The 133313-nt window shown below is 42.1% G+C and overlaps 5 protein-coding genes across 5 annotated transcripts; all 5 read left to right on the top strand.

Annotated features, from left to right (window-relative positions):
- Positions 1-8041: 8041 nt before the first annotated feature.
- Positions 8042-35762, top strand: MOSMO (modulator of smoothened; the record flags this gene model as incomplete). The annotated part of the gene is made up of 3 exons (XM_084270915.1): positions 8042-8362; positions 28480-28692; positions 35578-35762. The coding sequence occupies exons 1-3, from the start codon at positions 8257-8259 to the stop codon at positions 35760-35762; spliced, it is 504 nt and encodes a 167-aa protein (XP_084127041.1). The 5' UTR covers positions 8042-8256.
- A 4669-nt stretch (positions 35763-40431) lies between these two features.
- Positions 40432-62545, top strand: VWA3A (von Willebrand factor A domain containing 3A; the record flags this gene model as incomplete). The annotated part of the gene is made up of 31 exons (XM_084270868.1): positions 40432-40496; positions 40715-40835; positions 41464-41585; positions 41666-41740; positions 43014-43068; positions 43663-43761; positions 44758-44864; positions 45153-45278; positions 46155-46263; positions 47406-47471; positions 47941-48066; positions 48590-48728; positions 48819-48922; positions 49126-49206; positions 49710-49804; positions 50643-50762; positions 51624-51698; positions 52411-52555; positions 53381-53579; positions 53999-54069; positions 55065-55223; positions 56028-56118; positions 57030-57140; positions 57355-57452; positions 57599-57751; positions 58402-58510; positions 59220-59364; positions 59812-59956; positions 60743-60894; positions 61831-61957; positions 62444-62545. 31 exons carry the CDS (start codon positions 40432-40434, stop codon positions 62543-62545), a joined length of 3492 nt encoding a protein of 1163 aa, XP_084126994.1.
- An 8892-nt stretch (positions 62546-71437) lies between these two features.
- On the top strand, positions 71438-85375 carry LOC311197211 (putative short-chain dehydrogenase/reductase family 42E member 2; the record flags this gene model as incomplete). The annotated part of the gene is made up of 13 exons (XM_084270941.1): positions 71438-71529; positions 73645-73880; positions 75949-76044; positions 76713-76773; positions 78144-78262; positions 79014-79089; positions 79781-79863; positions 80389-80526; positions 81284-81349; positions 81951-82014; positions 82426-82499; positions 82926-83099; positions 85190-85375. The coding sequence occupies exons 2-13, from the start codon at positions 73650-73652 to the stop codon at positions 85373-85375; spliced, it is 1368 nt and encodes a 455-aa protein (XP_084127067.1). The 5' UTR covers positions 71438-71529; positions 73645-73649.
- Positions 85376-86965: 1590 nt separating this feature from the next.
- SDR42E2 (short chain dehydrogenase/reductase family 42E, member 2) lies at positions 86966-98206 on the top strand (the record flags this gene model as incomplete). Its single annotated transcript, XM_084270859.1, has 11 exons — positions 86966-87307; positions 87841-87936; positions 88715-88772; positions 89196-89314; positions 90254-90329; positions 91736-91818; positions 94325-94462; positions 95798-95863; positions 96539-96602; positions 97252-97325; positions 97958-98206. 11 exons carry the CDS (start codon positions 86966-86968, stop codon positions 98204-98206), a joined length of 1365 nt encoding a protein of 454 aa, XP_084126985.1.
- A 5064-nt stretch (positions 98207-103270) lies between these two features.
- On the top strand, positions 103271-132774 carry EEF2K (eukaryotic elongation factor 2 kinase). Its single transcript, XM_084271147.1, has 18 exons — positions 103271-103349; positions 109794-110118; positions 113679-113779; positions 115254-115314; positions 116173-116210; positions 118585-118756; positions 119680-119829; positions 121239-121371; positions 121996-122123; positions 122714-122915; positions 123247-123314; positions 124051-124128; positions 124920-124982; positions 126176-126310; positions 127473-127661; positions 128026-128150; positions 128955-129133; positions 129773-132774. The coding sequence occupies exons 2-18, from the start codon at positions 109873-109875 to the stop codon at positions 129880-129882; spliced, it is 2178 nt and encodes a 725-aa protein (XP_084127273.1). The 5' UTR covers positions 103271-103349; positions 109794-109872; the 3' UTR covers positions 129883-132774.
- Positions 132775-133313: the final 539 nt, after the last annotated feature.

The following is a 133313-nucleotide window of genomic DNA, read 5'->3' as shown; positions in this document are numbered from 1 at the left end:
TTTCCCATAGCTGTTTAATTAGCTCACCACAGAATCTTAAGTTTTTGCAACAAGTATTTGCAAAAGACAAGTTCACTAGTCCTGAAGCTCCTCTAATACCAAACAAATACTGCTGTCCATCATCCTTCCCACTCTGATTCCTTTGGACTCTAACAGCTAAGTTGTAATTCGATCAACAGAAAAGCAAGTGATCCTTTTTCTCCTCCAGAATAGCAAATAACTTGATTTATTTAAACATAATCTTGAAAGGTTTAATCTCTTGGAAAGCTATTACACTATTTCTTGCAAGACTAGTGTGAAATTCTAGTTAGGAGCAATACTTATTTCTTACTCTGCTGTCACCACAGGAAGCTTTACTTCAGGAATTAACTCAGCTGCTCTTTGCCAGTGTTGAGGTACTTCAACACAATGTCTGTAAACTCTGATTTGCAGAGTAGTTCCTATGGGAATATTGTGCAGGAGTTGCCCAAGCTCTCTCAGAGTCCATCCAAAAATGTTAGCATGTCCAATTTTTACTAGAACATCACCTGCCCAGAAGGAAAGTTGACAGCAATCAGTTTAACAGACCTTTTCAATTTTTAAAGTAAAATGCCTGCCCGTAGCCACTTCCTAGTTTCGTGTAAAAGCACGTGTTAGCAGCTCTGCAGCTAGATTAATTTTTTCTTTCTTTTTTAATGGAAGGTTTCTTTAGCTCTGTTAAGCAGGAACCTTTGCACAACACTAAGGAAAACTGCAGTTCACTTACTTTGGGATTTTTCTGAGCAAACATGCTGAACTTTGGCTGTTTCTGTGGGTGTTTAAGGTGAGATGAAGGTACAATGGTGTATGCTCTGATCAGGATCACTACTTGGGACTAGACAGACTCCAGGAAGGTTGAGCTGGGGTTACATAGCTGCACTCCTACAGCTCTGCTGGCACCTTGCCACTGCTTCCTGTGCCTTTTCACAGCTGGAATACTCCATTTGTGAGTTTCTGCTTCCCACAGCAGGTGTCACCTTGCTGTTCATGTGTCAGTATGGAGCCAAGCATACATCCTCCACAGTGGTTAAGTTTACCTCTGTGGATGCCAGAGATTCTGTGTAACAGCCATGTCACCTTGTATTTTCCTGGGTCCCTGAAGGATCTCAGGGCAGCTGGTGCCTGTCCCTCTGCTCTGAGAACAGCTATGGGGTGGGCACAGTGCAAAGCACATCAAACCAGGCTGGGGGAAAAGCAGGAGACACCTACAAGGGCTGGTACAGAATCTACCTGGAGAATTCCACCAGAGACTGGTAGTGATCTTTTGTTTGTTATAAGGGGTAAGGCTGCAAGTAACGTTTTTGCTGCCTGCTGCCAGTGGAAAGCAGTGAGCTACAGTTCTGCAAAAAGCAGTGCTGCATCCAAGAACGAGAGCACAGAGGGCCCAGCACCTGGATATACCTTGGGGTATAACAAGATGGGCTTCCAGGGGTTGGGGGGAGTTGCAGTTCCTGGGTAAGCCTGTAATTTTGGAGACTGCAAGAGGCAAACAATCCATCTGCAGCAGACTACAGCTCTATCAGTAGCCTGGCAGAAACAGTTGCAGAGGAGCAGTATCAGTAAACATTATATACTGAACTGCAACAGAACAGCACAGGGGATTTAAACAAGCAGTACAGTTGTCTGTTGCCATATTAGGCAGAGCAAGGAGCATCTCTCCATCTGCTCTATTTTCTTCTTAACCCTTTTGGGTTAAAGATGCCTATAGCAAAAAAATTTACATGTTTTTACCTCGACTACTGACTACCATTTTTTCATTTTCCCACTAAGTACTCCTCCTTCTCCATCACACCCTCTCTCCACTCCAGTTTATGACAAGATACTTGTTTTACTGGGGCGCAAACAAGAAGTTCTGGAACAAGTGTCAGGATAGCAGATGATGATGATGATTATTATTAAATAATAATAAATAATAAAAAGAATAATAATGTGCCAACAGTTTTATGTAAGTTCTCAGCCTCAAATGGAAAGGTAAATTGCCCAAACTGCATGTTTCAAAATGCATAGACATACATGTACCTATGCTTTAAAATATCTGCAAGACACTCTGGGCTTTTAATAGATTATTTTAGAATTCTGTCTTTTCTGCCCACACTGTGCTCTTAACAGTGTTGTGACCTTTACTGAAAATGATTTGGAGCTTGCAAACAGAACCACATAGCTTCAGGGATTAATATTCTGCACTTATTTTACATTATAAACGTAAAAGAAAACCCTAAAACATAAACCAACAACCAAATCAGTATCATAAACATGCTCTGGTAGACCAGAGTGGGGTTTTTTTAGGGAATAGTTGAATGCTATCAGCTCCTAAGATAATAATTATAGCAATAATAACAGTAGTAGTAGTGATAATAACAATAACACCACCCATGTACTTAGTTCAAATCCATTTCCATATTATGCTCAGGATTTTCCCCCCAATTTTTATATTTGAATCAACAGTGTAAAGCCTTATCTAAAAGGAGGTTAAGAACTCCAGTCAATTGTTTTTACTTCTTTAAACAAGTAGATCTTTCTTCCTAGTCCTTGGAATTCTAATTCTCTCTGAAAGGTGTGAAAAGAAAGGTACCAAAACTATAAAAGCAATGCTAGGAAAATTGTTCTACTTTAAAGATATCCATTCTCACTACACAGCCAGTAAATTTCTCAATTACTTCATTACACTCAAGCCTTAGCTTCACAGATTTCTACGTTAGAGACAATTTTATATTTGGTGATAACACAGCACACTATCATCTCCAAACCACAGCTCATGAGTCTACTGTAATTGGATGGGGTACCCATGTGAAGCAGCCAAATTTAAAGAGCTTTCAATTACAAGCTTAATACAGGTGTCTGATGTTCCACAAGAAACCTAAGTAACTACTAATAGTCTGTTAGTACTGATAGGGCACTTTCCAGGTTTAAAGCTTTTAGTGAAGGAACACCTGTGTGAATTGTTAGAACAGAGATTAGTCCATTGGCACTTTGTAACTATGCTGTATAATAAAGAGAAATTAAAAGCAAACATTAAGGCAAATTAATTTCAAGCCTTTGGGAAGTTTTGTGTGACTTGTGGAGTGAAACTCCTTGAGCAACGATGCACTGAACAAAGAGTGGTATTGTTCAAGTTTAGTTGCTACATGAAGGTAATAGTCAAACTATTTTTGGACATGACTTCTGATGAATAGGAAATCTGTTTTTGCTGGAGAACAATATATAGACTTAAATCTTGATCTGATTATGAAACAGTCACCCATATCAGCTATTTTAAGATCACAGGTATTTCATTACAGTTGGAACGCTGGCACTGAGCTTTACAGAGTTTGTGCTAGTTTCTCTTCTCTCTGTAATTTTAAATTGAGTTTTTTTGATCTGTGTAAGTATAAAGAAATCAGAGACAGGCTCAAAGCATAAATGCAGAACAAGAATATTTTCAATGCTTTAAATTTGACTATCACTGTTGTTCCTTTCTACCTGGTTTTAGCTTTCCATCGTTAGCTGCAGAGCTTTTCTCAACAAGGCTCATTATCTGGAGATATGGCCCATTCTGTATGACTATGAGTCCCAATCCTTCTTCACTCATCCTAATATTTGCCTTTAATACTTCAAGCAGTGTGTACTGAGAGACATTTTCCAGCGCTGGAAACTGCCCTGCAAAAAGCAAGAGGAAAATTTTACTGGTTGAAAGTGTGATATCATTCTTCAATAAAATGTTTAAAGAGACATTTGAGCAGGTGTTGTACCCATTATTAATTGTCCAAACAGTTAAGTCCCTCATCCTTAATTGCTTCTTTAGATTGTCAGTGCCTGCTGAGTTGCTGCCAAAAAGCTGTAATAGCAGTACTTATAAAAAGTTAGTGTACTCCATAAACTAGCTTTCTGTGAATAAATATACTGGAAGCAGACTGATTTCTTAAAAAGTCACACATTTTACCAACAGAAAAAGAAATACTGCTGTTACTTAAGTATTCCTTACAAATGGCAATGTATTCCAGGAAGGCAGACAACATGGTACAGGGTGACAGAACAGAGGAGCTGTTAAGGATTTCAAGAAAAGATTGAACTCCTATAAAAAATGGATCTTTTGAATCAATATTTATAGCAGAGGTTAATTTCCAGATTTCCAGCAGATTGGTTCCACACCCTACTGCTGACATGAGAGAAGGGACTGTACTTGCCATATTTAGCACCTACAGAAATAAAACACTCCTGAGCATCCACTATCCACTAAAACACATCATACAAGTAATACAATATAAATGACATTATCTCAGTAGTGTCTCCACCAAGAAATACAATAGGGTAATAAACTAAATCCTCCATTTCTCAAGCCTGTGATCCTCATCAAGAGCCAGGGAAAGTTAAGACTGTTACATGAGTGCTTGAGACTCCTATAACAAACTAGATTCTGTTAAAAATTTCTTTCTGAATGCTCTGTTTTAAGATGTAATCTTTAAATGTAACTTCTGGCAGTAGAGCAGCAATAACTTTAACTGCTGGAGAAGTCCCTCTCCAACGGTCTGAAATTGCTTAATGAAAAATCCTACCACTTTACCCCTGTTCTGTAAAATAGGGAAATTTGGTCATCTTTCCAATGGCTTCAGTAAAACTTGGGCTCAGGCTCTAAATGACAGCATGGAATGTCTCTAAACGAATTAGGATTGAAAATATAGCAATATGAACATTCAATTTGTTGGTTTGGCTGCTGAACTGTAACACAGAGAAGGAAACAGCAACAGTTTTCTGGTGTTTTTTTTTTTTTTTTCCCAATGAAAAATGCAGGATTTTGTTGTTGCAGAGTTGAATACTACATCTGATTTGGACTGAACACTTAATTTTCATGGGCATGCAAGAAAAGCAATGGAAGACCCACTCTGGAACATACCTTCATCTGTTGGTAATTCTCAGAGGTCAGATATCTCACTTGCTACTGTTTCTCTGGCTCAGAAATTCATGCAAAGAGGAACAGGATGGGTGGAGGAGATCAAAACCTTTGCTATGGTGCTCTTGGTGACTTTTCAAGAAATGTGTGTTTCATTCTTTTCCAGCCAGGAGGGGGAACTGAGTCCTCTAGTTTCCTATGTGCAGAATGTGTACTTAACCCATGTAAACTGATGACAGGATGAAGTAAGGTTACTTTGCATTATTTTCTAGCCAAAATTACTCAGCAAATTTCATTAAAATTCACGAGCAGTTGTAGGTCAGAAAATGGTCAGCAGTGAAACAATCAAAAGTCACTATTAACAATTCTAGCCAACTTTAGTTAGATGTCGGAATCCTTATTTTAAGGTTCTTATTGCATGAAGTTATGTTGCTGGACATGAGAGATTTAAAACCATGAAAGCTGTGACTAATCCAAAGCCTGAAAAATATTTAAAAGGAGTGCCAAGAGTCACACTTTTGGATGAGAAAAATACCTGGTATCAGTCTTTATAGTCTCCAAGGAAGGGGAATTTTCTCCTTGTTCTGTGCTATGGAAAGCGCGGACACTCCATAAAAGTTTCATTACAGTTCCCCTAACACTCATGATTTTCTCAAAACATTAAATTCTGCATTTTCTGCAGGCAGCAGTATAGGAATTCATCCAGTCCTCTTCTGCTGAAGAAACTACATTTCCTCTTGTCATCTGCCTCTGATTCTGTCCTATATACTGAACCTCAAGCATAGGAATGCCTCTTGATATATAGGAAATTTGTGGTTCTAGGGGCTCTGTGAAGAAGATAAACTGTCTGGCAGCACAAGGACTTAGAAAGTTTGAGATACTGACATACAGGACTGGAGGAGTAGTGCTGGGGAGGAGGAAGAAATGACTGAGATAGATGGAAACTCACTCTTAGTTTCATGCCCAGCTGCCAGTGAAGACTGTGTACGTTCCGTCGAGTCCAGAGGAAGAGCTTTTTCTATGGAGGCCAAACCAATGGGCAGGGATGTCCTAGCTGACCTCTTGGAAGTGTGCTGCTGCTCCATGATGGCCTGTGGAGAAAGAGTTTATCAGCAGGGGAAGAGGCAACCTCAGACTCCAGCAACCACTCATAATGCTGGGGCAGGTGGATCCTGAGACCCTCCTCAGCACCACACCAGAAGCATGAGCATAGGGAAGTCTGAGCACGGGGCAGATGTGCAGTATGAAGCCTGTTGTTTGAACCCAGGGAAGTAATTTGATGTAGGCTGCCTGTATATCAATACCACAGCTCTATCTGAGGCCCAAAAACTTCCTGCAGAAACTCTACCTGGCCACGGCATCCTCAGGCATGTACTCATCTCCTAATAAACGTGAGAAACATGGGATAACTGACCACACAGCCTGCAGTGTATGCAAGGACTCTGTCACTATTTCCAATTTCAAATTTGCCGGCATATCAAAAGCCAATGATAAAAGTATCTTCTCTTTGTGCAGCCCCTCCACTCCTCCTTCCTTTATTCCCTTAGCCTTGAAGCTGAGTTATTTGGAGACAAACTAATTTTGAGGCAGACTTTTACATAATGCTCCTATTAAAAGCTATTTGAATCCCACTAAAAGCCAATTTATAGGATAGCTGCAGATGATTCTTAGGAATAACTTCTTTTCAAGGCTTCTGGATTCCCATTATTAGGGCAATGTAATTTGAAAATCTTTTAAATATAAAAAGAAATTGTCCCATTTCTTCCATGCACCAATTGTTCCCTGCTTAAAGGGAACAATTTCAGCTGTTTTTCATCAAAAGTCTTTCTATTTTCTCCACCCTTAAGAGAATCTGTCAAGAACAGGCAGTTTCAACACAGATTGTGTACATCTCTTGTCCTCTAAATAGTAAGTCCCACTGATGGCTGTTGAATGCTTTAAGATTACTTTACTAATATCTCTGTTTTGTTTGTATAGCCTCCCATCTACATAAAAGACTCACACAGAAATAAACAGCACAATCTCCCTGGGCTCCCTGGGACATTCAGTACAGGCCAGTTGTGCTGCTCTGGAAGCAGCAGGTGGCTGTTCCCTGTCAGAAGGAAAGAAACATGTCAGCAATTAAGATATTTTTCTGGAACCTGGGGGCATGGGGGCTGCCAGGCTAATTTGGTTCAGCATCCCCATGGCATTATCGGGGGCACGGAGCTGTTGTGGCCAAGCCCAGGCTTATTTCCCACACTTGGGGCTCATTTATTGTCTACAAAGACCCATGCACACACACACACTGATGCAGCTGAACCTGTTGAAAAGCCCATCATCAAAGGCTGCTGGCGTTTGGGTGAGTTTTCTAGGCAATATTAATCAGTTTTTATCCCAAACACACTGCCCAGACAGCAATGCAGCGCTTTTGCCTCAGTCCCCAGCGTGTAACTCCTGGAGGCACCGCCGTGGATCAGCCCTCCGCCGTTGTTCAGAGGGAGCCCTGGGGTTCCAGCTGTTCCCAGAATTTCCAAGGGACACTACCCAAACGCGAGGTGCTGCCCCGCGCTGAGGGCAGATCTATGCTCGCGCCTCAGCTCTCCTCACGCAGCGCGGCCCGGGCGGCCCGTTCTGTGGCAGATGCTGCCAGAGGGCGGTGAGGGACCGGGAGAAGGGGTGGATCCCCGCCTGCCGCCGGTGAAAAACGGCTGCGGGGATACGGGTGCTCGAGGGCAGCAAAGGACCAAGCCCCGCGGCCCATCCAGGGCGCAGGTGATGAGGGACGGTTAGTAACCGGAGCCCCGCGGCACCGACCGCCCCTCACCGTGAGCCCGCCCTGAGGCGACGGCCGCCCCGCCCGGCCCCTCCGCCTGCAGCGCCCCCCGCAGGCCCCGCGGCGGCGGCATGCCCCGCCCCTTCCCCTCGGCCCCACCCACCAGCGCAGCTACGCCCCGCCCCCTCGCCCCACCCTCCGCTCCTGGCGCACCTCCGCGCACAGCCACTTGCCCGCCCCCTCGGGGCCGGCCCCGCCTTTCGCCGCGCCCGCCGGCGGCAAGCCCCGCCTCGCCGCGCGCAGCTCCCCGGAGAAAGCCCGCCAAGGCCTCAGGGCTTCCCCCGCCCCGTTGCGGCGGCGGCCCCGCCCTTCTATGGGAAGCCCCGCCCCGCCCGGGGGAGAACGCCGGGGAGAGTGGGTTTCCCTTCCGGAGTAACCGCTGCCCCCCCGCCCGCCGGGTTCGCTTCCGGCTCCGTCCGGGGGGGAGCCCGTTCCTGGCGCCGCTGCCGAGGGGAGCGCGGGGCCCATGGAGCCGTGGCTGTGAGGCGCCCCCGGCCCGGGCCCGTTGCGGGAGCCGGGCGGAGACCGGAGCCGGGAGCCGCCGGAGCCGGAGGAGATGGACAAACTGACCATCATCTCAGGATGCCTCTTCCTGGCCGCCGACATCTTCGCCATCGCCAGCCTAGCGAACCCGGACTGGATCAACACCGGCGAGTCCGCGGGTGAGGGCGGCCGGCGGCGGGGACCCGGCCGGAGGGGGCGACAGGTGGCCAGGCGGGGGGGCTCGGCTCCGCCCGCCCCCGGTGGGTGGGGGGCGGGCGGGGTGCGCGGCCCAAGGCGGCGGGGGGGTCCCCGTGAGGTGCCGCTCCTCAGGCAGGGGCCGCGGGGCCCGGCGTCGCCGCGGTGGGGCCGGCGTGAGGCGCTGGGGGGGCCGCCGGCGGGGGTGGGCGGCTAGGCTGGGTCCCCGGGTACTGCGGGGGTTCTCGGGGCTGGGTCCCCCAACCTTCCCCCTGGCACGGAGAGGAAGGACCTGTAGGAAGACCCGTAGAGGTCCCCGTAGGACATGGCGGGATCCTCTGCCCAGGAGAGCCGCGAATGTCCCGGTGCGTCCCAGCTGCGTCCCCCCCGCCCCGCGGAGCCCTGTCTCTGGGAGGTCCTGCAGAAGAAAAGCCTCCGAACCCTCTTTGCAGCCCGTGAGGCCGGAGGGCCCGGGAGGTGTCCCCACCGCTGTCTCCCAGGCTCAGTCAACCCGGGCAGGGATGTACATCAGCCTCTGCACAGGTCGTGGCAGGTTTTGAACCTTTCATACTCAGTTACTGACACCTCCTTTGTTACAGGGAAGATGTCTTTCCCCCACACACCTCAAGAATACTTCCTATTTTTATCAGCCTTCAAGCCTAGGTCCCGTATGTTTTTCATTTTAGAACGTGACATTGTTTCTTTTTAAAAAGAACAAGGACCTGTCTTTTTGCTAATGATGTAATTCTTTGTGTGAACAATTTATTTCAGCTTGTTGATAAGGACCTGTGTGTTCTGATTAGTGGAGCAGGGAGAGATAACAGGAGGAGGAAGGCTGCGCTTTGATCTCGTGTCCCAGGGAAACCCAAATCTCTGTGCCACGAAAGGAAACCGTGTTCTCTGCAAGCAGATGAAACTAACTTAGCCACCTTTTCCTCATCTTACAATTTCCCAGCAAACCCGAGGTACAGAAAGTAGAAAAGGTGTCTTGGGGCAAAGGCTCCTCTCATAAATTCTTGCAGAGGGTTTAAAAGAATGTTCTTTGCCTGTATTGAGTCTTCCATGCCTAATATTCGGTGCATGTAGGACTGCTCTGGCTCAAATGGAGCCATGTTTCCTTTATTCTGATGCAGTGGAGTATTAAAAATGCTGGCTGTTGGGGATTGATGACTGGGCATTCCCTCTGACCAGTCCTTATGGCTCCTGTGAATTGCTTCTAGTTACCTAGTCGAAAACTTGGCCTTTCCTACATGGTCCAGAGGAGAGGAACAAGTTACTTCCCAAAGTGCAGCATTCAGGAACTCCCTAGATGACTTCCCTGTACCCCTACAGCTAATGATGATGATCTTCCTGCCTATGGCTACATAAATTAGTTGGTTCTTTCCTCATGTAATTCCACCTAGCAGCGGTGCTGCAGTAATGAGCCCTTCTTCAGGGGCTTAAAGTCAAATAAAATAATCTTCACTTTAAGTATTTAAGTATGTCTTTCTTATAGCCTGCCTCATGTTAACAGATCCTATCAATGCACAAGATGTTGGATTCTCTCTGCCTGTGCAGAAATGAGATAACTGAAGAAACTGCTGATGTAAAGAAGGGTCCTTTGGGAACTAAGCACAGTCCATTGCATTCTTCATTACAGAAAAATGTTTAAGCACTTTATAGTGCAAAAGTTATTTCATGAGATATGATGCCTAGAAATTCTTAGTTGATTATTTAAAAAACATCTGCCATTGCTGTCCTGTGCCCCTTTTAGAGGTGCAAATAACAGTTTTGCTTTTAATTAGGCTGCCAAATGAGAAATCTGTATGGATTTTTCTGAAGGACTTGACTAGTCAAATAATGTTTTGACAGACCTAAGCCAGTTTTTGGCTGTGTTTGAAGCCAAACAAATTGTTGACTTGGTAAAATCATAAAGGAGAACTAGCTGCCATCCTTCCTTAATGACTCTCATAGACTTCTATTGATATGGGATTTATGTGCTTCTATTATAAGGGTTAAAAACAATGTAAGTCTGTATTTCTAGTACTTAAACCTTCTAAAGCGAGCCCAAACTGCAAGGGAAGGGAGTATGAGGATGCCCATTGAATCAAGGACTTCCTGTAGCAAACGCTGTAGTAGTGAATTAGGAGATAAATGCGTTTAGGAGTGCCCTTGGTTACTCAGAGACTGCTGAGGAGGAGTACGGCATCGGAGGATGCAGCCCTCGTAGTAAAGCCCATCCCAGCTGCTAGCGAGATGCAGGCGATCTCAGCAGACTACCATACTTGGACCACATTCAAGCCACCCAACTTCCATATGTGCCACTAAGAAGCAGGGTTTTTGTTAAGCATCCTGCCCTCAGCTGCGGAAAGAAACTATTTGGTGAAAGAAAATACTTCTTTCCTTTACCTCTGAGTTCTTAGCTTCATCCCTGGTGGGAGTTATTCTCATTTCTGCTTCTCCAAGGCAGCCTGGTACTGGGAGGAAGGGGAGGAACGCTGTTTCTCAGCTTGGCTGCTGTCCTCAGGGTTCTGAAAGGCAGCGTGGAACAGCCTGGTCTTCTCGATACTGCAGCTGTTTGAGAATTGCATAGAGCAGAGGTCTTGGCAAACCTGGGAAGGCAGCGCTGCATTGGCTCATTCAGAGCTGTTTTCAGCCATTAAGGTTGGGAACCTGGGCTTACATTTCAGGGGGAGGGGAAAGTACATCTGTTCTGATTTGAGTGCTAAACAATATGTATCTTACTCCAGAGATAATGATGATTTTCTGCTAAATTGGGTAGTGAAATAAATCGGTGGCTTTAATGCTTTTCTGAAAAATCAAGGTTATTTTATTTTATTTTTTTTTTTTAAGGAGCTTATGTGCTGGGGAGATCGATACAGGGAAAGGGCTCATTAGTCTCCTAAATTGTACTGTTAAAGATAAGTTTTACAGTCATTTGAAAAACGTTGGCTATAAAATCTCCTCTTCAGCGTTGTGATCATAAGCAGAGGATTGCAAGTAAGGTCAGTGAAGGTTTCAGATGCTTATCTGTCTTTAGAGGAACTACACCTTTGCAGATGTGGGGCCGAGACTCCATTGGGCACTTTTTCTTTATGTAGTTCTCTAAGAATTATTCCTTAACTTGGTTTTGGGTATTTCATACATCTTTAAGTCTGCAATGGATTTTTCTTTCAGAGGCTTCTCAGTGAGGTTTAGTTATTCATGGTGTGTGAGTACAGAGCACTGATAACACCAGGCTGGAAACCAGTGGCTTCTCAGAATTCTTGCACTGACATCCTTTTCTTATCAAACCGATATTCTGTGGGAGAAATAAAGACAGAGTTGGCTTTAATTTAAGCCAATGCCTAAGCTCCCACTGACTTCAGTAGTAATGAATTTTGCTCCTGTATCTCTACACTTCTTTTGCAATGAACTTTAAAAGCTGGTAGCTTTGTCTCCATATGTTCCCTTTTTTTGTGTGGGAGAGTCTTTAATGATTTTGATATTTTGTGTTCAGTAGGGGAGGAGGGGGGACAGAAGTTGCTCTAGCTTCAGCTCTCAACCCTTTTGTAGGAAAAGGGTATGAACACCATGCGCAGTTGAAATTAGACATGTTAAAGGCTGTACAGGTGGGGGGCTGACAACTTGAAATGCTTTCAGGATAGGTCAAATAATTCAAAGGGAGAATTTAACCAAATAAAACCCCCCTTCAGAAAGCTAAGCTATCAGTTTGTTTATGTGACTTAGTCATCCCTTCCTATGTAGCATGATTGTTCATTTGGTTCCAATTTACAGAACAACGTGTACCTTTTTTTATAACAGCCATTAAGTTAATATGGATGTCAGAATTTAAGGCTGCTAAGCTCTGATGGGTAACTTCTACAGCAAGTATTTATTTTGCCCTCTTCAGTTGAGCCATATATCACGTTGGGACACGCTGTGTAACGTTATGGCCAGGCAGCTCAGCGTATGCACAGCAGTGCTGACTTGGGTGATGTTGGCACTCTGCAGAGCTTCCAGTTTCATTGTGCATTTCCGACATAAGTGACCTTGATGCTTATGTTAGGAGTTATACTTTTCATTTAAACTGCCTTCTGCACCATGCTGTGCAGTAACAGTATGATAATAAATTGTGAATCTACGACATACCACTTAGTTGAAATTGTCTGTTTTGCTTAGCAATGCTGCCTTTCCATGTATATTCCAAAGTAGTATGTGTAGCACCTGCTTTCGTGTGCTCAGTAGCTTTATTTGTGAAGAATGATTCCAGATCCAGTGGTATCTGTGGTCTTATGGAGGAGCAAGTTACACCCAGCTGGCCGTTCCTCTTGTGAAATAAGTTGTCTAGTACTCAGCAGCGAATTACTGTTGGCCAGTGTTATTCCTCTGCATGTGATAGCTCTCCCTGTGGAATTTTGTAACTTTTTTGGGACCAGCTTAAATGAACAATTACAGGTCACCACACAGTGATTCCTGGCTCATGCTGAGCTTGAGCCCCCGTAGCCACTGAAGTGTTTTTCTCTACCCAGTGCACTGACTATACGTGGAATAAACCCAAACCCTACATAAAGGTACTGGGATGAACCAGTATTTCTGGATAGTATAGATAGAATAAATAAAGCATCAACCACTTAAAAGAGGTGTAAGCTTGAGTTCCAGCTAGCACTATTGTTCTAGATGTAGTTGTCTGCTTAAAAAGTAGGGATCTGTGAAAATCACTAGGTCACATTCCCACTTAAATCTGCCCTTTAGGATCTGTGCAGAGAAACTACAAATGCACAGTGCTCCTCCATGGAGGAGTCGTAGTACAGAGCAATCACTGTAGATGCTGTTTTGTTTCTTTGATGTATGGGCAGTTGGCTTGTCAAAAACTGTTTAATAGGGTTCTGGTGCTCATTTCATAAGCACCTTGCAAGGTACCAAACCGCAACGTGTTTCTCCCAGTTCTTCTCAGTAGAGAATGATGGGACGTGATAGGAAGCAGTCTTACAAAATTACTTTTTCCTAATATTCTTTGTACTGCCTCACATAGTGACTGTGACAAGAGAGGCTATTTGCCCTTTTGTGGACCTGTTTGGATTGCATGCTGAGAATACCAAAAAAGAAATGATGGGGTGAGGGTACAGAGAATGAAGAATTTCATGCCATCGTGCCCTAGAAAGAAGTGACTGCTGAAAAGCAATCTCCAAAGCTATTTGAACATCAGAGTGTTCAAATGAGGTTCTGAAATATAATTTCTATGAAAATTTGGGGAGATGCCCCTGAGTGTGTGAGCAAGGAGGGAAGGTGGCGCTCTGTGATGCGTTGCTGATCCGAGGATTAGGACCTGCTGTAAGTCGTAGGCACTGCTGACAGTACTTGCGTTTTAGAGGTGTTCCCAGTGCTTTAAAAACAACAATATGAGGCCCAAATCAGGACTTGTAAGGACTGGCAAAGAATCAAAACCCCATACAATGTGAATAAGGAGCAGTCTCTTAATCGATGTGCTGTGCCTGGGAGTGTCAGTGCCATCTTTAAAGTTAGAATTTCCATCCCTCTTCGTGACTGTAGATGTCTTTCAAGTGGATGTAGAAATCTGGCAAAGCCCAGTGTTTGAATTGTGCTTGGGTTCTGTAGCTGACCAGCCTTAAGGCACAAGAAAAATTAATAGTAAGGCATTGTTGTAATGAATTAATTTTGTGCTTGCTCAACCCCTCAACATTTAAACATATGGAACTATTTTATGTGTAGGAAGAATCTCATGAAAGAGAGCTGTGTCAGCCTGGTTATTTGAGCCTGCTGGAGCAGAGCTGAGAAAGCCCATTGGTTTTGTCTGTAGAGGAACTGATGTTTTACAACTGCTTTTTAGTAAATACAAATTAATACAAGTTCTGTTAGGTGAACATTTTGTTTTCTCTTTGGTGTGTAAAGGTACAAAATTACTAGCTTGCCTCCCACCAAACCCTGTTGAGTTCCTCATTCTCTAATTAGTGTTAAAGCATTAGGTAAGAAGTACCTGATTATAGAGCACAGATCTGGGAGCCAGTAACTTGTCCTTACCTTACAAATCTAGCCTCTGAATGACTGCCTTTGGATGTTGGACAGTTACTGTGGTAGTAACTTAATTTCTTCCCTGTTGAACAGAGGTGGCATCTTTATTACAGAAGTTTGTGTGATAGCAGCAAAGCTTTAACTTAATTTAAAAAACAAACAGAATAATCCCCTTTTGTTTCCTACCACAGTTTTACTTTAGGTAGAGAAGAAAAAAAATCACAAGTATTACATTTCTTTTCAGATAGTAGAAGTTTTTGCAAAGGTACTTGAGTTTCAGGTATACAGAGTAACTTTTTTCATTAAACTATTTACTTCACAGCAATAGGTACAGTTACTGTAGAACTGAATTGCATTCAGCATGTGCAGATAGAGATTTGTTTTCTGTCTATCCTATGTTTTACTCAAGTGTGTAGTAGTAAATCTGCTTTCTAGATAGTACGGACTGGGGAAAGGTGCTTCAGCCTTGGGGCTGCAGGAACTGTTTGCCTTAATCATCACTATTAGTGATTAGTATTTTAAATCAACTTAGAGCTGATTTTAGGCACATGCATTACATTTGTTGCCACAATATGACACTGAGATTAATACAAGAAGGATTTAAATACATGACTCTTAAGAGTAAAGATTCAATAATATGTACTGCAAAACAAAGATTTAAAACTGTCTGAAATAAAAAAAGGAATCCTGTTAATGACTGAGGATTATTAAAACCATTTGTATGCTTTAGTTTCAAGCCAGCACTTACATGTGAGCAGCATTATAAAAACTCCGTTTGTACTTTTGCCAAAGCAAAGAAGATCAGTAGGTCAAACTTTTAAGCTTGACCTACTTCTTTTATAGGCACCTCACAACAGCTCAACTTTTCCCCACTTAATTCCTTTCTAGTCCCGAAACAAAAGAGAGAGAGCTGGTTTTTCTTTGCTGTGGCACAGCTGCACTATATAGGATTTTCGTCTTATGCAGGAGTTTCCCACCTAGCTATTGAATCCTTTTCCAGCAGTGGTTGATACCCCTGTGTTTCAGAAGCAGGTAACTGGAGTGACTCATGGATGTAGAGGAGTATTGACCCTTGAAGAGGTTAAGTGCTGCTGTCTATTTTAAAATCGGATACAAAATGATGTTTGTACGATAATGGGACAGCTGCGATGTGGAGGATCTTTAGTTCTTGTACAAAGTATTTTGGGAAAATGATAAATTATCATAAACTTATAGTTTATACAATTTTACATTTAAAAATCAATCTTATTATTACTGCGTAACTGCAAGTTGTTCTTGTAATTCACAGAGCCTACAGATTTAGTCATGGACAGAGGGTTGTTTGAGGGTGATATGCAGGAAGAAAGTTCTGGGGTGATTTTGCAGCAATCCCTGTATGTGTGCTTCAGCTGCTCTGCTCAATCTCACTTTTCTTCCCCAAGCCTCTGACTGGTGGAAATACACACAGATCTGAAAAACTGGAGATATGGCCAAGAAGAGGATCTGTGCAGGGTAGGTGCCTATTTTAAGGAGAGGGGAAACAAGCTCTGAAGCATTTGACTGTCAAAGCACTTAGATTGGCTTAATTCCATAGGGATCGGTATGAAATTAGCAGTTGTAGGCTACATCCTTTCTCAGGGTGAAGTTCTTGGGTTCTTCCTATTATATTTGATTTCCTGCTTGATGTATTACCCTGTATATGTGTTTTAAATTTTGTAAATGGAGCTAATTACAAGAGTTTGGTCTCTCTTGTGGGTACCTTAGGAAGCATAGTCTGATTGGGATGGTTAGTCTGTGGGATGAGCTAATCCAGTATGAAACAGGAGCTGCAAAGGGAGGTTAAAAACTCCACGTAGTCTGTCTAGTTCTTCTCTTTGAGCAAAACATAGTCTGTTATGTCTGGGTCCTTGGGATGAACTAAAATGCTCCCTTGTGAAGGCATCAAAAGCCTCCCGGGGTTTGCTGCAGTATCAGAAGCCAGCATTTCCCATCCGCACAAGGACGAGCGATAAGCAACAGTTGGCTGCTACCCAAGAGCCCCATGGTAGCTGCAGTTCTGTGCCATAAATTACAAAGCACTTGGGGTTATTAAGGATGACGGTCTCTCAAGGTGTAGTGATTAATAACCCACTTAGATGTTTAAATATTTGTCCAGTTGAAGACAGTTCACATTAGGCCTTGAACTTGACCATGAGCAATTTCTCGTGCAGTTGTTTAGACACTGCATTAGCAGGGCTGGGCTGCCTCTGATCTTGGCATGTCCAAGAACTGGATAATCAAATGACAGTGTTCACAGGCAGTAAAGTCAAGTAGTTTACTTCTGTAATGCTCGTCACTGAGCCAACTTCCCAGTGTTGCAGCTCTTACTCCTGGGTTGCCTGTTCCCTTGCTTGCCAATCGTTGTCCAGGCGAGCTGTGTCCTTTGCCTTGTTTCCTCTGCTCTTGCTGTGGCTGCTCCCAGCTGCTGGAAGCAATGGGATCTGGTTGTGCTGTAAGGAAGGGCTATGGGATCAGACAGATTGATTGTTTGGTGTGCCTCAGCACTGCTTTGCTGGGAATACGTCAGAAAAGCTGATTTGAATCTAGATTCTTTCTACGCTTCTCAAGTTGACAGCACGTATGCTAATGTTATTAGGCTGTCTCAGTGAAACTGCTTGCTTTCTGCAATAAAACCTTTGTATAGGGCTGAAGTGAGATGGATCCTGGCTTCCCTGATAGGCAGGGCAAATGTACGAGGGGGAACGGTTTTATCTGTAACTTCATGACTATGAGCTTAATACATCAGACACACCAACCTTTAATTGTAATGCCTTTATACTGAAGTGAAGTGAAGCAAGCTGATAAGGGGTTGTCACAGACCTCAAGTTTCCTGAAGATTGACTTTTGTATAGAAGGTAACTTGTTTGACTTGAAAATTTGATTTAATGTTCACTCCTCTTTGTACAAAACAGAGATACTATAAATTGCAGCATTATGAGATACGGTTGGCTGCTGTCTGTGCTTGAGAACAGGTATTCCCACAGTCAGTGAAGTGTCACCTCCAGACCTGCCACAGTGGAGGAGAAAACGTGCTACAGCTTCTGTGCCTGTTGCTGCAAGGAGCATTGTAGGCGTTGCATGCTGAGGGGGAAGAGGAGTCACAGGGGTGAAGAAAGAGCTTCTCTCTTCCTTAGGATGAATTCTGTTCTGAAACCAATCATGCACCTAAATTCGTGTGTTAATGATGTAGCTCTCCATTGTAGAAACTCATGTGGGAAGAAGCATGTTTCACTTTGTTTTATTAAACCCACACTTAATTCAATTTAAAAACTATGCAACAAGATTGTACAGGAAACCTGAAATGATTGAATGGCCAAGAATTTCTAATGTGGTCTCATAAATTCCTTCAGTGGAATATTATTGAGTCAGTCAGCAATCACCAGAAGCACAAGACATGAAAAATGGTGAAATAAAGAGAGTAGAGGCTAAAAGTAGTAGTTGCTGTTTTACAGACAGAAATCTTGTTGCCTTATGCCCAACGCAGTCTGAAGGAAATACTCTCAGTAAGATTACATTCAGTAGGATGAAATTGATAATAAAGACAGAGCATTTCTTGCCTGTTTATGTTGAATCTAAAATTAGAGAGAATTCTGTTGCAGAATGTCAGTATAACAACTGTATGAACATATGTTAACAGATAGGTTCTTCAGAGATGCTATATAACATCTGATTGCTTTTTAAGAATAGTCCCATTTGTTCAGGAAGGACTGAGCCCTGCCATTAAGATAAAGTCATGTTTTATTTCAGTGAAGTGCAGATTTAACTGTTCAGGAGTGATCTGTCTTCTCTTATTCTAGCCAACAAAAAAAAAAAGTCTCCAGACTCTTCCAGTCTATTTTTGTAGATGCCAGTTTGTGATAAGGGAGAAAGTGTTATCGCCATACAGGCAGCACCTGTTAATTGCCTAAATAATTCAGGCTTAAATTATGCAGGCTTCTAAAACAAGGACTTGCTAGCAAAAGGGATAAGAAAATACAACTGCAGGATAAATCCTGAATATGTTCCCTGCCTCCTATTCGTTGTTCTAATGTTTTTGTTGTGATGGGAACAAGAAGAAGGTGCCTAAATTTGGTAATTATTACTGTAGAAGAACGTCATGGGGGTTTTTATTTCCTTCAATTTGCCTGAAAGGTTAAAGCTACCTTGTAGACTGTGGGGGGGGGGCTAAAGATGTTAAATCAACCAGGAAAGTATGTGCCAGCTGTCCTTGAGGACAGGTTGTATGTAGTGAAGCTGTATGTCAGTCTGTCTTTCAGCACGTGAAGTGTTAGTTGTAGAGAATAAGTTGTTGGCCCCATACCTAATCCCTTCAAAAAGTGCAGTTTAACCTGTATTGCCAGTTGTTAACAAGCATGTCGTACACAGATTTGGCAACAGTTAAATAGTGCCTTCAGGAATAAAAACTAAGGTGAGGTTTTATTCTGCTTGAAATGTAACTCTAGTTGCAATGGAATATGTCTTGGGATGTTTAAGTGCCATTCTTCAGCTGAGAAAAGGTGCCTTATGGAATAAAGCAGGTCTGGAAGACAGTGATGGTATCTCTTATATCCTCAGTTGGTAGAGTGGGGAAAACTTGTGTGTCCATGGAAAGGCTTTACGAGACCAGAAGTGTGCTTAATCTTTCCAAGTATTCCAGTTGTTGTAATAAAAGCCATTACATCTGCCTACAAACTTCACCTCTCACATCCTCCTTGCCATCAGTTGTGTGATTTAAAGAAGCTTACACCAAATTCTTACTGCATTTTATTAGCTTTTTTGAATATTTTGTTCTTTCTTTAGCAAGCTGTGTTGTGCTTTCTGGCAACCTTGGCTGAGAACCTGCACTCAGAGGTGGGCCAGGAGGAAGTTAGGCTCAGTTTCAGGAAGCCATCCAAACATGTAGAGGTGTGTTGAGGTGGAGTGCTTGCAGAGCAGATAACTAAAATTTGCAAACAGGTTTCTAACCATATAAATGCCAAAAGACATTTCAGCACTTCACTTTTCACCTTACACCACTGGGAAATTCATGAGAAAAGCCAGTCAGTGGGTGTCCGTGGACCACATCTGACGCAAGCTGGGATCAGTGCAGAGAACACTTATGGCTGACAGAGGATGATGATCCTTGTTCCTCCTGAATTTCATTTATTAAAATGCACAAGAAATCTTCAGGGCATGGCCAGAACCTGAATTTTCTCCCTACCCTTGAATGCCCTTGTCACCAGGCCAGAGAATTGCCTTTGACTGTAACCAGGAAGGTTGACAGACATTTGTCTCTATGAATAAGGAGAGAGAGAACAACAGGGTACTTTACTTGGTGTGATTTGGGGGTTTTGGTAAATCCATCATGATCTGCTTGGACATTTATTAAGTTTGAAACACAACTGACTTGTTGAAAGGTGCTTTTAGAGATGCAGGAGTGGAGAGCTCTGAAGTCCAGATGTTGCCAGCCTGTGAACAGACCACCTTCAAAGACACCTACAGCAAAGGTGATCCACTAAACTCTGATCCAGATGTTCTGTGTTCTTGATTGTGTTGTGTTCCTACCACCCAGCAAGCTGTGATGCTTCCATTACTGACCAAGCCTGGCCACCTCCAATCCCTGTAGATGATGGCACCCTCCAAGAGCCTGCTCATCGGACCTATGAAGCAAAGTGATGAGCAGACCATGTCTGAGAAGGTTGTGGTTGGGTTGTGTGGTGTGTTGGATGGAGAGCTATCATCTTACAGCTCTGTCTGAGGCCAAATATAACTCTTAAAAAGAACACAAGCTCATCAGATGTTAAATGGCAGAACAGCTGTGGGTGTCATAGCTCCTGGCTTTCAAATGAACATATGGCATAAAACTGGTGTAGCTGACTAGAAAAATCACTTGTAATATTGACACTGCCTTTGATCTTTCTTTTTTTTGGTAGCACTATTTTGGTTATGGAAAAAATGAAAACAACTATGGATTTTTTTTTTTTTGCTTTTTAAGTTAAATCATTACATATTTTTTAAAGTTCTCTCATTCTTTTCCAGGCCTTTGCGGCTCAGGAACTGTAAAAATTCTAGTCACTCACAACAGGATCCTATTGTGAGAATGCTTGTAGTGTCAGAAAATAAACACCCAGAAGGATGCAACTTATTAGAGATCCTGTTTACCAACATGTAATTAATGCTGTCTTCTAAAGTAGGAAAGAATACCTTCAGCGTGGGCAGGTTTCTTGGCTTGGATACCTGAGAACACGCAGAGCCTTTGTTATGTCCTCAGGAGGGTTGTTCCTCCTCTGTTGCCTGAGGATAGCTCTTGCAGTGTGTGGTGGTCCATCTCTTCAGAACAAAACAAACCCCACCCCAACACCCAAGAAGCAGAGTGGCATTGAAACTTGTATGGTGGAATTAAGAAATAAACTTGCTTTTCAGTGGTCCAAATGTCTGCAGTTTAAACACCGCTTATAACTCATGTATTGTAGCATTTGTCATCTGTAGTAATAAATTATTCTAATATATGTGTGAGACAGCCCATGATTATTTTTTTTCTCTCTCTTTAGGGGTAGGAGGAGGGAAGGAGAAGACTGGCTTTTGTGGAGGTGGAATTTGATTTGATTTAGGCCTGGTAAAATCCTGATTTTAAAACTGGAGATACCTTAGACACTGAATGGTGTTCAGCACCAAGGTTTTTCTGAGAATTCTTCTATGTAGAAGTTACTCCAGCAAGCTTTGGAGCTCTACAGAGTGTCAAAAGTCCTACCTAATAAAACTAAATTTTCTGGATGTTAGATTGTTAAATAGAATTCAGTGAGCAGGTTCCTCTTGGTAGTGTGAGCTGGGTTTGGAGCTAGGGATGTTATCTCCCCTGTGGTTCACAATATGAGTATTTTTAAGCAAGTCATTTAGTTTCTGAAACAAGGACCCACCCTGCATCTCCCAAGCAAGGAGGGTGCATTTCAGCATTGGCTGGAAAGGGAGAGCGTTCTGTTTTCAGAGAAGGGGATAAATGGAGTAGAAGAGAAACAGCAGCTTATGTGATGTGCTGTATCTTGCATCGTTGAACTGAATTGCTTTTAAAAGCTGTGCTTTAGGTATAGCAAGGACTTTGCAAGTAAATTCAGGTCTGTTCAAACCAATCTCTTAACATTGTGTAAGTATTCTCCAGGTGTTTGTTTTGTACCAGTAAATACCCAGTGGCCATAGGAATTGTTATTACATCTGGTCTGCTTCAACCTGAGAAACTCCAAAGCTTCTCTTCCAGGGTTACAATACCTGTTAGATGGTTTGAGAAAAAAATCAGAGCGAGTGCCACAGTCATAAGGTCTGGTATCCAAAGGACAGGAAAGATAATTCATAATCACTTTGTGTTTAACTCCTCTCTGTTCTGTGCTTCTGTGCTTAATCCTCTACTATTTTTTTAAGCCTTTCTCTGGATTGTCCTTTAACACTCATAAATCTTACTTTAGTAAGTCTGAACTTGGTTGCTTCTTAATCTACTAACTGAGCAGCATACTGGAACAGCCGCAGGAAAAGAATCAATCTGTCACACCGCATCCTGAGCGCTGTACTCGTGTGGTGACCTCCAAGTTCTTTCAGTGGTGTAAAGATGCTGAGGAGCATCTGTGCAAACTCCCCCCATCCCTCACAAAAGCAGTAATTATTTATGTAAGAGCGGTAACAGATATGGTGTTCTCATGCTTGAGTGGAAACTGGCAGGTGATCCTGTCTTATATTTTGATCTTTTATACACCCTTTATAGTTATTTAGGTATAATCCATTAATTGCATTGTCCTACAACAATGGCCTAAGCAGAAGAGTGTTTGACTTGCTTGTAGTTACCTAGCTGCAGTTAGTTACATCTATGTGCTATTTTACAGTGGCTCTGATATGCCATTACCTGAGACTCTAAACATTTTCAGTTGCTTCAGTGGGTCAGTGGCTGAAAACACAGATGAAGATTAACTGTGCTTCCTGGGATTCTGAGCAGTTGTAGGGCCAGAAAAAAATCTGTGAACTGTGCCTGTGGGCATCACTCAGTGGGACCTTATGTACAGAGACCCCCGACAATGGCACCAGGGACCATGCCTTTCAGAATCAGGGGTACCCTTCCCCAGCCCTGTTACTTCTTTTTTCTTCCCCAGATGTGAGGTGCTGGGTACATCAGCCAGGTGGAGTATCTCCTGCTGCTTTGCAGTAGAGCTGGCACGTACACTGCAAAAGCACAGCATTTCCCCTTGCCTTCTGCACTGCTTACTCTAAGCATGTCTGATGATCTTGTGAGAGAGGGTGAGGGGCCTGGTTTCTGAGGGGTTTGTACTAGAATAGGTAGAACTGAGTAAATGCACCCAGGCTATGGTGGGGAAGGCTCATCAGCATCAGTTCCCTGGATTTTGGGAAAGGTACAGGAGAGAGGGCTCCGTTTTGCAGGAATTAATGCCTGGACTACAGGACTAACAGAAATTATCCCCAAAATACAATACGTGTAAATAAACCTAAATAAGTAATTCTGTCTTCCCCTCTCTGTGTAGTAACGTTGCTTAAAGTGCCCTTTGCAGGAAAGTAAATTGCAGGTGTAAGAGTGGGAAACATCTCTCTCTGCCAAATTCCTTGGAGGACTTTTGAAACATTTTCTTCTTGGAAATAGCTCCTTCCTTGTTTGCTGTTACGGACAGTTGCCTTGGAACTATTCTGACCCTGCTCTGTTGTTTGTTCCTCTCAGGAATTCCTCGGCTATGCCTCGCTCACTTTGAAAGCTGTCTTCTGTCAGAGAAGCATGGTTGCAGGGAAGGAGCAGCAGACATGTTAAAGGCAAGGTGGCCCAAGTCAACCTGATGGTTATCCTTAACATTGGTACAGGGAATTAGTCTGCCATGACCAAATCATTGCACTTTCTTTAGACCTTTAAAGCTTCCCCTTGGATTGGGTAGCAAGTTCTAGCTGCCCACTAGAGATCTGCAGCCTGTTCCTCCTCTTGGATGGACCTAGACCTTCGTCGATTCAAGTTTATGAACTAGATAGAACATAGAAACTTTCCCAGGACAACTCCATTTCCTCCCATCCTTGTCTGTGGCCCACCAAGAGTTACAGGGAATGGCTTGACTGAGCTGCCCTTACTTTATATATGTCATTCTCTGGCATGTGACTGTTACCTAACCAGCAGCAATGAATGTTTTAGTGTGCCAGTGTAACACAGCTCTGTGTACTGTGCTCATTACTAAAACATACAACTTAGCAGTGTCTCTGCCCCATCGGCAGTGCTCTGAGATGCACGTCACCAGCACTTTGTTAGGAACCCTGTAAACCCTGCTCATCACTTAGCAAAGATGGTTTAATGAGTCCATGGTCCACTAAAGAGAAGTGTCTTTGAGCAGAAATTGCCTGGGAGTCACAACAGGGGGTTCTAGCAGAACTGCGCTGCCTCATCAGGTCAGCAAGGGAGGACAGGCTGTCTGGGAGTGGTTGGGTGTTTTAACCTCCTCACTAGGCATCTTGGCCTGTAATATTTATTTAATGTTAGTAACAAGCATTTAGCTAAGGATGTGGTTGGTATGTGGAAGGTAAAAGTGAGGAAGCTGTTGTCAAGGAATATAAAGGGTTGCATTTAAACCTAAGGAATTGCATTTTCTCTAAAATGATGGGAAAGAGTAAGGGCATCTTCTGGTGGGGACAGAGGGGGAGTACAGAGGAGGCACATGTACCCCAAGCTCTAAGAGCAAGAGCAGCTCTGTATGTTCATGTGACAGTGTAGCTGCTGAGCTCTGTGACTTTCTCACGTCTGAGCCCCCACCTCATTTGCTGTATCGTGCTTTTACTGTGCTGGTTGTTCTTTATGCTGTGGTATACTCTTCATGGCAGTGGGACCCCTCCTGTGTCCATCCAGCGTGCTTGACCCCACATCTTCTGGCAGTCCAATAACAGATGAGCAGTGAACATCTGAATAGCTGTTGTTATGCTGCTGCTTCCCAGCCGTAGTATCGCTGTGCCACTTTTAATAATTCAGCAGTGATGGAGAGGTGGGGGAGTGAAAGGGCTGCCGCAATCTTTGTTTCTCTCTGTGATTCCTCCTTGGTGGCTCTGTAGTTACCACGGAAACAGGAGAGGGATGGCACAGCACCCGTGGGACTTGTGGGTCGGCTCCGTGGCAGCCGCACATCTGCACGAAGGGGAAAGACTAGGGCTTGCCTTTCTTTGGTTTGGTCCCTTCTCCCTGCTTTTGGTTGTGTGAAGCTTGGTTGTTAAACAGGTGATGCTCCCAAGCGTTGGTGTGTTTCCAAGAGAGGCTTTTTATAGTGATTCTAGTAAAAACGTGTGGTGTCTGAAAATGAGCATTACTGGTGGTCTGGAGTACTTGGGTGAGGTAGGGTAGGAGTATGATCATGAAATCCTTCTAGAGTCCTGGTTATAGTCACACTGTCACTACTGGAAGGTTGTTTAATGTGTTTGAAACGTGCTTTAGGTAATAGATGTACTGGAAGAAACTACAGATCACTGACCTTTGCTCAGTGCAGCATTCCCTGTTTTGATCGAGGCTGAATTTCATTTTTAGTAATTAGAAATACATATCCTAATCAGCTCTCACACTGGCTGTACTGACCTGTCTAATGCTGCTCTGGGAAGCTACAGAGGGGGAGGCATATGGGGAGTGGGCACAGCCCCTGCATCCCAGGTTGGTATCATGGCTCTGGTAGGCAGATGGAGGACGGCCAGGTGTGGTTACTCTGCTGCACATGTTTTAGGGCTGTATCCAGCTTTAAGCTGCCTCATCTGCACATCTGATGTGCTCTTTGGTCTGCACCTGTGTTAGGAGCTTGGATTTTCAGCAGTTATGTTGGAATTGTTCTGAGGGAGCGACTGAATTCCTCTTTTAGGGAGGGATCAGAGTAGAACTTGGTGACTGGCTTGAGATGGACTGTCAGATGATTCTCTAAGTGTAGGCAGATGGAGACTCTTTGGTACCTCTGTCCTTCCTTTCAGTGACAGGCTAGTTAAGGTTAAATGAGATTTTCTGTAACAAGTTTGTTTGTTGGCAGCTGCCTGGCAACTGCTTGTCTGGTTGGTTTAGAATGGGACCAAGGCAATAAAATACCATGTAAACCTAGTCTTCCTTTGAAATTCAGGGCCAAAGAATATTCCTTTTCTACACCAGAGACTTCTTTTGAAATCTGCATTCACCAGGAGATTTTCCACTATGGGTTTAATTTCTTTCTATCAAGGTTATGTACACAAGTGAGGTATCTCTGTACAGTGAACTCAAGCTTGCAATAAATTCATGAGCATATAATGATGTTGTTTCTCCCAGTTACCTTTGTGGAACCTTCAGAAATGACTCAGAAACCTCTTGCCCTCCATTTACTTCCCTAGAGTCTGCAGACTCAAGGTTTAAAGTCTTGAAAATGGAGTATATCAACTTCAAATTTGTAATCCATGAGGCAGAGTTAAGAGAAAATATTAAATATGTGCTCGCAAAAGCTTAAAAGCTTAACCATAAAGTACACTATTTTTCCCCAAAAAGGTCAGATCCTGAAATTTATTTCCTGACACTTTAAAACTCTGATTTAAAAAAAAAAAAAGGAAAGAAGAGAGGGGAAAAGTAATAGAGCAGAACAACACACGTGGGCACCAGCAGTGATGTTTAGGAAACCTGCTCTGCGTTTGCAGCTATCCTTGTGTCTTCTAAAGGACATCCCTGGGACTTGCAGTTCAGCAGTTTAATGGGTTGTTCTCTTATTTATTTTCATTTTCAGTTTTGTGTTTCCTGGGCTCTGTTGGGATTTTTGTTTGTTTTCATAAAATCAGTCTTTGGAGAAGTAGATATTGATAGCAAAAACATTGCTCTGAAAAACAGTAGTTCAAGATGGGAGTTCTTCTCTGTTTCCTGTAGATACAGCACTGCTGGGCTTAGCTTTGGTCCTCCCTGAATCAGATGTGTGAAGTGTCCTCTTGTTAATTGAAAATGTCTTCAATACAAACTGCAAGTTGTACCTGAAAGATGAGTTAGTTGTCTAATACATGCTCATCTCTAGTGACTGATAACACCCAAAAGGACCGGAGTCCAGCGCAGTGGTTCTTATCACACTTGCTTTTGTCAAAGTTAGAAACCCACTAAATTATTGTCACTGAACTCAGGCAAGGTCCCTGACTCCAGAAAACATCTATTGAGTCTGTGATGTCATTTTTATGAAGTCATTCCTTAGATTAGAATTGCAGATTAGAGAAACCTCACTTCTACTGTAAGTATAGAAAAACTGCTGTTAAATCCCAGACTTGCAGAGTGATTTGGATTAGTTTCCTCTTCTGTGACAGGGTGGTGAATAACAGCCTCTTTATCCCCAACTTTGGGAAACTACTGAGTGTTCCATATGAGGGTCTGCAATGTGTGTGTTTCAGGGAGCTTGGCTTTTAAATACACAGGCACATTTCCCCTCTGCCCCAGCAGCTGATGTAAAATGAAAACATGGCAGGCTGTGAGGAGCAGTTCATGTAAAACTGGTCCCCGTGCAGGTATGTGAGCTGGGCAAGACTGCTTGTGTGATTCTGGCTCGGTTCGGTGTGGTCCTGGAGCACAGCAGTGGTGTGGTTGCTGTATTTCAAGTAGAAAATGCTGGTTTTATTGTAACTGACACTTTTTTAAAAGCATTTGACTTCAACTTTCAGCTGAAAATTCATCTCTGAATCTTGCCGAATCTGAATATGTTGTTGAGAGGATCTATTTGAATAGGGCTGAGAATTTATAGCCCAAACAAAGCTGAGAGGAATGCTTCAACAGAGCTGATGCAGTAATTTGTTTGCTCTTGGTTCTTGTCATCCTTGAGGAGCGTATCAGAAGTGCTGCATCTCATAGAAATGCTGGTACTGATGGCTGAGGTGTCAGCAGGCAGGATCTGAACACTCACAGAGATTGGCCCCAGGGTGCTGAGAGGTGCGTGTGAGGACCAGTTACCCTTTTGACTACTGGCTTACTTCTTTGTTTCATAGTTTTATCATCCAGAAGAAGCTAAAGAGTATGATGGTTGTTTCCCTCTCCAAAAGACATGCTAAGCTTCCAAGCCTTACTGTAATTGCTTCTAAGTTGTGCTCTTTTCGTTTTAACCAGGTCAACTATTACATTGTTTACTTACAATGATTTGCAGAGGAAGATGTTGACTCTAATATTCTCTGCTGTTGGCTTTTTGCTCCTAATTTAGATAAAGGACAATTGTGATTATTTAGGGAAGCGTTCAGAAGAAGGGAAGAATTCGAGAAACATGGGACTTAATGTTTAAGAGACACTGGAAGAAATGGATTTTAATCTTGCATATTAATTTTGGGTTCAAATTTTCCAAATAAAGCAAGCTTCTCTATTAAAGCTTACTAAAAGCTTCTTTATGAGACTCATAAGCACTGAATTGGATTTTAAATCAGATTTTTTTATTATTACTTAACAAAACAATACTTCATTTTGTGCAAAACTTAATGGCTTCTGTACCAGTCTTGTCCTTTTTCCAGGATCTTTTTGATAGATCTTTGGTGTAGATATCCCAGTTTGTGTGTGCAGGCCAAAAGGGTGTAGATATCCCGGTCTCTGTGTGTAGGTTCCTCCCTTGTGTGGAGGGACTCTGAAAGAATTATTGTCAAGAAGTGCTTGGGGTTTTTTAAAAATGCTCTTAAATCTTGGTGTGATTTAAATGCAGCTTCTGCTGCAAGACTTTGAGGATTAAAGCTGTATTTACAGATGAAGGAAAAACACATTAGACAACTAAAGGCATTTTAGGGGGCTGCAGCTCATTTTGTTAGATTATCAAAGTATTTCATCTTGCACAGATGAGGGAGTGATCCTCTGTACAACCCAACTACCACTGCAGCTGCTACTGGCAGGCTTTATGGGAGTGCTTTATCCCTTTGATTAGACCTTGATTGCCACTCAAGAACCAGATACAGCTTGCAGCCATCTCGCTTCAACTTGTGCAAGCCTGTGATGAAAGAACATGAAGATAGATGTTTAAAGCATGCCCCCCTCCCATCCTCTGTGTTTGAAAGGCTTATTAAGGTTCATCAAAGAAAGAATCCCATCTTTTTTTGGACCATTCTGAGCTTTGGTTTGCAATTGAGCGCCCCTCAGAGAGGATTCTGAAAGTTTATGTGCCTCTCTGCTATGTATTTTCAGGTGCTCTCACAGTTGGCCTTGTGCGACAGTGTCAAACCATCCATGGACGTGACAGGACCTGTATTCCTCCACGGCTGCCTCCTGAGTGGGTCACTACGTTATTTTTCATCATTATGGGAATCATTTCACTAACTGTCACATGTGGTTTGCTGGTGGCTTCCCACTGGCGAAGAGAAGCTACTAAATATGCCCGCTGGATAGCTTTCACTGGAAGTAAGTGACCGCAACTACACAGTTGACCTGTATGCAGGATAAACTGGTGGAGTTAAAATAACACTACAGTGTTGTCAAGGAGCAGTGCTCAGGGCTCTTGGTATACACAGCGTTCCTTCTCTTTAAATACCTCATCTGAGGGAAAATTAAAGTTCTTCAGAAATCAAGGGGCTGGTATTGGAAGGGACTGTAATTGAGAGGGGATAGTAGTCTGTGGGCCTGAGGTGAGAGAAAGGGAGGCCTGACCCCTTTGCCTTCCTTGGGCAGTGTCATTAATTGGCTTCAGAAAACAAGCAGGGATAGCAGAGGGCAGTCCCGAACTGTGTGTCTGTCCATACTTCCCCAGTGCCATATATCCAGCACTTAGTCCTGGCAGAATGGAAGGAGTGAAACTTCCCTCCCCAAGGAAGAGCAGGCAGTTGATGCATCTGAGACATACTACAGTGTGAAATCCTTCCCTGCTTCAGGTGTCCCATCAGTACTCCATTCAGGGTGACACTGCTTTGTGCTCGAAGCGGGTGTTTGAATAAAACATGCATCCTAATTGACCATGCAGGAGGACTGCCCACTGCAGAGCATCTGCTGTGCTCCACAGCACTGAGCCTTTGCACCCGCAGCAGTGCTGTAGCTGGAGGGAGGAGGACCAGCGCTTCTCTGCCTCCCTTGGCTCTGCTCTGTAGTAGCACCAGCATTCGCTCCTCACAGCTCAGCTTTCCATAAGCAGCCCTGTGTTTCCACACAGGGAAACATTCCCTATGGCTGCTTCAGTGCAAAAGAAAATCAGTTATAACAAGTAAGGGGAATAACTTTCAAACTTCCTTTTCTTGGTGTGTGTTACAGGCTTAGCCCAACTGTGAAATGGTGCCCTAATGGTGGGAATGACAGCATGAAAAACTCAAAACCTGAGGGCTTTTAAATTGACTTGAATTATGACATACCACTAAAGGTAGTGTGAACACTAACTAGAAAATGCAAGTTTGTGGTTTACACAGGCGTAAATAAGGTTTAATGGAACTCTGTGACATCTATTGATATCTAACTTGAATGAGATTATACCTTGTTTGGGGGAAGGGGATAATACCTGAGGGTGCTCAGCTCGAGCAAAAGTGTTTCACTGAGCCATCCTTCTGACAACTTTGCTACCTAGCATGGTAAATTAATAGTGCAGCTCTTGCAGCCAATGGAGCTATTGAAATGCTCTATCCATTGTGATTTATTTATTTTCTGGTGAATGATTAAAATAGCAGACATGAATATTACTGAATATTCCATCCCAACTTTTCCAGTGCCCTTGTTTACCTATATGTATCTATATATTTCATATATATCTAATGTATGTGGGGGGGATGTTAAACTCAAGATGTCTTACAAAGTTAAGAAGCTTACAGTAAGCTGAAGTCAAAGCTTGAGGGTAAAGAGGGGTTTTTGAGAACTATATATTAATAGCTGATACTATTTATTTAATTTTACTGAGGTTTTTTCTTAATTCAAAACTTGCATTTTGGGCTTTAGATATTTTAATGTTGTTTTAAATATCTCCAGTCATCACATCCCTGCATTTTTAGTTTTCTACAACTGTGATGGTTAGTTCAGCCAAAAAATCTGATACTCTAAAGCTGGTTTGTTTCTGTAGATTTCTTCAGACTTGCAACAGGTCCATTACTAGAAGTCTAAATATAGAAGGACATTCCTTTATTTCAGCTCCTGCCTTTTTGTTATGAGATGTTTAATAATGAAACATACTAATTTGTTGTTTTGCAACTCAGAATTATTCATAATTCTATGAAGATATGATCACAGCATTGCCAAAATTCTAAAATTCAACGTCTTCGGTATTCATCTTTAATATATCTGACTGTGACCTTTGCGTTCCTGTTAAAGGTGATGATGGGAAATTTTATTGCTTAGCTCACTTGTAAGAAAAATCACTTTTGGAAAAGCAGTGGAGGGAGTTCTGTGTTTTTCAAAATGTTAATAGGAGTGACTTCTGTGTTTCTTTGGATGGCAACATAAATTAATAACCTATTTGTAGAGCAGCATTAGGAAACAGGCTGCAGTGTGGGATCAACTTGGAATACAACAAACAGGTCCTTCCTGTGAACTGCCAGTGCTGTACGATGACAACACATGTAACTCATTAGGAGGGGGTAGGGAAAACTTCATGGTGGTGTTACATCTCTTGTGCAAGCAATTGCAAGACTGCACAGCCCAGTAGAGGCTGCTGGCAGATACTCTTCTCACCATGTTTTCTGATATGATGTAGGACGTACTGTCCCAGGGAGTCTGGGGAGCTGCTGGGACTGCCAAGGGCAGCCCTGGGACTGGCAGCTCTGCTCTCTTCAAATGCCATGTCTAGAGTAAATCATCTAAGGGCAAAGGACTCCTCTTGCTCGCCCCTTTGCTTGCAGCTCTGCTAGCAGCAAGGAGAGCCTGGTAAGAGGTCACTCTTGCCCAGTTCACTCAGGAATTTATGTATAAATATATAGCCTGTATTTTTTGTGGAATTTTTGCTTGAGTCTTGTCATCTTGGATGACTCCAGATTTTCAACCATGCAGCTATAAATATGAATTATTGCTCTTGTGGTCTTGTCTGTCATGCTTAGCTAAGGGACATGTGAAGGACAGAATCTTGATCTTCTTGTTCCCTTTCCTGGATATACTTCTAAAAGAACAAACCAAAGAGATCATTTACTAGTGCAGTATTTGCATCTTTCTTCAGCCATTGGTGGTTTTATTGCACAGAAACTTATCTTTCTGGCTTCTCTGCGAAACAGCCTTGTGAAGAGGGAAGATATTTCCCTCCTCCAGGTCATCTAAAGGTAAACGTGAAGTTTTCCTTGTCTTCTTGCAGAGAAGAGTTTCAAGAATCACACAGCATTGCTCCTGATGTGATGGGTAGTGTCACTTGAGCATAGATACTGTCAAAATTGTTGTTGCTGTTAGTCCTGCTAACTGTAGTGCTAAATTCATGTGGTGTAAAGGAGAGCACATTTCTTTTTGGTGTTCTGTTGGGCACTGCTGAGGTCTTTGTGTGCTTCTTCAGTGAGAGATCGTGCAAACTCCTAGCTGGGCTTTGTGTGTTGGTAGCAGCCAAAGATCTGATCAGCTTTTCTTACCTGTTGCTCAAGTGTGAGCTAACAACCTGTTGCCATCCCATTTATGTCACTAATTATGTCCAGTGACTTGGTGATGTAAGTTGCTAGCAGAACAAGTAACATGGCTTTGGTATTGTTGCCTGTATCTCTGAAAGTGCTCCTTTTTTGCTAGCCCTACTTCAAATTTAATTAGAAGCCTTGCCTTTTAAGGGTTCCTGTTACACAGTCTTCTGGTGTAAAAGACAAGATATGGTAAACCTATGGTAACACTGCAGCGTTGTGATTTCCATGGTCCTTGGGACAGACACTGTTAGGTTGCATAATTAGAAGCAGTGTCCTGAAGCTTATTGTCTGCAGAGGCTGCCTAGGTGGTCTTATGTATGTTTTAACAACCTTGGCTCTTGCAGGAATTCACAGAGCTCCCACAAGATCTGTTTACAGCCTACACAGATTCAGGTCTCTTTACCATCTGCCACATCCAGAAAGGGAATTAATTCTGTGTCTGCTACTGCTGAATTAGGTGCTTTTCTGAGAAGTATCGAGGGAGGAGGTGCTGGACAGAAAAATCATATTCCATCTTTTTTCCAGCAGTTACCAGAGAGTCTCTTATTCTCTTTGCCTGAGGAGTTAAATGTTCATGAGTGTAATAGACTTGCTTTTTGGTATGCAAGTGAAAATCTGGCAGAATAATCACATTCTTAACTGTTAAGGTAGCTTTCCTGCAAACATCCCTCCCTGGTGATCCTCCATGAATAAAGTGTGTCGTGAGTTTGCAAAGATTTTTATGAGGTGGTGCTTGGTGTGTTACAGATCACTAGAGAGACAGGCAGAAACTACAACGAGCCCTCTAAACACTAGACTGTAGCTTTTTTCCTTCTTTTACGATGCTGAATCCTCGATGTCGAAGTTGTCATTGGATGCTCAAAACAATTTCAAGCTAAGGAACTAGATCTCTTTTTGACAGCCACCATTCAGAGCCAGACTAGAAATGATTGTGTTTTGTTACCTAAATATTTTTGTTAATAAATTGTAGTCATTAAGTGTCTTTTCTGCAAATATTCCTGCCTGAGGGAGAATTGAAATCAAAAGCAAGTACTCTTGAGGGGCAAGTTCTTTATGGGTTGCTGGAAATTTGCTGGAAATACATTGAGTTGATCCTACCTGATATGGAGAGTGACATTTAGGCTACAGCTTGTAGAAGAAACTCCTGTTCTCTAGCTGACAAATCTCCTCCTCATGAATACACACTAAGTTAACTGAGCATTTCCTATATTGGATTTTCTCCTCAGTTTCTTCTTTTTTTAAAATAAATTTATCACCCAGTCTTTTCTTAATGACTTTTTAAAACTTTGCCATAATTCCTTTGCCAGGCTTCCTAATCTGACACAGACTTTGATGAATCCATTTTTTATTTGCTATTTCAGTAGACTAAAAGTTCAGACCACACTAAGAAAATTGCTTGGACACCCTGACAGCAGAACATGTGCGCTGTGTGTATGCACAGCGGAAAAGATGGCTGGTTACTTCTGTAGCTGGTGTTTGAAATGTGTGTGCACATCAGCACGCTGCCTGGACATCCAGGAGTTTATTTCTTCTGCTGTGAACTGAGGGAGAGTTGAGGTACCTGCACCCTGCTCTCCTTGGCCAGGAACACGAGGAGACACTGGGCACACAGGTGTCATACCTAAGTAGCACTGGTACATAGAGCGCTGTGGCTTGCTACAGAGGGATAAAGATCTGTTCTTCAACCGTATCTGTGAGGCCATTGAGATTTTTCCAGCAGTGTAGTTCTTGAATGTAATAAAGGAGATGTAATCTTGAAAGTGCAGGTTGTGTTCAGAATCCTGAAGCCATTTCCTTCAAGTGTGTTATTGTTAAAATATAACAGAAGCTTTGTAGATACCTGAAATGCTTGTTAGGGAGAAACTGGATGTTATAGGAAGCATGCTGAGTTACAATAGTGTGACTCATCCTTGGAATATTGTGCAAACTGTTACTAATTGTATGTTGTGCTACTAATCACACATCAACTGCTGTTTTCTGGGCCGCTCAAGCACACAGATCTCCGGGGCTTACACAGACCAGCACAAGAAGCACAAACAAGCTTTCTCTCCTCAGGTTGTTGTTAGGATACAGTTTAAAAAAGGGAAGTGTTCTTCAAGTGTTAGGTCGTGTAATGTGGAATTACACGAACCAATAATCAGATTAAAAGCTTCTAGTTTAATGTTTAACGTCTGGTTGCTGGTCTTTGTTGTTGCTCTAATAGGCGACCTAAGGAGGTAGTACCGAGCAGGAACGTGGTAACTGTGCAGTCGCTGGATGTTGGTTGGTTGTGCTCTTTTCCTCCCATTCTGAAGATGAGCTGTGGGTGCTGTTACATGGCTGCGAGACACGAGCTTCCTCTAGTGGAAGATATGTCTTTTTCCTGCTCTGTATCAGCAGCTAAGAGGCAGGCTGATCCTCTGGTAGCTGGACAGCTGCTTGGTGGGGTTCGGGAGGCAGGGACCAGCTGGTGGGGACCATGGCTTATGAAAATCGTGCTTTTCTGTTTATGCCCAGGTCCTGCTTGGACACTGTTTGAATTCAGATTCCCTATGGGGACAGGTGAGCTGCTGAATTTGTTTTACATACCTTTGAAGACAAAAGCAGCAGCAGCACTGCTGACTTGCACAGGAAGGAGGGATTAAGGTGGTGGCTGTTGCTGTTGCCAGAGGTTTTTCGCTGTAGATTGTTTGACTTTGGGACCAACATCCCCAGGGTTTGTCCTGTCTCTTAATGATGGAGAAGAGAAAGGGGAGACAGGGGTAGCACTTGCATGTTGTTATGTTCAAGCTAAACAGGGTACTTACTCAAAAGTGTGTCACAGGAACACTGGCGTTATCGTCTGGTAAAGATTAAAACACTGGATGTTCTCTCCTGGATTTGATCAGAGTATGGAAATGTGCTGTGAGGAATGTTGGCCCCTGCTGATACCTGAAGGCCTGTGAAATCCATGAAGTAATTCTAATGAATGGCTTTAGGAAGAGTTCTGGTTCTTTTTGGTCCATCCACACAGAGTCAGTTGTAAGCATGAGCCAGAAGTCCGATGGTTCAGGTGAAATCAGAGGCCTCGCTGCTTGGTTCTCGTTGTTCATGGGGTCTGAATTTGAAGGGTTTTGCTAAGGAGCTTGGATTGAACTGAATCAGAAAATTGTATTCCTATGGAAAATTCTTAAGGAATTCATAAACTTGAGGAAACATCCATACAACATTATGAAACTGGTATCTAAAAGAAACTGTAAGCACAATCTATGTGTTTTGCCTTTCACAAAACTTTTACAGTAAATGAATTTGGGTGGAAGAATGGGAGAGGGAAACTACCATTGGAAAAAAGATAACTGGCAATAGAGAAGGAGTTTCTGCGAAGATCAGTGTTAGTTTATCTTGACTTTGGGGAAAAATTGTTCTAAAATAACTGGAGAAGTAGTCAACTTTCTGACTAAACTTGTGGATGGTGACAGAAATACATCCACCAAATTTTTATGCTGTAAAGACCATGATCCAGTGAACAGGGCTGGAATTACAGTCAAAATTAGGGGGTGGTTTGATCTTTCTTGGGAATAGACAAGGGATGTTTTAAAAGCAAGATAAAGCCTACTCAGTCATTTCAAGCAAGTTAGGTACTGGAGTATCTCAGCTGTTCAGTTTGGTCAGAATACTTTGCTTGGTTTTCTGGACTGCTCTATGACCAAGTGAATATTTTGACTTTAACAAAGCAGTGACCATGTTTTCTTTTTTCTTTTCTTTGCAGTGATTCTATTCTGTATGGCAGCCCTAATATTTCCAATAGGATTTTACATCAGTGAAGTTGGAGGTCAACCATATAAATTACCCAATAACACAGTGGTTGGGTCTTCGTATGTACTGTTTGTCTTATCCATTTTCTTTACAATAGTGGGACTTCTATTTGCTGGCAAAGTTTGTTTACCTGGCTGATGAATGTCTGAACTGCAGGACTTTATTTTGGAAAAGAGCAGGACATCAGAGTGGCATTCTCAGGAGGATGCCTAGATCAGACTATCAAACACGTACTGAAAAGAGGAATGCTTTGACTTATTCTCACTATGCACTTTGGATGAAAAAAAGGAGAGCCTTTCCCATAACCAAATACAGACAACGCTGACTAATCTCCTGAGCATACTTAATGCAGTCAGGTCTGCACTGTGATAGGAACTAGTGAAGAATGCTTTACACTGAGAAGCATAACGCCCCGTGTTACTGTACTGCTCCTGTTTTTAACGTCTAACGATTTGGAAGTCAAAGTATTTATGAACTTTGTGGTAGACCAGAGGGTTGCAGAGGAATTCAAGTGAGGCTGGCCTCGCTGTTTAGGAGATTAGTATTTTACATCTTCCTTCTGATGAGCAAAGCCTTTGGCACCCATGTGGATCAATCTTGCATTACTGCACCAAGAAGCCAATAGATCAAAACATGTTCTCTAAATGTATGTAACGGCAAGAAGACATACATCCCCTCCTCCCCCATAAGCTCTAGAAAAACACTAAGGAACATTTTAGAGGGGGATTTCTTCCTTATATTTATATAAATATATATATAAATATATATATATTTTGCTGATGCAGTATACAGTGTGTGTGTATGTGTGTGCGTGTGTATATACACATATGTATATATATGTATATACACACAAATGGTTCCTGGAAAAGAGCTCAGAACGCTTTGCTAGCAAAACACTGTGGTGTGCAAAACTAGAACTCAATAGAAAAAAGCCATTTCACTGAAGGCCACATAGCTGAGAGTCTTCAGTTTACCTCATTCTTTGTAGCAGCCCTTGATTTTAACAGTTTTTGTAATAGGTACAAACGATCCCATGCCTTTCTAGGTGCAATTTTAAGTTAAGCTAAAATTCTTTTTATGGTAATTTATTTGTATATGAGGGTAGAAGGTGAGATCATGTCATACCTTAAAATCCTAATTTTGGGAAACTGACACTATTTAAATTATTAGCAACTGTTGTACAGAAAGTCTCTTTTTCTACTGTGTTGTTGCATTCATACATGTTCAAGCACAGCATTTTACTGTAGATAAGCATTTCTCTAGCACATGTGAAAATGCAATGTTCTAAGTACTGCAAACACTATTCCACTGCAAAGATGGATGAACTTCAGTTTAAGTATTAACTCATCTTTACAAAACAATTGAGCAATATAATTGTTTAAATAATGTATGCCTTGTTTACTAAAGTTGTTATTTTAAATGTGGATTTAAGGGCCACCCAAATTTGGAGTATTCCTTGCTAAAGGGAGTTTTATTTTTCAGCACAAAGATAAACGTGTCAGAACTCACCACTCAGTTTAACCTTGCAAAAAGAAAAATTTGGGTTAATGTTCCAGGAGAGCTACCTGCACTATCAGTATTTATTTTCCAGTTAAAATGTGGTTCACCTGAGATTCACAATGAAAACAAGAAAAAGGGATGTTTAAAATGCTGTTCCACTGAGATCTGTAGAACTGCATTACTAAACCGATATTTTTCTAAAGTGTTAGAGAAATGAGGTGGTTGTTAAAAAATAATCAGTGGTTTCCAAAGTAATCACTTACCAGATAAGCTGAAGTGTTTGAAAATAAGACAGTTTGCACAATTCTTTTAACTGTGTGCCATTCAGACCCTAGTGGGTCCCTGTCCTCTTCCTCCACCTCTTCCCTCTCCCTTTGCCAAGGTATTTTAATACTAAAAGGTTATTTGCTGATTTATCCATTTTTTCTTTGACATTTTTAAACAAACTTGTCACCGGAATGGTCAATAAGTGACTTTTATTTCCAGTCAGCTCACAAGTAGAAGGGAGTGTTTACAGAGCACTGATTTTTTTTTTAAAGTATACTAAGCTGTAAATACAGCCAGGCACCTACTTGGAAGCAATGGCTTTATTATGGTTTCTAATTTAAGCCTTCATCTGCATGGGTAGTCCAAGTTCCCTAGTGATGTTGGTAGAGATAAAATGCCAGGTTCAACTGCTGGATGTGTATCTAAAGTTTAGATGTTATCACTGCTGTAGCCTAAGCTGAAGTATTCACTAAAACTTAGATCATAAATTACACTGGGGGGAAGCAGCTCTTCTTTTTTTAAAAAATGTCATTCTTCTAAATAGCTCTAGGAGATTTTTTTGTAACTGGAACACAGGGCGGGGGGTTTCTCAGCTGCTAAGATTTCTCCCCCCCTCCCAGCTTATTTATTTCAGTTATAGTAATATCATGTATACAGTGGATTTAGGCTTAGATTAAATGGATCATTTAATTAAAAAAATATAAACACTTATCTTGGAGCATATCCAGCCTGTGGCTGGCTGGCTGGAAATTTATCTGACCTACCCAGTGCTATTGCTAGGAATTATTAAATGATAGGGGAGGTTTAATGAGTAGATTGTTTGATTAAATATTTGAGTATTTTAAGTCCAGAAATAGATGCAGCCATCTGCATTTAAAAAAACCCCACCCAGTAATTGAAGAGACATCTGCCAACAGTTGCTTTTAATAAGGTCACTAAGTACTATATAGTACAGTATTAATTTATAGCAGAAAATCATATCTTGTAAACTGTATATAAAACACTGTTTTATGGTGCAATCATTGGTCAAACTTATGTCTGTTTCTTTTGTTTTAAAGTTGTGTGCATTCTTTTCATACCTAAGAGCATCACTGTAAAATCTGCTGAAGACTATTTATAGGTTTTATTTGCACAAGGTTTGTTTAAAACTACAGGAAGTTCGTATTGAACATGCCTATACATCCATAGACATTTTCAGTTCACAAAAAGCAAATGTTTCCATATGAATCTTCTCCAAAGGTAATCCCATATTTGTGTTGAGTGTTTACATAAACTTTTCTGATTTTGCCAGCCATTATTTTTAACTTTTTGAAGGACAGCTCACTTCATACATCACTAGAGATTCTTACTTAACACTTTTGCTTAAAAATTCCCCCAAAGCTTGGAAGTCCCATCATGATGTGATTTGTGCACACTTTGTCATGTATTTGGCTAACAAATGTAAGGTGGGAAAAGTGAAATACCTTCAGGAGGAAAGCTAGTTAATTAGTCTCTATAAACCTTATTGTTGAGCTCAGCTGAAGTAATTCTGGAAGCTGTTTGCCTCAGACCTGGGAGGGTGTGCTTCCAGTATAACCATTTAACAGCATTTTCCCTCCTTAATCTTGCTGGTGAGTGATGCCAGCTTCCCGAAGACGCCAGTAGCATGCCACACCATCTGAGCTCCGTCCTCTGGCTGAAGGAAAGCTGCCAGACTAGGGCCCTCCTGCCACATCCGTGTTTCGGAGCCGTTGTTTAACCACTTCAGAACACGACTTTAGAGTACAGTTTGCCCCAACACACAAACACACACACGCGCACACACGATAATATGAAAGCTGTCCTTTAAAGCCTTTGTGAAGGATGAAAATAATGAAGGAAATGGTGTCTGCAAGCGGGTTGTCCTGCCCGGGCGTCGCGTCGCTCACCGCTCCGGGCCTGACCCTCTGCGCGCCGGGCTCCAGCCTTGACTGAGGATTGTTTTCTAATTGGTTAAAGCATTTTTCAATTAATGATTTCCTGAACAAATGTTAATACAAACTGTATAAAATGAACATAATTTTCTTCACTTGTATTTTTGTTATTGAGCAAGTTTATCAAAATAAATTGTCTACTAAAGCGACTGGCCCCGGCTGCGCTGACTGGAACCGGCCCCTCCCCTCGCGGGCAGGTGGCGTCTTGCGCGGGAGGCGGGAAGCGGCGGCGGCGGCTCCTCCCGTGTGCGGCCGCCGGGGACGCCCTGTCTCCACCGGCAACGCCGAAACACGACGGTGCCCGGGATGCCCCGGGACTCTCCGCGCCGCCGGCAGACGGCGGGTGAGTGTTGGGAGGTGCCTCAGCCTGGCGATGCTGAGGGAGCTGAGGGGTGTGGGGAATCGGGGAGTCTTTTCCCTGGGAGGTGAGCCTGGGGGCGGGAGTGCGCGGGGTCGGGGGAGCTGAGGGGCCTTTCCCCTGGGACGTGAGGCGAGGAGAGGCTGGGGGACGGGAGAGCGCCGGGGGAGGGCTGCTCAGACACTCGCTGGTGAGGGGAAGGGCACGGTGCTGGGAGCGGCTGAGGCTGAGCAGCTCTGCGAGCTGGAAAGCGGGAGTTTATGATCGGGTTTGCTCTGATTTTACTGCCTAAACCCGAGGGGCAGCTCCCTCCCCGCGTCTGGGAGCCCGGCTATCCCCCGCTGCCTGCTCCCTGCCGCGCCTCACAGCCCTCAGAGCTCTGGGTTTTGCTTCGGCTATGGTTCTTTTCTGGCTGAGATGTGTGGCCAGTCTCCTGGCAGCAGTGAATGTGTATAATTAACTGTGTAAAATCCCTTAACGAACGGCTCTTGCAGAATAGTTCCTCAATGTTTTCTGTAGACGGGTAATTGTAACATCTCTTTGCAGCTGTGCTTTCATTTCCTGTTGTCTTGTGCACAATGTAATTATCATATAGCTTGCTGACAATATTAATACCTTTTTTAATTGCACATGTTCCTGAGTTTTTAAGCATTTTACTCTAACACTTTGTCCTTTTTGTTGTTTTGTGTTGTTTGCTGCTTTTTTTAACAAAGCAAGGGCTGTTCACATAATGCACACACGCATCAGGAAAATGGCTCAGTTGTTGGACAATGATCAGTTCTTGGAAAAAGTTGGGTAAGGATACTGTTACAAAATCTTGTGGGGATAGAAAGAGTAGATAAAAATACCTGTAGCTTGTATAAACTATGTGCTATGTCCCTCCAAAGGATTTGTCCTATATCAAATGATATGTGTAGACAGATGCCAAAATATAAACCAGTTTCTGCAGAAACAACTTCTGAAGACTATACAATGGGTAATAAAGTCATCCCACAAGGTTCATTGTCTTGTAGGGTGACAGCAAAATCCAGTCTACAGGGTGATCAGCCACCATGTCGGGATTTTACTATGTCTCATCCAGGACCAGATAGTGGATTGCTGGTAACACACATCAAGAAGACACAAGATCTCTTGGTAGGCGAGTTTTCTGCCTAAATGGAGCATCTAGAAAAGTAACACATGCCTACTATAAGTACAGGGTGGGGAATAAGCACTTGATATATTTCTTTCCATATATTCACATATGCACACAGGCAATTTGATATATAAAATCACTAAAGTCATGAAACTACATCTAGTTCCTCTGCAGAAATGAGTCTGCCTGTGAACAAACGGGGCAAAACAATAAAGGTAGATCAACTGTTGATACTGCATCTTTTTTTAGAAAAGCAGGAGACAATGTGTATCTGTTCAACCTCTGTGAGGCAGGTTATGGAGATGGTCAATTTTCTTTTCCCCTCTGGCAAATCACTGGAGTATTCCTTTTCTTTCTTCTACTAAACTCTTCTATTTCTTGTCTTCTTGTCTCCGCTAAACTCAGCTCTCCTTCCCCTTCCTTTAGCTCACAATCTGAGGGTATCCTGAAACCTTCTTTTCCTTTGCATGCCACATCCAAAAGAGTGTGCCAGTACCTAAAATTCTGCTGTCCTTGGATATGGCACTGCCTGCCAGCAGGCATCCTTAGGGCTTAAATTTATGTCACATTTGAACAGCACATTTCATTTCTTGTACTGCATTTAACTGTTTCTTATTTAATCTATAGAGACTACAAGTGAAGAAAATACAATCTAAAGAGGTGCAAAGCACAGAAGAATGGCTAAGAAACTACAGTTTAGAATCCTTGCAATTAACATTAGAGCATCTGATAAATGAAGGCAGTATTTTGTAAGTGCGATGCTTCCCTCTTTTTTTAATTGGTCCTAATTTGTGCACAGCTCTGATGTTAACTATACCTAGTGTTCCAGGAATTCAAGAAGTGGTATTGAAGAGATAGAATTTACAGAAGCAACAGTTACCAACTTTGAGTCCAGACTTTCTGAGTAAGTGTCCATCCTGTTTATGGTTTGATGTGTAGCTGATTCTGTATCCCCAGCCCCCATGACTACAGGTACTGCCTTAAATCTTTGTTAATTCTGGGAGCTTCAGAGTATCTCGCCATTAAATCCTTCCTACTGAGATTTATGTAAGTAATAATTATATGTCAATACATAAAACTCTTTTTTAATGAAGATTCCTGTCAACCAGGTTTTGAACTGAAGCAGTTAGTTCATTTTGAAAAGGCAGCTGGTGGATGGTTGGGTTTTCACAGGTAATGCTGTGTATTTGTGGGTTACGTTTACTGTAACTTGGATTAGTTTCAGGCCATGGATCTAATCATGACATGTGGAAGTTAAATGTTTTCTAAGGGAATTTTAAATGTATAAAATAAAGGAAAATGGAATTAAGGAAAAAAACAATTAATAGATTCAATAAGCTGTAGAGTAATCATAGTGTGTTTGCTGGGCTTGACAAGCCTTGTTAGACTGTTCCTAGGAGTGCCCCTATTTCAACAAACCTCACAGTGTTGGTCATGAAGATACAGAATTTTCAGACAGTCCACCCTCAGCACTCAGGCTTTGTGCCATCTAAACCAACTGTCTGCAAGTCTGGTTTGAAAAAGAAGTGTTTTGGAAAAGCAAAACTGTTTTCCCCCTTTACAAAGTGGAGTTAAACTTTCCGTTCACCAAATCATGTAAGTAGTTATTAAAAAATCCCAAGACATGGTATTAAAAATAAGTTGGAGTAAAACAGTTGTAGTGGACAGCAAGGACTTTGTTTTACCTCAGGTTACACTTGTTTTGAAATGCAGTTGTTTAAAGTAGTTCCACAGTTAAACACTTCAGTGAGCGTGATGCCTTTCGGTCCCAAGGTTTTATTTCATGAGTGTCTCAAGCAATAGTGTAGTTTGTATGAAATACATCTCCTGATGTGATGAATTGAGCCCAGTTTTGCCTGAGCAGTTGTTCCCCTGTACACCTGGTGTATCTGAACACAAAAAGCCAGCAACTGATAGGAAAACATTTCAGTGATGCAGTTTTTTAGACAGCTACATATCTAATCAGGCAAATAGCTCTAGAGGAAGAAGTATTTAAATGGTTAGCCCTGCAGCCAACAATTGTATGAGAAGACTAAACCCAGTATTTATAAACACTGTTTCTCACAGATTTTGCATCTGTGAGAAAAAGGATGTGATGGAAGCAAATGGTTGAATGTTACACTGATACACGTTGTGAGAAAATGCCTTAGCTAAATGTGTGCTATGCCTTTTGTCAGAGCGATTGATCTTTACCAGCAGCGAGTTCAGTGGCTGTTGCAGGACAGCAGAAAGGTAACTTTAACTTTGCAGTTTATTTTTAGAATGGAATTGTGTACAGCATTAAAAGATACATTAAATATTGAACACTAGTGAAAAGTGGCTTCCATAAAGCTTACGCTTCCATAAAGCTTCACCTCTGACTAGAGTGGAGCTGTCTTGTAGTCAACCCTCTCTTCCACTCTGGGATAATCACTTATTGCGCCTACCAGGGCTAATGCTCAGGAATGGGAAAAGGGACATAACACCCTTTCAAAGAGGATAGAGGCAGAAGCAGCGTTCCATAATCTAGCTTCCACAAAGCTGCTTGATTTAACCTGAAGGAGATGCTGTAGACACAGTTATATTTGTCTTCTCAAATTATAAATAGGCTGTCTTGGGAAGGAAGGAATAGGAGACACTGATAAGGAGAAACTGGGAGCCAGTAAGCCTCTTTCTTTTTATTTTCCTCCTCCTTGGATTTGTTACTGTGTCATTTCTATGTTAAAGAGCTTAAAGTGAAAATAAATACCTAATATTTGATTTTTAAAATGGTGTTGTACAGAGCAAACAGTAACACTATTAAACCTTAGATAAACTTAGTATTTACAGTGACATTTCTCTTTTAAGGTGTTTGGCCTTATTAAAGGAACGAAAGTTGGACTTGTGGTTGATGTGTCTCACGTGAGTTATGGACCTAAACTACTGGAATTTCAGAAGGACCTTTTGGCAAGTAATAATATAGCAGACTTTGGCAATTATAACATACTAATCCAGCTTTCCTATAACAATGAGCCAAGATCTAAGTAGAGAAAAATCTGCTTAAATCCATTATGTACAGTTTCTGTTGTAGAGAAGTATGGTTTAGATAGCTTTGAAGGTATAGTCTTTGTTACTCTCTAGATCCAAACAAACTGCAGTGTGTGCTGTAAAGATAATGCTTTCCTTGCTGATATTTAATCTTTCTCAGTTCATGTACCAGCATTCCCTCTATGAAATATACTTGACTAACAGAAACAGCTATAAGTGCTGGAACCAACTTGTACATTTATAGGAAACAGAGTTTTGTTTTGTCACAACAAGGCAAGTTTCTCAATTTCAGACAGAACCTTGGTGAGTTTATTTTGGCACTTCAGGAAGCAATTAACATCCTTTAGTGCACTCTTTAATTTGATAACACTTTTTAAGTAGGGGGCGGGGAAGATACAATGTAGCTGCTTTACTATGTAACTTTGAAACTTCCCTGCATTCAGAACTTATTTAAAATGCATTTATCCTATCTACAGTTTCCATTTGTGTATTTTGTTTCAAACTCCTCAAAGAAAACTCAATTTCCAGGTAGTCTGGCTTGCTTAGCCTTAATACCTGAAGCTGGTTGTTCAGCCCCACCACTAAAAATACATTGAACGTTTTTGGTGATTGCACTGGGGGTGAATTGTAGATCATGATGTTGATTCCTGTGCTCATCAACTGAAGAGGAAAACTGATACCAGTGCAACAAATACTCCCTGCCTCGTTAGCAGATTGCCTACATTACTGCAGGTTTTGTCTGTGTACTCCTTACCAGATACTTCAATCTGCATAATTTTTTTTGGAAGCTTCTCTCTGTGGTAGATGAAAATACTGTTATCAACTATTTTTTAGGAAATTACTATTTTGCCTTTTTTCCTAATAACACTACAACGTGGACAGAAATGCATTAACGATTTTTTTCCCATTTATTAGGGCTTAATAGATGAACAACTATGTTACAAGAGGCAATTGTACTGCCTCTCCTTCAGTACAGAAATTTCACCTCTCTGGGAGAGTCCAAAAAACATTGATGTTCACATGTAAGTAAGCCTGCTTCTATGAAAAATAAAGGTATTTCAAAGAAGGTTTCTGTTTAATTAGAGCAATCTCTTCTAGAAAATAAATAGTGGTTCTCATCTTGTGCCTGCAGTGATTTGTAAGATGGGGAAAAAAAGCAATGAATTTTAAGCTCAGTCAATAATATCACACGGGTTGTTCATGCATAAAATACCTTAGCAGCTCTGGTGGTTTGTAGTAATCTTTATTGTCTATCTTATTTAGCACCTGCACATTAAGTGTACATATTCTTTTTCTGCCCCTCCCTGCAGGCTACATGAAGCAAGACAGTGGATACAGGAATTGGAGCCTGGTCAAGGCTGCAATTTGCTGAAAGCTTTAAAACTTATCCTTGCGATGAAAGAACTGGATTCTCTGGTCCTTATTATAGGAAGCTGGTAAATTTGTTCTCCATCCTAGAGACTGGTTTTAACCTGGATGCAGAATTGGTACAAAAATAAATGGAAAACTAAAAGATCCAGGGGTTATGTGGTTTTAGTTCATGACACCGAACTCCTTTATTTATTCTGTTTTTTACTACTTATAAATCTCTTTTCTGACAGGAAGATATGTTTTCCTTTGCAGAATCTGTTGAGACTGCTAGCTCTAATGTTACATAGATACAAATCCTTCAGCATTATTAAGGATGTCACTGAGAGGGCCCACACCTCAGAGAAGATTAGATGATGAACTAGATTTTGCTGTAAAATAGCATTAAGCATTCGAAGATAGTTGTCTTGCTGTCATCTTGGTGCTGGTGGAAAACGTAAAATGCCTGATGAAATAAGAAGCCAGGCTGAGGTTGGATAAATTATGAAAGGTCTGTGTGTCACTGAGTTCTGAACACAAAGCAGTTTTCCTTTGTCTGGTGCCTTTGGAAGACAATGGGTGTCCTTATGTAGAGTTGAAGATCTGAATTGAAAATTTTTCTATCACAGTTTGTCACAGGGAAGATCCCACAATTCCTGATTTTTAGCTTCAGGGAATAATTCAGAACATGTCATCCACAAGCTGTTAGGAACTGGAATAGAATGATAGTGCTTTTATTATTACTCAGGTTTTCAGGCCAGAACCAAACCCCAGTAGCGATGCCTCAGTTATTGTTGAAAGAGGGAGAGAGATGAGGTCGTTATGCTCAAGGACTGGATTATAGTCCTATGATTTATTTCTTCCCCACTGAGTTTTCCTTACTGTCTTCTTCACCATGGCCTTTTTTCCTCATTTGATTACTGCCATTGTTTGTTTTTTTCCCCTTGTTTCTTTATTTATATCAGCCCTGATCAGCCTTTGGAAATACTGTCTGACTATGCTCAGCAGTGTATGCTGGGAAGAGTGCTGCAGACTCATGCTGTTACCTATAACTGCAGCAATCCTGCTTCTCTTGTAAGTAATTGTGTTAATATTTCTTTAAGTGTTCTGGTGTTTGCTTCCTATTCGGCTGCAAAGTCTTCTGTCATAAACTTGTGGGAGAGCTAAAGTGCTGCTTGAGGAGTTCTCGATCTAGAGTTGGATTTTCTTTAGAGAAGGTTTGCACACATGAAAAAAATTGTTTGGAGTGTTTATCTTGGTTCATACGAAAGCCAGAAGTGGCAACAAAGTGGTGCTGACAGGCTGAGCAGCTGGGGGGGAAGCAATTCCACATCATCATCCTGTGCGTTTACAAAGAAGACTTAGTTGCTGAGAGCCTCTTTTACAGGTGAAAGCAGAAAAGCAGAGGACTTCAGGTAGGCAATATTGCAGTAAGGACAGTCCGTAGGGAGAGGGATCATAGAAGAAAGGCAGGGACTTGAGAGTGAGATCAGGTGAGTGTGGCAGTCCCTGGGATAGGACTATTTTTGTATGGAATTGCATCAGTGCAAGATCTAGCAGCCTTGCTCAAATCATGAGCAGTGGTTTGGATGTTAACAGTGACTGCCCGAAGGAAGAGGACAGAAGGACATACAGTTACTTTTGGTTAGCTTCTGCATAGAAACTTGGTCTTAGGTGTTGGTTGCTTGTTTAAGCTTTTCCCTAAGGCATGTAGTGACTTAAGTGGCGGGGAGGACACGGTTGAAATCCTTACTTGTAGAGAAACTTAGATGTGGTAAGGATATTGTAGTCATGAGGAAAAGGATATGGGTGGTAGGAGAGAAGGAGATGGCAAATGTGGAAAAAAAAGCAGCAGAGGTTAGGAGTAATTGTGGGCAGGGGAAGGGTAGCCTAAAGTTTGTACTTGTAGACTTCCCTGATGTGCCTTTTCTCTGACTAACACCAGCCTGCGCTCCAAGGAAGAGACGTGATTGCACTTCAACACAGGGTGAAGGAACTGTTGCATAGATTTCTGTACTGAGTTTGCTTTTCAGCCATACTAAAATAAGACTGGTAAGAAAACAATGGAGACATAATTACTTTGGCTTTCTCACCACATGTACCTCAAAGATTCTTTCTCTGTTGCTAATGGAGAATTGAATACCAACAACCCATGTTATCATGGTAGGGGACTACTGAATCAAAGTAATTCTTTTTCTTCCTGTTTATATATGTAGGCAGTTCTGAAGAACCTTGTGGAAGCTGTAGGAGGCCGTTATCATTTCTACTCTTCAAAGGGAGAGGTGGGTGACAGCTAGAGAGGCAAAGCCTTTTTCTCTCTTTTTGGTGATTCTTCATTTTGAGAAGGTTTTCTGATTATCATCTGAGTAGAAGTTCATAGCAAGACCTGGTGCTGAAAGCCTCTGTCAGAGAAGCGCTGAGGATGTGGTCAATAAATCTGTGGTTAATTTTTTCTGGAACTGAAAATGCTTTCCTAAAAGCACAATAAATTTTGCAGATGTTTGTTCACTGACTTAAAGGTGATGAATGGGATGAAAGCAGTAGCTTCTTGTAGACTCATCCAAAACAATAAACTACCTTGTTTATAAAATGATGAATAACAGACACAGTGCATTAGATACATTTACACTCAGTTCTGCTGTGCCAGGCAGGCTTGTATAAATGCATGCACATCAAAAGAAGAAAGCTCTGTGTGTTTGGTGTTTGAATAGTAGTTAACTTATTTTTCCCACTTTGTTTCTATATATGCAGAATTTTGATAGCAGTGATTTTCAGCTGCTACTTCAGGAATCCCAGAAGGCTAAGGACCTCCTCAAGAGCATCAAACAGACTTTTCAAAGAAGAATTGGTGGCTCACTTGTTAGTAGAATAGCAGATGTATGTACCTCTTTCTTTTTAAGTGTACTTTGAATTATCAGAGGCAGAAGTTTTTTAGTCTTGGTATGAAAAAAAATTATATCATTAATCAGGTAATTTGATAAGTGAACTTGGAATATTATGTATTGGCCATCCATTGTAAGAGCAAATTAAGGCCAAAACAGTGCAGGCAGCAAATGGAGCAGTCAAGATTTGATCTGTGTGTAATGAAAATTCTTTTCCACCTTACTATACTTAGAGAAATGATTGGCTGCTTTCATGTCTGTATGTATAGCCATTATGTTTTAGTTTCCCCATGGGCTTTTGCTTTGTGACAAGCACAGTGAAGTTAATGGAACATTGTCCCTCGAGCCCCTTTTTTAGGAGGACCAATAACAGTTACTTTCAAAGTGTTTTACTTGTTGAAATCCCAGCACTTTGGTGAATATAAGTAAAACTAACATTCCCTGCCGTATATTTAGGATTGAGGGTACAAAAAAATCATGCTAAAATTTGCAAGAGTTTTTCTTAAAATCTGTTTTAGGTTTTCACAGAGTTTGCAAATACAGCACCTTCCAGCTGCTTACCAAAGCCTCCAAAGCATGAAGCACCGTTAGTTATTCAAACACCAGGCATCCTTGCCGAAACCTCAGCAGACTGGTTAAAGACAAATGGATTGAAAGGTAGCACAGAAAGAAAAGCTTAACAGGTATGAAACATGAATTTAAGACAGAATATGTATTTTATTTAACTTCTTTGTTCCTTTTTTATAGCTAAAAAGTTAAATCTTTATCAAGTTTTAGCTCCCAATGCTTTCTCTCCTGTGGAAGAATTTGTACCTATTCTTAAAAAAACAGTATCCTCAACTCTACATGAGGTAAGTGATGGGGACCTCCTTTTTTTCCCTTTTCTTTCTATTTTGTCATTTTTCTACTCAAAATCAGCACATTATAAGTTAGTGAAATTCTACAGGGTTTAAAATACTTACAGCATTCTTAAGAGTGATTTGGGAGGAATGCCATGGTAGTGCAGCTTACACAGGCTTCTGTAAACACAGAACTGTTTTATTTGCCCTTCTAGAAAGCAATGGTGCAGTTTGAATGGTACGATGGAACTGTGAAAAACATCCACGTTGACCTGCCAGTATTATACAACTACCAGGTGAGCTGCCTAGTGTGATGTTGCCTTGTCAGGGCTAGATTGCCATCAAATTATTTGATGGGACAATTAATGTGGAGTAAGTGCTGCAGGGGTTCACGAGCAGGCGGCTGTCAGTGATCTGGTCAGACTTGGGACCCCAGACTCTTACAGTAGTGAGGAAGGAGCAAACTCTGTAGGTTCAGAAAGCTGGAGGAGTTCAGATACAGATTGCCCAGTTTTTTAATTTGCCTGACAGCTATTTTGGAACACGCTAGGAAGGGGAAAATTAAAAGGAGAGTTTAAGCCTTTATAGCCTGTGTTGCTTTTTACCATTATAACTTTTTCTCCTGGGCGATGTTCTCTTATCCTTACTAAGAATGAAATGCTTCTGTCAAATTGAATGAAAACCATTATTTTTTTTTATTACTCTGCTGGCATGTTACTTCACATTTAAGCATTTGGCAGTGAAAGACTTAGTTGATCTTTTTATGTTTTAACATAAATTTTCTGTATTTTATTCATAGAAACTGCTGGCTGAAATGGTAAGAATCTATGAGAAACAAATTGACTGGCTGTCTGGTGCTAGCAGAAGAATATGGGGAACTGTTTGTGAAAGGAGGTATTGTACTGTGGTAGAACTTTTTTGGTGTATTCATGATAGATCTAGTTGGCCAGCCTTTGAGCTGTGTGTAAGCACCAAGGACAGAAAGTACTCACACATAGAGGCAACGGTTGCACATATGACTGGTGTACACAATCCATTTTTAGAAACAGATAGTGGTTTAATGATCCAGTGAATTTAATGAATTCAGTGATCAACACAAAACTTCAGTTTCCATGAGATGGGTTGAGACATCTAAATTTGAGTTACCTGGCAAGTAAGCCTTTGGGGAGTGTTATGTCTTGAATCACACATAAAACAGACAGTGCTGAAGAAGGTCATATTCACACTTCTTCTCAAAACAGGTAATGTGCCAATAACGTCAGTCAGTCTGTACCTGAGCAGCCAGTCTGTCACTGACCTACTGGGGAAAAACTTACCAGTTACCTTTGGAGTAATACTACCTGTGTTCCTGGAATGATGGCTGGGGAATAGACAATGAACTACCCAGCAACTCTTTTTGTTGGATTACATTCATGTGTTCCAGGCATGTTTTGATGCTCGGACGAGGAGGAGGGCCTGATCAGGGTTCAACAGCCATTATGGCACTGAATGTGCCAGTACCCTGATGAATGCATATCTTAGGAAACATAAAATTTTCCAGTGTTGTTACTATTTTTTTTTAAATCCTACCTTAAGTTTTGCAGATTTTTTTAAGATATAGATTCAGTGTTTATGCATTTTAATATCTAGCTAGAGTAGACCTTCCCTGGCAAGTTGAGAGTACAATGAAGATAAGAATATGTAATTAAGTAAGATCTTTTTTCTTTTTTTATGACTAACATTCCTCATGTAGGGTGGTTATACTTGTTGATATCTCAGTGACGAGCCGTATGTACATCAGCCATATCCAACATGCTCTGCGACTGTTACTTGAGGAACAAATGTCGGACAAGGATTCCTTCAATATTATAGCGTAAGCAGCTACTGAACATTCTCTAAAAGTAACTGTAGCACACTGCAATGGAAGTGTGCTGAGACATTGTACTTATTGATGGACATAGTTTAGATATTTTTTTTATTGTATTTGTTTTCTGATGAAGTAATTGCAAGTATAGCACTGATTTGTTGTTATTGGTTAAGTGTATGGATCTGATGTATGGAGACCAGATTAGTATTTAATTTCATGATTAAAAATTACTCTTTTGGGTCAGACTCACTGGAACTGTCTCATACCTGTAAAAATTTCTCACCCTGATATATTGTTCATAACAGCATTAATTTACATGTCAGAAACTTACTGGGAGAAGATTTTGGTGTCTCAGGTACCATAACTGAGAACACCCTTTAAATTTTACAGTAACCCGAATAGTTTTTTAATATGTAATGGTATTACAGCTCTGTAGTCAAGACTGCTAGTCTGAAATGTGTGTCACTGCACTGAAGGGTAGCTGGGCAGAGTTCTGACTGGCGGGTAAAAGCAAGAGACAGCAGCACATGTAGTTCCAAACAGAGTCCTTAACCTCACAAGAGATCTGGGCAGTGTCTATGGGTTGGGGCTTTTTTGTGGCAATCTTTGTGCTGAGCTTTTATTAGCTCACTTGGGATCTCATTCAGGAAAGAAAAATGTTATCTGGTCCACTACCTTAAATCTGACAGGCACCATGTGATGGACGAGTGTGAATTGGGAAATGGTTTGAAATAGAAAATAGCATCAGGCAACTTTTCATCTGTAATACCCCAAATAAATTTCTTCATTTTCAGTTAATTTGTTCTATCTTTCTGTTTGTTCTAAAGCATAATCTGAGAATAACTTTCTCTTATCTTTCCATGAAAGATTTGGGAGTGATGTTGTACCTTGGCAGCTGGAACTGGTTCCTTCCCAAACAGAAAACCTACAAGATGCTTGGAGGTAGGACCAAATAACTTTCCCATATGTCCAAGTTCAGTAATCATAGGTGCCATGAACAGATAGAACAGAGAAACAGACTTTAACAGCATTGTGAACAATTAAGAAAGTTGAGAAGTTTAGCATATTACAAAAGCAGATCGCCTTGAACTGTTCTGTGCTGATTGTTTATTGTGGTTTGTTGTGAAAACAGCAAAGTGTCTCAATGACTTTATTTTATATGTGTACAGAATATATATGTACACAGATACAGAAATGTCTGTGTCAGAAATGCACAGGTTACATGAATAATTGAAAACTGCTTCAAATTCAAGTGGGATGTGAAAGCTGAACTATGGTTCTTTCTCACCTACATGGGAAACAAATCTGGGGTTTCTGTTGGTGGAGTCTCGTGTTCAATTGTTTCATTACACCTCTGTGGTTTAATTTTTATTCCTGTAAGTTCTACTATGTTACAGTTTTTCCACATAAAATTAAGAGAGAATTCTTTTGTCTCTATGCTCTGAATCTTACTTAAAAAGTAGTTTGCCATGATGGCAGTACAGAAACTGAACAAACAGTTCGAGTCATTTAATCTGGCTTTGCTCCCTGGCATTGTAAAAGGTTTTAGATTCCGGTGCAGTGTTGTTTTAGGTTCCTAGTTCTCTTTGTTGCTTTAGGCAGAAACAAAAGCTTTTGTTGCTTCATTCTTTCAACTGTAAACATCGTTTTTTAGGTGGGTGTTGAGCTTGGAGTGCAAAGGGAGTAGAAATTTCATGACTGCACTCAGGAGGGCCGTGGAAGTAGACTTCAAAGACAGAGATAGACACAAATCACAAGGACTTTACCTGCTGACTACTGGAATACCTGATCAGGAGACAGTAAGTGTCACCACAGGTTTTGCAACTCTTCCATAAGTTTCTGTCAGAATTAATCTCAACTTCCTTTTTCTTTTTTTTTTTTTCTTTTCCTTTTTTCTTCATTCTTTTCCCCTATAGCTTGTTGGCAGAATGCTTCCTTACAAATCTGAGCAAGCCCAGCTATCAGGATCTCAAACTTTCATTTCTGCAATTGCTTGGCATGTGTTGGAGGTAGCAATTATTAATAATGCATGAATCCTAGAAAAGTCCTGGTTTTAGTAAAAGTAACATATATCTATTGTTTGTCTATGTGTTCATAGTATATGTGCTCTGTGGCTGTTAAGACACATGCACAGCCTGGAACTTCTGAATGTATGGTAATCCAGATGGAGTATGTGTATGGTAGTGTGCTTCTTGCTTTTGTTACCAAACTTCTCGAAATTCTGGGCAAACCTAGGAAATCCTTAAAAGCCTGTATGAATGACAAGGCAATGAAGGATGCATATAAAAAGCCAGATGGATAGTTCCATCCCTAATTGTTTGCTTGAGTGCATGGCTACCTCGAAGGCCATGACCTGTGTCTTTGATTCCCATTGCCACCCCATCTCATTCCTTGGCTGCAGTAGTGCTGTTGCCACTGTCACTAGTAATAGTGCCAGGTTCTGTATATACACATGATCTGAGGAGTTACTCAGGGTGTGTTCCTGTACTGAATCGCTCAGCTTGGGGGTGTTTGTACAGCAGTTTAGAGACCAGTGGAGCAGATCGAAGCTCATCTGTGGTAGAGGGTAACTAATGATTTCTTCTGATTTGATTTTTGTCTCGTTTCCCCTCTCTGTTCCACAGCATGCTGTCCGTGGTTATGTGGCTGAGGTTTGCAGAGGTTTTGATTTGCAGCTTCACGTCTGTCTGTTCAGTGTAACGGAGGATGTTGGATCCAATGGTGTTACTCCAGCCCGCTACGCTAACCCAACAGAAACTGCCACTGCTTTTAAAGAAATAGTACAGGCAGCCAATGGGAGGTTCCATTGGTTTGGAGAAGCAGGTATGCGAAAAGGAAAGTCAGCACATCTTTTCACTAGTTAAATAATATTTATTAGTCCTTGTTTTTCTCCCAAATCAAGTCGTTTACATTTTAGGATGCCATAATGCTATACTAGAGGTCCTAGTTTGATTAAGGCTTTCAATTTTGTTGAAGAATATTGTAATGTAGTCTTTATGCAGGAATTAGATTTATTTTTTCCCTACTTGAATTCGCTGTTTTCTGCTGGATATTTTGAAGATGTACACTTAAAATATAGTTAATAGAAGTACATCCAGACCGCCGGGCATACAGGAAAGAAAGGCTTTTTGATTCTTTACATTGATGTTTGGCATGCTTTACTAACAGTTGAGCACCATAAAAATAGATGTATTTTGAACACTGGAAAAACTCATTCTGATTAGCATGTGTTTCATTATCAGGTATATTTGAAAGTGATGATATCACTGCTATCGTGTCTGAAATGGAAAAAGCAAACAACTACTCCCAGAAGGTACGAATTATGTGTATCTTCTTAAGTTGTGTTTTTCTTCAGAAAAAAAATCAAGTGTTTGTTTAGCTGGCAATGCAGAAGGTTGGACAAAATGAAACTGCTTGTAAGGTGGGCAGGAATGTTGTGGAATGTGGAATACTCACTGTAGAGTTAATCCGGACTGGAAAGCAGTTTTACAACAATGATTGGTGTTAGAGTGGCTGTCATCCCTTTTGAAATACAAGTGTACAATTGAACACCTTTTTATTGCTAATAATATGATGAATTCTTTTCAACTAGAATTAATTGTTTATTCTAATAATAGATAAATAAATAAATAAAAAGTAAAATATATTGTAAAAAAAATTACAAAATAGCATGTACCTGTAAGTGGCAGTGGACAGAGGGGTTGTCATTGACACAATACATTTGTTAATTCTAAACCAATCATTTTCTGAAGTGGACTAAGGGTGTAGAATGAGACCATATCTCTCCATATCACACACACATGACTGCAAAGGTATCTGAGGAAGTGGCTGAGGTGGTGTAGCTAGCTGGGCAGTATGGTTGTTGCCCTTACAAAAGCGTAATTAGAAAGGTATATGTGTTGAGAGGTCTGAGCATCTCGTTGCATTCAAGTCTGAGTCACAGAAGTATTTTCAGAAAGAAGAGTCGGTGGATATTTGGTGAGATCTTAAAATATTTTGTTGTTATTTAATAGTTGCGTGTACTTGGTTCATTGTCTTCCAGTTTGTTCTGGTCTTGGCATTAGTACTGTTGCCTTTTCCTTTGGAATGTTTGCACAGAGCAGGGAGGATTTCCCTCCTGTCTGTTGGAGCAAGCACAGCACAACAGGGTTTCTGTTCAGTTACAGGTGTTAAGTGTTGCCACATTAATAAACTTGGTGTGAATTTTATTTATTACTGAAGTAATAATACAGACTGCCTGTCTTTGAAAGGTCATTTACTTATATTCCATGCATATGAATTAATAAACAATATGAACTTTCATTTCAGTGTGCATTGCTAGTGGAATCCTTGAAGCAACGTTCAGTAAATCAGCCTGTTAATCCACTGGTACCAGAAGGAGACTCAAACGTCCTTAAGAAGAACAAGAAAAGGCAGCCACAGAAGTTACCCTTTCCTAAGCCCACAGCTCTGAGTCTGGCTAGAATGGTTTGAATTGCTCCTGTTTTTAAGATCTCTGTGTGTTAATTAGAGATCCTACCCAACAGTCAGATGCTGCTCTTTGTGAGAGAAGTGCTCAGGCTGGAAACTCAAAGGACATAGAATAGCACTGTGATGTGCTTTGAGTGGCATTTTAATTGGCATACATAAACAAGTACATCTTCCTAACTCCTGCTAAGCATTTAATTGTAATAGAACCACATTATAGTGTCTAAAAGAATCTAAATAATCCCTTCTCTGACCTTAAAAATTTAGTTTTTATTGAAAGCCAAAGCAAAGCAGGGAACTGCTTTGCCAAGTTACGTCTATTTTCTAAGGCCTTCTAGTGAGTACTGGATTTTAAGGTATCGTGCTCATTTACAGATGTGATGGCTGCAGCTCAGTAGCATGTCTGTGGCCACACAGAGAGACAGCATAAAACAAGAAATAGGATTCAGGATTTATTTCCTGCCTGCTTGTGCTTATTTCCTTGGAGTTGCCCACTGAGTCTCTGGGGATTTTGTGATAGAACTACATTCTCCATCAAGTAAATGTTCCAAACTGCCAGTAGATGTAAGCCTTTAGTCTTATGGCAGATGACAAAATTGGCAAGATAATTAAAATACAACAATTAGTTACTTAACCAGGGAAGAAATTGCAAATTAACAAGTCCTCATGGCAATCTCCTCACTTGTCTGAAGAGTGAGAGTAAAACAGGAATTAGAGAATAATGGAGGATGGTTTGTTTTGAATAATAAAGTTATGATCCTACTGGAATGCTTTTTAATTTTTTTTAATGATATATGCTTATAGTGTATCAAAGAGAACCATGGTGCAGAGAGAAATGCTTCTGTAAGAGTACTGGCATGGCGTCCTACAAGTGCCAAAGCAGAGATTCCACCAGGTCTGTATGGATTAGGTGCTTTTTGTCTGCATTTTCTTTGGATTTTGCCTGAAAGACAGCATTAAATTAGAAGTGTAATGGTTTTAGAAACACTTGCAATTTCGATTTTGAATCAGACTGATAGGAAACATTGCAGTTGTTTTGAAATCATAATGAGAACCTTGCTTCTCTTGGTTTTCAAGCCATACTCTTGGTTTTTTTCTTTTCCAGAGGTTCAACAACTCAGAGCTTTATTACATTATTAGTGCAGTACGCCTTTTTCTGCTAATACAGTTGGATCCCATTGTCTTAATATGCTCTTTCACTTCATTTATTTATGATCCATTAATGAAGGAAAATTACAACACAAAGGTTGCCTGGTGCTGACTCTTGTAATGGCTCCTGGTATATGAAGCATCTCTTGAATTGATTCCAGTCACTGTTGGTCTCTTAAAGGTTGTTTCCAGTCTCCCCTATTTTTGTAATTATCCTGCGTTTTTTCTTGACATCTTTGCTAACATCTGCAAATTAATTTTTTTTTTTATTTAATTTGAGTCTTGAAATCTACTGATTTATTAGAATTTGATTGTTGATGTGTAGCGATGTTTACAAATCTGGATTCATATTTGCATGTGAGGTACTTTGTATGATGTTAATTGTTTTTTTCTAACAAATACATTTCTTCAGTCTTTTCAAATTATGTCCTGTGACATTGATCACTTATAAATCTCTAAAGGTTTTGGTTCCATTTCTATGAAAGTAGCATAAATAGTTCTATAATAATTCTGGATTTTTCTTAACCGGTATTTAAGGAAATTTAGTATTTATAATTGTGGCAGTAGGACATTATTAACTGAAGAACAGGGTTGCATGTGAGTTTTATCTAGCTGCAGGAAGTCAGCATCTTTTTTCCTTTTTCATTTTATCTGTAGCACAACCACTAAAAGAATGGGCTCAGACTGAGAATAAAAGGAAGCACAAACCAAGGAAGCAGCCAGAGTTTTCTGTGTCAATGTTTTATACTGATAAAGGAAGAAATGTGGGTATGTGGTACCAGGATACGATGGGCAAAGCGTTTTATTACCAGTTTTTTTGTTATAAAACTGTTGGCATTTTTTCTCAAATGTGGAGTTGTGTATGAAATGCTAATTGTGGTTTGGGTTTGGGGTATTTTTAACCAACAGTCATATGCGATTCAGAAGGACTGTGATGTAAACCCAGGACTACTAGTATTACTCTGTTAATTTTCTTAACTAGGTACAGTATATCGAAATTACCCAAAGATAACATGCATAAGAAGGTCTGTTCCCTCAGTTACATTGCCAAAAAAAGAGGAAATCTGTTCAAGCAAAGAGGTATTTTGCTCCTTACTAATAAATTGATATTTTAATCTCTGTGAATTAATGTGGCCATGATAACTGTGAATCTGTACAAAGCACTATTGCTTAAACTGTTCTGATACTTACTAACAACCAGTTGGTCTGTTTGTTTGTCTTAAAAGTGGCTGACCAAGTACAGTATTAAAAAGCTAAACCTGGAGTTGTCCAGACTGCTATTTGGCCCAGGCTGTACTCATCAGAAGAGAACCGTGGAGTCTCTGCACAAGAAAGTATCAGCAAAATACTGTGCTATCTTCCCAAGCGTAGAGATCAATGTAAGCTCTTCCAGTTGTCACATACCTACATGATTGAAAGGCTGTGTTTGTTTAAGGCAAGGTGTGTTGGTCTATGTTTCTGTGATGTTCCTTCCACTATCCCCTGGTCTTTCTGAATCACCTTTCTGTCAGAAAGCTAGAGAAGCTCATCTGTTCTCCACAAAAGATATTTAGTATGTCTGCAGTGCAAACTGCACAGGCTCTTCAGGATATATAGCATCTCCTCTGCTCATAAAGTTGAAAAATAATTTAAAGTGAAGCTTTTAAAATTCATCTATGTGTGAAACTGGAAAAATGTTGGTTTGCTTTGTGTAATGACTGAAGAGAAGCACAAAGGGTTAAAGCCCAGATATCATTGCTCTATTAGATCACTGAAACTGTCAGAAGCAATGTAACAGATGCACCTGTCCAGGCAAATGATATAATTTTGTTGCCCAACACAACTGGCTGAGATAAGACCTAGACTTCCTAATTTGGGGTAACCAATTATTTAGTAGCAACAGAGTCACAAAACTTTTCCTAACCCTATTTCATAGAGGTCAGGACAGAAAACCTAATCTCCCTGATTTGTAATGCAGACATTGCATGTATAGCAGCTGAGTTCAGATCTCCTGAAGTAAGTTACCCTTGTACAAACCGGATTTTTCCAGGGGGTTGTGAAACATCTGCAGTTTCAATCTAAAGAACTGGAAATGTACATTGAACAGCTGGAGAAGGTGTTGCAGCGCTATATAAAAAGAATACAGTGGCTTCTGTCAGGTATTGGTGTGTGTCTGTTGTTCTACAAAGCACAGCTTAAACATGCATAAAATCTTCCTGTCTACTCTTCCTAATAGAGTAATGCTGAACATAATTCTGGACCTAAAATATGAAAGACATTTAATTTCAAGAAAGTTTTTTAAGGTATTTTTCTGACAACAAAAATATAAGAGAATTCAGCATCCAGCTGGCTGTGAAATAATTAGGGCTGCGATGTCTTTCCTTTTTGTATGTTCTGTTACAGAAAACAAGGTTCCTGGTGTCAGCAGCTTTCTCTCAACAGACTGTAATACAATGACATATACAGCAAAATTAACTTCACTGTGCTGTATTTAGAAGTTCTGCACCGCTGCTGGTGAAAAGTATTTTGATCCCTCTTGCTCAGGAAGATCCTTTTTGGGAAACAGTTCAATTTTTTGTTGGATTGTAAAGTAGGAGCTGCAAATGTTTACTGCAGGTTGCTACAGTTGGCTAATGATTAATTAGCACAATCTAGCTTGATTGTGCTAGATTTGAAATGGCAGAAGACTTTCCTATCATTAACTTCTGAACTACCTAGTTTATACACAGATTAGAATTTATTCCATAGAAATGTGCCCAGAATAACCCCTAAAGACCAAAGATTTCACAGTATGCTCAATAAAATTTGTATGTTCAGTAAAATGAGCCGATGTAATGGCACCTAATTAGTGTTAATGTTCTGGTCCAGGAAGCCGGAGGTTGTTTGGTACCATTTTAGAAGCAAATGTCTGTGTTTTGATTGATACATCTGGTTCCATGGACCCATATTTGCCACAGGTCACGAAAGAACTTACCCACCTTATCTGGGAACAGCTGAGAAAAAATGAAGTCAGGTATGATAAACTACTGGTAAAGACTGAAATCTGTACTACTTCTCATCATGTAATAAAGTTACTAATAATTAAAAATAATCTGGTGCTGGTACATGTTAGTGCATAAAATGCACGAGATGTGTACTGCTTTCTCTGTTCTTTTTAGCCAGCTTTTAATTCTGAGCACTCTGAGATTTGAGACTCCCTTGCAGTAAGCTAATGCTGTTTATCCTTTTGGGCTCAGCATTCCCACAGGTTGCCTGTTCGTGCAGAGTGAGATTTGCTTTGTGACTCTTGTAAAGCTGAAGGCAACAATCCAATACTAGGTGCTTGGTTTTGTTTTGTTTGTTCATTTTCTTTGTGGGGTTTTCTGTTTGTTTTTATAAGAATTTATTTCAAAACTAGCCTGTCTGAAGTGACTGATAGTGCTGCTTGGGGTTAAATGTTGTGGGCCCTCTTTCTCCTCAGGTTTAACCTGCTGAGATTTGCAGAAGATACAGAGAGTTGGAAGGAGTGTCTTGTGGAGGCAACTGATGAAACTTGTCATGAGGCTGTGCAGTGGGTGTCCCGATTCTGTGCTCATGGAAGTACGTGCATCCTTATGGCTTTACAGGTAAGTCATGTATCATATTTTGGAGGAGTCATTGTGTCTTGTGATAAAACACATCAATAGTTGCATTAAAATTTGTGTTCCAAAAATAATGGAGAGAGAAAGTAGCTAGTTGCTCAGAATGATGTCAACTGTGGCTGTATTTGCTGTGAGCAAACAGGGGTTTTGAAGCAGGAGTGTTTGTTGGAATCACATGGGAATTGAGCACAATTCTTTAATTTCAACAACAGGTGCTTGTATAAAAATTCTTAGTGTAGAAATGAACTAGTAATAATGATTTAAAACAAAGAACTTGCAATTTCATGAGTTTTAAAATTTTAATCAAAAAATAAATGTTCCCTTAAAGGAATGATTCTTCTTCCAGACACCCTTACAAATTTTATGGAATTCATTATGAAAATGTCCATCAAGTCAATTACCGTAGCAAGTTTTTATAATATAAAAAGGCCAAGTCCTAGTGAGCCTGATTTTCAGATATTAAGTGACTAACTCTCAGAAAATGCGATATAAAAATCTTCTGTCAGCAGTTCTTCAAAGCCAGTTAGGTTTCAGTGGGTCAGTTGGTGGTGATGCCCTGCTGATGAACATACTGCCTTGACTACTGGTTCATTTTTCAAATGTATAGGTTTGATCTCTTTCATGCTTAGTGGAAAGGAAAAGACAAAACTAGCTTGGTTAATGATGTGATAAATATAAAGCTATCTTAAGTCACCAGAATAGCATTTTCTTTCTGATGTATAACTTTTGAGATAACTGTACTGACTACGAAGCTTTTTTTCTGCTTTTCAGAAAGCTCTCAATTTCCAAGGTATAGAGGCCCTGTATGTATTGACTGATGGAAAACCAGACACCAGTTGCAGTCTGGTTTTGAAAGAAATTGCAAGAGTGAGAAGGAAACAAGACACTAAAATCCACACCATTTCTTTCAGCTGCACAGACAGGTATGTGATACTTTGCAACAACAACAAAAGCTTTAAACTGCTGATTGGTTTGTTGTCAGAAGGCTGCGGTATCAGAACTGTCCCAGTGGCTGGCATGAGGTTAATACCTTCTGGATAATTCTGTGGGGTTATCCAGCTGCTGTGAGGTATGTCTGACCCTCTCATAGTACAAACCACAAGCAGAGCAACCCTCTATTTCATATCATTTGGTGAATTGGTCCACAGCCAGTAACTGCTAAGGAAATCTGCTATTAAGGGAGAAAGATGTCTGACTGTGAAACACAGTCTGCTGTTCCCTTTCAAAGAAATCTCCATGTCAGTTGTGGAGATTTTAGTGTCCAGAATGGAATCAGTCCTTGCTGTGTACATGAAATTAACGGCTGTGTGACTGGTTGTGACTTTGCAGTACCAGTGCTTGGGAGACAGGACTCTCAAGTGATGTTTAAATGGCAGTAGAAGTGTCAGCACACTAATAAAAATACAGTAATAACTGTACCAGTTATCCTAACGGCTCCTATTGGACAGTGGCAAGTAATAGAGGTTTAGGGAAAAGAATAAACCATGGGGTGTGCACAGAACATTCTTTCCTTTTATGGAGTACCCCAGCTTTTAGATTTCTTCCCCTGTGTAAAATATTACTGCCCTTTACCTGCCACTCTGGCTTCTGGATTATTATTTTTTTAGTTTAGTTTCTTTTTTTTGGCTCTGTTACCACACTGAACCTCTTGCCCAAAAGGAGCCTGTCTTTGGAGGTTACAACAGCTAAGCTGTGTGTATTTTTGATTAGCAATTGACATAAATGATACAGAAGATTATAATCATGTCCTCCAAGCACTTTGCTATATTTTTTGAGGAATTCTTAAACATTCTTTTTCTGGTGTGGTTGCTTTTGGAGAAATAATCTGCATAAAGAACTTACTACTTTCTTGTTAACAGAGAAGCTGCTGAATTTCTGAAGAAGCTTGCTTCCCAAACAGGAGGGCGCTATCACTGCTGTTTAGGAGATGTGGATGGACAATTAGCAGCACACAGAGTGTTGACAGAGGGGCTTGATGATGAAGACGTATGTCAAGTAGATTGGTTTGGTTTGGTTCTGTTGCATTTCAGTTTAGTTCTTGATCAGTCATCAAACTACATGTAAAAATGAAAAATCATGAGAAAAACCAGTACAAGACTCCTAAGAAACTTCACAGTGAAAGTGAGAGGAAGACTCAGTATCTGGCTGTGCTTCTCTGCAGCTGGCTTGGCCAGGTGACCAAATGCATGAAAGAATCACAGAGTGCAATGTGGGTTTTTGAAAGAGAAGCAAAAACAATCTTGTACCTGGGCACTGGATTTCAAGCTAACTTTAGCTTTTACTATGCCTTCTTATCTTTACCATCCTGTATTTCATTTATGTAATTGTAAAATGCTCTCCCCTTGTAACACCAAGACATTGCAAGCGGATGGGAGTAGGGAGATTTAGAGCTTAGGCTCAGTTAATTACATCAGTAGAAACTGAAAATAATAAATAGGTCCAAGTTAAAGATTATTTTAATTTTGTTTTCAGGATCCAGTTTTCCCTTATTTTGAAGGAGATGATTTAAAAAAACTTACACAAGAAGTGGCAAAAGCTAGAAGTTTCTTAAAGCAGGCAAAATCTTTGAGGTGAGTATGTATGAAGATCTTCCAATAATTGCTTTTTTATCTTTATGAAAGAATATCTGCCTTCCAGTGTCTGCTACCTAAAAATCCCAAACCTCTGTAAAGTTTCTACTAGCCTTTTTCTGGGAAGATTATCTCAGCCTTCCTCTTCACTCTTCTTACATTTCTGGATTTACTGAAGGATCTGAAAAAATCATTCCCCTCTCAAAGATTTCATCTTTCAGTCTCAATCTTTTTCTGCTTTCCTAAATAGTACGACTTCCTAACTTCCAACCCAGAACCAGAAGGTGCCATTTCAGGAGTAATAGCAGGCAAAAAGTATTTGCCAACAGCTTCAAAATGCCTTACTCCTCGATGAGAAGGTTTTCTGTCACACAAGCACACACCTAAACAAAGATACAGGGGTGCTACATGTCCCTGTGAAAAGCTGCTGTACTTCTTTGGGTTTTGTCTTTTTCTCTCAAACAGGTTATTACTACAAAAAAGGGATAGAGACCAAAAGGACAATTCTGGCTTTTAAGAAAGGTTCAGGTAAATAATCACTGCAAATACATCATCACAGCTTATATATAGTTCATATATTTTCAGTACAGGGATAATGCTTTCTAAGCTTAATGTAGAATTTCCAGCAGTGGCTCTTTCTGAGGTTGAAAATGTTTTTAAGGATTTTTAGTTCTTAGCTCAGCCCTAATGTACCCCAAGAACAGTTCAGAGAGAACTATGTTTGGGGTGAAAGGAGCAAAGTGAGTGTGTATTTGTAGGTATTAATGGTTTAGCTCTTCCTAAGAGCAGACAGCTAAGCACATCAGAGGGGTAGGACCAGATGTAATGGCTGTAACAGCAGTCGCTGCATGATTTATCAGCTGAAGGAACATGGCTGACTGAAAAAGGACCCTGCTAATAGTGAAGACAGCCTCAGCTGTACTAATGACACGAAAAGAGAAAATGCTGGATAAAAGTAGTTTTTCAGGGTTAATCAAGGCAGAAGCATTTGTCATGGGGCTGTTTGAGGGGGAAAAGTGGATGTGTGCACAGCTACAGAGAACTTTGGCCTGCCAAGATGCTCATCAAGGAACTGGGTATGGCAGATACATAATGAGACTGTTTTTAAACCCTTGTTTCTATAGCTGTGGTTTGCATTTTGGTTTACAAACATTGCCTAGTCATTCAAAAAGGAGAAAGGGAAAAAAATCCAGTCAGACCCTCTGGCTAAGAATGCTGGAGCCTGGACAAGTACACGCAGAATTGTACACGCAGAATTCAGTGTATAAGGGCCAATCACTGGACAGGGATGCTTGGAGAATCTGTAACCATCTGGTAGTAGCAAGAAAGTTGTAACAGGCATGTAGACAGAGGCTGGTGGTCCACAACCATCTTTGAACATCCCAAGGTGAATGGTATTGCTTGCAAAGTGTGTAGGAAGACATTCCGGTTAATGTGCTTTGGGAAGTACATAGCATTGTAGCATCATTAAATGTATAAGTAAGGCAAATGGGAAGTTAATCAGCTTAATTTCTATTGGTTTTCCATTACCATTTTGTCAAGGGTGGTGGTGAGCTTATACAGTTGATATATTTTTAATTGTATTAAAAAACTATCCATGTGCTTGACTTGTCAGATAAACTTTTAAATGAAGAAAAGATGCTGAAGAGGTTGGAGTGGTACCACTCACCTGCCTTTGTTCAGAGTGTGTGTAAAGCTTCCAGAAGAAGTTGTGTCTCAACTACTGGCAAGAGACGTTACAGATGATAAGTGTGGCTGACTGACTCGCAGACCTTGCAGGACTCAAAGTAAATCAAGCTTTGAACTCTCCAAAGTTTAGCAAGTAGAGGATATTTTTAGCTATACGTACTCTTAAACTTCGTGTTAGCTATTTCTAGCATAACTAATAGTTACACAGGGTCACAGCTTTTGTTCCCCTTCTGTACTAATAATGCCTCAGTCAGTTGGTGGTATGTCCAAGGTGTCTTTGTTGGCAGTTGGTCTGGAACTTCTTTGCTGGTGCTCGTTATCCCTAACTGATGGGACAGATGGCTGTGATACTAGAAAGAACTCCTCATGCCAGTTTTGCGTAGGAAGTCCAAGAACTAATGTTAGTGCAGAAAACAAAGCTTGGAGGAAATGTTTTTGCCAAAATAAGTTTACTAATGATGATTTTGACTCTGCATTTTATATTGGCAGTAGAGAAGAGTTTAGAGTTGATTCAGAAACCATCAGACAATATCTTCTTGCTGATGAAACCTGGTTACATTTGTATAACCACACACTGCCAGTCTTCTAAGCAATTCTGTAAGTTCTTAACACATTTCCTGTCCTTGAAGTTTAAAAGTTTGCCAGTACCATATAAGAAAATCCAGTTTAAGCTAACTGCAGAAATGAGGCATACATCTTTCCAGTTGATTTATGAAATACACTTTTTTTCACTGAGAAACTCTGCAATGACAGCTCATTAGTATTTTGTAGCCTATTGTCTTTCAGAGGGTTAGGAATTCATCTGAAGTGTTCATGTAATATTGAATAAAAATGGATTCAGACTGCAAAATTCAGATACTTGATCTGAGTTTATTCAGGAGCCATTTGCATCTCCTGGATGCCAGCTGATGGGAATGACTGGATCTACTGTGATATGGGATATATTTTTTTTTCTATCCTGCCATCTGTTTTGTCTCCATAAAGAGTTAAAAATTATTTCTGTCATTCAAGTCTCCTTTAGTGCTGTGTGCTCTGCACAGCTGACTCCTGACTTCATAGTAGTGCCAGCATACAGTGCAATCCTGCGGTTAAAGCGGTGCCTTGTGCTGTGCATCACTCTCTGTGCCTTTATTAGTGTGTGTTGGTATGTGTGTAACTGCTGAGATGCTCTGGTATGAAAAAGTTAATTGCAGTTCAATAGCATTAATTAGCTTTTTATTTGGGGACGTATAAATATTAGATGACCACTGATAAAACGAGTGGATTTGTTTTAGTATTTCCATTAGTGCAGTACAAAGAGGTGGAAAGGATGAGGTTTCTGAACTGTCAGATTGTTTGTTCTTCAGAGGATTTAAGAAGTGGCACACTGTTGTGGTGTTGATATTCTTGTAAAGGTCCTTCAGCAGAACCTTAAAAGGAATTACGCTTGTGCAGGTATGTCTGACCTCAGAGACTTTGAAGTAAGATTGTCTGATTTTGCATGTGGATAGCACCAGAGTGTTTCAGTGTGCTGTGTTGGAATGCAGTGTGTCACACCTCTTCCTCACAGCTGGCTTTTTCCTGTACAGTGTTTGGTGTTCAGACGTTTTACTCATTCAAAACACTTCTGTTCACACAGTGTATCTATAGACTGATCTTCAGTGGATCTGGGTGATCCTAAGTTCACAGTAACCTACGCTCATATTTGTCTCATCACTCAGCTGTCTGTTCTGGTTCTGACTGGTCATTTGTGGGCAGAGCACAGCAAGACTCCCTGGTTCTTTTGAGCATGCTCCCAGACAGACATAAAGTAGGAGTTGGGAATTCAGGAGCCTTCTCTTTGCTGGTGGTGTGAGCTAAGGGATTGTGAATCTCCTGTTAAGAAAAATGCAACTGAGAAGTAAGGAGCAAATCTTGATGTTAGAATCTGTGTAAGCAGAGAAGCTCTAAAACAGTCTGTTGTTACAGTGTCTGGCCATTGCGTCCTGTCCAACTTCACTTCTTTCTCACTCAGTGTTTTCAGGCTGTGCAGCCTCTCTGCATGCTACTGAAGCCTCATTTTCTCACAGGCCAGCAGATCCTGCTCTCTCTCAGAGCAGCAGAATAGAGCTGCTCTCTCCTGCCTGTGCCTACCTGGAGGCTCTCGCCCTGCCTGCTACCAGCAATCTGAGGGCTACTGAGTTGGGAAAGCACTTTAAGGAGATGGCTAAGCTCTGATGACCTGAGTGCTCTGTTAATGACTTTTCAATCTTGATCTGTCATGTATATGTCATCTGCTTCCCTGGTTTATGCTTCCCGGAATGCAGCTCACTGTATTCAAGGTGTAATAAAAGAGGGGGGTTATAATTGACAAAGATGTATATTTTTCTGCGAGCTCAAGTCATGTCATTGCTGTGACTCACCGAGTACGGTGATTTGCATGCAAGGAATGAAGGGCAAATGTCTAAACCAGTCACTTCCTTGAAGTATGTGTTCTGCTGCCTGTCAGAAGGGTGCCCTTGTCCCAGCAGTGGGTAACTTCCAGCTCACGGGCTGCCATTACTTACAGCTTCCAGCTGCTCTAACCAGGCTGAATGCGCTGATGGAACTGCTGTGTGAGGAGACTGACAGTCTGTGGCTTGTATCATGTCAGACTGCATCAGTTGGAATCTTAAATTCTTCCCAGAATGTGATGGTTAGGTTAGCCACAGCTTTACCTGCTTTCAGTGAGACGGGCTGCCTTTGTCATCGTCATCATTTCTGCTGCTCGCTCTTAATAGAGAAATACCTTGCAAATAACAAAATCTCCTGTACAAGGTTTTTCCTTTTTCCTTTCCTGCTTGGAAAGTTCTGCAGCTTTTGTTACAATTTCTGGGTTGGTAACAGTAGAGATGAAAAGAATTTCATACAGGAAAGTTGGTAGAAGTTATCACAAGATTTAAAATAATACCTGACTGGCATAGTGCAAAACAGATCCTCCCCTGCCATCCATCCCGACCCACCTCCCGTGCCCTCAGAAATCTTCCAGTGTGTTTCGGTGTGAATACAAACATGTAGTAGTAATGATGATCTGTACTTCTCTCTTCCAGTGCAATAACTGTTGGAAAACCTTTGAATTAAGAGGAAAATTATTAGGATTGGTCTTCAGTAATTTTCAAAACCTGCATATATATAATTTCCTGATTTTTTTTTTTGTTTCACTGTAATTCCCATATGTAAGAAGCCAAGCTGTCATCCCTGCTCATGATACAGAAACGTGCCTTTTTTCAGTACGAGTTAATACAGTGCTTTTATGTATGATGCATTTGTGTTCTTCCTCTTCAAATACTGCAAAAAGTGCCTTCTTCTCTAGCAAAACTGAAGATCTGGTAAGGGCATGTTCACTGCTGCTGTTAGAAGTCGCTTTGTTTGTCCCTGTACTTCTACTCTCCAATGTGCTCTTTTGGTTGTCATTTCATTTGACCCGGACATCAGCCTGTGCAGGCGACCACGAACACAGAGGGAACGAGAGCAGTGTAACTTGAGAAGCATTTTATATGACACATTCCATGCTGTGCTTTGAAGTATTTGTGTGCTCTGTGCCTTCCATGAGGAAAGGGGGAAACATGCAGCGTCGTAACACAAATAAATACCCAGAGACACAGGAAAAAGGAGTGAGAACATTTGTGTGTGGTAATGAAGAACCGATAAGAATCGGATCTCTTAGATTTGCAGCTATCTGTCTGAAGATAGGATAGAAAACCTTGGGTTTTCAGACCTTTTTAGGAGGAAAAACATGTTAAAAGTACTTTATTGTTGGTTTTAGAGATACTGTGTCTGAGAGTATTAAAAAGAAAAAGCCGTTAACAGGTGACAACATGAGAAGAACAGAAAAAGCATGGAATAACTGCTGCATTTGTAAATTCTGTTGTTACATTACACAGAGATGTATAATTATGTTGCTGTACAGAAAAAAATGTCTTTATGAAACACAGGCGACTGAACTGCATAGTAATGAGTGTTCAGTATCTGCCTAAGGAAGAATCGGAGGGAGCTGACTGCCCAGAGGCCCTGGCATTCAGTGGTTCTTTCACTGTATTAGGCATTGAAAATATTCCTGCTAATCATGGGCATAAGGATCTTTTCCCTTCTGGCCTGGACTTAGAGCACAGCCTGGGTAAGTTGCTTTGCCCTGGGGTTTTACTTTTCTAACATACAAGGAATGTGAAGAACGTGCATTATTGAGTATTTAATGTTGTATTTGAATGGTGTGCACTTGGGGTATGAAATTACATCTGTTGGTGCATTGTGTTGGGAAACTTTTTAAGGACTGCTTCTCTCCTTAGAAATATTGGATGGGTAGTAATGTTTAGGATTCAGTTGTATGATAAAACAAATACTAAGTTTCCTTTTACAAATTCAGATCCCACGATTTCTCTTTTCAAAGCAAACATTGTAAGCAGAGCAAGGTCTGAATTTTAGGGGAGAGATCCATTCCTTTCCTCTTTTCTATTAACATTGTCAGACCACCCAATTTAAACAATTTATAACATTTTCTGTCATCTCTCACTTACAATGTGACTACTTCACCATTGTCACTTCTCTCCACTCCCTGTTGGTCCAGACTCGGTCCTTATTCTGAGGATGATCGTTTTTGTGGTCACACAGAGCTAAGTGCCTTGAGTCGAATACTTTTGACTACTACCCTACGACAGATGTGTCCGGGCTTCTTTGGGGTTGCAGAGAGGATCAGCAATTTGGTACACTGTCCAAACAAGTCCCGGCACTCTGAGTTCATGAGTGTGAACAAGAGCAGAAGGAGGTGTTCAAACGTGATGAACCTGCACAACTCTCCTAAGTTAGTGCTTAAATACAGAATTTTTAGTAAGTCAAATAAGGAGAGGATAGTTTGATGCTGCAGTTATTCAAGAAAATCTTATCCTTGAGAGAACTTTGAGAGAGCTTTATTCTCTTGAGCTTTTCTGCTGTTCTTCTGCCCTCAGGCACTGCAGAAAATCCCATCCTGCCTATGACTCAGGCCAAACATCCGGCTGTCACGTTAACTCACACCTCTGTCTACCTCTTCATGCTTTGGTCGTGTCTCTGTTAAAGGCTCCTTTCTGCGTGGTATCTCCCGTGCAATTACTCCCCCTCATTCAGGTTCCTGTTACCTCACAGCCAGAGCTTTGCTCCTGCTCTGTGGCCTGCAGATGCAGAGCTGCCGAGTGAAAGGGACAAAGCCCCAGTCTCTGCTCATTTATCTGCTAGACCATGATCTACTCACCTGCCTGTGATCCAGCACTTGTGCCCACATGACTAGCATGGAGACAAGAGAGTGCCTATTTATAGGAGATGTGGTGTCTTGTGTTTTGTAAGCCCCAAGTCCTACTCACTCAGTTCAGATTTCTCAGTGGCTCTATCAGCATGTGATTTGAAATCAGCTTGTGTAAGCTTACTAGGTTCCTCTGCAATTACATTTCGACACTGCTTTACAGTCTGGATGTGAGCAATGTTCTGATAAGCCAACACAGCGTTCCAGACAAGTGGACCACATAAACACACAGGCAAACTCTCTGACACTGTTCTGTTGTATTTTATGGAGTCAGCTTCCGGAGTACTGGGCGTGTGGTTGATTTCTGTGTGCCTGTATGAACTGTTAGTGGATAGAGGAGAAAAAGAAGGAAAGGGCAGCATAAAGTTGTGATTCAAGGCCCAGAGCAAGCTAAAACCTTAGTGCAGCAGCTTTTCTCACTGTAGCTTCAGCTTCTGTTTCTTTCAGAAAGACTTAGCAGGATGCGATGGATAAAATACAGCCACCCCTCTTCTTCACTGAGGATGTGAGAGTAAGTATGAAGGAGAGGTACAAAATACCAGTTCTGGAAGCTCTTCTGAGGTGTCTCCTGACTAAGGTAGAACCCAAGGCCATGTTAAAGTATTCTTTGTTGGTTTTCACTGAGCACTGAGGGATTGAGATGCTATGAATAAGTTGACCAGCTGCTTTGACTTGTGGAGGAGTTTGTGTAGTAGTCCAGGGATAGAATAGCCACGTTCTTGGGTTAAATAGGAAAAGCTATGAGTGCTGTGGACAGCTCACACCAGAGAATTTGGTGTCAATTTGGTATTGGGGTTTTACTCTGAGCTGGGTTGGTCACTCAGCTGCAATCAGAGAAGTGCAGATTAGCTCGACAGGTTCCAAGGTCCCAGCTCTAACACTGACTACACCTAATTAACACCTCTACGTTGTGCTAAAATGTGTTTGCCTAAGTGTCAGTTCGAGTTCGTGTCAGCACATGAACATTAAATTACATTTGAATTGCAAAGTCACCTATGAACCTGAGATATTTCTAACATGCCAACATCTAAAATTGTAGTCATTTATATTTAGATTTGGGAGTGTTTCTTTAGCATCTTAACTACTGCTTTGGGACCTCATTTTAGACACACCCATTTAAAAATGTTGGCTTTGATTTCTCATTGTTTAATTTGCAAAAGGACATATGTTTTAAAAGTGCTTTAAAATCTTAGGATCAGAGAACTTCTGTAATTATTAAACATTTAATTTATTGTTCATTTTAAATGTGTTATTAATACTAAATCACCTCTTCCTGTTCTGTTGTGTACCAGTTAGCTTGCTGCTTGGACTTCATCATCTTGGAAGCCAGAGAAAACAACCCTTGTGCCTACAGTTAACTCTGTTGTAAATACACGGTTGGGTTGGTGATGAGGATAGAAAAGTCAGGGTGAAAGCACAAAGTCCCACTGCCAAATAAGATTTTAGGGTTTATTCTTCTCTTTATCTAAATTTAGGTTGAAATTCGTAGGTAGAAGGAGAAAGTATTTCCACTGACTCTGTTGCTGGGTGAGAAGTATCCCACCAAAGTCTCACACAACTGTGAGAGGTTCACTTTTAAACAAAAGAACTTCTCACCTGGTTTTTTTGGTAAAGAACCCTTTTTTCTGTACTTTTTAAAAACAGAGTGAGATGTTTTAATAATCCAGTACAATTTACCTACAGAGTGATGGTACCAAGAGTGCACTGGTGGTGTCTTGTGCCTTACCAATACTTGTACTGGGTAACAGCAAGAGATGTCATCCTATTTAGAAGGGTCTGATGTGGAGAAAATACTTTATTTTTTCCTGAAAAGGAACGTAAATTATGTACAAATTAAGCCCTGCCCTTTTTTGGCTCCTGGCCCAGCCAGCAGCTACAAAGGAGCAGGAACAGCAAAAGGGCCTGAGCACACGTGAACATCTCCGTCGATCTGAGAGGACCTGATGCCCTTGTCTTGCTAGTTGTCTGGCACAGATCTTACTGGGACAGGAAGGACTGGGAGAACACTGACATCCAGGAATCTACCAAGGGTACGTACTGCTTCTTTGACTACTTTTTAAAACCTTAAATATTTGACTCTTAAACTTTTTATGGGATGTAATTTCTGCTTTTCTAATATTTCAAATGACAGCAGAGGAGGGAAGAATTCTGCATGCACTGTGGAAGATGCTATTCATGCAGAACACATTAAGAACACATTAATAACACATTAATAAACCAGAGCAGCTCTTCTAAATTCAGAGAAACAAAGAAGTTACTGACCCTGGAAATAAGTGTTTTCTTAAGGAAATAGTTTGCATTCAAAATTTGATGATAATTTTCTAGTTCCATGAAGCAGATGAATATATTAATGCTGGTGGTGCTTTTTAAGAAAGAGGACTAGAAAAAATCTTCAATCTTTTTGATACAACCTCCAGCTCACTTAGAATATAAGGAGGTATTAATGACAAGCATTCAAATATATGACATGTTTCAATGTGACGAGCTGTATACGTGTTTTCCTTACTGTGTGTATATAAAGGTGCTTTTCAAAACAAAACAAGGCAAAATAATTGCAGGTGCCTTAAAACTGTGGCACAGCATAAGCCAGAGACACAAAACTACATTTCCTCCATTGAACAGGAGAAACTAAACTACTTGGTTTAGTTTCATTATATTACTTATAATTAAAATGCTGTTTGGAAATGTGGATTATTTTTTATTTTGAAATGTCAGGATGTTTTTCAGCACAAGGAGCTTGTGTTTCCCACTGTGTCCCTTGAATTTAGTGGGCTGACACTGGTGTACACACTGTGTTACACACAGTGTAACAATGTGGGGAATCTTTTTCTTACTTCCCTGTGTCTGAACTCTAAAAAACAATGCATAAAAGAATTGTGTAGCATTTTGGGCAGATATTTTGCTTAGCTAGACAATGGCAAAAGTAGTCCCTAACTGTGTGTCCTGTGGGCTGTGTTTTCTGTGACTTGCCTAGTGTTTTCTGTCACCCTGGAAGTGACGCAGCTTCCAGTCGTGCCCAGTCTCTGCATAATCTCTGCTGAACCCTGGGGTAAGCCCTGCTGAGGTACCAGCTGGGGGACAGTGATGGACCCTCAGGCCTGGGGATTTTGCTGTGAGAAAAACCCTAATAACCTGCAGGAATCGCATCTGTGGTCCTGTACCCTGCTGGCAGGCACCCCGTTCAGTGACTTGGCTGGTCTCAGGTGTATTCTGGATTGGTACCTGAGAGCCCAATCCTAACACGTAAAGGCTGGGCGAGGGATCGGGACCATCGGGGCTGTTGATGTGGGAAAATGAGCTGGGCTTATTCCTCGGAGTGTATCATGATCTGGAATACCAATCTTTTTCATTCCAGAACAGGAGTGAGTTTCCAAAGAGAAGAGGTTTTCATAGGATAAACTCATTTTTAACACATACCTGAGTGTACAGATGGGCAGCTCCTGCAGAATTGCATATCGCAGGGGCATACTCTCATGGGTTTGCCCAAGTGGATAAAACCCCAGGGCAGAGGCCTCACCCCTTCTGTTCCCCATCAGTGTGGCTGTGAGTGCCCTCCTGAGAACAACATGGAGAAAAGTTAGTAAGAGCTTCACACAAAACTGCATCTATTTATTTCAAAGCTTAAAATGGTAACAAATTTCTATCATTACTGAAGATCTGTGACCCAAATATGAATTGAATGAGAACAGCAGAATCAATCCCTTCTCATATACCTTACCTAATTTTTTCCCTGACCAGTGTGCTAACATCTGTTAGGCATTGATACATCAGAAGTCAGTGAGTTTTCAAGGATAAAATGTTTGATGTAAAGAGCATTCCAAAAAGTAATCAGCCCTGTTAGGGATAGGTACTTGCAGTGTCCCTGAAATCCTGTACTTTTTCTTCATTTCTACATAACATGAAACTTGTGGGCACGAGGAGGAGACTAAATCTTGGAATATGAAACTATTTGGACTCATTACTCATTGTACATAGAAATATTGTCAACAAAATGATGAATTTATACATTTAAAGCATGTTAAGGTAATAATAATACATAAATAAAAATAGTGTGGTCCCAAAAGGAGCCTTTTAACCTGAAATTTACTGAAAATAACCAGATCTCAGAGTATTATGCAGTTTTCATGAGACCTGCTATTTTGCAGTCGTGATGCAAGAAGGATCCACAGAAGAGCTCCACAGCAGCCAATCATGTGAGTGCAAGCTGAAGGAGTGTGCTGGACCACTGGTTAACAGAAGCAGGAAGACGATGGTGACAGGAGGTGGAGGATACCTGGGGTACAACCTGGGATGTGCTCTTGTCAGGTCAGGAGTCGCTGTCATTCTGTTTGACGTACGGAAACCGAAACGGGAAATTCCAAACGGAGCTGATTTTTTCAAGGTACGTTGAAATTACAGCTTTAATGGTAGGGAATAAAGCTCTGTGCTACCTTCATGCACGTTAGCAAGGCTTCCTCTTGAGGGCTTTTGGTAAAAGGGTTCCCTAGAAAGCCTTGGAGGACATCAAGAAGTCACTATAAAATGTCCTGAGATGCCTGACTGATGCAGAGGTGGCAATTGGGAGCCAAAGGGTCTGTTCTCTCAGTGACACCAGGGAGGTTCTGGAGCCCTGTGTTGGGAGGAGCCAGTCAACACGTTTGTAGCTCGCCTAAGTGATGGGGTGAACAACGAAGAGACAAAGTTTACTGCTCAGGGAAGTGATGTGGAGTAAAAAGATGAGATGAGGCAATGAAAGCGATCCCAAATGTAGAAGGACTGCCCTGCAGAGCACAGCTGAGGAAACCAGGACTTCTCAGTCTGGGGAGAAGGTGGCTCAGGAGCCAAAGAGCACTACAAGCTGAGGGTGTGCAGGTGGACAGGGACTGACTGCTCCCCGTCCTTTCCAGTACAAGATGGAACGGCCATCAGATGGAACAAGGAGTCAGTTCAACACTAACACAGAGGTTGTTACTTCATGCACAGGGTTATAGACGTGCAGAACCTCACCACAGATTGGCCTCAGCCAGGGATGACTGCATGGGTAAAGCTGAAGATGAGCCAGGGGCCATTGGTGATGTGGATTTTCTCCCCCTGGCTACATCACCGTGTGGGCCAGGCAGCAGGGAGGTGAAGGGGATCCCTGGTGCTGTGCTGGGCAGAATTCTGGGCTGAGCTTAGCCTGACCCAGCACGGTTGGTGTTGTGTTCAGTAACCAGCTTTTACAGATGATGCAGGAGACATGAAATACCACCAAAGAACCATTTAAACCCCCACAAGCTTGTTCTGTTAATGATCTAAACCTACAGAGCGTGATTTAAATTAGTGGCAACTTGGACCTTCTACAGGGGACTCGAGATCTGATGAAACAATCTAAGAACAGGATTTTTCAGAACTCAATTTCAAAAGTTAAATATAGCAGAGTATAGAGGTGAATTACCTGGAAACTGGAACTATGGAGTCCTAGTAAATAAAGTACTGAGTGACACCAGAGATCTGAGCCGCCGTCAGTGATTTGGAGCTTGTTGCTATTGTTCACACTGGCTGGCTGTTTCAGGGTTTGATGGAAGGTCGGAAGTGTATGGCAGCCTGTTTCTGAAATACTTTGGCAGCCTCTGAAGAATAAAGCTGCAAGTTAAAGGCAGATGAGATTGCCTCTCAACATTACCTCCAGCTATTTACCCTGTGATTATTCTATCAATTTTGTAACAGTAACTTAAAAAATAGCATATATTTTGAAATATCCTGGCTCTGAAAAGAAAGGTATGGTATCTTTATTGACACCTGTATGTATGTGGAGTACTACTGACATCGTGTTACTGGTAGGCAAAAGTGCAACACACTGTTTAGCAGGGCATGGCATCAAGCAGCAGGTCTGGCATGTGTTGAGTGCAGCGTGGCATCTGGGCTCTACAGCAACTCACACAATTTGATTGTAATACACTGTGTATATTAATACAGTATTAAGTGCACAGTGTGTACTCTGCTGCTTCAGTTTCATTTGAAGCTGTAGTCGAATGGACCACGCACCCAGCACAGAGCTTAGCTGGGCAGAGATGCCTGCTGGCTTGCACTAGGTGCTGACAGAAAAGGGGTTCTCTGGTGACTCCCCAAAAGGGCAGAACCTTCCTGCTGCCATGTAGAGCCCTGGGGCTCCTTCTCCAGCCCTGAAGCACAGGTGGCTCTGTGCAAGTCAAACAAGTTTTGCCAGCCTGGAGGCTCGGGACTAAGTGTGAAAATACGCATTGTAATTGAAGCCAACAAGAGTCAGAGTGGTTTTGCAAGAAAATACCGACAAAAAACTTCGTCATGGGTATTTTTTTCCTCTGTGTTTATGATGTTTCATTTATTGCTAGTGCAGTACTGAGCAAATGAGATCAGAATTACTTTGGATTTCCTTTAGTAGCTTTAGGCATAATTCTGTAGAGGATGTAATGAGCTCTACCAGTCACAAATCCGTTCTCATTTTACAGGGGGACGTCAGAGATTATGATGCGGTCTTCAAAGCATGTGAAGGGGTTGACTGTGTTTTCCACGTGGCTGCATGTGGAATGTCAGGATTAGAACAAGCAAGTACCATTTTCCTAACATTTTCCTCCTTTATTTTTGTGAAAGTGGAAATTTGTCTTCATGCAGCAAAGGATGAGATGACAGGTATTTGTGTCAGACAGAAGTTCATTACAAAGGTCGAGTCGTCCACGCAGGCAGCAGTGGAAGTACTCCTGCAGTGACAAGTGTCAAAGCGTGAAACTGATGTACAACACAAAATCCTCTGGGGAATTGAGGTCATGGATTTGGGATCTTGGGTGAGGAGGCCCCTCTCTATCTGAAGAGGTGTGACAGTATTGCTCTAGAACTGAGGGCAATGCTTTCTCTGGTGTGAGCTCACAGTCATGTCAAAACTGAGGTCAATATAGTTAGGGTAAATAACAGCGAAATTCATGGAGGGTGTTACCAGTAAAGCCAGGAAACTCCTGATTTATCTCTGGGCACAGGACAGACTGCCACTGGAACTAGGGTTCCTGAAAGCTTCCAGGGTGCAAAACCCCTGCTGTGATTCCTTTGTCTCACTCGTGGATTATCTGGGGTGAGACAAAAAATGAAAGCATGAAAAGTTCCTTTCAGAGGCATTTTGGGTTTCCTTTCTCACCTTCCTTTAGTCACACACTGAAGATGACAATAGAAATGAGAAGTGCGAAGTGTGATTAATCAGACACTGTGCAAACTCTCTTTCCAGCTTCAGAAGAAAGACCAGATCGAATCCATAAATGTTGGAGGCACAAAAATAATAATTGAAGGTCAGTACCTACATGTTCTTTGTGTCTGATCCAAACCATGAATTAAGAAAACGTCTAATTGGATGTTTCCTGTGTTGGTTTGTCAGTACAGTGAGACTTGTCTCTCCCTCCTTCAGCATGTGGTATAAAGCTAGCTGTGCAGGTCCCATTACACCTGGTAGATATGCCACTGGTTTGAACTGGGGATAGGATTTCTACTGGGACTCCCTTCCTTGGCAGACAACTCAAACTCTCCTCCACGTGCTGGTGGTTGTTCCCTGTACTCCATGTAATGCAGAGCTGTCATCCTCTGTCCTCATAGAAATGATGTGAGACGTATTGCACAGTTTGTCATGCTGCAAGCATCTGTGATGGGAGCCATGGATGGGCCAAGTATATTTAGAGATTATTTTATCACTTTCATGTGGAAAATCTTCTGTTCTTTCTGAGTGCCTGTCTTAATGTGATCCCTTTTTATTAGATAGTGATTTTTAACCACTGTCGCTGGAAAGTGTTAGTGGATTTCTTTCTGTACATGCTATTCCAGAAAGAACACTTCAGAGCGCATTGGGAACACCAAAGCTGCTTTCTCTGAGCCCTGTAGATTCTAAAAATTCCTGATTTGGAATATTAATTCCCTTAAATTTCAGTAGCACTGTTAAGTCAAAAGGCAATTGATGTTGTTGGGGTTTGCAATGACTTCTTTCAGCAGAATTTAGACATAGTATCCTAAGACCTGGCTGGAATCCATAATTAAGACTTCGTTTTGTTAATAACAGTCATTCATGTGTATCCAAGGTACAGCTGGTGATACAGTAGCAGCGTGTTTCCTGCTAAGGTGTTGTTTGTCACTTAGGAGCATTTAGAGACAAGGCAGGTTTGTCACACACAGAGAGAGCTGGTGCATTTCCTGATGTCACTGGTCTGCACAGGCATCCATGAGACTGCGGCACAAGGAGCCATGCTGCTCATTGCTGGAACGGCCCTATGGAAAGCACAGGGACAAAGTCAGGGCACAAGAAACGGCCTCATCTGTCTCCTTTTTAGTCAGCCTGTAAAATGAATGTGTGTTAAGAAATGTCTGCAGAAAGCAAGGTTTCCCCTCCATCCCTCCAGTAATTCCTCCATCTGGCTGATGGCTGCATCCAGCAGTGGTTGGATGGTCACAGGTACCTGGTCGTGCAGTGTTTCATGACCACTATAGGTAATATCTACATAGCAGGTGTCTGGAATTAAAAATTCCAGCAGAATGGAAGATAATATAACAAATTAGATGTCAATGTGAAAATGAAAATACAACCTCTTCTATAATGTCTGTTTTCAAGAAAAGAAGCTGCCAACGCCTCTGGTGTTTCTCACTCTTTACTTTTGTTTCAAACTGATTTATTTAGTCTGCAAACAGAGAAATATCCCCAGACTGATATACACCAGCACAGTGAACGTGGTATTCGGGGGGAATCCCATTGAAGAAGGGGATGAAGAAACGGTGCCGTATTTTCCACTGGAAAAGGTACTTCGTTCATCTGATGGCGTGGTGCTCACGGTGCTGGAAAGGGTGGATGATATGGAGGCTGCTCTGAGAGCAGCAGCTGTTGGCTGTAGGTCACATCAACCCCAGGAGATCCTTTGTCATTAATCAAAACTGACTCCTTGTCCGTGCTGGGATTTTTAGTTACAGTTTTCAGTACAAAATATGGTGATAAAAAATTCAGCAGGTACCTGAATAGCCCTGTGTGGATAAAACAAGAGTGGGCTGTTCCCAGATCCTGTTCTTTAAATTCACTTGGGTGCAATTTTTAAAGTTACTAGTAAGCAATACTGTTGGGCAAGAATTATTTACAGCTTCCCAAATAGCTTTAAGAAATGAACACATTTTTAGGAAGTTTTAATTTCCTATTTAACTCACTGTTTTTTAAAAGCTTTTTCCCATTCAGAATGGGTGTTTTTTGAAAATAAAATTGTCTGACCTGCCAGAACGTTGAGCTTCATATTAATTTTTTCAGTACATCCAGCACAATAAGTGAGTTAGATACTAGTGGACATAAAAGTTAAACTGGTGCAACTAAACTATAAGTCTGATAAGTTTCTTTGTCATAAAGGAACCATACGTTTGCTGTATCTTGTTATTTCTAGTTTGGTTTTACTGGGCTGTTGTCTACAGCTGGCTAGATTTAAATGTTACCAGATGGAAACCATAAGTTTGCCTGTACAGATGCAATAACCTGATTCAAGTGTTGATCCTGTTCTGCCTTTCTTTATAGCAATTTAATCATTATTCTAGAACAAAGGCAATTGCAGACCAAATGGTTCTTGCTGCTAATGGAACTTTACTCAAAGGTATGTGTAAAACATTTGTTTTTCTCCTGTCATTAGCAATGCTTCTTCTAACCCCTCTCTGGTTATTAGTTTACCCCTAGATATTATACTTTAACTGAACTAAGGCTTTATTTTCTTTGGTTCTACTCCTCTTTTGGTGGGCGATTCTTGCTTTACATGTGTACCCACACACGTGTGAGATGGTATGCACACCGTGCTGGGGAGGATACAGAAAATTTAACCTCACTCCTTCAAATCACCTTAAAAGTTGGTCAGTTCTACATCAGCCACGGGGTTTGTGCTTTCGATCCCAACACAGAGATCAGGAGAAGTTTCATCTCCCAAAGAGCAGTTGGGCATTAGAAGGGGCTGCCCCAGGAGATGGAGGGGTCACCTTCCCTCAGGAGGTTCAAGGAAAGGCTGGATGAGGTACTCGGGGGCATGGCTTAGTGAGTACTATAGGTGGTAGGGGGGCGGTTGGACTGGATGATCTTGGAGGTCTTTTCCAACCTCTGCCCCCTCGGGTAGGCCGAGGGACGCGGGTTTCAGGCTGCTCAGCCAGCACCCTTCGCCGCTATTGCATCGGATGACATACAGACAGGAAACCAAGTCACCGGGAAGCCAGAATGGCCAGGCTGCTTCCCCAGGGCACAATTCAGACCACGTGTTGACATCCAAGCTGTCCGAAATGACGTTTTGTTCTCTCTCCAAGGAGGTGACACGCTCCACACCTGTGTGCTCCGGCCCCCGGGCATATATGGACCAGAAGAACAGCGCCACCTGCCACGAGTAGCTGTATGTGTTACGTAGGCAGCTCTGGAGGACACTGCAAGTAGTTGTAAGGGCCTAACACCAGTGGAAGTATCTTGATTGCAGTTCTTAACAATTCCTCCAGGGAAACCGTTGAAATTGTCACCAGGGAAAGTTTGGTGACAAGTCATGTGATGCACTGTGACAGCGTGATGCCAGCGCTGCAGAACCAGCAGGGATCAGGCTGCCCTTTTTAAGTGAAATGAAAAATATGCAAGGCTGAAATGCCCCAGTAGAACTCAGTTTGGGGCCCTGATTTTGTAATGGAAACACTGCCTTCTAAAGACACACTGTTTTCAGGCAGACGCCAAACCATCTCTGTATTCTGCCACCGCGCATCAGGGCAACAGCCCTTGAGCTGTAAAACCACCAACTAGTTGTTTGGGGTTTCTCTTGTGAGGTGTTTCTTGTGCTGTAATTGTACACAAACACAGCAAATTCTGACCAGAATGAGCACATAACACTGTGAAATAAAGGACTAATGGAGCTCTTTGTCATCTGCTTCTACAGGTAAATATCCAACGGAGACTCTTTAACTTCAAGTTTGGGAATCACAAAGTTCAGATGAACTGGGTTCACATAGGAAACCTTGTCCAAGCACACCTACTGGCTGCTGAGGCTCTCACCTCTCAGAAGGGTTATGTGGCTGTGAGTAAACATCATGTCCCAGGGTCCTCGAGCTCTCAAATGGGCTTAATTTTTGATGTTTTGGGATAAAGGTTCTCCAAAAGGTCCTGTGCTCATTCAAGCGTGTGTGGCTCCAGGAGCCAGGGACAGTGCTACTGCAGAATGTCCTGCTGATATTTGATGCTAGGGTTTTTTCTGGATTGAAAATACATCAATTCCTGTGGGGAAACAGCATTTTTAACCAGGTTAATGCAACCACCATCATATGCAACTATACATTCTCATATTCTTTGGAAAATCAGACCAGCCATTCTGAGTCTTTCCAGTTTAATTTTCCAGGAAAATTACAAAAAGAGATATACAAAATTAAAGGACAATTTCACAGGGTTTCTCCTTTTCTCCCCTCCCCCCAACTGGCTGTGATTACAACAACTCTGAGGACTGTGAAGCATCACAGAGATGGCAGAGCTTCTACACTCACAGCTCCTGAAGGCTCTGGCCTCGTTAGTATTGGCAGGAACATACAGATGTACAGATAGGCGTGAACATCTCCACACGTGCTGGCAGCTACTTCAGGGCTCTGCAGGTGGTTTAGCGGGATGTGATGCCCGAACTCCCCAGTCCTAACAAAGGCAGCTTGCTGAGCTGATTCATGGGCACTGACCATACATGTGCTGACGTGTTCTTCCCAAAACCAGGAGAAGTAGGTACGGATGGGAGGAAGAAGCTGCCCTCTGAGGTACAGCGCTTTCCTAACTGTTCTCTGCTTCTCTGACAGAGCGGTCAGGCCTACTACATACACGACGGAGAGAACGTCATTTTTTCTGAGTGGATAGTCCCGTTGGTACGTGTTGCACCCGCTGTCACCTCTGCTGCCCCACAGTGCCTGTCTGTATCGTTAACTGAGAGACCAGTTAAGCTCAGTGTGTGTTAATTGCTGAATTATTTATCAGGAAAGCCAGTCCTGTTCTCCCTGTGTATCCCAGAGTGTGTAACTGGAGTTTGGCCCTTACTCTGTGGAGAGGATGTTGCTGAGAGGCACAGAACGGTGACGCCTCTGTAGAGCGAGCTCACAGCGCACGAGAAGCGCTGCTGGCGGCATCCAGCCGGGCTGTGCAGTGACAGCACTGAGAGGCTGTAGGGACAAGGAGCACAGTGGAGCGACGGGCTGCAGCTCAGTGTAGTTATGTGTTGCCCCTCAGAAGTGATGTCTCCTTTGCTTCCCCTTTTCCACCCAACTGCACTTGAAGGGTGGGAGGTGGACACCAAAGGGCAAGTAGTGGGTGCCAATCCCATTTCTTACCACCTGCACTGCAAGGAAGATTAACTGGGGAAAAAAATTAGATACTTGTCTTAGCACTATTCATTTTTCCATGTTCTGTTTCATTGACACTATCATTTTGGTACAAATTCTCTGGTTTTCTTTCCTTTTACACCCCTTCTAGTTTGAAAAATTAGGCTACAGGAAGCCCTGGATACATATTCCTGTTCTCCTGGTCCATATAGCAGGTAAAAATAATTGTTTATGTTAAAAATGATTTATGTTTAAAATTTGTTTTCTTATAGGTATAAATCTATATATTGTATAGAACAATATGTAGATTTATATACATATGTATACATATTGTATAGAATTGTATATAAATATACAATTTTATAGAACCATTGTTCTATACAATTCAGGGACCCAAATTACAGGAACTGTGTAACTTTACAGTAATTAATAAGAATGACTGATGCCATCTGGTGTTAGTTACACCAGATAAAGTGTAAAGGCCACTCATAAACTGGGTTCCTGGTGTCCTGGGTTAACGAAACGCTGCCACTGTAACATGGCCAGTGGGAGCCGGAGGATGTGCAGTGTCAGCATTATCTGTTAACTGTTACCCAGCAGTGTCATTAAGTGACTCTCTCTCACAGCCACCGTGATGGAGTATCTGCACCTGATACTGAAGCCAGTTTTCAGCTTCACCCCTTTCTTAACAAGGAATGAGGTAACTATAGAAAACAGGGAATGTCTATAGATTTCTGACCAATATTCCTGGCAAGTACATGATACGCCCTGTGGATTGTCTGCAGGAGAGCTCTAGTTTTCTGCCCAGGGTGTAGTTCATCCAGGGCTCATGCAGTCATTTTGATGGAGGAGCCAGAGGGAAGGGTGCTACCCCATTGGGTGGGGTTCTGTGGTCCCCTCTCTCATTCACCTGTGAGTAACGGGTGGCTGCACCTGCCCTGCACCCAGGCCCCCGAGCCCTGGCTCATTGCCTGCCAGCTCCATCACCTCGTGCTGGTAGCTATTGTGTGCCTGTCACTATTCCTGGGTTTCATTCCGTTGTAGTATCATTGTTGACAGGTTTTCACCCAAGTTCTGGAAAACAAGCTACTAAAGTCACTTCCATAACTGTCCTTTCGGATTTCAGGTGTGGAACGTTACTGTGACTCACACCTTCCGAATAGACAAAGCCCGAAATCAGCTGGGTTACAAACCAGAGAAGTTCTCCTTCGCTGATTCGGTGGATCATTACCTTCAAACACGCCCTGCGTGCCAGGGCGACCACAGGCTCCTCAAGCTGCTCTTTGCTTTTGGCATTGTGGTGTGTCTGATTGTTCTTTCCTTCTTCTGAAATCGGAGCGTTGGTGATCTGGTCATGGCACGTTCCTTGGGCACGGGACGTGGTTATCGTTACAATGACACCTCTGAGCTCAGTTAAAATAAAAACAAAGAAAGAAAAAAAGACAAAAGCAAAACACAAAAGTGAAGACACAGGATGGGATGCATCAGGAATGGTCACAGAATCAAAGGAGTCGCTGCTCACAGGCACAGGAATAGTTTTGGTGGATCTTCCATAACGGGTTGTGTCAGGCTGAGAGGAATTTTCTGAGAATGATCATCCTGGAGGGTAAGAAACAGGGAGGAGTCCAGTGTAACGAGTCCGGTAGCTCCAATGAAGAGATGGTTTACTAACAATCCCTCTGATGAAGCTGCTGCAGCGTGTTAGCACGTGGAATTACAAAGACTTTGGGAATAGTACTAATCCGATGTAAATTCCGTATTTATAAATGACAGGTGGCAAGAGGACAGAAAGTCACGTTTATGTAAAATATTTCTACTGCTGGAAAGCGCTGTAAAATTGCAATAAATACATTATGTGTGTTTGTACATCAAATTATATCCTTCAGTGTGATAATAAATAACCACTCAACCAAGAGCTGCATTCAAAGAGCCTGGGGAAGGGAGCAGGAGGGCAGCTGAGACCTGGGCGTTCAGCAAGCTCTTGCTGCCACCCTGCCTCGCCAGGGAAGCCAGGAAGTCTCGTGGTATCTGTGCTCCTGTACCAGCACTGGCACACTCCCCTTCCCTCAGTCAGTCCCACGTCGGGCTGAGCAGGCAAGTCAAGCACCAGCGCTCAGCAGGTGTTTTTTGACCACATCTAAATGAGCTATGAAGCCTCTGACAGGGATGAACTTGGGGGATTTCAAGTTAAATAAAGTTTGGGGTGTTTTGACTGCAGCTCTGTGTCCCTGTTACCTTGGACCTACAAGAATAAAACATTTTTAGGTCAAAGACAATACAGAGTGACAGATGTGTGAGCAACCACCGTGACCACTGCAGTTTATGTGAGCAAAGACTTGTTTCACTCTTTTGTTTCTTTAAGCAAATAGTTGTGTGTGCAGGGAAAGCAGCAGCATCTGGTCTCTTAGGGATCTGGAGCCTGTCTTTGCCCACACACGCTGAGCTCATGCTGTACAAACTCCCTTAGTGGGGGCACTGCTCTGCCCTCCCTCCTGTTCCTGGCTCCCTCAGGTCAGGAAAGCAGCTCAGTACACACCAGACCTGTATCCAAGTTTGATTCAAGCTGGTTTAGTTCACAGTTTGGTGATACAGAGGCACAGAGGTTGGCAGACAAGTGCTGCAGAAGGTGCTGCGTCTTGTCTCCCTGGAAATGCAGAACAGAAAGCCCCCAGTGTAAAGTTACTTCCCAGCGTGAGCATTTTAACTACACGCAAACATTTAATTTGCTTTTATTAGACTAACAGCTCAGGGCCCCATCCTGGATTACACCAACACTTTCCACCAGCAGGCAGTGAGATGTGCTGGCAGTGACCTTTCTCTGGGTACTCCTCAGTGAGCACCAGCACAGGAACCTGCTGGCTTTGGGGTTGCAAGTCCCTGTGGAGCTCCACTGTTCCAGCCCTGTACGGCCATACTGCTGATTTGTTACTTCAGGTAAGGAACTGACTGATACCAGCTGGCTTTGTTCCATTGATTTATGGTTACTATGCATCCAGCATTGGCAGTTTGAAGTCAGCTTTTAGGATGAGTGTGGAATAGCCAGCTGTTGCATTCCTGCCAGCCTTCACTGAGTGTTCATTGAAGCTGGCTGTTGTTCGTGTTACTGATGCTCTAACGTAACTGCAGGTGTGTCTTTAAATGATTAAAATTTAACATGAGTGTTCAGACAGGGCACAGCTGTAATGGAACAGGTGAATGTGTTCAACAGTTATTTTTTGCCTGGGTTGGGTAACAGATTCTGTAGCTCCTGAAGCTTTTCACATCCATCCAGGCACAAGTGCCCAGGGAGCTGAGCAGAGCCTATGCTGGCTCAGCAAGGCAGGGACCTCCGTGCCCGTTGGCTTCTCACTACGTCTCCCCTTTGGGGGTTCCGGCTGTTGTTGGCTGCAGGTGTTTCTGATGCTCTGCACCTCTCTGAGCCATGTCCTGCCGCCAACTATCCAACCGGTAACCAAGGGATGGTGGTTTCTTCCTGAACAACCTGTTCAACAGGTATCCCAGTGTGGCCAGAGCCCGAGCCACCAACAGGATGCCTTCCTGCAGTGGTCGTGGCTGCATGAAGACGGATGGAGGTAAGAGCCACCACAGGATGCTGTGGGATCCCTGGGATGCTGTGGGAATCCAGGAATGCTGTGGGATGCTATAGAATCCCAGGGATGCTGTGGGGTCCCAAAGGGGGGGGGGGGGGGGGGGCGATGAGCAGAATCACAGGGATGCTGTGGGATGCCAAAGGTGCTGCAAGATGAGTGGGATCCCAGGGGGCTATAGGACCCCAGGAGGGGCTGCGGGAGCCTGTGAGCCCAGTGGGACACCAGAGATACTGTGGGATGCGTGGGACCCTGGCAGTGCTGCGGGACCCCGAGCAGCCCGGCACAGCGGGAACCACGGCTCGGGGACCTGCGGGATGGGGGCGGCAGGGGCAACGCCGGCCGGGACGCGTCTCTGGCGGCGCGGCGGGATGTCCCGGTGCCGGTTCCCGCACCCCAAAGGCACCCGCCGAGCGGCGCCCAACGGCCCCGGCGGGGTGATGGGGGAGTGTGGGGGCCGCAACAGCCCCAACGGCCGCTCCCCGCCGCGGTACCGGTCGGGCCGGCTCCGGGGACGCAGCCCGCAGCACAGGGTGGGTGCCCTGGCCCCGCGTTCCCCTGGCAGAGGCCTGCCCGGGCAAATCTGCAAGTGAGACGCGGGAAGAGCTGCGGGAGCTCGGGTGACTTTTAATCTTTAATTGAGGCGCAGGGACGGGGCGGGGGTAGCCGAGGGGTAACGGAGGGGTAACTGCGTGGTACAGCCCCCAAATGCCCTGACCCTGACGGGCCTGTGGCCGGTGTGTGGATGGCAAGAACCTCCGCGCTTCAGAGACAAAGGATTTGTCTGTACCTTCTCCTTAGTGTGCTCCTCGGCAGGGATTATTCTGTTCTGGTTCCCCTGGAAAGGGGGGGTTGCTACCCTTGTTCTCTGATCCACCTGGTAAAGATAGAGAGTTCCTCCCTGAGGATCAGGCGTTCCTCTCTTCCCGTTGCTCTAGGCGCAGCTGTGCTCTGGTTGGTGCCATGCTGCCTGGCTCTGCCTGCTCGTTTCTGAAGCACAAATACTTAAATGCAATTTATTGGTCTTTAGAGCTTTCCTGACAGTTCAAGATGCCAAATTCAGGTCTGGCCCTGTATCATGTCTGACCCCTGAAGGCCATATCTGAGCTGCTGAGCCAACTGAGCCAGGACAAGGTGATGCATTTCACACAGGCAATGGCTTCTCTTCTGCTAATAAAGACTTCCAGTCTGTCCCACGGCTCTAATTCTGACCCATCTGTGGAAAGCATGTGAAGTCACATTCTCTGCACTAGGGATTTTAAAATTATACGGGTGTTTTGGGTTTTTTTTAGTTTTTCTTTTATTATTCTGGATACTATTTGCAACTAAATTTTAATTCCAAAACATGCAACCATTGTTGTGTGTTTCCAGGGTGCTGTCTTTACCATAATATATAGACATTTGAAATATTTGCAAAACGTGAAAAATTACCATTAATCAAAGTCTTAAACAGGAAAAATTTAGGTGGGTCTTTGAAAATGAACCCCTAAATCTGGAAATTCTGTAGCTCCTGTTTGCATTTGTCTTTCTTAGGTTGCATTAAAGTTGCACTTTGCTGCTGTGAATAGAGGTTGTTAACATGACACTCACTGGAACCGTCTGCATCCAGGAGCACTATGGAGCAACTGTCAACATGGAGGAGAAATTGTTACATGTGTCTGGTAATAGAAGAGAGTATTTCACTGAGAGAAAACTTACCCTGAGCGGGGTGGCAGCACCCTGGCACCAAACCTCTAACTCTGGGCTGCACGGAAATGCTGGGGCACAGGATGAAAACCAGATGAAAGCTGTGGTGACAGGAGGAGGAGGCTATTTTGGATACAAGCTGGGATGTGCTCTTGCCAATGCAGGAGCTTCAGTGGTTCTGTATGACATACACAAGCCTATCTGGGAAATTCCCAATGGAGCAGTGTGTATCCAGGTACGGTGAATTCTATTTTCACAAAAGTCACACTGAGTTCATTTGCCTTTTCCATGCTGCCTCACTGGCTCTCACAGAATTCAAGTGCCTAATGGCAAACAATCATACAGGTCAATCACCACCTTAGCTCTGTGAATATCCCACTGGTTTTCTGTCAGCTGATGTCAGTCTATATTTTTATACAAGGCCAACAGGGATACCTGTAGTGCATAGTGCAGCCTTGCCCGCTCCACCTCCTGGCTCTTCAGTACTCCTCAGGACACAGGCACTGCCTCTGTCTGTGCCTTAGTGTAGTCACCTGCAGAATGAACACAGGGGTGTTGTGAGGCTTCAACAATGGTTTTAAAGGCCTCTGGGTTCTCTGGAAGACAGTTGGATTATCAGTGAGTACTAGAAAGGGCCTGGTTTTAAGCCCAGGACATATGTAAGTACAATTATATACACGCAGACCCTTGATGTGAGCCCACTACATGAGAAGTGCTGACCCACTACATCAGATCCCAAGTCCAAACACCTTTTCTCATGTATTACAGGCGGATGTCAGGGATTATGATGCTGTGTTTGCAGCCTGTGAAGGTGCTGACTGTGTGTTTCATGTAGCCTCCTATGGAATGTCAGGAAGAGAGCAAGTGAGTCCAAAGAGTTTTGGGGTTTTTTCTGTGTTTCTGCCCACCCTGAGGATGAGAGATTCGATGCTGCAACACTGCGTGTCAGATTTTACCTCTTCAGATTATCCTGAGAGCCTGAATCCAGGCTGTTTTGGTTACCTGCTCTGTGCAAACAGCTTACAGTACTCTTTTCCTAGTTGTGAAACAATTCCCTCCCTGTTAGAGGTTCTACCAGCAGCCTTGGAGAGTGTTTGGGTGGGAGGAATAAAACCAGAACTAAATTATAAATTATTTCATGTAACTAAACTGTAACAGATGTATTTCAAGTCTTAATTGTTTGCAGTAAGGATGTACTTATAGGACTCTGAGCCACAAGTTTTATGATTAGTTACAAACACACCTTCTACTGAAGTTCCTTTTACTCAATTACCTCAGCTGGATAGAATAGCTCCTTCAGAGATGTTTGTAGTTGAACACTGCACACTTGGGACTGTAATTAGTCACTCAAGTGCTACTGAAACATGGGTATTTAACACATTGCTTCCAATAACTAGAAGTGTGTGTTCAGAGGCACTGCAGTTCTCTTTGCTTCAAGCAGACTGGTCTGTAAAAATACAAGAAAAATTCAGGCATAGTTTAAAAATGATGAACTGACTTCTAAGTCCAAAACCAGCAGTCTAAATGAGCTTTTTTTATAATCTAAACTCATTATCTTTATTTGGGGACATTTATAACAGCTCCCTAAGGAATTTTAAATGTATTCTTATAAAAACATTGCACAATTTCTTTATTTTCCTAGTTGCATAGAGAAGAAATTGAAACTGTGAACATTGATGGAACAAGATTCATCATTGATGGTAGGTATCTCACCTTGCCAGTGGGTGTTAGCACAGCATACCAACGTACTGTGCCACTAGGAAAAGCCACTTGGCCTTTTTGGCACATTTTTTTTGCCAAATACTTTACATTTTTGGCAGAAGATGAGGAAACATGTCACTGGGTCTTTTCATGCTCAGTTCTGTGGGGTGTGTATGACAGCCAGCAGAGGCATGGGGTGAGCTTACAGCATCCCAGTGAGGATGTGCCAAGTGACAAAACACTTGGCTCTAAGCAGATCTCTTCCCTTCAAGTCCACTTTGTGTTTTAAATTGCCCTGTCACTAAATTGAAGGATTAATCAGCTCTTTTAAGTTTTAATGGATTCTCAGGAAAAGCTCATACAGAATTTTACCATAATCTTTCATTTTCCACTAAATTAATTCACTTTATACATCGCTGCAGCCTGCAAACAAAGGAACATCACGAGACTGATATACACCAGTACAGTAAATGTGGTGTTTGGAGGGCTTCCTATTGAAGATGGTGATGAGGAAACTGTGCCATATTTTCCTATAGAAAAGGTATTTTGGATGTATTATATTTTCATGTTTTTCCTCTTTCTTTACCTTCTCGTTTCTCAAAAAGCCTGGAGTTTTCATGGCCCTTTTTCTGCCACGAAAGAAGAAAACTCTTTACACTCTTTATAGATGCCATTCACAACCTCAACACATTGGGTTTAGGTACATTGCTGTATATGTTTGTTTCCCACCAAGGTCTTGATTTTGGCAAATAACTCATACAGTGTCCTATTAGCATTACTGAAATTCCACCTGGACACAGGGATTGTGTTCTATGGCTGGGTACCCCTTACCCATTATTCATATGACTTGTTGGTTACTCCCTTATTGTAGATGCCATATATTCAATGCAGACAGAGCTGATATGGTCAAGCAGACTGTTTGTATTTTTTAATTGCATTTAATTAAAAAGGAGAAAGCCCTTCTGGGTGCTTTGCATACACAGTGGGCTTTTGTGTCTCTCCTTTCTCCATCAAGTACTTTACAGTGCTTCAAAAAAGTAGAGATGGATAGAGAAAATAACCAGTAATATTTTGAAAAATATATCAAATGATGTTTTCTCTGGGACAATGCTGCAAGAAAATAAACAGGATAATTCACACCAATCGTAATGTCTTCACAACTTGGCTTTTGACTTTTCCATTACCTGAAAAAGAAATCCAGATTACAAAGCAGTGATCAGTTACATTCTTGGCAGCATTCAATGCATACATATATTTATTGCTTCTCAAATGAGCTGAAATTAATTAACTGGATTTGCATAAACAAAAAAACTCGCTTACCTTACAATATGCACGTGTTTTATCCCAAACTAATACCCTAGAACGTCTGTATTTTGAGGTATTTGTTGCCATCTGGCAAGTAAAAACAAGTGGAGAAGAGATGTCCCTCTGCTTTGTCATTTCAAGAAGAGATAAAAATGTATTTGCTTTTTCTCTGTAGCATGTTGATCATTATTCCAGAACCAAATCAATTGCAGAACAAATGGTACTAGCAGCTAATGGAAGTCCACTAGCAGGTACTTTTGTCTTAGCATGAGTTTGTAGTGGAATTTACTACTCCTCTTCTTGTTCCTCACTAACATCCCGTGTCCTCTATCAGTTCTTCAGCAGACCAGACTTTCCAGCAATTAGGAACTCAAGTTATTGGCCTCTTTCACAAATGAAAAGATTTTAACTTTACAATATTTGTAATTGGTTTTGCTCCCACAGTGTCAATAAAAGGTGTTAGGATGGTAGCAGTGAGCTCACTATGTTAATTGAAAGGATGAAGATAGCTATAAATTAAACAAAACCAAGTGTTTAATGTCACCATATTATGCACCATAAGTAAAACATGAATGCTGATTAAATTGTTACACACCACCACCACCCCAGTTATATATTAAAATCTGAAGAAGCCACCTGATACCAGAGCCTGGAATTATTTATTAGTGCTTCCCAAAGTTTTCCACACTGAGGAAGCCAGGCACACACCTGAATACTTAAGCTCACCTGTGAGATACTGTAACTGCCAGTGCAAAACAAATTAATGTAAAGTGCAACACGACTCTGTGTGACCAAGTGACACCGAGCTAAATTTAGCTGCAGCCAACTTGCAGAAAAGACTCTCTTCACTTGATACTTGCACAGCTATAAAGAGAGATAGAGGCACTGATGGCTATTCCATCCCTATAGAATGATTTTGTTTAAGAAATAAAGATTTTTTTTTGACTTATTTCCTCTTTAGTCAGCAGCTCTTCACATCAAAGACCTCTTAGTTTTAGGACCAATACGCAGCTCTGCATTTGTCAGTGAAATTAGAACCAGTCACTGTTCCAAACGCCCTGTGCCACAGCAGGACTGTTTTGCATGTGGCTGAGCACTATTAAGAAAAGCTATTAGCAGATATCAAACCAAACCCTACTGGGGAAGTGATTGGATTTTTATGATGGTCCTTCCTTGGCCCCACCGAAGTTATCAAGAGCTTCTACAGCAGTTCTGGCTCAAGTGGTAATTAGCTGTGCCTGCTGCCTACAGCTCTGGCTTGTACTGCTGGTTAGTCTGTTTCCCAGCAGTAGTTTTGTGTGACATCAGTTGGTTTCATTCCACCTTCCTACCAATTCTTGCTCACTTCAGCGAACTCCTCACCACAGTTGGCACACTCACCCACTGCTCTAGCACAGAGACAAAGGACTGGTTAGGAAGAGGGTTTGGTGATTTCTAGGAATCTGACTACGCTGGCAGGACTTCTCTGAATCTTGTCTTGCTGTTTTTGCAGTTTGTGATTCTGCCAACTCCATATCCAGCTAATTTCACATTTTTAAGCTGGTGAAGTAATTTATTTCAGAGTAAGTTCTGCTGCCACAGTATTTGGTTCATACAAAGAAAGATAGACCATAGCCACGTGAAAGTTGGTTAAGAATGGTCTTGTCAATTCTTGTAGGAGGTGGAATACTCTATACGTGTGTCCTTCGCCCACCAGGAATCTATGGACCAGAGGAGCAAAGACACTTGCCAAGGCTAGCAGTATGTATTTTGATTTTCTTCATCAGCAGGATTTTCTATGAAATACAACAGCACTTGTGTTATAAAGTTGACGTACGGAAATAGACTCTATAACTCGAAAGTTATAAAGTAGGTATGTTTATTGCGCACAGATGCACGGGGGATCGCTCCACCACAGACGTGCACACCTAGAGTAACAAAACCGTCCCATATTTATACAATGAAACAATGAATATTCAATTAACGCCCATACATATTCGTTACCTAAACCTGCCTACTCTCGCTTCTTATGCTAATTAGCTTATCAGTCCTTTGCGATTGCGCAGTTTCTTCCAAAAATTGTGGGCAAGGGTCTTTGGTGGTCCTTGGGAGGAAGGCCCCGAGTCCTCCTCATGATGCACTTTTCACCTCTCGCCTGGAATGTGCTGATCTTGCAAGCTTGCAGTGTTCTTATCAGTCTGAACTAATTTATGGCCTTGTTAACTATCCGCTTTCCTCCAGTAACGAACACAATTCCCATCCTTTATCAGCCACCTGTTTTCTTTAATAAGGAGGTAACGGGATGGACATTATTCCATCTTAGAGTTCTCACTCTTTTATCTTCTCCTGAAGATAGTACAAGGCCTTCAGAAATAATCCCTTTGCTAAGGAAAAACAAAAAGACTCCCCTTCTTCTTCACAAGCCATTCCACATAATTATCTAGCTGAGCCAGAGTTGCTCTTCATAATTATACTACACACTACATATATAATCGTGATTCTATACCCTCAGATCAATTCCCCCCTTTCTATTACACTAAGTAAATTCTTTTACTTAAACAGCTTTCCTGAATGATATAAGGCATCGTACATAATAGTTATCCTTTTAGACATTCTCCAAAGCCATAGGTACAACATAATGGTTAATATTACTACAATCCCTAAGCTAATTAGTAGAACCACAATGGGGTGTATCATGACGTTAAAGATTCCTGTACCCTCAGATCAATTCCTATACTACACTACATATATATGATCGTGATTCTATACCCTCAGATCAAAGTGATTGAGCTTCTTATTGAGCAGCAATTTTAACAATTCGGTTACCTGTAAAGAATGTATGGTACATTCAAAAAGCCCCTTTTTTAAAAAAAAAAATACAAGCATTAAACTTTTTTTAAAATCCAGCATTATAACTTAATGCTTAGTATAAGACTCAGGCCAATCTTTGATATTTCAAATGCCTGTTTGCATGCCATGTGCACCAAATGGTGAAAAATATTAATGAAAAGAGATACAGCAAAATATCTGATTTCCAGTCTCAACTATTAACAACTTTCACTCCCAAGGAAAGAAGTTAAGTCAGAAGCATCTTTTGGTGCAATAGGTGACTAAAGGGCAGGTGTCGGAGAAGGAAGACGCGGTCACCATATGGTTCGTGTGCCCGTCTCAAACTTTATTCACACAAGCATGGCTTAAGTATGCTAGTTAATTAGCTCATTGCATATTGCAAAAGCCGAGCTCATCATTGGTCCAGCTGATAAGTTGCAGTTCTGCCTTTGCTTACATTCTGTTGCACATTAGCTTACATTCTGTTGCACATTGTTATGGTAAGCACATCCTTCTAAGACAACAGTAACTGGCTTCAGCTGGCCCCAAGGGCACACTGACTTTGAACCAACCTTTACCCCACTTATGCCATCTCGAGCAGGTCTGTGCAGCTGTGTCCCTTCTCTAATAGCCAGCTCTGCACCAGATCTCTCCACAGGCAGGTAGCTGAGGTGCTCATGTTTTACTCTTTTTCACTTGCTGTCTTTTAGATTGTGGGACTAGAACAGTGTTTAGAATACGATCCTTGTAGAATTATATGTATTTTAAAAGCATCAGGGCACCATAATGTTACACACAGCCTTGAGGAAAGAACAGAATCAAGCTAGCCACAGAATGTTGGTTTTGTGGCTGAATTGGGGAATTATCTGAAGTCAGACAAAATAGACCTTAGCATCTTATAAGTGAAATCATTTTTAAGAATGGCAAATGTCATTTCAGTTAAACCTGAGATATTTTTAGCCTCTGAGAAAATTTTAATCTATTTAAGATTTTAACCTTATTTATTAGGAGCCCATTTTAAGGCATTATGTATCTGTTACATTTTGCAGTTGCTAAAATGCACCTGTTAAGTGAAATATTTGACACCTAGCGTTACCTTCCATTTCTTCCCAGCCAAAGCTGTCTGTAAATTTGATCCAATTTTGGGAATATTTTTGGCCATTCTGTATCTTACCTTTCCATACAATTTACGTTCTGTACCTTATACTTATCCTTAGAACAGATTTGTATTCTTTGCAAATGTAGGATATATCCTGTTCAATACGTTCTTTACTCCTTCCTCATGCATGGCAATTTTAGAGCTCTCTGTATTTCTCTCAATTCTAATTAGTTAATTATTTTTTAAAAAGACAATCTACATTGAGCTGGATACAGAAGTGCACCATGCCTCATTTTAAAACCCCTTTCGCTTCGGTTTCACGTTTCTTTATGTCTACAGAAGAATATTGAGAGGGGGCTACTTAGCTTCAAGTTTGGGGATCCTTCTGCGACAATGAACTGGGTGCACGCAGAGAATCTCGTACAAGCTCAAATTCTAGCTGCTGAGGCTCTCACCCCTGAGAAGAACTACATAGCTGTAAGTAAGCAATGATGAAAGCACCACAGTTTTCATTTGAAAGTGGATCCTGCCACTGTATCCTGTACTAGAGTAACTCCTGTAGTCGCTGTAATTAAAGGTCGTGTTGGGTCCTGTAGCTTAGTTTTAGTTGACACATGTGCTATGAACAGTGGGGGACCTGGCAGCACGGGCTGTGCAGCGTGTTAAGGCTTGGAGTATTCAGATCTGTAAGAACTTCTCCATCTCTCCATTTTTTGTAATATAATATTTGCAAAGGAACGTTTGCTGTGTCGGAAGTGAAGCTGGAAGTTGTCCAGCTGATGAGTAAGCACTGATAACCCCAGCTGATAAACACCAGCAGACGCTGGGATGGGAAGGAGAATGGAAAATGTGAGCCGAGATGACAGTTTAAAAGGATAACAAAGGAAATAACAGTAACAATACTACAAGTGATGCACAGATGCAATTGCTCACCACGTGCAGAAGGAAAAAAGACCCCTGATGCCCAGTCTGTTTTGCAGCAACGCTTCCACCTCCCAGCTCACTTCCCCAGTGATATCTAGAGAGTGCCATTCTCCAGTAGGGAATATCCCTTTGGGCAGCCTGGCTCTGCTCTTTTGGCTGTGTTGCTTCTGTATCTGGCAGGGTGTGGGGAGCAGGAAGGTCCTTGCCTTAGTGTGAGCACTACATCTACCCAGCAACAACTAAAACTTCAGCGTGTTACCAACAGTATTCTCATCCAAAATCCAAACCACAGCACTATACCAGCTACTAGAAAGAAAAGTAACTTTACCCTAGCTGAAACCAGGAGAGAAGTTCAGGCAGATTTATCCCCTGTATATAGATCCAGACTCACGTCTGAACTTGGGTATCGAGTTTTTTCCACACCATGTGCCAATAAAAGCACCTTTCATTTAGGTTCATTAATTTCAAAATTCGTTGCAACTGTTTTCGTCCTCATGAGCACAGTTTGTCCACGAGGACAACTGTCCTTAAAAGTGTGTTACAAAGATTTTCAAAGCAGACATAACTACCTTATCTAAAATCCTAAAAGCAAAAGGTAAGGAGGTAACTCATGTCAGTATAGCTGTTTTGTACAGATACATCTGCAATAAATAATTTATAGTGGGGCATGTTAAGCTCATAAACCATTTGTCCACCAACCTCATTGCACACATTAGTGCGACTGCTTGAAACACATGGAGATAGCTTGCTGGCTTGTATATCCATCCATGCATATTTTATACTGATGGTTTATTTTTAATCTATTTATAAGACATGAGATAAAGAAAAAAGTCAACACATAAGCAGCATTACTTTTACTAACGCGTCTCTTCTCTTCCTCTTGAACAGAGTGGCCAGGTGTATTTCATTAATGATGGTGAAAAATTCAACCTCTTTGAATGGTTAACTCCACTTGTACGTACAGTATACCCTTTATCTGCAAAAGCATTGATTTCTTTGTATACAACTCCAGCTCTTGTGCACATGGTACATTTGGTCTGTTTGCTCTGGGTGTAAGAGTTCCGTTCTGAACTGGGTTTTCGTTCCTGCCTGGAGTTCAGTGTGATTAGCCCTGTAACCAAGCCTACCTAAATTACTACAGTAAAGCAACTCTCTTCTCTGAGACCAAAGGGCCATCTAAACCCATATCCCCTTCTGAGTTGTCTTTATCTTCATTTCTGGGATATGCATCTGTTAAGAGTGGCTATTTTGAGTGGACAAAAATGGAAATCCTAACTATAAACTGTAATACACATTCTTTTAAAAAGATTGCTTTACATTGTTAACGATGGGCTCTACACCATAAGTATGTCACAGTGTTAAATTAGGTCTCAGCACACCATGACATATAGACATTATAAACTTCTTTTCCTTAAGACTGCCACTTGAAAATGTCATAGTGTCTGCTTGTGACATTGAACTGGAATCCCCTGAAAAATGGAAACTCAAATAGTAACAGCAATGATGATTTCTTTTCTGTTTTATCAGTAAATACTTTTGTATTGAAATGCACAAATTTCTTCTGTGTTGGAACTTGAAAACTTGCTTGAGATTTCTGCATTTTTTCACTGTTTTTAAAATCTCTTTCAGTTTGAAAGATTAGGTTGCAGTAAGCCATGGCTACGTATTCCTACTTCCTTAGTTTATGCATCAGGTAAAAACATTTTATCAGCATTCCTCTTTCCTGTACACACTGCCCTCAGTCTTAATTGCAGAATAATGTGGGGTTTTTTTATTTGCCCACATTTTTCATTGTTCTCTATGAAAATAATATGCTGTGGGCTCATTTAGCGTGCAGCACTCAGAGTAAAGTTCAGCTCTATGCAGTGCACTGAAATCAGAATGATCTGTTATTTAAGTCCCACAGAACCAGGTTTTATGCAGTACTTAATAGATATGTAATTTTGTGAAGTTAATATAATATATAAATATAAAAATTTACATATAAAAATCTGTGACTTCATGGAATAGGCTGAAGAGTATCTGCTTTGCTGCGTGGGTACAGAACCCACCCCTGAGTATTTTGTTTCTACATCTTTTTTGAAGTCTCATGATCTCTTCCCTAATCTGTCACCAACCCTCCAAACTCTTTTCACACAAGTGGCCTAATTCAGGCTGCTGAACTACTAAGATTAAATTCAACCTCTTGTGAGCAAGTAGACTTGTTGACATTAGTAATGGTGCTCTGAGCTCTTAGGCGTGTGATTATCCCTTGATATCACACACAGTGTGAGACATGCCAAAATCATACCATTGTAGCAATGTACTATTCTCACCTCAAGTACAAATCTTCTGTTGTGCAGCCATGATAATGGAGTATCTCCATCTGATGCTGAAACCGTTTATTGAACTGTCCCCACTGCTGACCAGAAATGAGGTAAAGTCTCTGTAAACTACCCTTAATTCTCACAGGTTCCATCCATACATGTTAATGCTGAGGTACAATTTATGATTAAGTCAGCAGAAAGTAAAATCCACCAAGTACTACTTCAGCCTCCAGCTTTCAGGGCAAATGTATGCATCAGGTACATTTTGTGCAATTTATGATGCTTGTTACCATAATCTTTGCTAGGATTCTTAGCTTCTCAAGCTTCAGCTTGCAGTGTGGGAGAGGCTGCTTCAGCTCCTTCCTTACAAGGGCAAGTATCCTGTATGACTTTGGCTGGTAAGGTGGGCCCTCATTTCTAAAGATACTTAGGCACTTAAGAGATGGCTTTTATTTGTCTCCTCAGGTACATAAACAAGAGTGCAGAATATTTTTTGGGAATGTTTTCAAGACTAGAAGATTCTGCTTTGCAGCTGTTACATCTTGTTTGGGCTTTTGAGATTCTCATTTTGAGTGAACAATTAAAAAATAATGTGACATATGTCAGTAGGACACTGATATAATGGGGGGGGGAGTTAAAATTTATTTTACATTTTTTGTAACCGTGTCTTTGCTACTGTTTACAGGTTTTGTTCCAGTTTCCAATGTATTCATACCTTTGTGTGTTGACTCTCACCCCACAGGTACAGAACATTTCTATAAGTCACACCTTTCGAATAGACAAGGCGCGGAGCCAGCTAGGCTACAGCCCAGAGAAGTTTGCATTTGCTGATTCCGTGGACCATTACATTAAAACAAGGCCAGAAGCTCAGAATCATCACAGCTTCTTCAAAGTTTTCCTTTCTTTAATTGTTAGTTTAAGTTTGATCTTTCTTTCTTTAAGATTTGATGGACTTTCAGTTTTGCATTTTTTTAAAGAAACACAACACTGACTTGCAGGAAATGCAGGCACCCAGACACAGTACTGTGACCTGGATCATTCTTATCTCTTCAATAGTTACTGGCCCCAGTGCAATAAACAGTTATTTTTAGATTTTAAAACAAAATTGCAACGTGTCTGTAGCTGTACTTGAGAAAATAAAAGTAAACAATTATGGCTAAATTACTGAAACCCACTGGAGCCAAGATTGCTGCATTGATTTCACACCAAAACAACTTTCCAGATTGATTGCTCAAGTAAAGGAGAACCTGCAGAAAGAGCTACAGCCAGACTGCAAAGCTTCACTGGTGAAGAAAATGGCTAAAACGAGGAGAAAGATTAACCACAGCTGCTGCTGTGGCTCACTGCCTTGGGGAACCGGGGAGCAAGCAAGGGGGCAGGCAGAACAGATTACTGTAAATAACACGTACCAGCTGTACAGAGAGTTCACACTGTGTGAATTTCTTTTGTGAATTAGCTGTATCACTACATATGAGGGAAAATAAAAGCATACTTGAAACTTGGCTTCAGTCGGTCCCCTGCCCCTGCGCATGCTGTTTGAGAGATGCTCCCTGCCCTACGTCTGGGGCGCAGAACCATCTGTGACAGCACCCTGTGGCAGTTCCCAGGCCTATGGAATACATGCAGGTAGGATTCCTCATGAGTCAGAACTGTATTTTAGTTAAATTGGAAGTTACTAACTAAGTTAGATTAGTTAAGTGCATTTATGTCACAGTGGAGGAATCTGCCGCTATAGGCAGATAGTTGCACTAATCCTCATATTACTCCCCTCAGCTCTGCTAGTTATTCAGGACAAGTAACAAGGTTAGAGCTGAACTTTAGGTGCAACTGCATTTTTGCACTTAAATCCTAAAATATAGCACTTATACTGAGCAAATCCCTGCAGTAGCTGGTGAACAAGTTGCTTTTTGATTTACTGCTGAGCTAAAAAGGGCCTAAACCGCAGGGGATCTGCAAGGCCCCACTCCTTCCCATCGGCTGCTCTAGGTGGGGATTTATCATGGAAATCTCCCTCCCCTTCGCACCTTTTCCAGCCTGTAACACATGGAAGGAACAATCCAGAGCAGCACTTGAGCAGAAAGAGCAAGCTTGGGAAAGGAGATGGGTCTGGGGCTGAGGGAGATCTGGAAGAATCAAGGGTGGGAGCAAGGTAAACTCTGATGCATTTGAGAGGCTTTGATCCCACCGAAATTGCCTCAGGACAGGCAGTAAAGGCCGGGTTCAGGACCAGGGGGCTGAGAGTGCAGTAAGGTACCAGGAGGGAAGGCTGTTTGCCACAATTAGTGTTTCTCTTTATTTTTAATCCAAAAGTCACGCAGGGAGGTGAAGCCACTTTCCTCTCAATATATACCACAGCTTCCTGTGATTCCATTTTAACGAGAACGACTGGCAAACCCCATCGCCTTCCTCCTCCTTGAGCGGCCGCGGGGTGCCGTGCCCGCCGGTCACGGAGCCATCTGCACTGCCCCGCTCACCGCCCCCACGGCCTCGCTGGTCGGGCAGCGAAAAGGAGCTACCGCCACGGCGGGTACAAAACAACTTGGCAGCGGTGGGATTCGAACCCACGCCATCGAAATGACTGGAGCCTAAATCCAGCGCCTTAGACCACTCGGCCACGCTACCGCCTGGGTGCTCAGGCGCCCGCCAGGCCTCTTTCAGGGGGGCGGCGCCGCTGCTCTCCCCACCCACCCGCACGTGCCGCCCACCTGTGTCTCCGCTACCGCAGCGCCCTACGGCGCGCCTGGCCGGTGCTCTTCTACCCCGGGAAACGCAACTGCAGCAACGGGCGCGATTTCTTCCGTCTCCGGGGGAGGGCTCCGCGGTCGGGGCTGCCGGAGGCGCCGCCTGAGCCCGTCCCTCTCCTGAGGCGCCGCGGTGGGCGGTGCGCGCCCGGTAGGTGGCGCCGCAGTCGCGCGCCTGGCGCGGGCTGCACACGTGGCTTGAGCGCTGCCCGCGAGCCGCGGCTGCCGCCTGCGAAGGCCGGAGCGTGGCGGCCCCTGGGACCCGGCCAGCCCCCGGGCATCGTTCCCTCCTCCCCGGGACGCTCTGGCGGGGACCTGCCAGGCAAGGCGCTGCCTGTCCCCCACAGCAGCTTGTCCAGGGCTCTGTGCAGTTCTGCCACCCCAGGGATGTCCCTGCCCTGGCCACGCAGGTGCGAGAGCAGCCCTCCGCTGGTGGCCCCACGGGGGTGGTGACCTTCCCAGCCAGGTGCTGACTTGGCATGGCCGTGTGTCTGCAGCTGAGCCATTCCCACCCGAAAGGGGAGGCTCCTGGCTGCCCTTATCTGGGTGCTGCCCAACATGGAGCTGCGGAGTCTGGTACAAAGCGCAGCTGGGGGCCAGGGCTGCGCAGACACGGCTCTGTCAGACCAGGTCGCGCCCTGCCGTGCTTACCTGCTGCTGAGCTGGGGCATGGTGTAAGCTGGGGCTTCTGTCCATCTCGATGAGGGAGCTGGGTTTGGCAACCAGATTCAAGCTGTCACTGGTGAGTAGAAATATGAAGTCTTTTACTTTTGGAGGTCTGCAGGAGGAATATGTGTAATTACTTTACAGACAGAGCTAAAAACATGACGACTAAATGCAACTAGAACCACACCACAGAGAAATGATGCCTGCCATTGCTCTTCCCATAGGAAGCCATGCACTGGTGCTCCATGAAGTTTTATGTATATGCACCTACCATATGGCTGAAGTAAGGTTTATGACCAACTGAGCTTACTTTGTAAGAAGGGACTGTCACAGGAGTATTTAGGCACAAACTGTCTGAGAATTAATTGACTTAGAATTTTTCATCTGGGTCTTTAGTTGCGACCAGAACAATCAGCTCTGGAAAATAGTATTGTCTGGAGCATGCATTCTTTTTCCTTTCAAAACCTGCAGTTCCCTAGAAGAGCAATTCTGAAACAGCCTCATTTAACATGAGCATACTGAAACTTTTCAATTTCGGTGCTCTTGGAAAATAAATATATATATATATATGCATTGATAAGGATATTAAATAAAAGAATAAGGATATTTAATAAAAGAATAATGTACTAGACCTGCAGGTCATTTATTTCCTAGGTTGCCATTTTTTGTCTCATTTTTAATATTTTCAAACAAAACCTGTGAATCAAACTCAAGTGTAAGGTACATAATACGTGACATCTAAACAGAACTTTATCATCCCTGACCTTTTAAGAAAACGTTGTAGAAGAGAGAAGCCCCAGACTTAAGCCTGAAAGTAAGTACTCCCTTGCATCAGGGTGCTAGAGCCTGAGAAATGTGTAGCTTGAGATGGTGTAACTTAACTATGCTGATATGGCAAAACCCTCTCTGTGAGGTTATATAGTATAACACAGCCATATGCCCCTTTTAGTCCAAGACAATGCTGTGTATTTATGAGTTTAAAGCCAGTTACTCTCGTGACTTGTTAGTTGTGCTCACGTGTCACACCAATATTTCACTGTTATCAGTAGCCTATGATAGCAGGTGGTGATTTTTTATTATTTTTTTAAACCTATTATCAACCCATTTTCATGCAGTGGGAACTGGGCATCTGGCTTCCACCAGGCCTTCAGAATTAATTTGACAAGTCTGCCCTCTTCCCAGGCCCTGCTCTGAGGCATCCTGACAGCAGCCCTGCCGGGTGCTGCGCTCCCCAGGGTGCTCAGGTGCTGATAGAGTAAAATCACTTAGTTTTTGATAGCTATTAATATTTACAGCGGTGCTTTATAGCTGGGAAATGAATAGGATCTCTGTTGTGTCGGGGTTTTTTTCTGCACAATTCACAAATGTTGTAAAGCTCTTTAATTTGAGCTTAAACTCTGCAGGAATTTGAGGCTACCCAGAAACGTGCGTGTCTGAAGCAGCATTAAATGGGGGCTCCGTCAAGTCTCCACTTCATGTTCTCAAACAAGGGCTGCATCCTCAGTGTAGGGCTGGAAATTGCTGCCAAAATTGCAGGTTTCACCCTCAAATCGCAGGCGGTGTTCCTGCACACACACGTGCTACTCCCTCTGTTCTCCAAGCTAAGATGCAATTTAATTTACATAAGTAATGGTGGTGGCAGGCGGCTGTTCCTGGCAGAGAGTCAGAGCATCTGCTCTGGATGTTTTTAATGAAATATTAGTAATCATTCTCCTGAAGATTATCCCAGCACTAGCATTGCTGCAACGGTTCCATGTTGCCTCGCTCTCTGCAGAGCACAGGAATTGTGTGTTCTGTCTGTGATGCCACAAGAGACCGTCCATCTGTCACAAAGGATATACTCATATCTTCCATTCTTGGTTTCGTAACCACTACTCGTGGTAAATTGCACTGATGAGGATTATTTGTCTGAACAGGAGATTTAGTGACAGTAAAAAGGGCATATTCTTTGCAGATTGCCAAATCATACAGTTAAGCCAGAATCTATTTACATTAATTTGCATAGAACCCATGAAATGATAAGTAGTTTTATTTGAATTTTCTATAAATTCTAGTTTGAGGAAAAGCTTAAACATGGGTATTTTCAACCCAGCCAGCCAATGTTTTCGGAAGAAAGCAAATATGGGTGCTTTGAGGAAATCTGAAGCCTTTGGATCTTGAAATCTGGTGCATGCCCCTTCTCGTGGGGAAATGGAGTGGTGTGCAGTTTAATTTCAATGCCAAGGCCAACCTGAAGGACAGGGAGTCCCCGCAGGCCCCACGGCTGGTGCTTTATGTCTGCTGCTGGCCTTCCCTCGGGCTGGGGTCCTTGGCCCTCCCTGTGGGAGCACCTGCCCTGGGAAACTCGCGTTTCGGCTCGGACGCAAGGGACACAGAAATAAACCCCAGGCTCCGCTCTTGCAAGCAGCGCTCGGGAGACGCCTGACAGCGCTGATCGGGGGGTTTCTCCTCGATATCTTTTGGGTCTTCAACGTTTTTCTCACAGGAATCAAACACCTGGCAGGTTGCGAGCAGCTCCCGCCCCGCCCGCCTGAGAGTGAGGAGCCGCCCGGCAGCGCGGTGGGCGGGAAGGCGGCGGCTGCGCGGGAGGTGAGGGGCGGCCCTTTGCCCGCCTCCCCTCAGCAGGGCGGCTGCGCGCCCGCTTGCCTGCTAGGGACGGGCGGAGGCGGTGGTGGCAGCGGGATTGTCCTGCACAGGCTGGGACGGGGCCTGGGCTGCACTAACCCGGTAGGTACCGTCGCGGTGCGGGGACCGACACCGGTGGAAGGTCGGCAGGCTGCTCGCTGGGTGAAGTGCGGAGGGCAGAGTGGGTAAGTGGGGGGGGGGGTCGATTACAACAAATGGTGAACAACTTACGGCTGGAGCCTTACTGAGGCCAGCGGCCAAGCCGTGAGCTCCTGTGGTGACCTAAAAATGCTGTCCTGCTATTTTTATATTGGGCAACGCTCCTGTGCTTGTGCCTGGAGATAACATTTGAATCCATACATGTTTGCAGGGCAGTGCAATTAATCGTAGGGCACGCCCTGTTTAAGAGTCCCCAGATCCCGTTTGTAACTGTAGACCAGCCCAAGAGAACAGTGCTGGTGCGTGCAAAGCGGGCGGGGGGCTAGAAGCTGCCCGCCTGTGGGTGACTGGCTGCGTATGTCGTGACAGGCTGCAGTAGCCTTTGGGGCCATTTGTATTTGGATCACTTTTCAAACGCTTCAATACACATAAATCATAGGGCTGGCTAGCAATGTGGAGGACTGAACAAATGCTTACAAAAAGTCAGTTAGGTGTACAGGGTATTTAAAGCAAGTTAATTAAAGGTATTAACGACAGTGGAAGAACATTAAAAGTTCCCTTTTTCTATATATATACTGTCCTCATTTAGCTGGTGCTGTTTGTGTGTTTGGCAGAAGGGTGGACGTGACTCGGAGGGGTTGTCTCAGTGCTTTACTGCTTGCAACTCTGAAAGCCATTTACGTGTTTGAAACCACGGTGTGTTTCCTTGTACGGGGCTTTGAGTCTCATATGCTTCGTCCTGTGAACTGGTGCAGACAAACTCCCTTTTGCTTCATGAATTTTGCATCGCTGTCCTCTACGACTCTCTAGCTGAGGCGATGCGTTATCCCAGCTGCGCTTGCACACAAGCTGGATGTGATTTCTGCCGTGCTGTTTGCAGTAGTGACACACTGGTAGGGACCTGAAGTAAAGGCTTCTCATTTGAAGATCTCTGCTGGTAAGATGTGGTTGGTCAGAAGTAGCCAGAATCTGAGGCATTTCTGGTTGTTTTTTTTAAAATCTTGGGTTTTTTTATCAGAGCTCTTACCTTGACTCACTGAACCTGTTTTCTTGCCAGTGTGTGATGCAGATGAGATATATGCTTCACAGGGGTCAGTTGTGTGTTTGGAAAGCACAGTAGTTCTGTAACGTGTTGCAGGATGTTAACATAGCAGTGTGGCTGTTCTGGACCATGTTAGGCAGCTTTGTGTCAGTAGTTCATAAACATGATAGCAATACCTTGTAAGCCTGCATAGTTGGTTAAGCTAAGTTTCAAATCTGTAGTTTAAAAGAATGTTAATGTGAAAAAAAATTACTTCTTTCTCAGAAGAAAAAACCTCCTTGGTCCTAGTCTTTAGCTGGTGTGATATGAAACCAAAAGTGATTCACTGTTTACTAGGGAGAGGGAAATCACTCTTGCCTTAGTGCTGCTTTACAACGCACAGTGGGACTTTCTCTGCTCTAGGACAGTTCCAGTTCCCCTGTCCTGAGCTCAAGTGGTGCAGTGGTCTGTGTCTGAGCTGACACAGCCCCCAACAAACAGCTGGAGGTGCTCTAGTTGTCCCTTGTTTTGCTGATGAAAGCATTCCTATTGCTCAGTTCTTTGGGATGAATTAAGGCACATTTCAAAGCTGAAGCAGCTGTGGGGTCTTGCTCAAGGATCTCGCCAAACCCAGAGGTATTTTGTAGCCGCAGACACCCTATAAGAAGTGAGACATGTTTTACCAGCACTGTGATGTGAATTTTCCTCTTATCTGTGTTTGCATATGCCCTTAGCTTGCCAACACAGTGGATTGGCCTTGCAGCTCACCTGCCCCTCCTGGCGGTATGGCTCTTGAGTAGAAAGGCATGAGAAAAAAAAACTATTTCAGGCAGGCATTGGAAAAACCCAAACTTAAGAGACTGGAGCAGATCTAATAACTAACTGTATTTTAAATTATATTAATTTTTCATCTAAAAAGTTGCAATATGTTTTTGTAATGGATTGGAGGGGGTAATATTTTAAATAACAGGTTCTATGTGATCATGCAGGATTGTGTTGCTGACTGCTTACCCCTGAGAAAGCTTCTGTAATGGATATTAAAGACTAAATGATCCAAACATAGCAGCAGTAGTAACAGGGATTCCTGGATGGTATGGCTTTATGCCATAATGTAAAAGCTCGGAATATAACTCTTGGGAAGAAGCTTAGGCATTTTAATAAGGCTTTTGGTCAGATAAACTATGAGGTGTAGAGCAGTGTTTGTGTAGTTCAAAGTTTGGTTATTGAATTTTATTTTAAAGAGCATGTTATGTCAGGATGTTTTTTAGTAAAGACACTTCCAAAGTAACCACCACAAGTCCTTTAAAAATAGAAAACTGGGATAGCTTTATAAACACCATTAGCTTAGAATGCAAACTGATTTGTGTGTGATGTTCCATTTACCCAGCAGGTCTCAGAAACTCTGCATGTTTGCAATCACTGCTGCCTAACAACCTGCATTCCTGTTGCTGTTGCTGCTTTTCAGACCTGGTGGATCTGCTGCTGTGTGGGACTGCAGGGGTAGAAATAAGTGCAGGGCAGCAGCTGATGAGGCTAGTCTGCTGCTACAGTATATCTTGGATTTAGTCCCATACTTGAAGTGTCACTTTACATCTGCTGTTTGCATGTATTGACAAGCAGTAGAGGTTAACGTTCTCAAATACTTGTTAGCCTCTAGTAAGGTGATTGCAGTAAAAATGGTAGTGGCAGCTGAGGATACCTGCCCCTTCCAGGTATGTGCTGCTGCCTTTTTCCAGACAGCTGCTCTCCTGTGGTCTTTGTTAGGAGAGCAGATTGGATGCTCCAGAGCTGCTTCAGTGCCAGGTCAGATGGGTTGGTCCAGACCTCCTTCAGCAGTGGTTTACTGTAGCTGCCTGATGCAGCTGGAGTGCTTGTGTTGGCTGTGTTGGTAGGTGAGCTGTGGGAGTGCTGCCTCCCTCAGAAAGGCAGAAGCCAACAATGTAATGTTGCTGGTGAAAGCTGCTGTATGTGAAGGCACTGTTTCTGTGGTGGCTGGTGTAAGGTCTGCAGCTGTGAATACTGCTGTAGAAGTGCACTTATCTGGTATGATTTCATGGAGAAAGGAGGTTGAATATGTACAGAGCTGAAGGATAACAGTGAAACAAAGCTGAAAACCTTGTTTTATAGTTGTCTTTTTAGGCTAGCTGTGTGAAACCCCCTGACTTAGCTTGTTGGGTGAGGTTATTGTGGAACTAAGCAATTGATGGGACACTTAAAAGTGTCTGCTCTAAGTTGTGTGCTGTTGCACACCCAGCATAAGGGCCAAATTTTGAAAATGCTAACTAATCCTCTCTGTTGTAGGTGCATGTATTTTCATAGTACCTATATAGACTTCTGCCTCTTCCAGGTACATATCATTTTGCTTGTGTGTAAAACAGATGATGCTCCCATTAGATGATGTCAGAAGGAAGAGTGATATTTGTGTAATACTGAGAATAAATGAAGTGCAAAATTATATTTTCGGGGCTGTAGGACGAAAAGAATTTAAACATAGATATTATGTGAAACAAATCAAAATATGTTGCTTTATGTAGTCTAATTCTGCCCTCTAATCAAGAACAAGAGGCAGACCTGACTGTAGTACTCGCAGCACCCATCTGAACAGCCAGCAAAATTCACTGCAGCAGACTTGCCAGCAAATATTTGTTTAAACTCAGCTAAATCTGTGTGAAGATTTGAATGATTATTTTGCATTCATCTAACCCCTTCCTGTTTTTCAGGCTGCAGAACAATGTGAATAATCAAAGCTAAAACGAGGAGAAAATATTCCCACTGAGTGGGCCTGAAAGCTTGTGCAAGTGGTTTCTCATTGCTTCAAGGAAAATACCCTTAAGTTCTGACAGTGGTTTAAGAGCCATGGTGTGGTTTGTAAATCTGCTTTATTATTTTTACAGTAAAATCAAGCACTGCTTGATCAAGCCCAGTTCTTGTGGTCTGTCCCTTTCCAGCCTTCCCCTTGGTTGGGCTCACACTGGCTTTTTGTTCTATTGGAAAAGCGTTTCTGAAAAGAGTCTCCTGATCATTTCAGCTCGTTGCACTTTGATGCATATTGAAGCACAGGCTTGGTGCTTGCAAACTAAACTCCTCACACTGAACGTAGCACAGCTGCTAGTGATACCCACTCCCTGAGACAAGACTAGTTATTCTGAAGTAAATCCCCAAGATATGGATGGAGAGGATGTCAGACCCTCAATGCAGACCTGCCCTAGTTCACTGCAGTACTTGTGGTGTGGAAGAAGCTGTGCTGTATTGGTGCCCATTAGGTTTCTGCCCAGGTGTTAGATTCTCCTGGCAAGTTTTAATGACTCAGGTTGTTCTTTGCTGTCAGCTTGGCTGTGATCAGATTTGCTGATTGACCTCAGCATTGACTGAAAATGCAACAGGAAACAGTGGAGTGACCTGGAAAGCTCCAAGCAGGATACGCTCATAGGGGAATCAGTTGTAAGTTGTTGTAATCTCAATAGAAGAAACAATTAATGAATGTATGTGGCAGAAAGGTCATTTCACTTCAGTCTGTGTGCTCTCTTTAGTGTGGTCAGAGCTTTTGATGCAGTTGGGTATAAAAGTCATTACAGAAAGTCATTAAATTTGGCAAAAGTGTTAGAGACTTCAGGAAATTCCTCTGAAACAGTTAGTGTAGTTAATGAGAACAGTTTCAGGAAACGTACTTCACATAGCAATTAGAAAAACATATGAATGGGAATAGATTATTGTTCTGTGAAGATCTCTCTGCTCTCCAAGCAGCTGCTATTAGATGAATCACAGACCTACTCCACTCTGGCTGTTCATTCCTTCCTCGACAGCAGGAAGCCTCCATAGGCACTTGATCATGCAGGTGGGCTTGGCAGGAAAAGGACAAGAGTTCAGAGGGGAAAAAAACATGGAAACTGTTTGCATCTCTGTGGCTGGTAATGTGTGAAAGACGTAGTGCTCACCCCGTGTAGCTTGGGCCTGCAGGAGTTTATTTCTGAGTTTGAGTTCTGCTGAATCATCACAAACTGTTTATGGGGTGGAAACTGACTGCTGGGCATGTTCCCGTTGCAAGATCTCCAGGGGTGGAACCTGAGCTCCAGGAAAAAAATAGTTCCATGATTCACCTACCTTTTTTTTTTTTATAACACATGCCTGTTGCAGCAGATGGGCTGTACAGTGTCTGTGTTCTGCCTGGTGAATTAGCTGCGATAAGATGGGAGCCTGTGCAGCGCTGCGGTTTGGATACCCATATAGAACTCCACATATTGTTGACTCTGATGTTGTTTAATGTGTCAGAATGCCTCTGTGAAGTATTTATGTAGAATGTCACCTTCTGGCTTTATAAATAATTGGTCAGATTGTAATAAAGATCCATGGCCTGTCTGCCTCGCGCTACTGCTTTTACTTTCAATTTGCTTAGTTTACTGTGGAGCTAGGACTTGGGAGAAGCCAAACCCAACCTATTCTGTTCTTTAGGATCCAGAATGCTAATAAAAAGGTGACGTAACCAATGACAAAGTCAAGGCATCTAACCTCTCCGGAAGAGAACTATTAACCAGTGCTTAATGTGAATGCAGCTCAGAGACTTGATGCTGTTGAGCAGATTGCCACATCTGCTGTCTTTGGAGCTGGACGAGGATTGTTTAGATCGTGTAGGACTGGTCCAAATTGAAATCCCTTCACTGAGTGTAAAACACGTGCCCCTTACACATACTTCCTCTAGTGTTTGTAGTCTACTAGTGAGTGCAGCTGGGCAGCAGCAGTGGAATGGCAGGCCTCCTTTCTTGGCCTCTTGTCCTTTGACCTTCTGAGGATGCCCTGGGTAGCCCGGGCAGGGTGCTTTGCACAGCGGACCACTTGCTGTATGTGAGCCAAAAGCCAACTTAAATCTCAGAAGTGATGGGACAATTTTTTATGCTGGCACAATAATATTCTCTTAACCTCTTTAATTTGTATGCAGTATCCTTGAGAAGACTTTTCCTGGAAAAATTTGAAAACCTGACTGTGATGTTGGAGGTAAAACTGTGAAGTTTCTAGTGTTGTCATCTTTCAGATAGAGAAGAATGAAAACATTCAAAGGAGATAGGAGCATTAACAAATGTCAGCGGTAGGCAACAGGACGTGTTTGCAATCCTTCAGACTTTATAGTATTCTTCTCTACTTGGTTATCTTCTTCCCTCAATCCTGCAGCAATTTAAAAACTGAGTGCTGCCTGGAAACCCAGATCTGGCACTGAAGTGTTCAAAACCACATGTGGGTACGTGGGGATCGCTTCCATAGAGCCATATACTAATGATTTTTTTCTCTCAGTGTGCTGACATCAGTTCCACGCATCATTTGTTGTTTTAATATCACCCCTTTTTTTCCCCTTCTTTTCCTTCTCTCCCATTTAGCTTCTTCCCTCCCTTTGTGTGAGCATCAGAATACTGGCTGGTTTAATCACGGCGGGAGTCAAATCAGCCTCCCGCAAACATGGCAGACGAGGACCTTATTTTTCGTATGGAAGGGATCGATAATGCCAGATCAACTACAGCGAGCTCTGGAAATTACCTTGATGCTGATAGTGATGATGAAGACAATTATTTTATCTGTCCAATAACTGATGATCCAGTTTCTAACAAGTCTGCCAGCATCAAAGCTGACAATTATTATAGCAACTTAGCAAAAACTGAACAGTACAGTTCAAGCTCTTCTCCCAGAAACTCATTCAGCTTTAAGGTAAGTATTGGTTCCAGCCTTGGTAAGGTTTTGGTTTTATTTAAGTTGGCATGAGAGATCTCTAACTGCTTCATTTCTTATAACTATCACTTTTCAATTAAAAAAAAAATCTGTTTTTTCCAGACCTGCAGTTAATTTCATTAAGCCAATAGCCTGACACTGCCATTGAATTGCAAACTGTCCCTTTAGTTCAGTAGATCTTCATCTACAAAGGCGTCAGAATCCAGGCAAACAATTCACTGCCATTCTGATAAAACCATTTAAAAAAAGCCATACATTGATTGGGAGGTTTGAAAGGTGATACTTGTGAGCCAAACTGGGGCCTGACACGAGACATTTTATTGTGGATTTTGCCAACAGAGGTGAAAAGCCATAATATTTTTATTTGGACAAATAAAATTCTAAATGGTAAAATAGTAATTATAGTTTTTTCAGTTACAGTTCTTCCTTAGGGAGCATGCAGCATGTTGGCTGTTGTGCCTGGGCATGAAGTGTCATGCTGGCAGTAGTTCCTGACTGTATACTTGAATGGTGTCTGACCTTTACAAAATGACCAACAATTGCAGCTTTGCGGAGAGGTCACAGTGGTGCAGTTGGTGCTTCCTTGGCAGTGAGTGTCCTTTTCTACTCTGCTCCCTTTGCACAGATCAGGCCAGGCAAAGGGAGACCAACCCACAGGCAGTGGAGCCTTAAGAACACAAGTGATGTTCACTCTGTAGGTTAGATGTTCCAAACATGCACCATTTGTGCTAAACTGGCATGTCTCTTGGGTTTTGTCTAGACTGGGATTTAATTAACACATTTCTCATTATAAGTATTAACAAATATGTAATAAATACTTGAAAATCTTGGTTATGCCTAATGCATGCTTTACTCCTGAAGAGATACCAGAGAATTTACTTCAATTAGATAGCATGTCAAGTAACACATTAAAAGTGAAACTATCTTGTCTGCAGTAAGATTTTTGTCAAGGCTAATTAATAGAAACATGGAAAGGTACAAATTCCTGAGGGAGGTGAAGAGTCAAACTATAGTATAGACAGGGGGCCAGATTTTAGCATATGGTCTGCTAAACGAATGAAGACCCAATAGGGAACTAAGTCTAAATTTGTTTTAGCATGTGATAAACACTTGCCTTGGGGTTTGCAGTGTGGGTTCTGAGTCATGTGGTGTGAGATAAAACTGATAAGGAATTAAGAAACTGCAATTATTTCCTCCCTCCTGGGCTGTCACACTGGTTCTGCAGAGTGTACGTGCCCATGCTTTGGGCTTCACAATGTCTAGTTTGGCATTTTAGCTCCTATCATAGATAGAATGTGTTGGGTTGAGATATGGAGTAAGCCAAGTCTTCATGTGCTGCTTAAGCTGTGGAGGTGTTGACTTCCAAGAGGGTGAAGCAGATGGCCAGAACTGAGAACATCTTAAACCACCATAACTTGGTCTAATCGGAGTCTGCCTGTCAGATCCCAGAGCTCGTGGCAGTGTGGGCCATTAATGACGAAATGCAGAGTCAAATACAAGAACTACTACTCACTCTCTGCCTTTAAACAGGACTCAGCAGTGTTTAATTAGCTAATTTATAGGCAAGAACAGTTTGATGCATATTTTCCAATTTTAAAAATTAACAACTTACCCCAACAGCTTTGTTCACAGATGTTCTAAGAATGAAGTTAGCAATATAAATTGAAGAGTGGATTTTAAGTGGATTTTTTTTTTTTAATTAACAAAGAGAACAGAGACTCTGTCAATCATTTGTCTCATCACATGTGTTTTCCTACTTTTATGTTTCTCGTGCATCCTTTAGAAGGACACACAGCATCGTTCTAAGCATGGCTCTGTGGTTGACCATAGTCGGGTAGGTTAAAAAGAAAATGTGAACACTATATCTAATAGATGTTTTGTTCCTTTTGTGGCCTTTTTTTTATTACTTTGTCTGGGCGAACTGCTTGCCTCAGCCCATAAAAATCATCAAGTCAAAACTGAAAAAAACCCCTGTTAAGTGAAATAATACCCATCTTTTTTTAATCTACCCTGAGATACCACTTCTTTTAAAGTGTGTATCTGGAGCTGTTACTTCACAGTGTTTCCTACTGTGGACAAGAATAGAGTGGATGCAGGACATGTACTTAATCTGTATGGCAGCCCATGCCTACAGCAGAGGAAAAATTGTGCTGTTAGTATCATTTCTGTGAAGCCCAGTTTCTGTTTGTTACTGTACAAAGCGCCTCACAAGATCAAGCACAAATAATTTATTTAAGTAATTACCTAGTATAGACACAGATCATGTTTTGGAGAAGTCCCTACTCAGTAATGGTATGACATTGATAATTGACCAAGCAGTTCTACTTGGTTTTGTCTCCCTATTTCTTTTGTGTATGTGTGGAAGTTCCCAGCTCCATGTTGAACGTGTATCATCACATGATCTGAGTGAACTTCATTTTATTATGAAGTCTGCAGGAAGTCTTTCTCAGTATGTCTTTTAAACTTGTTTTATTTATCTGTGTTCATTTTGTGGTTTCATTGTCAGAAGGGGGGCTTTTAAATTGTTTGCAAGGTATGCAGATTCACTGCTGAAATACAAAGGAATATAAATAATTTAAAAGTTCAGATGATTCAAAAACTTCCTTTGTCATTGCTGGCAGGAATTTATATTGTATTTTCAAAAAGCTTTGGCTGATACTTAAATTCCAAAACCAAAAATACCCAGACCAATATTTTAAATGTTATTGACTCTGCACACTTGAAATTCAGTGGGAGAGGCAGTAACAGAATCCCAGAGCTCAGTATTCTTCACTGACAGGGGTGCCGAGTGGCCTTTTCTCCTGCTCACCTGGCAGAAGGCCTTTGGCACGTCACAGGATCGTATCCAGTTCTCTTGGAACTGTGTAAAAGGAGGGTGATCAGAATGTTAGGAGAAAAGCATCCAAATTAGCTGGCAAAAAAATGCCTTATGTTCCAGAAAACTCCTTTGGTTTATTTTTTTTTTTTACTGTTAACTTGGTGGAGATTGAAATAGCTACTTGTCTGGAATTGTTACAATAATCTATTTTTACAACATTCTATTTTCTTCTTTCTTATACTCAGCACAATTTGGGGGGCCTTGGAGTTTGCAGAACTTTTCTTCCTTTGTATTGCTCTGTTGCTAATGGACTTTTTACACTTACGCTGCCAGCATATGCTGTTAGATACAAAAAGTTAAAAATCAAAGCAGTAAAAGTGAATTAACAGCACTTAGGTGTGACTTAGCACTGTCTGCAGCATGTCAGAGATCCTTGCAAATTACAAGAGGATTTTAAATTATAATTGGTATATACTAAAACTAGATCCGTTCTCAGTAACTTTACTGGACAGAAACCTGAGGCTTTATACTTCTGAACTGTGTGTCATGATAACTGAAGTTGTAGAATATCAGAGTGGTCTCCTGTGCCACTTTGTCTCTGCTCTGAATAGTGCTTTGGGGGCTTGGGAAGTTGTACAACTTCATAGCATTGGGATTCTGATGTACTTTAGAAAATGCTGCTGTTGATTGTAAATAACCTGCCAGTCTGTGACCTCTTCAGGAAACATGGAAGCATGCGATTGAGAAAGCTAAGCACATGCCTGATCCCTGGGCAGAATTTCATCTGGAGGACATTGAGACAGAGCAAGCCACCCGTTACAGGTCTGTGGGTCTTTCTGCTTTTAATGCTCATGTTAAGCTGAATGTACTTGTTTGTGCAAGGGCTGTTTGTGTAGTGCAGAATATGTGTAATTACATGGCTGAAGAACTTTCAGTAATGTCCACTGTGTGTCTTAACTGGATCTCCCAGGAATGTGTAAATACTGCACATGATCAAAAAATAAACGTTTTGGGAAACCAGCATCACATTCTTTCTCCCACCTAAGTAGTATCTCTGAGTTTCACTATACAGACAGGAAGCAAGGCTGAAAAGTATTTTCTGGTTGATTTATTAATGCTGTAAACTTAATCTAATAAGAAAATAAATCCATATAGAGAGGCAGCATGCTTAGTTTAAACAGTTTAGGGGGAAAAAGGCAACATAACACTCTGTGCCTTTCCGAAAATAGCAGTTTTGCTATCGATGCAATATTGCTGCATGTGGCTGGAATTTAAATCCTTAAGACGCCCAGAATAGCTCGGCATGGTGTACGTGCTGGAACTGAGTTTGGCCCTTAAACTATTCTCAGTGCTTTAGCACAGGCTTTGCCAAAACATTTACCCTACTGACACAGGTTTCTGGGTGGAAGGGGTAGGAGTTAGAGGCCAGTTAATTACCACTTAGCGACCGTGTTCAGGGAGGCCACCCTTCCCATTGCATGACATGGTCACGCAGGGCACTTCTTCCCTGTAGATTGCATCTGTCCCTGGTCAGCCACACAGTCCTGAAATAGTTTGCATATACAAATAAGTGATAATATTGGGCTAAGGTACACAAATACCCTATTAAAAAGAGATGGCTCTGATATTCTTATGTCCACCTCTTCTCTGTTGCAAACTGGGGTGATACCCCCTCATACGTTCTGTATCTAGGGTGTTTGCATGCATGAAGTACTTCAGTGCAGGTTGGGGGAGTCAGGTTAGAATCAGTCGTGTTGGTGACTCAACTGCTCTGGTTCTCAATTTGGCTCTTACTGTGTTTGGAGTTAAGGGGTTGGGGGGAAACCACAGTCACACTCTGTATTACTGTAGGGTTGTGCAGGTGCTTGCTCCTGCCTTGGTGCAGTGTTGGGCAGTTCTTGGCCATGCTGCTTTTCACAGTTAGTGCTGTGTTCTGCTCGCCCTGTGGCAAAGTCCTGGCCAGTACCAGGCTCATGCAAGCTCAGGGTTGGGGGAAAGCCCTGTCCAGTATGTAGGACTTGGTGATGCTCTTTTTGTTCCCAGTGTACTGCCTAGACATCACAGAGGGGATTTACCATCAGAGCAAATAAAGCCAATTTTGTAGCCTTGCAAGAATTTAGCTCTTGTAGCAGAATCTGTTTATTGTCAGTAGGACAGCTGTCAGTAAGGAGGGCAGGAGTGTGGTGGGAAGACAAGAAGTTGGGCTGGCATCAGAACTTTTTAGCTATCAGCTAGAGATAAGGAAGGTTATGTGCTGGGAATGTTTTTCTAAGAGACAAGTAACCTCTTTTTGCAGGTACAATGCAGTTACTGGAGACTGGGTTGAAGATGAAGTCCTCATCAAGATGGCTTCACAAGTAAGATCACACTGTCCTTCATATTTATTAGCAGCCAAATTTGTCATTTCCTTCCTGATATGAATAGTGGCAGCAAGATGTCTTCCCCATATAGAAATCTTGCAGTCTTGATGATGCCATTTTTTCAGATCTCTTCTTCCTAGTCTCATCCATTATGTTTTGGTGTCCTAACAGCCTTTTCTCCCAAAGTAGAACAGAATGTGGAGTCAGTTCTTCCCCATCAGCAACATGAGGCATTTATTTCTTTCCCAGTGATCTCCCTCCCATTTCCTGCTGGCCTCATCTCCCTACCTGGCAGTAGTCCTACTGTTTTGTGTGCTTCCAAATAATTTCTGCTATTAGGATGAAAACAGACTGATTTTTTTGTATGTGAGGGTAGAAGCTGCTGTCACTTCCCAGTTAAATCACAGGGTTGGTGGTGTGTTGGAGTCCCGTTGCTCTGTGCTACTGACATGTCTGGCATTGGGGAGGTGATGCTCTGTTTGGCATATTCTGTGCAGAAGCCAAATGCAGAGAGCATGAGGTCTGCAAAGCCAGCTTCTCTAGTTGGTCACAGCAGAGCTGCTCCTGCAGACCAGAGAGAGAATTCAGATAGCTTCTTTAAGACATACCATGCCTGTTCTGTGGGATACTGAGGGTGCCCTTGCCCCAGTATCTTATCCCCAGTATCTTTTCCCCAGTTCCTACTTAGGCTGCCAGTGGGTTTTGAGGAGATTGATACTGCATAGAGCCTGTTTGAGGGCTGCTTTCTGCAGGGTCTAGAGGGGGAAGATGTGGTTGTTTCTCTTACTGGCTCATAACTAACTGTGTTGAAGTGGCAGTGCTGGGATTTTGTTCATTCATTTCTCTTTCCCCTAGCCTTTTGGCCGTGGAGCAATGCGGGAGTGTTTCAGAACGTGAGTATCTGCTGGCTTTATCTTGGTCTCTGTGTAGTATTTTCTTTGGTGACTGGAATTTTGCTTAGATGTAGTGGAAATTGAGTACAGTGTGGCTCCCTGTCAGCTCCTTGCTGTGCCTCTCCAAAAGGCATTGTTGTTTATGTGACTCAAGCTGCAGCACAAGAGCTGGGGTTTGGACAGCAGAGGTTCTCTTAAGGGATGCACAGACAAGTGTGATGGAGGCATCCAGTGGACTTGCTTTGGAAAGACAAGCCATCACTTGTGCTGCAACTGGCAGTGGGATGGATAAGGTGCAGTTGTGTCCACCTCCAGCAAGTATAATCAGCCTATCAATTAGAATTCATAAATTTCTGCTATTTCCACTGTCTCTTGGAAGTGAAAAGCTCATCAAAGTACAGGAGCAGCTACTTTCTGTGTTCTTGGTGTGCTAAAATACCTTTGAATTTCATACGAGGCTGTAGGTGTGTGCAGCCTCAGGGATGACGTGAGGCATGTAGGTAAGCAGAGAAAAGGGGAAAGAGTAGTTGGATGGTGCAGTCTGAGCTCAGCCTCTCTCAGTGTTATCCTCCCAGAGTTTACTCCGGATCACATGTACTAGAGCAGTCCTGTGCTGAGTCAGGCAGAGCTTGAACACTAAGAGTTATTCTTTCCAGCAGGGTAGAGTCTGGAAGAAGACAGAGGAGGGACTCTTCTTTCTTCAGAGAATGTTGGCAAATATGGTTGTGGGCATCAGCATTTAGCTATGTATCAGTTCATGCTAGAAGAGTGCCCCACCCTTTCCAGGCTCTGGAAAATAATGGTTCTTGGAAAATGTAAGTGTGTGTTTTCAAGGCCACTCCCCCTTCTTTCCAGCTGTGGAATCCAGAGAAGTTGCATTTCATGTCTGGTTTTACTTCTGGAAAGGGAAACTCCTGAATGACAGAAACGTGATGTTTTGAACTTGAGCAAAAAGCAGGAAAAGTAACCCTGCAGTCCTCCAGGTTGGCGTCAGTTTGTGCTGGTGGCTCTGCTCTTGCAAAGCCAGATAGAGAACAAATCTTAACCTTCTGACATTGTTTTTAGCTTTTGTTATTTACTACATTCTCCTTTACATAGTGTCTTGAGTAATGCCGTAAACAGAATTTTATCTTTGTAACTTTGCCTTAACCTCTTGTTCAAAGAAAGCAGAACTCATCTGTTAGCTTCCTACAGCTGAATTTTCCAAAGCTCTTGGTGATGCACTGATATTTCCCATCTGGAGCGTGCAACTCTGCAAGCCTTTAGTCATGACAGTGGCAGTGTTAGCTGCACTTGGCTCAAACTTGAGAGTGTATGGGCCTTACAAGAGCTGGCTTGTTTTATGCAGAGAAATGTGTTTCTTCAGAGGACTAGAAAGGTTTCAAATCCTGGCTGAAATGATCTTGCTTGTTTCTTCTTTCCAAGGCCTCTGTCACAGCGACTGTCTGCCCATCCCTGCGGAAGGACAGACAATCTGAAGTTGCCTTGTCTTTAGCGTGTTCCTGGTACCAAGAGCACTGCACCAAGGGCTTGGGAGGGGGGAAGGAGGAGGGTTGAGATTGAGTGCTGCTACTAGCTTCTCAAAATGTATTGTTTGTCATGGCACCAAGAAAGACTTGAAGAGCCACTGTTTGTTACTGAGCAGAGTGTGAGAACTGCTCAGAAGCCAGCCATCTTGCTCTAGATACTCCTTTTTGTACTCCTCCTCCCCCTTCAGACTGCCTTGGCAATATCACTGTTGCCCCAGCAGAGCAGTTTTACGTGTTTTTGCTATTCTCTCTGTTGAATTAAGGTCTCAGGGTAGAGGGAGGGGGAGAAGTGCTCTCCCCTTTGGTTACGTATATAGGGCTGAGGCTGCTCTAGGAAAGAAGACGGTGGCTGCTTTGCAGTTCCTGATAAGTGTGGGGTTTTTCCTGTTTGTGGGAGTCACCCTGGGTGTTGGGAAGGCACAGTTTGCTCATATCATAGCAGAGGGTTTTCTCCTTTCGGTTCATGATTGAAAGGCCACTCCCTGTTAGTTCTGCAGAAATAATTGTTGACATTAGAACAGGGCACTGAGGTGGCATCAACCCTTCATGCTTCCGTTTGCAGGGAAACAGGAAGAGAAAGGAAATGAGAAAAGGAGGAAGTTCAGAACAGATGTAGCTGCAGTCAGAGTAAACAGACACTTTGGCACATTACAGCCAGTTACGTGGGATGTTTCTTTTTCCCTTGCCCCCTGCCTGTGCTTCACCTTTCAACAAGAATATCTGGCAAATGACTGTGGGTAAATGCTGATTTCAGGGCCTGGCCCTGTCCATGAAGGCAGGGAAATGGGAAAGAAAGGATTAAAATTCATGGTTTTCCTTTCACTGACGATTAATTTGACTTCCAGGAAAAAACTGTCCAACTTCTTACACACGCAGAACTGGAAAGGTGCATATAACTATGTTGCCAAGAAATACATAGAGAGTGTGGGCAGGGATGTGTATTTTGAGGATGTCCGACTTCAGATGGAAGCAAAGCTGTGGGGAGAAGAGTACAACAGGCACAAGCCCCCAAAGCAGGTACATTCAGAGATCTTGCTAAGCAAAAATGCAGTCTTGCTCTCCTACTAGATTAATTTTCAAATTAATTTAGAGATAATGATTTGTTCACATGCATTAAATTGCTTAGATTCTTCTGCTGTGATACGTTTTCCCTTAAATGGATGTTTAATGAAGCGCAGAAACTGCTTTATATTTGCAGAGTTAGGAGCTGTCTGCTTGTGAATGTCTGACTGTTCTCAGCTGTTGACTGAAGACCAAAATAAAATGGTGCTTGTATTGCTCTTTTTGATATTTGCCCAGCTGCCTTCGAGATAACCAGAGATGTCACAGAATTTATTGCCAGCAGCAGTCCCAGCAGGCACTTAACTGTTAGTGCTCCAAGACGACAGATGCTTAAATCTTGTAAACCTATCTAAACATCTGACTAACATTGACTGACTTTTTGTTTCCTTAAGAAGAGCTGGAAACCTGAGTATCTTTATCAAGCTTTTCACATACAGATTTCTGAGGATTGGGCAAGAATTTTCAAAAGAACCCTGAAGATCCTGTGGCTTTGTTTCCTTGAGGTGTCAGTGACAAAGCTAGCATGTCGTGCTAAGTGCAAAGATGTGTGAAACTCCTGGGTGGATGGAACACCAGGCTGGGCTGAGGGTATCAAGAAAAGGTCTCACGCTCTGTGCTAAAGTTGTGCATAAACATACAGGATTTGGGAAGAGGGATTTGTTGCAGAAGTGAGCTGTTGTGAAGTGACTGCTCTTAATTTATGGAATTCCTCCAATAACCTAAAAAGAATGTGACTCTTCCCCCACCTGCTTGTTAAACAGATCTTTGCAATAGTTCAGCTGCTTCATTGGGAAAGTTTTCACAGCTGGAGGATTCACAGACCCTTTGATCTGAAGACAGTGTCTGTTAGTCACTATTTATCTCCTTTCCCTCCCCAGGTGGATATAGTACAGATGTGTATTATCGAAATGAAGAACAGGCCTGGGAAACCTCTCTTCCATCTGGAACATTACATTGAGGGCAAATACATCAAATACAACTCAAACTCTGGATTTGTGCGAGACGACAACATTCGTCTTACTCCGCAAGTGAGCCTTTGTTTAATGCTTTTCAGAGTGCTGCAGGGAATTTCTTGGCTCTATCCATGGGTCTTGCATTACTGCCAGAAAGGAAACTGCAGCCTTTCCAATAAAATGCCAAATTCATTTCTCTTTTCATTTCTATAAGGTTCCCCCTTATTTGGGGCCTGCTTTTTCAAGCGCCGAGTGCTTCTTTATTGCACTTCAAGTGTCTGTTGATTTTAGTTGGGTTGAAGATGGTTAATACTCCTTGGAAACCTCACACCCTCTGACTCCCATTATAATTGCAGGAATTGACACAGAGAGAGAGAGAGACCTCTTGTGTGCTGTGTACTAAATAGTCTGACTGTTGGTGCCTTGTAATATGGAAAAGGAGGTGGCAGATACCTGACTCAGAACTAAGCATCTACTCTGTCTGCATATAAGTACCTGCTTTCAGCAACAGCCTCTGAACATGTGAATCTGAGATTGTGTATAGAAATACAAGCACAGATCTCAAGTGATTCTTGGATCTTGTAAAAGAACTTTATAATACTGGTGAAGAAAGCAGTCAGTATCCCAAAGGGATGTTTTACTGGGACCTGAAGATTCTGTTCTTTTAATTTTTTCCTCCTATTTTTAAGGTATTTGTGGTGATGCTTAATGTAAGCAGAGAGTTTATGTTCTGGGCTGTCTTTTGAACACTGAATCAGTGCTATGCTTTCACAGGTTGGGAACAAAATGTTCCATTAGATTTGCTGCAGTTAAAATGTTTGTCTACCAGTCACCTCCCCCAGTCCTGGCACTGCTTTTTTGGAGATCTTCCCAGAAGATTCCTCATGTCTCAGCTTTATGCCAAAGAGAAGGGTTTTTTTATACCTGATTCTTGAAGTGCTGCATTTAAAGAGCACAATCATACGTTTCACTGTCTGATACACATGCAGAGCCAGATCAGCTGCTCAGGCAGACCTCCCAGAGGGCATAGTAGGGGAAGGAGAATTTGTGGGAATGCTCACTTTTCTTTCTTTCCAAAACATGGCAGAGCTTTGCCAGCTGGCAGAAGGAAGTGGTGTCCCAGGGCTCCACAGGCACAGCCAGGATGTTTATGCAGAAGTTACTCTGCACTGGCTTCAGAGTCCACTGTTGTTCCCTCCCCACTTCTTAAGGTGAAGACTGTAGTTGAAAACAAATCTCCCCCTCTCCTGTGTGTTCCTGCTGCTGCTTTTCACTCTGCCTCTTAGCCCATCTCTGAGTTGGGGCAGGTTGGAGAAGCAATCCTCTGTGTGCTTTTAGTCTCTCATTGCTGTCATGATGTTAATACCAGTTATTTCACAGATAAGGTTATTGGACTCCTTTTACCCATTTGAGGTGAACATGTGTTGCTGTTTTGAGTAGATCAAGGGAGAATTTACTCTGATATCTTTTCTGGTTCTTTCCAGGCCTTTAGTCACTTCACCTTTGAGCGCTCAGGACACCAACTCATTATTGTAGATATCCAGGGAGTTGGGGATCTTTACACAGACCCTCAGATCCATACAGATAATGGTACAGACTTTGGAGATGGCAACCTAGGTAAGCTAATGATATGGTTCAAGTGCTAATGGATCATTATTTTCTGTTCCCTGCTGTCTGCTGAGTAGCTGCTATACAGCTGAGTGAGCAGGTACACTTCTGCGAGTCTTGCAATCAGCTGGAGAAGCTCTGAACAGGGCAGCTGTCACGTAAGGGCAGACTAAAAATGAGAGCTGATCTTGGCTCATGTCTCCTGGCTGATTCTTAAATCAAACAAGTAATGAAATTGGGTAGCTTCCTACAGTGTGAGAGCAATAATCATGGCCTCTGATCCCTTGCCACGCTGCAGGAATGGATACAGCTGAATGTGGATACACGAAGTTTTGTAATCAGGATCAAATTTAGGCATGCTGTTCAATGGTGTAGCCAAATTAATTTATTATTACATCCTGTGCATATGTAGATTTTGAAGGTTTTGCCAAAAACACTTTGCAGGTGTTAAAATAAAATGGTAGTGGGTTGAGCTGTGTGTGGTAAAAGGACTTTCTCTTTCTTTCTCTCTTGATTTCCTAGAAAATGCTTTGGTTTTTGAGCTTTTAATAAACAAACTGTTATTTAAACTCTGAGTAAACACTTTCTTCTTTTTTTTTTTGTTGTGTTCTTTTGTTTATTTTAATGTTACAGGTGTTAGAGGTATGGCCTTGTTCTTCCATTCTCATTCCTGCAACAGGATTTGCAAAAGCATGGGCCTTGCACCGTTTGACCTTTCATCCAAAGAGAAAGACGCCTTGGATTGTAATAAAAAATTGCTTGTAAGTTCTTGATGAAAAAAGTGTAACTAAGCAGTATAGCTGGTTTGTTCTAACTTTAAAAGCCCTGGAAATAAAACTCAAATATGCTATTTACAAGGCAATTAAAACCACTTTAATCACTAATGTTGCAGTTTAAAACCAGCAGTTTAAGGTTGACTTATCTGTAGTTGTCTGTGAATTAATGTTGTAGCTTTAATGGACAGGGAACCTGATAAAACATGTATATTTAGGATCAAGTATATCTTTGAATGCTGAAATCATTAGTAAGCTTCATATCTCAAAAACCTAATTTGGGGAGAAAAACAGAATAGAACTGCTTGTCTCTAATCCATCTCAGTTGATAGTAGTGGGACTTGATGAAACACTTTGAATGAAATCCTGTCCTAAACAAAGCCGTCCCTGACAGGAACAATGCCACAACTTGATATTTGCTGGAGTGTAGAACTTACCAAAGCAAATAGTTCTGTATACGTATGCGTGTTTATACATGACCCTCCTTTTGTAAAGACCTCTAACAGACATCCATGTTGGCTATGTGGCATGCTGAGAGAGAAGCATTATTCATGGGACTTTCTTGTTAATTTGCCAAGGAATCTGCTCAGACAATTCTTCGTGGCACAGAGGAAAAATGTGGCAGCAGCCGGGTGAGAACAGTCTCTGGCAGTCGGCCGCCTCTGCTCTTCCGCCTGTCTGAGAACTCTGGAGATGAAAGCATGAGCGATGTGGCGTTTGACTCTCTACCCTGCTCTCCTTCCTCAGCAACCCCTCACAGCCAGAAGATGGACGTGCTTAGTGAGTGAGACTCAGACATAATTTCCTTGGGGGGTTCCTGGATGTTTGGCAGTGACTTATTTTGTTGGCTTTAAGCACAACAGTGTCTTGAATTTAGTCCAGAGTGTTTGTCTCTAGCATTCCTATTTGAGAAGAAATAAAACTTAAAGTAATTCCATGTAGATAATATGCAGACATATTATCTATGTAAATATTCACAGTATAATAATATGTCTGCATATTATCTATGTAAAATGCTTCTGTGAAAAAACTGCCGTAAAATTATGGTATCTAGGGCTTTCTCCTCAAACATCTTATCCTTACAATAAGAAGCATTTTTTTTTCTTTCTAGATTGGCCTGTGTTCAATGAAGTAGATAACTTGGTTCACAAAGACTACGATCAGCTTGATAACCAAAGGGTGAGTCTTTCCAACAGAAAATGAGATTGCAGTTCCTTAGTGAACATGTCTGCCTGAAGGCTTTGCTCAGTAAAGGCACATAAAGCTGTTCTGCCAGCTTCTTTGCTGCAAGTCACGTTACCTGCATCCATTCCCTGTTCCTAATAAAGGAAGAACATGTTATTTTAATATCCTTTTTTTCCCTTTAGAAATTTATTTGCATCTGGTGTATTTTGACAGATAATTTATGTATGTGTCTATTCCCCTGCTTGCATGCTGTCTTTGGCACTTGTGCCAAGTGCAGGGGTATGAAGGCTGAACAGAATCCCCATTGATGGGGTGTTTGCAAATACTGGTACTGGGGGCTGTCAGAGAACCTCACTGAGGAGACTGCAGTAAGTTTGCACGGGGAACTTTCCAGCACCAGGAGCTGTCAGTTAGTGTTTTATCTTTTAACTGGCTACCACTGAAGGCTGAAAGCCACGGTAGGTTGACTCTTGGTTTGATAAAGTATGAGAAACCTTGATTGGGGTTTTTTTTTAATGTATCCCTCTGAGAGAACACAAGCTTGGATGGTATCATCTGTGATTCGTTCATGTTCTGTCTGTCAGAGGCAGTACAAGATAACTCTCATTTTCATCCAGTATATTCATGTACTACAGCTCACTGAACCAGCAGAAGGTTTTCTCTGTGGGAAGCTGAGATCCTAACAAAAAGTGGTACTAATGCTGAGGTGTTTTGTTCTTCTCTTCTGTAGGATTTTGAAAACGGTGGAGACAGTGGATATCCCAGTGAAAAGAGAAGTGAGCTAGAAGATCTGGATCATAGAGAGAGGGTAAGAACCTGACTCTGGGTTTAGCAGTTGGGCTTGTTCATACTTGAACTATTTCCATAGAATAATCTTACTTCTTTCTTTATGATCTAGACTTTGTAAAAAGAGGAAACAGTTGGAAAGAAATTCCCACTTGTTACAAAATTACTCATCTTGGGAATGCTAATGAGACTTTAAGAGGAAAACGATTATTTGTAATTAAGCTTAATGTCAATTGTTACATTTGATTGCATATCGTTGCAGGGGTTTTTTTTAAAGTATTTTGTGTTGCATTTGAGAAGTGCAGCCAGGTTCTTGTCATACAGAATCCATGTATTGGATCCACTTTCAGACTCTTTATCCCTCTGTGCTTTCTGTGACTTCATATGGCTTGAGACATCTCAGATCTTAATGTTCTCGTCAGTGATACGCAGCAGTAGGGCTCCTGTGGGTTAGTTGGTTACTCCTTTAAAATACAAATGTTTAAATCAGTGCTGCTTGACCTGAAGATCTTAACTAGATATTTAATTAGAAGATTGGAAAGAGAATGCTTCTTTGAAAGATACTACTCCTTTTGTCACCTTTAAAGTGGTAAGGTATTTGTTTTGGGATATCCAGTTTACAGGGTTAAGGCCTGGATGTGCCATATTCTTTACCATGTGGCATGCTGCAATGATGCAGAAGGAAAAGAATCCAGTGGAAACTATCTTGATCATTATCACTGTTAATTTTTCTGGATAGGAATAGTCTAGAAGGATAACTGGCACACATCAGTTGCTGCAAATTAAATGATGCAAATCTTTACATTAACGTAGGGCCATTCAAACAACAACCGAAGACATGAATCTGATGAAGACAGTTTGGGAAGCTCTGCAAGGGTAAATAAAGCAGAAATATTCATAGATGATGAGCCTGCCACTCTTCTTGTCCTTTGCTCCACTTATCTGCCATCTAACTTCATGTCACAAATCAGATGACAATTTTCCTTCCTTTTCAGCTACAGAATATGTTTGTTAACACTAACTTACCACTCTGTGTTTAGTTTTTTGTCTTTATTTTTCACATAGAGTACTGTGAAAACAAATTATTCCCTCTGTAACTGATCCCTGACATAAGCTAGTGATTGCACGTGGATTTCTCACTTAAAATAATTCTAGTACTGTGGATTTTCTTCTGCCTTACTAGATGATAGTTTCCTTTCTACACTTTGTTTTTGGAATTGTGTCCCATATGTGGTTGGATGGTCTTTTAAAAACATCTAGTGTTTGAGATGTGATAATGGTTCTCTCCCCTGTCTGCCTGACTGAGCTAGGGCAGGCCAGACCTTTTGGTATGTTTTTAGAAAACAGTCTCTGTGATAATTAGTTTCTGTGGCTGTAAACTTAAAAATAACTATTCTGCAAGCAAAACCAGAGCTTTGACAGCAATGAAGAATTAGATATGCTTTGCAGAATTTCCCTGTAATGATCATATATTGCTGTTTCCGGAAATTTAAACAGCTTTAACAGACTGGAAGTTCTGTGCCAGTAACCTTCCCTGTTGTGTTCCCCCTGTGTACCTCCAAAGGCTTTTATTTACATAGGAGTGTTTTCAGCTGCTGTTTCCCATCCACCCATTATGTTGGAAAGTTGTTAGTTCTCATTTATGTCAGATGTCCTGAGAAACACCAGTGTCTGTATCACCCTATCATCTTCTGCATTGCTACTTTTCATTTTTCCGAAGTTGTAGAAAAGCAGCATTTAAAATGTTTTGAACTGACAATGACTAGAGAAGTATGGGTTTAATTTTTTGTGCGTGGATACTCTCTGCGCTTGCAGTGTGACTATTCAGGTGCTTAAAAGTACCCTTTTTCTGGTTCAGAACTTAAAGGATCGTGCCTTGCTTATCTGCTGTCATTTATGGAATTAATGACCACTTATTCAGCTGCAAACATGACTTTTGAAAGCTGAGTTTCAAATTACAGTAATTACTAATAATACTAATGGGGACTTTGATTTCTTGATGGTAATCCATAGAAATAGTATAGAAATTTTAATTTTGGATTGAAGTAATAGCACATTTCCTATTTCAGATCAGTGTGGAGAAATGGAATCTCTACAACTCTTCCAGAGTTCACATCCACAGACCGTCCTGTGTTGCCCAAGAAATTCAGAGGCTCAACGCACTGGAACTAGAGAAGAAAATTGGGAAGTCAGTCCTTGGGAAGGTAGGATGGGTTGGGTAATCCTGTTCTTGTACATATTACATACATGGAGGAGTTGTCCTGCAGGAGTTATTTGTGCAGGTGAAAATAAATATGTCTATAGCTTTCTGTCACCTCATCATATTTTATAAGGGACATCTAAGCTCAGGAACCCATGAATTGCATGTGGTTTTTGGCTTGCAACCTCTGGGCCCCTTTGGGAAGGACTCTGCTGTTGGTTTGTCTGCCTTCCCAGAGGCATCGCACAGAGAAGATGCTGTGGGATGGCTGGTGTGCCTGACTCACCTTGCAAGTAGGCAGGGTTGCACTCCTGAGCAGTGGTAGCACGGACCAACTCTTACTTCAGACTATCCTGGACCAAACAACTGTGACTAAAGTTTAGGTCTGTGTGTGGACTGAAGCCTACACTCCAAACACCTGGTGTAGGTCATATTGAGCATCCTGAGAACCTTGGATGTCCTTAAGCCTTTCATCTTGAGAAGAAACCTGCATTTTCCTTGGGAAGGGGAGGAAGAAACCACCATCACAATCCCGTGACGTGTTAGGAATGAAATCCTGCCCCACTGACAATAAAGGCTTCAGCAGTATGAGGATTTTCCCTGGATAACTTATGCCTCAGGTTCATTCCTTTCCTCTGAGGGCCCTTGCTGTACTTAAGTCTGTGACCTGTAGTCATTAGTGGCTGCCCTGCTGACTGGTAGTTGCAGGCTGGCTGCCTTTAACTACAACTCCCTCCCCAAGTTCTCCATGGCTCTGGCAGATAAGCTGGGAAATGCCCCCTAAGACCTGGTCTCTGGTGTTGCAGCCTGATGGGATCTTGCACAGGCCACACAGATGTGGGAAGATGCTGTGGCAGCTACTGTCTTGGTGAATTAGGTCTTTTATCTCTGCTAGTCAGGTTCATAAAGCTCTGTGTATATAACCCTGGAGAACTGGAGAGGCAGCTGTGCTGCATATAATCACTGTGTTTCGCTTGTTTAATCTCTTCAGGCACAAGTCAGGCTCCTAGTCTGTGTGTTACCAAAATAGTCCCCTGCTCAGTCAGAGGTATACCATTACCTTTAAGTAGTCACCTCAGAGAGGTATTTTGTGCCTAAGTATGGGCACAGGGCTTTGGAAGAATCCAATCTATACGTGTGTCTCTTTCTGTACAACTGTGTTGTAGGTCCATTTGGCCATGGTTCGCTATCATGAAGCTGGGCGTTTCTGTGAGAAAGACAAGGAGTGGGATCAGGAGTCAGCCCTGTTTCACCTGGAGCACGCTGCAGACTGTGGGGAGCTGGAAGCCATCGTTGGGTTAGGACTCATGTACTCGCAGCTGCCACATCATATTCTTTCTGAAGTCACTCTGGAGGTAAACAGAAAGATTAAAGAAAGGTGAAAACACAGAATTCTAGTCTGTTTTATAAATAATACAAGAATAGGAGGAAATGGAGACAAAAAAACCCTCCAGTGTTTGGGTGTTCTGTACCCTTTCCAGAGAAAATAGGTGACTTTGTGATTAAGGACACAAAGTGCAAATTACTGCATATGCTTGGGAAGTGTTTGAAGTGATCTCTCCTATCCAGCTGCTTAATTGCTTGTGGCTGGGCCAGTTTCTCAGATCTGCTAAATGCTTGCAGCCATTACTGACTCGGAGAAACTACATCTAGTGTGAGGGGAGGGAAGGGATGGTTTTACATAAGCATGCGCTTAAAAGATTTTGTTTGTTTTACTAGGACACAAAGGAGAACAGAAATAAAGGATTTGATTACTTGCTGAGAGCAGCAGAAGCTGGAGACCGGCCTTCCATGATCCTGGTAGCAAGAGCGTATGATACAGGTGTAAACCTTGGTTCAGACAGGTACCGTGCATGACTGAGTAACTTGGTTGTACTCCACAGTGGGGCAGGGGCAGAGAAGCACTTGCAGCATGTCTTTCACTTAAAGAGCTGCTATGAAGTGGTGTTTTGGAGTTACTTCAGACTTAGCCAGCTGTGAATAAAAGCAGAGTTTAGTCCATGATACAGAAAGAAAGAATTTCTGCTGTTGAACACCTGCAAGTGTGTTGGGTCTGATTGGTTTGATTTTTCTTTTAAAGTGTTTTAGATTAATTTTTAGAAGGGGGCAAATACTCTTTTCCTTAAGTACCAATCTAACAGGTGATGATTGTGATTTTTCGGCTTTTGTATCATAGCATGTCTCTCTTATTTACATGAGCTTTCTGTTTTGCACAACAGTGAAACACTTGGCAATGGTGAAATTTAAAGTAACTTGTCATTGAATTGCCCTGAGCATTTTCAGTATGAAAATAGATGGTTTTAAAGTGTTCATGAAACAAGAATCTCTGCAACAGCAGATTGTTTCTAAATCTGTTATCTTCACAAATACAAGTGCCAGACCAAAAACATACAGCTCATAATGAAAGCTCAGGCTCTGGAGTTCAGCAAGGCGCTTCAGCATGGTACTTTCTCCTCTAATTACTGCATAAAGTGGCCACAGCTTCAATTGATCCAGTGACCTGAAGCCCCATGGAGTTAGTGAGCCTCCATGAGAACATTTGCTTGCTTGGAGAGCGCTGAGGCTGTGAGAAGCCAGTGCAGAATTGAATTCTGAATCTCCAGCTGTTTCCTCAGGTAACCATCTTCAAAAACTCTCTTTAACTTCAGAGTGCAGGATTGGAAGGAGGCGCTGCACTGGTACAATGCTGCACTGAACATGACTGATTATGATGAGGGAGGTGAATATGATGGCACGCAGGATGAGCCCCGCTATCTGCTGCTGGCCAGGGAAGCAGAGATGTTAATGGTGGGAGGGTTCCACCTGAATAAGGATCCACAGAGATCAGGTGAGTCCTCATGTTTGTTTCTGTAATCAGTAACAGCTTTTCCTTTGCTTTTCCCCAGGATGTGTCCCAAAAATACACTTCCTGCTTCAGCTGTTACAAAGCATACAGAGGGTTGGTACCCTCAGATCTGTGGATGAAGGTGTAACGATGCTGGGTATTACAAGGCTGTGAAACCTTGCTGATGGTGGGTAGTCAGCAGTGCCAGGTGTGATCCTGTGAGTCACTGGCAAGCAGCCTTCCCTCGCTGTGGGGCCTTGGAACTGCAAGTTGCTGCCTGTATTTTGAGTTATACCCATGATTCCCAGACCCTATACAACATTGCAATAGTTATGGTGTAATCTACATGTCAGGTGTCTAAATCCTAATCATTTCGGGGGCTCCTATGGGCTGGCGATATTTCCAGTCCTTGTAAACCCATTGTAGAGCTATCAGCAACCAGCCATATAACTCCCAACTTGAAGAGCAACAGCTGGATTCCCAGCTGCTGTAGCTCTGCTGACACTACTAAAAAGCACCTACTTACACATCCAGCCTTGTCACTTGACCTTAATTTTCTCTTTTTGTCCTTTTAATTGCTTGAGGGAGAAGAGATGTTTTTCCTTTACCCTCTGGACATAACTTACACGTTTCCTCCTTCAGGTGAGCTGTACACAGAAGCAGCAGAAGCAGCAATGGAAGCCATGAAGGGCAGGCTGGCAAATCAGTACTACCAGAAAGCAGAAGAGGCTTGGGCGATGATGGAAGAATGATGCCTCAATCAAGCAGTTCTTGTATATAAAATTTTTTATAGACCTGCTGCATTGGCAGCTAAAAAGATATATTTTTATGTGGTGTTACTGGTTTTTTTTTTTTTGTATTTTAGTTTTCTAATTTGTTTTATTTTGAGGGGAGAAATCCAAACATAAGTAGGGTGCCAAAGCATACGTCTGCTAGTGTGTTAAAGCTGTAATACAAACACACTTGACCTTTTGTATTTTTTTAACTTTTAGGACAGGGGGCCTAGGAGGGGTTTTTTGATGAAAAATGAAGCTGATGTTTCTTCAGGTCACACATATCCTGTCTTTTATACAGCAGATGATCAGTGTGTTTGCATTTTTCTTCTCATCAGAAGAAATCAGAAAAAACACATACAGGAAAAAAGTTTTCCTAAGGTCTAAATGTTTCTTCATAGTTTTTGGTGTATCTCACCAAATTTGCATGTGAATGTAAGCGTTCAATTTAAGCATGCAGCTACTCCATTTTCATAAGCGGTCCCATTCTATTACACTGGTGTTACTGGGCACTTTGTTGTTCTCAGATGCGAACTTCACATAGTCCTTACAGTTTGGGGAGGCGCAGGGGAGATGTTTCAGATTGGCAGCAAAGATATTTCAGGGTGTGATATGTTTTATTCATTACCAACATGGCACACTTTGCCATAAGAAAAATCACTGGTGCTCCTGATGAGGTGAAACATCCATCTACCTCTCTCACATTTTGCACCATATAATAACCTAGTAGTATAAAAATCTACTGATCTCTATTTGTCCATTGATGTAGAGTAGCAAGATCTGTAATATATGGGTAACTTGTGGTTATTTTTACAGTGACATCTCAATTCTCAGTGAAGCTAGGTGATCTCACTTAAAATGAGAATACACCTTTCACCATTTCCAGAGCGATGTTTGAAAAGGTTAGAGGATGTTGATTCACTTATTTCTGTGTACAGAAAAGAATTTATCTGGTTTAAATAGCTTGTAAAATGGCATTAGAGAAAATTGCTGGTTAAAAAGAGAAAACAGTATTATCCCCAATCACTTGAATTTCTGTCCTGCTTGCATAATCCTAACCAGTAATGGGAGGACGAATACATGGTGGTGGTTTAATTATTGCGTTGAGATAAGCTTCTTCAGAAACACAGTATTTTATTCCAAAGCTGCTGTGCCATCCACATTGATAGGACAGAAGCTGTTCTTTGCTTGTGGTTAACATTCGTTTTGGAGATTTGGTGGAATCTTTTGCCTTCTTGGAGCAGCCCCTGTGAAGTGCTGAATGACCTCTGGTGCTCACCCACCTCATTTCAGCCGAGCTTTTAAAAGCAGGCTGCTGGGTGATGCAGTTGGTTTTGTTGGAACTTGATGCTTGTGTAGCCAAGTAATATTAAGTTCTTGTAAAATATAGGAACATTTCAAGGAACAGAAATTAGTTCTCTCCTTCCTGTGTGAGTGCCTGTCGCTGGGCTCCAGAGTTGTGCTCCCCGTTTGCTCTCTTTCTGGCAAGTGGATTTCAATTGTTTAAACAATATCCAGGTATGGTGTTAGTTACAGCTGCTGCCCTCTGAAAGAGGTGATGCCCTGGTGGTGAAGCAAGTCAAATGGGAAGATTTGAATCCTTTCTAGGATGGAGGGAAGCATTACTTTTGGATGTACTTCTGAGGGGGTGCTTTAACCACCAGGCAGTTGTAGCTGTGAGTAGCCTTGCAACATGTCCTAGGGAACCTGCTTTGGCAAGGGGGTTGGACCTGATGATCTCTTGAGGTCCCTTCCAACCCCTGTGATTCTGTGATTTGGCCACATTTTACTGTATAATGCAGGGGGTGTGGGGAGATAGTGCCCATGGCCTTTTTGTTTTAGGAGTGAAGCTGAAGCTCTTCACCCACTGATGGAGCAGTCTAACTTCTACATCTCAGTTGGGCTTGGGTAGATATTAAGCAAGGTACTAAAATAACCAAATTTTTGGACCTAATATAATGAAAGCTCTGCTTTAGGTGCCTAAAGCATCTTTTGGACGTGGCCCTTTTTCTCCTCCAGTTCACAGCATCAAAATACCAGCTCTCAATGAAAGGTGAACGTGCCATTCATCTCTGAAGACAGTCAAATAGCCAGAGGGTCTTGTGCGGAACTGATGCAGTGTAGGCACTGTAACAAAGTCAGAAGGATTTTTGTTCCACATAACATGTTGGTTATGTCTTTGAGATCTTCCTTGAGAGGGATGTTTGTGCAACACCACCACCATGTAGGGAGGAGATTCAATGTGCCTGTCCAAAATGTGTAAGTAAGGGATATAGAGTATAATTACTGACACTTCTTTTGTGTAGTTTAATTTGCAAAATTCAGTAGTTGCTAAAGTTGCTGACAGTTCTCTGTAGGTCTGGTATGTAAATGTGCACACAGCTTGGTGAAAAAATTACTATGATTAATACTTTGTTTGCACATAATCTTTTCATGATGCAGACTACCTTCTGTCCTGAGGTGGTATCATATTTAGCTACACAATAAATAGGACTGTCAATTTGAAAACTGAAATTGTTTACAGAAATATGTACAACTTATTCTATGACATTCTTTTTCGAAGAGAAAAAATGAATTTGACAGGCTTTTGGAATGATATTATTATATGCTGTATTTTTAATCTATTCATAATGAATAAATAAAAATCTGTATTTTTAAAAAATATTAAAATAAATCTGATGCTCAGCCTGCCAGAATTTACCTGGGTTCTGTGTCTCCAGATGTCAGTGGGAAAATTACTGCTTGGATATGGGCAGTGAGGTAGAAGCCTTTGTCAGTCAGAGACGCAAATAGGGATTTGTGTGTATCACCTAGTCCTCTTGTTCATTTTGGTTTCATCCTGGCTGGTCAATAAAGTTGTTCTTTTTGTTACTTTTCTCTGTAGAGTTTTAGTCATTGTGTGTGGGGCTTTGCTTTTTTGGTTTTTTTTTCTTTATAATTTGCCAAAGTTCAATCCTATTATTGCAAGAAAACTGGAGGGTTGATGCACTGGTTTATTTGTGTTCAGTTAACATGGGCTGTGTCTCTAACTAATATGGGGTAAGATGTAAGGGCTGCTACAGTGGCATCCTTGTGCCTTCAGTCTGTCTTAGTCCCGAGAAAAGAATGGAGCTCTAAGACTTGAGGTGGGAAAGATTTTTGTCCTGGCTACCCTATCTAGTGATACACTGTCGTCTTCAGTATGTTTTATTCCCCTTTCTGTTCAAGAATAAACTGTCTCATGCTAACTAAGCCTTTTAACAGTTAAAATTGGAGCTCTTATTGTTGTGTTTTTATCGCTTTATTTAGGTATAATTCATTATACCTGTATAGTTTAAACAGTATGAAACTGGTCTCTAGCAAAAGCACTTTGAAATAACAGAATCTCCTAAGAAAAAAGCCCAAGCCTCTTTGCACTGCTGTAGTGTCAC

The sequence above is a fragment of the Gallinula chloropus genome (genome assembly GCF_964237585.1).
Source record: "Gallinula chloropus genome assembly, chromosome: 15".
NCBI lineage: Eukaryota > Metazoa > Chordata > Aves > Gruiformes > Rallidae > Gallinula > Gallinula chloropus.
This window is presented reverse-complemented; position numbering and strand designations above follow the sequence as displayed.

Coding starts and splice junctions, on each gene's coding strand:
- EEF2K (XM_084271147.1), top strand. CDS start 109,873: ATGGCAGACGAGGACCTTATTTTTCGTATGGAAGGGATCGATAATGCC. Junction 113,780..115,253: donor GAGCAAGCCACCCGTTACAG/GTCTGTGGGTCT, acceptor CTCTTTTTGCAG/GTACAATGCAGTTACTGGAG. Junction 119,830..121,238: donor ACATTCGTCTTACTCCGCAA/GTGAGCCTTTGT, acceptor GGTTCTTTCCAG/GCCTTTAGTCACTTCACCTT.